Source organism: Falco rusticolus, chromosome 13 (assembly GCF_015220075.1).
Source record: "Falco rusticolus isolate bFalRus1 chromosome 13, bFalRus1.pri, whole genome shotgun sequence".
NCBI lineage: Eukaryota > Metazoa > Chordata > Aves > Falconiformes > Falconidae > Falco > Falco rusticolus.
Window position 1 is genome coordinate 24390798 of NC_051199.1, and position 111284 is coordinate 24502081.

Here is a 111284-nt window from a genome sequence, read left to right on the forward strand (position 1 = left end):
AGCAGAAAATGAGTCAAAGTCGAGAGTGACCCACGATCAGGAACGGTGTTTGGAGCAGTGCTGTGAGTGGCAGGACTCGGGGGCACAAGTCCACAATCTCATGCCCAGAAGGTCAGTGCTTGAATCTGTAGAAGCATCGAATGTGGGTCGGTGAGCTGGGACTCGGCTTGAGTGTAAGTGCCAGTGCCAGCCAGACACACAAAGATAAAGGTTTTCTTAAAGTGATGCAACCACTCAAGTATCTCTCTACTTTGCTTTTGTAAATTAAGGTGTTTTCTGGGGTATAAATATGAGCCAGTGTCTGAACAGGCAATGGAAAGACTATAGCTTCATCCCTTCAAGTGATGTACTGGCATTCACAAACTAAAAAAACCGTTTTACAGCACAGTTGTATTTCAGATCCTATCCAACCTGTAACGAATCCTGATTATCGTAATGCCACTTACAGCACTTGCATCAAGCGGAGTTCAACAGCATCTTCTAGCATGCCTGCTGCTGGGTATGTGCTAAAGTATTTTGTTGAGTCGGGGCCTTGGTATCTTTCTATATTGTTAGGTCAAGCATCTCATTTTAGCTAAGTGCCTTATTACCTTCCACTTTTACCTTTGTATATATGCACGATACAAGTTTGACACCCAGTGAAACGGATGCCACCTATAGTCAAATTTAATTGCAATGAAACGAAGGCACTGCTTAGGTTTAATAGCAAAATAAACTTTTCTGGTTCTTGAGGGCCACTGAGATCCTTTGCCGTAGGGTAAGACAAGACCCTGTGTGCAGCCTCTTATGTCTGAGTGGTGGGAGAGAGTTAATCAATCCATTTTGCATCAGATTCAATGGGAAGGACGTGTAGGATCTGGAAAGGCTTTGCTGCTGGAGGACATGGTGGAGGCAGATACTGAAGCCCGTATCTAGAGTCTGTACCAGCTACCACCACTTTGATTTGAAAATTTTCTCCTAGTCAAGGGCAGATTCTTTAAATGGATGCTCTGTACAGAGGTCCCTGCAGTCAGTGTGGTCCTGTGCAGGTGTTAAAGCTGAGATTAGGCTTGGTGATTGCCTTCGTTGCTCAGCAATACATATTCTGCCTGTCTTTGACGTAACCATTAAATTAACCGCTTCCTTTAAGTGTGCTGGAGGTTAACAGGATGTCAATATATAAAACAAATTTTCTTAATGTCAGCACAGAGCCTTTGTTATCCCTACTAGTCACAGTGCCAAAAGCAGAAAGGTGTTTCTGCTCACAGGGGATCCCATCCCCAACTGGTGTAACTGGTCAACACCCTTCCACTGATTCCTGTGGCTTTGGGGTCAGCCCTGGAGCATGGAACAGTCTGACCCTTCTGGGTAATGGAGATATTTGGAAAAGCTGTCTGTAGAGCTAATGCAATAGGTGTCTTTTCTGGTGTTTATAGTTATTGAGCAGATTAATACTGGTAAGTATTAAATAGGGTCATCTGGAAAGGGATAAGCACTCTAGCTTTTGCCAACAACCCACTTAAGCACACGCTTAGAGATAAGCACTCATATTAAGGTAAATGGAGTTGTGCACAGGCTTGGTGTTGAGCAAACCCAGGGTTTCTGGGTTTGGAGAAGCTCATTGTTTGAAATCAATTTTTTATCCTTAATGAATGGAAATTAAGCTCTATTATGAGAATTAATTTTCATTAAACAAAAAAAAGTGGAACTATTAAAAGGTAAAAAAGTCAGGATGAAAAAGGAAGTGATCCAATCTGAATGCCATAAAATGAAAAGAAACATGATTTCAAGAAACATTAAAAAAAATTTCCCATCTTCCAATCTGCTTTAAAACTTACTCAGACCCCCAGGTTGCCTGGCAGGGTCAGCTCCGTGCCTTGGGGAGTGGATTCCTGTGCTTGATGTCTCCAGTACTCCTGGTGAGTGCCATGGTCAGGTCCAGCCAGCCCAGGGAATGACCATGTTGGGGTAGGAGGTAGGAAGGGTTCTCCCCTTGCTGAGCTGGCTGGAATAAGGTAAAAATAAGGTTAAAACTTCTCCATGAAAATCCTTAGAGCAACACCGTTCATTAGGAAGCAACTATCTACATGGAGTGAGCAGTCGTTGCACGTGCACTTCAAAAATCTTAGTTGGAGCTTGAAATATTCAAATTCAGAATTACAGACCTGCTTTGGATGCTACAAAGCGATGTTTGGAGAGGCAACAACTAAGACTGAAGCAAATCTGACCTCCTGCCAGGAATACTGCAGGAGTGTGCAAAAGCTGATATGAAGAGAGCTCCTGGGTTGGCGTCTATGCCTTTGTCCCGAAGAGGAAGATAAAATGGTAAGAAACACTCTGAATCCTGCTTTTTCCCTTGAAGCACCATGGAAAATCCGCTGCTGTGCCGAAGTGTATCAACATCAAAAGGGAGGGAAGATTTTTCCAGAGAAGTCCAGCACAAACTGAGAATTCCCACTATGCTCAGTGGGAGAGTGTATATATATATATATATATATATTTATTTATTTCTGTATATATGTAACTTTTTATATATATAAAACTATATAATCTTGGCCCTTCTTTTGGCAAGTTTATGACATTTTTGTAGGGCAGAGTGTCCCCAGCTGGGGGGGATGGGCGGTGCATGCTGGCATTTCCCTGTCAAGCAAAATTGGCATAAAGACAGGGAAAAGAATTACTATCAGATCTTGGATGTGAACTCTTTTTAACATTAAAAATGGATAAGCTATGCTCTTGAGAGGAAGGCAGAGGAGGGAAGGGAAGCTGGGGCAGGGCTGACCCTGTGGTGGGTCAAGAAGCACTCCCATTAATAGCAATCTGCAGCATTGGGCTTTTAACCAGCTCATTAAAAGCTTGATTTGCGCTGTGCCTGGCGAAGGAGTGCCTCCTGCTTACCTGCCCACGGTGATGGAGGACAGGGCCTGCCCTGCTCCCACATGCAAACGAGGATTTATATGGCTAGAGCTGAAAATTTGGCAAGTGAGTACACGAAATTTAAGGTTACCTGTAGGCAGCTGTTGCTCACCCTGTGGGTGTTTTATATGGCTATTTAATTGCATGTTGCTCAGTACTAAATGAGTATGACTTAAGTGAATAACCACAGCAACACAAATGCTGCTGCCTCTGAAATAAAGGAGTTTGAGAAACAAATGCTTAACTAATAATACCTTGCACTTTTTGAAGTAAGTCTGTACCTTACCTCTGATAAGAAGGAAAGAAATAGTCTAGTTCTCAATAATAAACCCAAAAGTATTTTAAGGACTTTTTTCCATGCGCCCCCCCCCCCCCCCCCTTTTTTTCTATTCTTTTCCCAAGTTGCAAAAATATTGTCCGATAATGAAATGAAAACAAGCTGAATAGTTACATTCAGTGGAGGAGGGAAGAGGTAGTCACGGACAGCTGGAGCATGTCTGGGCCAGTGTCTCAGCTCTTTTCTTTCTGCTAGTTTAGTGCCACTCCAAGAATGCAGACAATGCTGGCTACGACTGTTTCATATTTGATTTCCACACTTAAATCTGTGCCTGTTAAATGAAACCCCGTTGTCAGGCTGGCACGCATCCATGCTGCCTCCTCAGGTCCTGCTTCAGAGCTCTCCGTCTCTGTTCGGGTGTCCTGCTCGCATCCCTTCGGCGAGGATCAGGTATGCGAAGAGTATGTGGCTGGTTTTGTGCTGCTGGTGGCATTGCAGCAAAGGCTCTTGGACTTTTCTTGCGACTGCATCCATGGGTAGCCCTCGTAAATCTTGGTCTGAGGGCAGACAGAAGTGCTGCAGGGGAGGGATGGGGGTTTGGAACAGCCTCGAGAGCGGTGGATCAATCGGGCACTTGGCTGGAGCCGGGCTGTGGGCAAGGTACAGGCTGTGCTGCCTGCAGGAGAAAATGCTTGGGCAAGCAGGGCCTGATGCTGCAAAGGGCTGGGATCCTGCCCTGCTCCAGGAGAGGAGGCAGCTGGGGATGCTTTTGGTCTTGGAGGGGCCCGTTGCCTGCTTTGCTGGGCTGGGACCCGGGGGATCAGCGCTTGCAGGGCTTTGCTGAAGGGCAGCAGGAGCAGTGCTATGTATTGGGAGCAGAAGTGCTATCTATTGGAAGCAAAGCGGCAGCTGTGAATAACAAAGGATCATTTCATATCCTCTGTAAAATACCAAGGAGGGCATGAAAACTAGAAATCTTACTAATAAAGTTTAGGGGGCTACAAAACCCAACAGCTGTCCAGTCCTTTAGACTGCAGACCCTCCTGGCCTTTCTTCCCCCACCATAAGTTGGTACCATGGTCTGATACCTGCTCGTGCATCACTTGTGTGTGTGACTTATCGTTCAGTAAATGCCAGTAATGCCAAAGCAGACGGAGCACTGCCCACAGTAGTTTGCAGTCTACTTCAGCGTGAGAGGAAGGAGAGCGGAGGGGATGGGGCCGTGGTACCTTGGGGTGTGATGCTGATCGGAGGAAGAAGCACTTGCCGTGTTTTGATGCTTCAGATGCCCTGGAGGAGTCCACTGCTGGGCTGTTGTCATGGGAACACTGTTATTTTTGGGGATTCAAGATTGGCTCCAAACAAAGGTTAAAAGGAAGAAAAAAAACCTGAAAAAACAGAGGGATCAGCTGCACAGTAGGTGAGCTTTTCCTCAGCACAGCAAAATCGGTGGATATCTGAGCCAGCCGCAGGTCCTCCAAGGTGTGTGGGCAGAGGTGTGTCAGGCTGGACACTGATGCTGTGCCTCACATGGGAGCTGGTCCGGAGCATGGTGCTTGTGCTCTGGCTCCGCTCCGGGTCACCTGAAAGCCTGTTCCTCCTCCTGCCCTCACTGCTCATCCTCCCACACTGGCAAGGGGCTGCTGCCTGGGGCTCTACTTGGAGCAGAGAAGGTATGTGCTGGATGCTGGTTATTTTTCACACCTTTTTTGCTGTTTGGGTAACAGATCTATGTCTGTGCAGGTTTCAGCAGCTCTGTGCATTAATGGCAGCGCAGTCTTCACAGTTGTAAAGAAGAGCAGAAAGGCAAATCTTCAGGTTATGCTTTTTGTAATGTCAAAAGCAAATCATATAATTTCTCTAAAATTTCACCTAGGCTTTAAATTTGGATGCCCAGGCTATGTATGTTAAAAGTGTGTCCCTTTGGTTGAAACGGTACTGCGATGTAATGGGTATGAAGGGCCAAATTGCTCATTCATGAAGTGATTTAATGAAATGTTGCACATGGTTTCATGGGCACTGCTAATCTTGATGTGAGTGCATTCGGGATCTGCCTGTCCTGGCACAGCTGTGCTGCCCTCCTGGCTAATTACCTTTATTATTATTGCCACCTGTAATGTTAACAGCATTACAGGTGGCAATCCACCTTCCCTGCCACAACCAATGCCCGCTTTTAAATGTCCGAACTGGAGCAGTCTCACAAAGGTCATCACAAAACCTGAAGATGCATGGAATATGGCTGAACTCAAGCACAGGTCCTGTATTTGCAGGCTGAGGTGGTACCATTCGTGATGCGATGGGTCTCTGCAGAGGTTTGGGAAGTCAGTGTAGGGAAAGGGGAGCAGGATGTCTTACGCAGGTACTTGGTCCCAGCATTGCAGCATATGAGTAGTGGTGATATGGGCCAAGTAGAAGAGTTGCAACGGCAGCAGCAGATTGCACCGAGGCGCTTTGATGTTCAGTATGCCAAAAGCGAAACTAGCCTCCCACTGAACTGGAGACAAAAGCATTTTGTCACTTTTCTGACCTGCTGAGAGATTCTTTTTTTAAAAAAAGAAAACACTCTAAAACTAAAGACTCAGTATTTTTTAATTTCTTAATTTCCAATTTGTAAAAAAAAAAAACCCCACCCTGTTTTTTATATTCAGTCTCCTTTATTCTGTGTCCAACAAAGGGTGTGATGGTAAGGAAAATTAGTAGTTTGAATATCATGAACTTATTAGAGAAAAATATGGATATTTTTTTTTTACAGGGAAGACAAAGTCATTGAAACCATATTTTCTAAAAATACTAGAAGAATAAATTGGAACAGGTATATTTATGCAGTTTGTCATATAGCCTATAAGTACAGTGGGTGGCCTTTAAAATTTAAACTGCATACTTGAATACTAACAAAGTTCCTCATTATGAAAGAAAATGTGACAGGAACTGGCAGAACTACTGTGCTGGTGGGATACTTAATGTGCACCCTCTGTAAGCCCTGCACAGCACGCTTGATCCACAATATTAGCAAGAAAACAGCTTTCCCCGCTGAATGCATCGTCCAGATTGACTCTGCTGCTCCCTTGCTTCCTCCTGCGTGCAACACATATAGATACCATATAGATTCCTGGACTTGTCACCCAGACTGATGGCACTTGCACCTACCTCTGCCCTCAGTGGCTCCCCGCAGCAGGATTTTGGCGAGGTTCAGCTCGGCTCTGGGGTAGGTGGGTGAACAGCTTGGCTGCTTGAGCGGGTGCGGGCTGTCTGGGTGCTGGGTGCTCAGCCCTTGGTGCCCGCTCGCAGCTCTTGCGCCTCCCTCTTGTCCCGGCGCATCCTTGCCCTGGAGGGGTTTGCTATGGAGCCAGCTCTGTCCTTTGTGCCAGCTGAGAGGCTTTTCCATGCTGGGGGAAGCTTTAAAAGAGCTTTTAGGAATAATTTACGCTTCCTTTGATCCAACAACTCTGCAGGTAAAGGACTAATGCTATTAGAGCAAGCCGTAACTAGCTGCTGCTCTCCAGCCAGAGCAGAACGGGCTCTTCTCCTTGATCAGGCTGGAATAACTGCTCAGTGTTTCTTCCCGGTCCAGTGCACAGAGTGGCTTTAAAAGGGGCTGCATCATGCACAGCAGAGGCAGGACCAGGGACCTGCTGGCATGCACTCAAGGCCAGCTGAGAGCTTCCTGAAGGAAAAAATACATCTTTTGTCGACTCAGGCATAACATTGCATCCTCGTTGTGCACAGTGCAGCCACAGATGATATTTACTGTTGGTTGCCAAAAGGCCAACAAAAACTGTTATGTGCATCTCCTGTGATTGCTGTTCTCATGCTCCTGAGGCACATTGGAGCACTTGGAAGGAGATGGCCATCCCCAACAGGGGACACCATCCAAGCCACCAGGCTGGCGCTGACCACCACCGCACAGCTACTTTATTCAGGATTCTCACACTGACAAACGGGGAGCAGGGAGGAAAGCGAGGGTGCCACAAAGGGGAGTGCCCAAGGAAAACCCCAGGTGGTGCAGAACGGTTATTTTAGTGTCTGCTTCGTGCTGCTTTTGTCACTCAACAAGGAATAAGTTTGGGTTTGATTATTCTTCCCAAGTGCTGCCACAGGCACAGCAGATCCTTGCGTTATTCAGCAGGTCCCCGTCAGGGCAGGGTGTGTTTCATCACTGCCCTTATTTCAGAACCAGATTTGACTGGGGACAGTATCTGTGTTGATGATGGGGAGGTGACATACACAGACAGATTTTCATTCATTTAACTACACCAGCAGTGACTCTGGCTTGCAGCAAGTAATCTTTCTTTTTTTTTTTTCTCCAGCATAAGCATCTTGGACCCACGTGCATCTTTGCTGTTCGTTTTGGGCTGGTGAATGGAAAGAAGAGCTGAAGATGTGCTAAAGATGAGAGTCTGTGTCAGAGAACACAAAATAGCACGATCTGGGCTGTCACTTCTGGTGCAATGTAAGAGAGTGTATTGCACAGATCCAGAACCTTAAGCAATATTGTCCTGTGGTTTGATTTCCATTCTGGCATGCTCAATGCAGTAAGGCCCAGGTTTTACATGGCACTTTCCAGTTTTGATATAGGGAATTTGAAAAATACTTGTCTTGAGGCTGAGCCTGAAGTTATAATCTTGGCATATCCATACCATTAAATTCCCGTGGATAAAAGCAGAAACATCTGGATTCATGAGTGGATGTTGGCTATATCCACCAGAAAAAAAAGCCCTCAAGGGATCCTAAGGGGTTCTAGCCAGAATAAATAATACAACAAAATAAGAGTGCTATTAAGAGTAATTATAATACTGAAGCCGAATTATGAGATGAGGGCCAAGCCCTTCTCACAGTCTGCTTTTCCAGCTAAGAGCCCTTCAATTTACACTTAACGCACATGTGGCTGATGGAACAAAGAAAAAATTGAAGAAGGATGAAAGCAGTGCAGAGATTATTCAGCCTTGCTGGTTTAGCTCCAGGCACATCGTTTAAATGAGTAGATGATCAGTTTCCAGTTTGTTTTAAATTCTCTGGCAAGAAATTTTACGCTCCATCCCAAAGTTGGATGTGCTTAAAACTTTATTTTTTAAGGCTTTGCTATTTTGTTTCATTTCTGAAGGCAAGACCCTGAAATTGCTTTGCAGGAGACACCTGCGTGCTGGGGCTGGAAGGGGCAGGCTGGCTGTGTCACCGAGGGGCCACATTGCTGCTCCCAGGCCATGGTGACCCCAGGACTGGGGAACAGTTGCTCCTTTTCTTTCTCACCTCTGGGAGGCTGAGCCCTGCCTTGCTGAGCCAGATGCCATATGCAAGTTCAGCAGTACCCAAAGTCAAGGGAAGAGGCCCAAACTGCTGTGTCCTGTAGACTTGCAGCCTCTCTCGGGCTGCATGCTGTTGTACCAGCACTGCTTGCCTGGTTTAAAGCTGCTGAAAGGGAAAAGGTTTGTACTTCTTGCCCCTTACGTCTTCTCTTGGTGTTTTCAGGGTTAAAAGCTGCTGAACGGCACATCCTCTGGCCACCCAGCCCTTCCTGTGTGGGTCCTCTCCATGCGCACAAGCACCAGGTCAAGCGGCAGGTCTTCCCCTGCTGTGACAGGGTGAACTACACCCACGGGCAGGTGATTAAAAAGTAAGTTGTACATTGCTGAAAATGCCCTTAATGCACCATCCCTCCCCAGCCAAATGTAGTCAGTGTTCCTCGTTATCTGCACTTTGTCCACGCAGATCTGCCTTGCTGACCCTTGCTGGCCTTGCACGTCACCCTTCCCGATTCCCGGAAAGCCTCGGGCCTTTGCCCGCTCTGTAATCTTCAGCCCACGCAGCTTGAGGTGAGTTGTTGCTTCCTTGTGGAATAAAAATGCTGGGGGTACGTCCTTGCCCTGCCCTCCTCCTTGGTTGCCCTCTTCTCCCCCATTGCACATACCGCAGCCGACCGGTCGGGCAGCTCCGGGGGGCTGATCCCTGGGTACCACTCCAGCAGGTCCTCCTCCACAGAGGTTGTCCTCCATGGAGACGCTTCTTGGGATGTACTGTCGATGCTTAGCGCACTCTGAATGGTGGGATGCACATCTGGGGCAAGGCGATACTTGAAGCATGAGTGGAAATACCAGTGACATCACAGTGACGTTTACGTTGCTTTGTGTTCCATAGAAGGAATAAGCCTGTTTACACTGTGAGGAGTGGGAGTTCAATTAGCCTTAAAATAGCCTCAACACATCTAGGAAATCCATAAAAGGATGCCCCAGTATTTCTTAGGGCATTATTTTCAGTAGTTCTGGTTATTTAATTCGCTGCCGACATTTGCTATTTCCTCCACTGTGCATTGCCCAGCACCCACATCCTGGGTCTGAGCCGAAAGCTGACAGGACCTAATGCAAAAAAATTCAGAGTGGTACTTTCCATTAGTCTAGCATCTCGACCATCAAAGTCAGACGAGGAAACTCATCTGCTCATAGATGTAACAAAATACTTGCTTTAGATTACATCTCACTGCCACTGTCCCCGTTTGCAGTTGTATTCTTCCGCCTAGGCTGAAGGCAATAGGAAGGTCAGCTGAAACTGCATGGCTCTTGGTTGGGAACGAGTAGTTTGAGAAGCTGAAGAATGAAAGATGAAGCCGAGCTAAATTTAGAATCTCAGCTAAGGAAATATGTGTATCTTCTGTGGTTTTATTTTGCTCTACACAAAGCACACCTTGGTTTTGCATGGCTGTTTGCAGATTGTACTGACTGAAAGAAGGCTTGGGGGGGGGAAAGGCTTTGATGTCTTCAGTAAACAAACAGCAGTGTTAAAAGATCTTCAGTACTTGTTAGCATGCTGCAAACAGCTATGTTTGAAGAAAAATAAACATCCCAAGGTTGATGGAAGGGTAGGAAAGCCATAAAGTACTGTAGTCAAATCCCTGGTATGAGGACATCAGAAATAACAATGCCATGAAAAAACTTATTCTCTCTGCCTTTGGATTAAAAAAGAAAAGAACAAACTGGTTCATGGTTTACCAGCCCTGGGGTGGGAATATGTGGGTATAAAACCCCATGGCCAGATCATTACCATCCATATCACCAGAATACTGTCTGGTCCACTGGAAAACCATGGAAGGATGGAGGCTCCGAGTCCCCTGGAGGTCTTCCTCTCTAGCCACTGGGGCGACGGGGAGAAGACGACTCACCCTTCCTCTAACCCCTGTTTTGATTCAGCTTCCTCAGCGCTTCACCGCCAGCCACAGGGCCACCGGCACCTCTTAACCCTCACAGCTACAGGACCTGGTCCCGAAAAACCTCATCGGCTTTTACGTTGCGCAACCAGAGAGGTTCCATGAGGAGGCACGAGACACGCATCGCGCTCTCAGAGGATGAGGATTTCACGGCTGCGTGCCTACCGGAGCTTTCACTCTGTAAAGCTTGTTGTACTTGTCTCATTGCATCGCTTACAACATCCCTTTGGAAATTCAAAAGCTTAGGGAATGAACCAAAGGAAAAAGCTAAACAATTATCTCAATTACACCAGCGTAACCCTGAGGATGTTAATTTACATTTATATCCTTTTAACAATCCAAATTAGGTTCAGAATGAGAAAATTTGAGTTTTCTCTGTAAAGGGAAATTAAAAATCGGCAGGTCATGACAATAATCAATATGCCAATATTTACTGCAAATTTAAATCTTATCAAGAGCCTCTAGGGAGCCTCTTGCTTTAGTTTCATACAGTTCCAAGCATTTCTCTGTCAGAAGATAGTTTGCAGGAGCTAGCAAATAGAAAATTCAGACACAATTGACTTTTTAAAGTGTCTGTAGCATCTCTAATGTCTTTTTTTTGACAACGCATTTGTTCTGCCTACCAAAGCTCCATTGCAAATGGCACTGGCAAGGCAAACGCTCCATCCAAAGAACCAGAGCTTATAAGAAAAAGCAGGGGAAAAAGGCAAAATGCCAGAAAAAATGCTTATAACCCCAAAGGTAATAAGTACACTTCTATTAACTTCGTACAAGCCCTTCACTTTCATTGTAAACTTCTCCCTGCTGTATTCACAGTGAGGGTTTGTAGCTAAAGCTGAGGCAGAGACATTTCATAATAAACAGAAGCTCCTTAGAGACTGTAGCCATGGCATGTATGAGCTGTTTACCTGGCACAAAGAAGCACTATTCTGTTTATCTTCAGATGTTCCTACAGAAACAGAGGGTATTGCAGCGTGGTAAATAAGGCTCCTTCACCCCCAGGAATATGGTTTTTTTCCAGACTCGTTGCCCTTCACTTTCAGCTGCGGAAAGCTCATCCTGTGATTTCGGAATTACTTCTTCATCCACCTTCCCAAGAGGATGGACTGCTTCCCAGTGCAGAGAGCGCTAGCAATGGGCTAACAGCAACTGGGGCTGCTGTTTCCAAGGCTGTCCTGCCCACCGCAGCCCCTGTGACACCAGCCCCCTGGTGCCGGCAGCCTCTGCAGGACACAGGTGCGTCCTCCCCGGCCGGACCACCTCCTCCCCAGGGAGAGTTACTGTTGGTGCAACATGTCTGTAGTAAGGAAATTTAGAGCGAATGGGCTCTACCTTGTAACTTGAAATCAAGCGAATCACACAGCTAATGCTGTTGGTGTCTTTGATTGCCCCCAACATGAGAGGTAAGGGCACTGGGAGCTTTGAGAGGCGCTTTGGAGACAGGAGGTCATTCCTAGGATCTGCTCCTGGGCACGGTGGTGGAAAGGTCTTTGATTTGAAAGGGATTAGGGCTGGTGCCTCCCACTGCTCATCAGACTGCAGCCCTGTTTCTCCCTGCCTGCCACAGCAAATATTTTGTTTGCAAGAGCCAAAGCAATTGTGTTGTGTACTTTATCATATGCAATCCCCCAGGCATGCTGCTGATAACCATCAGACTCATTGCAGACCTGTGGCCCCCCATCCCGCCCCCGCTGCTGGAATGCTGCCATCAGCCGGGGTGGCACTGGGTACCACCACGTGCCCCAGGAGACTGGAATGGTCCATGCTTCAGGGTAAGCCAGCTTGCATGGTGGAGGCTCCTTGGGCTGCTGTGATGACAACATCCCCTCTGCACTGCAAGGAAAACCAGAGTGACAAATTTAATTTACAATTAAACTTACACCTCTGGAGATCCTATAGTACCCAATTCAGCCCATTGGGTGAGATGTAGCATTGAACGGATTTATGGCATAGCGCAGCAGGCTGTGTGGGGCATGTTTATTGGAATAACAGCAGCCCTCTCTGGCAAACACTATTCCACTTCTAGTTTAATTAAAACACAACTAGCAGGGCTGGCAATTTTCTTAAATATGCCCAATCTTCAATAAAATTAGTATTAATCTCTGTTCAATGTGCAAGTCAGTAAAGCGCATGGAAAATTACACGTTCTTGACTCAGGAATGCAGCTTGGAGGATGACTTCATGTTCCTGAATGAGATCGGCATGCCAGATGCGCTTAGTGCCTGACCCCTTTAAAGGCTCTGAAAGATCACACGTAATTTTAAAATGTATTTTCAAGCATGCAGAAGGAAGAAAAAGGTTCTGATAGCTTTATGCTACTTAGCTTCCCGTTTAACTTGGTTAGGGCGGTGTGAATGCCTCAGTAACATAGAGCAGAGCTCTGATCTGTGTTCTGGCTGCACATTTCCAGTAGACACCCTAATGCCTTTCTCGTGGCCGGGGTGGTTAACAATCCATGTTTCTTGCTATTAATTAGAAGCTGTATTTCGTTTTCTGCTGAAGAGCTAGCCTTGCAGTATGGCTGACACGCTTGCAGTCCTCGCTTTCAGTCGTGCATTTGAATTGTTTTGTTCACTGAATTGTTTTATCTGGAGACAAAAGCCACAAACGTGAGTATGGAATTAATAGCTTTTAAAAGTTGTAATTGTATTTTTAGGTCACAAAAATCTGGTGGTATTCAGTATTTCCTGCTTTTGACCCTTTACTCTGCTATAGACTTGAATATCCTTTCTTTTTCCTTGCCCAGCTGCTTGCTCCTTAAATCCTGCTCAAAAGTATCTGGAGAGGGATCCAGGTCTCTGTCATTAATAAGTGTTTTCCTGTAGGAAATTATATAACAGTGTTTTGCACACTTGTATTTTTCCTCTCCCCCTGTGCATTCCATGCACCTACACAGTCATGCTAATTAGATCATGTAATAAACTTGGATGTGGCAAAAAATCTGTTCACAGTGTGTTGCAAGACAGAGCCGGATTTGGAAAGCAGCCATTCATGAGTCTTGTTTTGTTTGAGAAAACCCAAAGGATGTTATTTTACTGAAGATGAAGCAAACCCCATGTAAGAGGGGCTGTAACCTAAGAGGACAAATTATTTTATTCTAGTCCTCTGTGAGCCCTGATGTAAGGGCTTGCTTATACGAAGAAAATTGTGAGAGTTCAACAAAGCCATTAAAAATAATTACATCTAAACTAAAAAGTGTTGTTATGTTAAGTTAAACTTGATTAGTTTAGTTAACTAATTTAAAGTAGTGTTAATCCATAACCTACGGAGGAGCTAAGTTGCAAGGGACTTAACTTTGAGGATCAGAGGTCTTTTAAAGGAAAAGAAGTGTCTACATGGGATATGGTGATGGATTTAAAATGCATCAATACATTTTTCTATAGATGGTCTTAAACTGCACATAATACAGTAATCCCTGCGTTTGCAGGGCAGTACAGGGGAGTGAGAACACAGCCTTCTCTGACAGTCCACTTAGCGCTGCAACCTTACGCTTGCACGCTCATTTCCAGGGAAAGGAGTAATTTTGAATGTTCCACCAATTTGACAGCAGTGTTTAATTGGTCCTGGGTTTGATTATACAGCTGGTAACGTGATCAGCTGCCGGGTAGGAATTGCTTTCTTAATTTCAGTTCAGATGCTAAGAGTTTTGGCCACCGTTGCACTGAATCGCATTTAAACCTGTAGATCTATTGAGTCGTCTCTTAACTACAACCACAGTAATGTTCGAAACGATCTAGGCAGATGGAGAGCGTTACCAGATAACTGCACTTCTGTGAAGCTAACGAAAGCAGTGGCACGGAGCATGAAAAAGTGACGTGTTACGAAAGACACGGGAGAAGGAGCCGGGGTGGTGGTCTGGGAAAAGCCTGCCTGCAGAGTTCATCAAATGGCCGTTATTAATGAAGTATGGCGATAACCTTCAGCTATATCCCTGATCAACACTAGATGTTGCTATGCTGCTACTCATATAAGCTATACATTAGCGAGGCTTTTAAACGGTATTTACTGCAATTTCCTCTTTCCTGTTTCTGCTCTAAGCTATACCCCGAGTACTGGGTGAGCTGCTACTTTCATTTACTTTTTTTTGAAGTTTCAATTTTATTGTATAATAACAAGTTTATAACCCCCTCGAATGTACACGTAAAATTTTACAGGCAACAGAGGCTCTTATAAGTGATAATGTGAAGCAACTCCTATATGAATGTCAAATATTTACTTAAACTCTGCTTCTGGATTTTTTGCAATCGAAGGGGAATGACATTGTTAACCGGACGATTCCGGGAACAGACTGACAGCTGCAAGGCCACGGAGGGAAGTTTGTTTATAAGGGGGGGGTGGGGGGAATATATAAAATTTTAAAAAACTGTTTAGCCCTGCTGGGTTTCAGGCTTTCTACTCCCACGTGTTTGAGTGGGAGAAAGGACAAATCTTAGGACGTTGATTTCCCCATGGCAACAGAAAACGGAAATTACTTTAACCCCATCTAGTGACAGATGACTCATTGCTCAGCCTGCTGCTATTTTCCAAGCACTAAAACAATACAGCTGCAAAGAAAAGGCCAGCCTATATTATCTCATAGGCTGAGCGCCGGGGCTCGTGGGAGAGGGCAATTCTCTGGCTGCCTTTTTATCAAAGACAGACAGAGCTGAAGCCTTTTGGTGATTCTTCTAATGTACAAAGAAATGTGTCCGTGTGCTCTCCATCCCTAAAGAAATGTGTCCGTGTGCTCTCCATCCCTGCTGGAGGGCAAACCTGGGGTGTCCCTGTGACCGAGGTGATGTGGCACCCCTGGGGTGAGCGTGAGTGTCCTACTGCTTGGTCCAACAGGGGACTTCCACACTTTCAGTTTAAACATCCCCCCTTGACTTAGGTGCAGTGAACTGTGCATGCACCAGAGGAATGATTCGGTCACAGATGCAGCCCGGTGAGGGGACAGCAGGTGTGAGCAGGGGTTCCAGACCCCTACATACAAAAAAAGCTATCTGATGGCAGAAGTGCATTGCTATATTGCTGGAGAAGTTGCAACAAGATCTCCTAGAAGAGACTGAAATAGAAATATTCAGCTTTGAAAGCTTAATTATCCTAGGTGAAAGGGTAATTAGGCAGTGGTTTCTGAGCAAGGATGGTGGAACCTTTATCACTTGGCATCCTCAAAGCCAGACGAGGTGTTGTGGTGGAAGATAAGCTTCAGTCCGGCGTGCAGGGTGAAGAGGTAAGCTATGCGCTCAGGATGTCAGCCTCAACAGCCATCTCTCTTCTTGCACCTTAGAGCCCTTGCAGCGGAGCTGCACAGAGCTACAGCTCGGCTGAGGAGCACCTCTGTTGAGCACCTCCAGCATCTGGATGACTTTGGCTCAGCACTTTCTGGACATGGCAGAGAAGGGCTGTTTTGGAGGGGAGCTGGTCTGAGCTTACAGGTTTGAGCGTTGTTCTTCATCTGCCTCTTTCCACCAGCAGCCCAGTGCAAGAAGTGCCCTCTCTACCAATGCTGATTTTTGCACATCCTGGTAAGGATTTAGTAAGGCTCAGAAGTAAGGCTGGTAAGGCTTACCGAGCCTCAGATGCACTTTGCACACAAAATATTACATCACTGAATGGGGAAGGTATTAATGCTACCACTGAGAAGATATGCTGAATAAGTCAGTCACTGTCAACTCGTTCACCACAAACTGTGCGCAGACATCACGGTGTTGGGAAATTCAGGAGCCCAGGGAAATGACATGGTGGGATGGTGTCATGGGATATGTGAAACATTTTCTGTCCAGGAAAGGCGGGCTGAACTGCTGGTACAATAGCTGAGTCTCTACCCAGTCTTGCCATTTGTATGCTGGTATGATTAATTTTCTGCAGAAAATCGGGTCCATAAGCTTCTATTTGGATAGTACAATTAACAAAAATAATAGCTTCACCACCGAGCTGTTCTGGAAACCAGATGCTGGGCTGCATTAACGGTACAGAGATTACCTTTGTGCAGAAATCAACATGTCCCAACACCAGCTGATGGCTTTCCAGGCTCAGACCCAGACCTTGAACAGGCTGCACAGCGCGCTGCTCTCTGGGCCTCCCTGTGGCTTCTTATCTGGGAACACCCCAGCGCTGGCTACAACCAATGTGTCCCAAAGCCGTAATTTCAGCAACAGCTTCACCAGGGTGCTCGGGGCTGCTGCCCCTACCTCGCCTTGTCCCTGGCGGCTGCTGCTTCAGCCCAGACCCTTTGTGGCCAGCTCTGATTTCTGGAGCAAGAAAAGGGATGGTTCAGTCAGGAGCTGCTTCTGGGCTTTGTGTTGTGATCACATCGCTCTTCCCTCTTCTGAGCCTTCCCTTACAGTTTAGTTCAGTGCTCTTCTACAATGCAAAATGTTCCCCTTCCAAAATGCTAAAGCCCTGTGAACCTGCCTGCTGTGGGGAAGGAGGACCAGAGAGCACAACAGCTTATTCTTGAAAAAGAAAATATGACTGTTGCCGTCTAAACTTATGGTAGAATAAACTTACACCTGGTAGAATCAGAGAAAGACATGGGGATTCAGATGGGATTCCACATGGGGATGGAAAGTTTCAACTCCATCTTTTGAGAATTCATCCATCAGCATTCTGGTTTAGAAGCCCATGAATCACGGCACTGAACAAAACAGCTGTTCCTGTCAGAGAAGAAGCAATTGCCAAAATGTCCAGGTAGAAAATGAGAATAACAGTTTTAATTTAGGCCTGGTTTTTGCTTTAACGTTCTCTCTGCTGCTTTAACTAGAATATGGCTACATTACCTGGAAAAATATTTTTGTATCGTGCTGCTTGAGGGGAAGGGAGTTAATTGAATTTGTAAAAGTGGAAAATGATGTCTAAGAGGTCTTTGAAAGGCTGTGATTCTGACTGCCGGTGTCAGCTTTATCGCCAGTTTGTGCAGATGGTAACGAATGAGCTACCATCAGCCATCCTTTATTGTCCTAGGGCCCCACTCAGCTCGTAAATGTCTTCACTGATGATTATTTCCAGTTATTTAGTGTTCAGTTTGTAAGTGCAGTGCTCCCATTGATGCCCTACCCCAAACCAGGAGAGCAGGGTAAGTGGCAGCCGTTTCTCAAGCAGCTCCGTGCACCCGGAGCCCTCGGAGCGCAGGGAGGCTGCCGAGGATGCGCTGCAGCAGCCAGCATCAGTGATGAGACCAAGACCTCTACAGCTGAGCTGCTTGCTCATAACTCCAGCCTTCCAGCAAGAGCCTGGGCTGCTGGGACCTCTGCAGCACAGGGCCAAGGCCAGGCATGGACCAAAGGCTCTGGGTTTGCAGGGCTGGTGGCTGTGCAGGTGAGTTTGAGCCTGGTAATGAAAGGTGGTTATCCCCTGTGTGCTTCAGAAGGTCTAGGTAATGCTTTCAGACTTTCCACAGGACATATTGTACTGAATTTTGCATAAGCAGAGGACATCATTTCTCCTTACAAACAAGGGCATATAGTAGTCTTTTCCAGAATAAGAATAGAAACCACTTTCCCCAAAATAGTATTTGAAGCTTTGGGCAAACGTAGTGCCTGCTCTTTGATTTATCAGCCTGGCTCCGGTGCCGTGTTCAGTTCTCCTCAGCCATCCTTAGAAACACTTCCTCCGCCTCTTTCAGCATACAAACGCTGCGGTAACTTATGTAAACCACAAACAACTGCTGTACACTTTTTGTCAGTAATTCTTAGTTCATACCAACAGGTTCTTCTTTTAGCAGTATCTGCAGTTTCTGGTTTATAGCTCTGCGGCACGTGGTGCCCCGAAGCCTCTTCCCTAGGCAAAAGCAGCAGGCAGGGGGGCTCTTCTCCTCTGCCAGGCAGGTGGGGGTTGAGGTACAGATTCTCCAGCTCCTTTTTGTGAAGCTACTTTCTTCAGCTCTGCCAGAACAGTTTCATCCCCCTTAAGCCATAAGGGCTTAGCTGTGCCTGCCGCTCTGGCCAGCCAACGCTCTGTCCTCAGGCAGCCTTTATAGCTCCTAGTGAACCCCAGGGCGACTTCCCCTGCCACTGCAGAGTCCAGAAAATACCAGCCGGTTCCCATTCTCCGTCAAGGCAGGAAGAGTTTCTTCGTTGGTGTCTAATCCTCCTAAGTGTGTCTGAGTTTTCCTACTGCAGTCCGCTGATTTCCAAGCAGAGTTGCCTATAAAAATTTCCCTCTCTTAATTTCAACACATTTTCCCTTGCACTGGAGCAATGGAAATAGTCACAGGCTTTCCTGGCTTGCCTTTTGAGGAAAGCTGCAAATTCATGTTTCCCAGGAACTACAGTTCCCAGAAGACAACTCATCTGCCCCCAAACAAGGAACCGAGGCTCGCTGGCTCTGTTGCATCTTTCAAAAGGCTTCCTCCTCCCTGCACAGCAATGATGGAGGAAGGGACGCGGGCTCCTGGAGCAAGCTGCCCAGCGTGGGCAGAGGGGCAGGCAGCGTGCAGGGGCCAGGTGGGTCCTACTGCTGCCATTCTGCATCCATCTCGGCACAGCCTTGGCTCGCTCAGGGCTCCATGCAAAGTCAGGGGGAGAGCATCCTAACACCCCTGTCTGGAGGCACTGCTTCCACTTACATAGAACTACAAAATCCCAAGAAAAAGCATGGTGTTTAATGGGCTGGCAAGTGTTAAATAATTTCAGGGACTGCGTGAGAATGGAAGGAATGCCCTCCCCAGCCATGTGTCTCCACTGAAGTAGTATTTCAGTATGTCTGTTCTTAGGAGTCCGTGAAATGCTCCTCTTTAGCCTCTGACCAGACACGGTTGTGGTACCCGCTTGAACAACGTGCTGTGCGGCCAAGCGCCGCGCTGGCTTCCTCCTCCCAGGGGAACAGTCTTAGCAAAGATTTTAAAAGGCAGGACTTAACTCCATGGCCCTAAGCAATCTCCGTACCGTTTCATGTGATGTGACTCAGTACCACACTTGGTCACTTAGCAAGCCTTAGTGCTCCTAATTAAAACCAGTTCTTGCCCGGACTATCGCTGTGTGAGTGCTATCTCAGCCAGTCAAGTCGTTAAGAGTGGTACACCCCTAAACAGAACTATTTGTGCGGGGGCGGTAATCTCCTGAAGCGATCTCTGCTTTTTGCAATCAGAAGTTAAAGGTGTTCGTTTTACGACATCCTTCTAAAGTCTGCTTTTCAAAACATTGAAGCCTCAAAGACTGCATGTGGAGTCATGAGGAGCCTCCCAAAAATCAGATAGCAGGGTACACCACTGTCCAGGGCTGCTGTCTGCTGTGTAGAAAGGTTAGGCTCCGTTTCCAGCGAGGCAAAGGAGCTGGGTAACAAGCAGCATCATGTCTTCAGTGCTGTGGCCACACAGTGGGACTTGGGGTGCAACCGTGAAAAGTCAGGCTGGCGTTTCAAGGACAGCATGCTTTTCCCTATCTAAGCAAAGCAGGAGGACTTAGCTGCTCACTGATAGCAAGTTTACTGAAATACTAACCTTCAAACAAGTACTAGCACTAATGTAAATAACCTAAATACAATAACCTGACTGTTTTGGGGTTTTTTTTCCCCACTGGAACCTACTCTGTTTCCAGAGGGTTTTTGCTCAGATCTCTCCCGGGGAACCTCAGCATCCCTTTTCATCACTAAATGAAGCTTCAGGAGAGCTTTGCTCTGTGAGTTCAGCCTGAACCACCAGCCTGACAAAAGCTGCTGTCTCACGGACTAGAGATGGAGAAGTCATTCAGGATAAAGATGAGAGAACCTTTCAAAAGCCTTGAATCAAGCACTTCTGAAGAGTTTATAAGAAATATCCCCACTTGCCAAGAGTAAATCTGACAGGTATCGTACACACACACCTCCCCCCCCCCCCCCCCCCCCCCCCGCCCCCGATGATGTTTCCCTGCCCCTCACAGGAGGAAAATAACGAAGCGCTACTGCTGCAGAAAGCAATCAGATAATGCTCGTTTCTAATTGCTGCTGGCAGGAAAGCCTCATTGTGCTCCGATTTTGGTGAAGCAAGTTTTAATTGCTGAAGTTCAGCCACAAATGTTTGCTACCTCTTCCCCAAAAGGCTGTAGTTTCACCGAATGCCGTAGGAGCTGCTGAGGATTTGTGAGGAATAATTCTGCAGCTGGCTGCAAGCAGCTGTGCGCCGTGGCATGTGATGGCTGGGCAAGATGCACCCAAGGAGATGCAGGTGGGTGGTGGGAACCCCAGCTGGAGGGGCTGTGCAACTGCCAACTGTTTCCAAGAAACACAATATTTGGACACCTAAGTATGCCACAGACATCTTGCTCAGCCATCATGGGGAAGGAATGTGCCCCCTCCCCAGTTTGTTCTTAGGAAGCCTGCTGGGGCCGGCCGTGCCCACCCTCCGGGGACCAGATGGGCACCAGAAGCAGCAGAAGAAAAGCAGAGCTACCCTGTCAAGATATTTCAGTAGATTTGAAGCAGCTGAGTGGTTTCATACCAAACGAGCACACTGTGCTGGGGGGCCAGCCGCTTTGAGCCAGAACCTGCAGGCCTGAAGCATCTTCTCCTCTGCTGTCTCTGTGCAGCCTCGCACTTTCCTACCTCTATTCACCCGCTTTTAAAGTGGGGTGAATACCCTTGCAGCACAGATCTGTTAAAAGCAATGAAGAGAGTGGCTGGCCAGACTCCTAGTTTTGCCTGGTTTTCTGAAAACTGCAGGGGATTTTTCCTTTCCATTTAGTATGGTTAGGTGCAGGAATATTATACAATTTTTTCCCCACTACTCTGAGATAAAAAGTCACTTCTTCCTACCTTTAAAACAATAAAAATTAAACTAGTTATTTAAAAAAAAAAAAAAGGAAAAGAAAAAGGCCATAAACTGCTTTCTTTTTGTTCCTTTGGTATAACACTAAAGTGACAATGGAAAGAGGAAGCGCCTCACAGCTGGAGCCACAACAGGCGATCCTGTGCTGCTGCTGGCATATCGTCACCCACTTATCTCTTAACTTCACCCATCTTGTGGGTCAACTGCCTCCCAGAGCAGAGGCACTACAGGCCCCTCCGCAGGCTCCAGAAGGGCTCCAGAAAAGGCTGTGTCCCTGCACCATTTCATGCTGCTGTGCCCCACAGCTTAATAGGACCACAGAACCATTTAGGTTGGAAAAGCCCTTTAAGATCATCGAGTTCAAACGTTAACCCAGCACTGCCAAGTCCACCCCTAAACTGTGGTGCTCAGTGCCACACCTACACGTCTTTTAAATACCTCCAGGGATGGTGACTCCACCACTTCCCTGACTGTCACATCATTTCTGGGGACTTCGCAGTGGATTTAGTTCAAACCCAGACAAGTGCCGACTGGCTGGAGCAGGAGTTTGCCAGGGCCAGCTCAGTGGGGTACTCGTTGGCACGAGGTTTAATTTTGGGAATTCCACAAACAGCACAAGAAAGTGGTGTGAAATGGTTCTCTCCCTCATTGGCTTAACTTCATTCCTGATTCCAGAGCAGGGGTTTGCTTTAAAGGCAGAAGGAGCAGCGCTGCCAGCAGATAAGAGTGTTTGGATCCGGGATGGGCAATTTGCTCACCGCAGCCCTTTGGTTGCTTAAGTCAACACTAAACACAGACACACAGCTTTGAATCATGCCCAGGTGCAACCTTCACTCCTGTAAACCAGCCTGGAGATGTTTAGCGACCGGGAGAACCCAAACACTTGGAAACAGGTATCTTCCAAAGCAGCTTTTCTGTTCGACGTTAATGCAAATTCCAAGTAAATGCTGGTTGTTTCAGAAGGACCTGCCTGGTGAGATGGTAGAAATGATGCTGTGACCCGAAACAAATGCCAGGCCTTGTTGTATGAGCACAGAAACCTCCGGTGTCCTCAGCTGGATCCCGGGGCTGTGGCAGTGGGGCAGATGCCAGCCAAACACCTCCCATCCGTGTGATCCATCGGCGTGCGGGAGAGCCAGAGACCCCCCGCCACGGCCTTCCTCTGGCGTGTCGGTGAGAACCGGGCAGCTGGGTACCCACTAGGGACCGGCAGAAAGTTAAAAGCCAAAGAAAGGTAAAAAATAAAGAAAGTAAAAGCTGAGCAGCCCATCTCTGGGTGTGCGTTACAGGCTGCTGTACATGATACGTAGAATTAAATTGCTGAAGAACCGGTTCTGGTTTAGGTTTACGTTCCCTCAGTAAGTAAAACAGGGTAATTTGGCACTTCACGGCCACTTTCATTTGAAGGTTTAATGATGACCGACACCTCTAAGGCTGCATGCCACTGCTTGCTCTATTTGTTAGTGTCCTTTATGTATTTGTTAATAATTTTGAGCCATCTTTAGTGGCACACCGGTTGCCAGCTGAGGGAGTGCAAAAACTGGCTGAAATGCAAAAATTTTCAGTGCTTTTCCTTTAACATCTTCCACTGTTGAAAGAAGACCTGATGGATTAGCCAGGCAAATGGGCGTTGCACGCAGGTAGGTAAATACCATGCTGCTGATCCTGAAACTCAGATAAACACTTGTGCCCAGTTATTTCCTTCAAAAAGACCTCCATGTGAAGGCGACTCATCCCATGTTGTACACTTGAACATCTTTGCCCGCCAAGCACGCCGTGGTTTGTAATACTCTGGTCTTCCCAGATCTATGGATGGAATTAAAGGAAGGTGAGAACATCCCCCCAGCAGTGCTCCTCAGAGGTGTGTGCAGCTGGTGCTGGTGACTACAAATAGAACCGATCGCACGGACTCTGCTGGGGTTCTGTATGTGAGGTTTTGTGTTTCTTTAATTGTTTGGGGCTTTTTTCCCACTTGTTCTTCCTTTTTCGGTTTTCATCCTATGGCAAAGCATGGGTTTAGGTTTTTTACTTGGACTGTGCAAACTGACTGGGAGTCTGGCAAACAAAAAAGAGGAATAAAGAATTGTGCTACTGGTTTTAGTGGAGGGTGTGAGCAAACTGGGGGCAGAATACTGGGGAAATGGGACTGAGGGCAGCTTTGAGTTTGGTCTACTCTCTAGAAAGGCAGTGCACAGCACTTCTTATTGCCTTTTTGCTTGTGTGCTTGTGGAAGGGTAAAAATATTTTTTTCTGAGACTATCTTTGTGCTTCCTGGTGGATTTTCTGAAGGAAAAATAAAACCATTTTGTGGGCCTTATGTTAGGGAGTGGCATCAGCTCCAGCCTGCTTTTTCCTTCCATGTGTTTGCACACCTTTGCTGTGCGGTGCCGCGGGTGCCTGGTCCTTCTGTGGGGGGCTGGCTGGCCACCTCAGACTATTGCACTCAGCTGTGCCGGCTGCTGCTCCTCCTGCCTCCCCTGTGGAGCCAGTGGGGTTTTCCAGCTCATGGTGTCTTGAAACTTTCATAATTCGTTCAACCCCATGTTTTTCCCTGTTGCGATCCATCCCATGGGCCACAACGTAAAAATCCTCTTTCCTCTGGCCACCCTGCCCGAGGGCTGGTGTGTGCAGCAGCGCACGGGAGATGGGGTGGTGGCAGGAGGGGACAGAGCTGCTAGGTGCATGGCCCCAGCACGGGGACTTCCGAGGGAGCACTCACTACTGAGCACTAACTACCGAGTTAAAGAGCAAAGCATAGAGCTGCCTATGGCTGGGCACTGTCTCCCCTGCTCCAGAACGCTGAAGGAACTCCTCAGAGTGAGTCACCTTCTGATTTACGTGAGTCAGAAGCTGGGGAGACACTAGTGCACCAAAACCCACGGTAAAACGCTGGCTTTCTGTCGCCAGGAAGACAGAGATGAAGTGGTGTAAGATGTATGAGGCCACTTTTCTAACAAAGTTTTGAACAGGAAAGTTTTGAAAGTTGTAACAGAGCTCAGATAAAAAGGAGAACAAGCGAAAGCAGCTGCATTACTGGTTGCTGTGGGAGAACTGGGTGTCTCAGGGGGACTGTAGGCGAATTCAGATCATTTAAGATCAGAAGCAGCAACGCCCTTATCTTGCCTGACCATCTCTCTGTGGTGCAGTTGCAGTTTGCCCGGATATTTGTAAGTGTTTAGGTATGAATGCTAGAATAAACTATTCTGATCATCTGGTCTGACCTGCAGTGTCAGGCAAGCCACAGGATTTATAGTTTCCCTGAACAACTGTAGCCTTTAGAAGGAAAAAAATCTCCAACCTTTGATATTTTTAAAATACCAATGCCAAACGACGATTCTGCCTCACCTGATGATGGACTGTTTCACTGGCTGCATTTGTGTCAAATCCAGCTTTGCCTGGTTCAGATTCTGACGGTCAGGTGACATCCAAGAAAATATTTTCATTTCACAAGAGAAACTTTCCAATAGTATGAACAAGGATCTGAGGAACTAGGAAAGTAGCACATTGCAAAAGCATGCAAAAATGGTGATTCCTGTGATAATAAAAAATTAAAGCAATGAGCTAATTGTGAGCATTTTGATAGTAGGAGTGAACAAAGCCAGAGTTTAAATTAAAATATTGAGAACTAATACTGCCAGCAGCTATAGGCACATGTAAGCCTGACAGAGTTGTTTTAGGGGCAGAGCATAACTGGAATACACAGAGCTAGCACCAAGCAAAAATGAGAATATAGAGAAAAATACACTAGTTAAGAAAATACAGCTATAGAAAGGTAAGATACATGTGCTATAGGGAGAGATTTTTTAGTGCTCTCTCCATATGGGATCACATGCAGTCAGAACAGCAATAAGAAGAAAATGGTGCTTACTAAAGCTAACAAGGAAAAGAAACTCAGGAGAAACAGCGTGGAACATTGTGAAAGAAGCAAACAGTGGCTCAGAGGATGAGATTTTTGCATCTACCTCATTAAAACGGAGGGGAAAAAGAAAATAAAGCGGGACGATTGGAGCAGTATTAGGTCCAGAGACATGGGAGCAATGCAGAACTGGTGGTACACTGGGTAGCACAAGACATCTCAGCACTATACAAGAAAAGCAAGTGACATTTAGAATCAGAATCATTCAGGTTGGAAAAGGCCTTAGAGATCAAGTCCAGCTGTTAACCCAGCACTGCCGAGCCCGCCGCTAAACCATGTCCCTAAATGCCACATCTACAGGTCTTTTAAATCCCTCCAGGGATGGTGATTCCACTCCTCCCTGGCTGTGCCAGTGCTTGATCACCCTTTAGGTGAAGCCTTTTTTCCTAATATCCAACCTAAACCTCCCCTGGCGTAACTGAGGCCTTTCCCTTTTGTCCTGTCACTTGATTTACACCAAATAAAACCAACTTAAAGTTATGCAATGACTACCACACTTCCTATCCCCCCTCCTTGGAGCCAACTTTAAAAATAAAACATGAGGAGGAACTTCAACTCAGGAAGTGTTGCTTTTAATTTAAACAAGTGAACATGTGCACCTAGGGGTATAAAACCAGGGGGGAATGATTCAGAGAACAGGCACATCAGTAGAGCAATATTATGTCCAGAAGAGATAACGAACTTCTACTAAAGTTGGAAAAAATGCAGTGGCTTTAGTTAGAGCACGCTCGCCTAGCCCTGCAATGAGTAAGGCACTTGTTGCAGAGCATGGAGCAGCCTCACCTCCGGCTGATCCATCCTCAACCGGGCTGAGTCACGGGTGCAAACGCCGGCACAGGGCTGCTCTGGGGAGAAAGGTGGTGGTGCTCTTCTGCTTGAGGGGGTGGAGGGGGTTTCAGGAAGCCTGGAGGCTTTTGGGGAAGGAAGTCTGGGGGACGAGCGACCAGGGGATCTGTGCGAAAGCGAAAAGAAGTAGGGGAGGAAGGGCTGGCCGAGACCTGGAAGTTGTTTCTGGTGAAGAAGCGGGCTGTCGGTGGCCAGAGGGGAAGGCAGTGCCGGCGCATGGCGGTGGCTCCGTGGGCTGGGGTGTCCCCGTGAGTATGTGCCAGGGGAGCGAGGCCGACGGGGCACGCCTGGGCTGCCTCCGGGGTGGGAGCTGTGGCTGCAATGGAGCCCCAGGAAGGGCTGCATCGACACTGAGCTGGGAAATCGCTTTTGGTTTGGGAAGTGCTAAACCATCCTTGGGGCTTCAGTGGTGACGGTGCAAGCTGGTGGCAGCTCCAGGGACGCGGGCACTGGCTGCAGCCTGGGCTTGGCCGGCGTGATGCAGCGTGAGGGGTGATGGGGTGACGGGGTGATGGCTGCCGGTGCTGCAACGGGTAGGGAAAGAATACAGGGCTGAAGAGGCATCAGACAAAGTTTCAGCGGTCCGTAAGGCTGTGCAGGGACATTTGCTGCTCTTTTGAGGACAGAAACATGGCCGGCGGTCAGAGGGTGGTCTCTTTGGCTGAGGAGACGGTGACAAGATCCTATGTGAAATTCTGAGATGCCACAGCCCTGTCCCCCAGAGCCACACATCAGGGTGCTACTGTGTGCCTGGGGTGGTGGGGGGCATAGCCCCTCCAACCCCAGCAGGGCAGGGAGCCTGTGCAAGGGGGGAGATGCCCAAAGCTCTCCGTTACCAGGAAGCTAAAGATCTTTCAGGCTTACGCTAAGATCATTTATTTCCTCAAGGAAAATACTGCAGCCCAAAGTAATCTGCAAGGAGGTGTCTTAAGATTTTCCCAAGAGAGGAGTTGTTCCCCCACAATAACACCAGGAATAGCCCCGAACGAGCACCCCACAGCTCAGCAAGCAGGGTACAGCTGGCGTGGCTTGAGTCACAGAAACAGAGAGTTTTGACATTGCGAGGGGAAAAAGAAAATAACGGTGCATTCTGATGGCAGTCACAGGAGAGACTCGCTCCTTTCAGTGGCCTGGTGCTGCAAAATACCCCCTGTACGAGACAGACGTCTCTTCTCAGGAGTTTGAATGGCTGTTCTTAGCTATTGGCAAACTTGGAGTTAGCAAAACAGACTCCTCTTTATTTTCTGTAAGTGTAATAAATATAAATGCACTATGATAAAGAATCAATGGAATATAGTGAGTTGTTACATAAGTAAATTCATTACATTTTGTTCCCAGACAACGGAGACAAAGGGATGCTGCAGCAAATGCCTCGCAGTGATAGAGTTTGAGTAGGGAGAGGAAATTAGATCCTGTTTCTGAGAGGGGAGAGAGAGTGAGGGTTTGTGAATGAAGAATGAATCTGAAAGGTGCTGCTTCCCTCTGTGCTCAAATACCAGTAAGGTGAATAACAGTGGAAGCTGCAGCTGGAGAGGGCACTAGGGGTCACCACTGTCTTATCTATGTCATCCGGGTTTAATTGTGAAGAAAGATAAATAGATAGATAACATGATAGAAACCAAAGCCAGGCTTTTTTCTTTTTATTTATTTTTTTTATTATTTTTTATTTGTCGGCCAGACAGTTTGAATTCATATCTCCGTTTTCTCCTCCTGCCTGCTTTCTGTCTGTCTCTCCCTTCAAACAAACCCGGGGAAGCCTGTGGGCTGCAGCCAGGGGGGATGCTCTAGAATCAGGGGAGTTGCATCAAAATTCCCTCTGTGCAGCTCCCATTTATTTAGAGCAAAGGTTAGGCAAGTCACAAACGCTGTCAGTCAGGCAGAATCATGTAGCAGCCTTGGCATGTTTCTGCAAGTACTGCAGAGCAAACTGATGACTGTAATGAATAGCACCCTTGTAGTCCAGAGAGTAACTCCCGATACGTTTTGCTCTGCCTGACCAACAGTCCCGTGTCTCAAGATCTTTCCTGATCCTGATTTTCCCCTATCCAAATAAGTATCCCCGATTGCTCATGGAAGTGCAGCTGATACCTGCGCTGGAAGGAGGATTGGGTGTTGGGGTTGTGAAGAGAAGTGCAGATCCTCTTCTCTGACACTCTTTTTTGACCCCGTGTCTAGGAAGTAACCATTGGTGTGGGCTGAATCTATCAGCTTTGTTGGGATAGTGCATTTTAAGGTGGGATGCAAGGTGTCTAGGGAGAAAGAGTATTGCTTTACTGAAGCAGATGATTTGTCTTGAGACAGACAGGTTTCAAGCATAGAAGACCCGATGAAGGTATTGCACCCCTGCCAGTCTGCTATTTTCTAGCTGTAGTAACTGATCTTGCAAGATGTAGATTCCCTTTTCTCCGCAGTTAAGTTATGGCAAATTGTGGTGGATTTTGTTGCATGATATTGCGGAAGCTGAAAGTTCATGTGAACTTGAAACCTGACTGGACAATTTATTGAAAGAAATAGCTGCCAGGCACTTCTGGCTTGGAAAGTCCCTTGCTCACAAATCCCTGGAGACAGGGAGACTCCCAGAGAAGTTTCCCCACAATCATGCTCTGTTCGCGTACTCCTTCCTAAGCACCACTTATAATTCCCTTGGGACGGCACCCTGGGATGAGATGGTGTTCAGCCTGACGTGGCACGCATGAGAAGACAAGCACGGATGTACATTCTTCGATCATCACAGCGATGATCAAGCTGCTCAGAGCACGTTCCTGTACAGGCTCTTTCCGGGGAAGCGTGGGGGCACACGCGGTGCTGGGTGCAAGCACAGGCAGGGCACCCCTGTGCCACCAGCTTCTGCTGGCTCCAGCCCGGCCATTGCTGCGCCTTGGCTCAGGGATGGCTCCGTGTCAGCTCAGGTACACGTGGGCTGCAGTCACGCTAGCATCCGAAGGTGGGGGAGTTCTCCGGCTCTCTATTTTAGGATTTTATGTAACATCCAGCTTATATAAGCCTTTGTCTGTTAACGAAATGGGTGGAGCGTGCCTTGCTTGGATTCCTCGCTAAAGAAGCGCTCGTTACTTAACTCTTACTCAAGGGCTCATTACATACTTTAAGAATATTTTAGTTCCTTTCCTGTCCTGACTTGACAACAGTGGACAAATGATAAAATGTGTAATTCACCCTTTAATGAGCTGCATCTTGGAATACATTAGAAACAGTGCTGTTGAGGTAGGTGAGGGAAAAACAAGGCGTACCCCAAACCCTGGCCCTGCGTTGCGTCTTGCTTTCTTCTTGCTCCCTCCTGGCTGGAGCGAGTTTGGCAGTGCTGGTAGGGAAGGAAGGGTGGTTTGCCCTTGCCGGCGTGGCTTGGTCCGCAGGACATGCCTGGGTAGCCGGTGCTGGTACAACCCCCTCCTCTTCAGCACAGCCAGGGCTGCACCCAGCACCAGTTCCCAGGCAGAGGGAACGGGGAGGGGGCAGCAGCACTGAGCACCCTGCGGGCAGGTGTCCCCATCCCAAAGCTGCAGTGGATCCCAGGAAGGTCACACTGCTCTCTGTCCTTAATAAACACCTTTCCAGATCTGGGCTTCAGTTCTCCAGCAGGTAAAGGTGGGTCATATACTGCTGTGTCAGAATGGTAAGGCATTAAAAGCTGTCAGGTGCCCAGATCCTGCGGTGGAGAGGACTGTGTAAACTGTTTTTACATAAACTTGTTGAGCTCACTCAGACCTGACATGCAAGTTACTGTAGGGCTTTAAATAGAAAAACAGTGTGTGTCTTAGCTTAACACCATAAGGAGACGGTTTGCGCTCTCTCCTTCCTCCAGATACTGTGCCTCATACTGACGTGCTTGGCATTTCTTTAAGTTTTATGAATTACTGCAAAAAACCACCCTCCTTTTGATTTTTTCCTCCCTCTTTTTTTTTCTTCCTAAAGCTGGCATAGCCCTCCCTGCAGCCCTGCCCGCTGGGGCTGCACGGGGCAGCTACCACACGGTGGCATCCAGGTATCTGCGGAATGATGTGCCAGCGAGGAGACTTGCAAGGGTTTGGGTTTTCATTGTGCAAAACCAACTCTGAGATACAAGAAATAATCTATTACTTTAGCTCTGAGGCCCGTTTCTGTCCCCTGAGACTCTTAAGGGGTGACACAGATTGGAGATGCACTGCTGCAGGGAATATCAAGCTAGAAGTGGTATCTCATGTTTTATTTCATATATATATATATTAATTTTTACTCTTTTTTTTAGCTTTTCATTTACCAATTTCATTCACACCCGGCCTCGAGAGGAGGAAAAAAAAACCCAACCAAACCCAAACAGAGAGAGCTTTGTTTTTGTTTCCATGGGAATTCTGTGAGAGGGAGGGTGTGAAAGAAAACTGAAATATTCCGGCCGAAGCTGATAAGGTTCGGATCCTGAGCAGCCCTGGGGCTGTCCTGTAGGAACGAAAGTCCGGGGGGTCCTGCTGTCCCCTGGCCATGCAGGTGGGGAGGTCTGGGACAGGGCGGCAGCTGCTGCTGCATCACGGGGAGCATTACCGTGCTGCCGAGCTGCGCCAGAAAAAGCGATTTGTGTGGGAGAAGATATGACTACAACTCCCAGGAGGCACCGTGGCCAACTCAGCCCGTCATGTCTAAGTGCCTTTCATGAAAACTTCCTCCTCTGCCTCTTCCTCCAAAGTTAGGAGGGCAATTGCGGTCCTTGGAGGGCAGGGAAAGTATTTGACAATGTGATTTCCATAAACACCCCTTCCCCCCCTTTTCCTTTCTGGTCTTGTGGGACAAAACAATAAAAATCACTTTTTTTGTGCATGCCTGTGGCTTGACGCCAGTTGGCCCACATTAGGGCGTCTCTGGGCTGCGCCATCCTTGGCAGCATCGCCAGCGGCTGCCCCACTGCAGACCCCACAGGTCTCCTGGGGTGCCTGGTGCGCACGTCCACGGGGATTAGTGGTACATCCACAGGGCTCCACCGCCCCCTGCGCGTGTTGTGGTGGTCTGGGCAGCTGGAGCTGAGCACCGTTCTGTCCCATCCCTCTGTGTGCCTCTTGGGAGCAGGTTCCAGCCCTTTCCCTTTGCACTGCTCTGCAATGGCTACAGCAATCCCCATCTCCAGTTCCTGGTGAGGTGATGCTCAGGCGTACAGGGTACACCAGCCCTCTCCATCCTCAAAGAGCTGCAGAGTCACTGTGTCACGGGGCAAGCCAATGACGTCTGCAAACCTGGCAGAGGAGTGGTAAATCCACCACCACTGGTGGACCCTTTGCTCTACAGAGGCTGGGACGGGCCGCGGGAGCGGCCGGCAGGGTGGTGTCCCCCTCACACCATGCCAAAGCCAGCCCTTATCCCACTGCCAGGTGGTGCAGCCAGTTCCTCCCTGCCTCGGGGCTCTGTGGGCTCCTGCCCAAATGGGACCCAGCTCGGGGGAAAAGCTACTGCCCAGTTTTTGCTGTAGTTCCCCTCTGGTCCCCATGGCTCTGCAGAGGCATCAGCATCACCCGTGCTTGGGGCCGGGGAGCTTCTCTGAGGCTAAACATGCGGGACAATGTCCTGCAAGTTGTCTGCAGATGTGAAAGACAGGCAGAAAAGCACTCAACTCAAGCAACCGATGGTTGTTTTGTTTGGTTTTGCCATCTTTGATACTTCATGTATCCAGGAACACGTGGGCTGTGGTGACCGGTGTCAGCTGAGGCAGAGCGGCTTGGCAGTGCTGGGCTGGGGGGGTAGCGTGTTATTTGTAACACTGCAAAAAAACAGTGCTGGAGTTTGTGCTAGCGGAGCTGTGCTCATTTAACAAGGGAAAAGCAGCCCAGTACAAAAAAACCTCTACAGGTAAACCCTTGTATTTAGATGACATCTGTGCTCAATACACCAGATGGATCCCTGCCACGACTCCACTGAAACTACCGAGGGCCCTTCTGCACCCTAACCTTTGGGAAAAACTGCTTTTCACCACAGAGTGAGAGTGCTTTTCTGGGTGCAGGAAAATGGTTTGAGACGTCTGGAGAAGTTGATGGCTTTTTTGTGCCACCACATGCTAGCTCCAACCTGCTCTGAGGCCAGAGTTTGGCATTTTTCTAGTGTCTAGCAGCCACTGTCCCTGCTTCCTCCCTTTCCCCCTCTTTGTGTTTGCTATGCCAAGTAGTGACCACGACTGAGGATGAGGTTCTTCTTTTTTTAAAAAAAAAAAAAATATCTTTTTCTTTTCCTGAGTTATCTTTCAGTTCCCGGGCTGGGTTTGGTGTGCAGCAGCATAGGCTCCTCAAAAAGCCCTTCTGCAGGTGTCTCTGTATGCCTCATATATCCCCACTTTTGGCCAGGTCATTAGCCATGGCAACAAAAAGTTTTAGAGAGAAGAAAAAACATGAATGAAGTGCAACTAAATAACAAGAATAAAAAATTCCTAATATTAGCACCTTGGTTTCGCAGATTGCAGTGACATCGATCCCTGTGTGACTGGCACACAGCGCGCTCTTTGCACCGGCATCAAACATTAAATAAGAAAACTTCACACCCTCTGTGACAGCAGTAAGTGCCCTCTGAGGGATGTGTGGAAGTTCCTGAAGATTGAAAAGCAGCTGGGAACAGAGAACCAAAGAAGCCCTTGACAGACAGAGATATTTTTCATGGTTTGTGGCAAGTATCCACTCTATAAATTGCCTCTGGGACAGGGCAGGTTACGGGGAAGTGTAGGAAATCGCTAATGGACACAGGCACAACAGCGTTTCTCCTGATAACTGTGATAACAGAGAGAACTGTGGGTGGAGAACCTTCTGTGTTGTGCTCGGAGACAGGAATTGTGCTACACAGAGGCCAAAATGCTCATCAAGAGTGTTTGCTCTCTTCTGCTACTGGTCTAACCCTGCTCACAGTGACTGCCAAAATAAACCTAGCATCAGAGAAATTAAATATGCATCAACTGAGCTAAGGTTTATGGATCTGTAAAGTTTTGCCCGAATTCAGCCAGCCAGTTGCATAGGAGATGAGCACTGAAATGAGCGCTGGGCGGGTGGGCAGGGGTTTGCTGTGGAGAGAGTTGTTCCTCCCTGTGTCTGAGAGGCCCCCTCCCCACAGCAGCGTGCGTGGACAGATGTGCAGAAATGGGAGACAGTGGAGGTCCCCTGCAGCCCGCTGGCCTCCTGCCCCAGGAAGCCCTGGGGTTAGCAGCGGTGAGGCTGGAGGCTGGCAGAAACGGGGCAGCCCAGGCAGGCAGGTGCCCTGAAGGATGCTCCCCGCCATCTGTCCACCGATTCCTATCCGTTGGCGTTGGCATGAAGCCCCTCTGCAGTGGGGGGGAATGTGTCCTTCTCGAGCACAGCTTTGCCCGCTCTTTGGGACAGAAAGGCGATGCCAGTGATACAGGGTGACTTACCATATTTCCCACTGCCCCTGTTCTTTGCTGCAGAGTTCCACCCTGATTTTCTCTGTTGCTTTGTTCTCTCATGACACTGAGCGTTACAAATGTCTGTGCTGTCTTTTTCTTGCTCAATACAGACGGCACTGGTGAGCCACCCTGACTCACAGCTCTCCATAGATGCTGAGTGTAGCGTTGCTTGAGCTCAGCACCGTGAGTTGAAGGAAGCTGTGTTGCAATGCTGTTGGGGACCCACCTTAGATTTCTGAGTTTGATATGAAGCCTGAAGCACGTCACTCACGCTGATTTTGGTAAGCGAAGTCATAGTAAACCCAGTGTAAATGAGCAGAGCCGATGTGTTGCAGTTGTGCCCATGAACAAAGCCAGTACTGTTCCAGTGGAGAACGTGGGGATGCTTCAATATGGCACGGCCAGAACAGGGGTAGAAGCTGCCTCTGCATTAGCCATGACCAAAGTTGGGTTATTTATCTCACAGAGATTTGAGGACCACGGTTCAGTTCCTCACTATTTTAAAAAAAAAAAAAAAAAAAATCCTTCAAGGAAGAAAAATATCATTAACAACCATATTGAAACCTTGCTGAAGAGACAGAATTCCCTGGAAAAAGTCAGCAAGACGTCCCCTGTGCAGCTGCAGCGGTGGAAGCCGTAGTGCTGCAGACAGGTTTCAGGCATTTTACCAGCATGCCAGTCTGCAAGACTGTGTTATAGCTGTTTAACGTATGGAGGATTTTTGCTTCTCTGCTTGCCAGTTCAATGGCTCCATAAGCACATTTTTTTTTCTCTCTCTCTCTGAAAAATCTGCTTCTTTGCATGTTAAAAAGGGTGTATGGGAAGTAACATGAGAAATGCAGCATGTGCAGGCAAGTACCGCTCAGATACAAACAATATGTGACCATAATTATCCGCTTGTCTTATGCTAAAAATAACATCGCATATGTACTTAATTCATTGTTAATTTGCACTGACTTTTTCATTTGTTCCCCTCGCCAAATGTAATTTCTTGGCGGCGGCAGGGGAAAACTGACTTCTCCCTGTTGGAGTAATTGGGCTTCTGCGAGGAGAGTGCAACAGGGGGGAAATCCGCGCTCCCTGTGAAAGCTGCGTTTGCACGAGTGTGGAGCAAATCACTTTGAGCCCCTGTACTTGCAGCTGTGAAGTCGAAACAGAAAAGCAGTTCATGGGTCATTTCTTGATTATTACTTTTTTTTTTTTCCTCCCCCTCTGCTCAGAAGTGCCCAGCATAAAAAAAGGGGCAGAACTCATTAAACCGCCCTGCCCTTTTCCTCCACCCTTCCTGCCAGCATCCCACTATTCTCCTTAACTGGCGGGGAGTGGTTTCCCTTAATTAGCAAGTGCTCATAGGCTGCAGTGCCTTGTGGGCTGGGTCGCTCTTCTCCTCGCCTGCGGAGCCGGGCTGGATGCTGGAAGCGCGGGGCCGGGCGGTGCCGGGGAGCGCGGCGGCTGCTCGGGGGGGCTCCGCCGGCTGCCGGGCCGCCGCGTCCTTGGGAGAGCGCCCGTCTCTGCCAGCGCCATGGGGCACCCGCTTCCACCGGGGCAGGAGGTGGGTAGAGAAAGAATTGGCGCTCCCGGTGCGCTCCCGGTGCGCTCCCGGTGCGCTCCCGGTGCGCTCCCGGTGCGCTCCCGGTGCGCTCCCGGTGCGCTCCCGGTGCGCTCCCGGTGCGCTCCCGGTGCGCTCGGCTGGCTGCGGGGCCGTTCGGGGGAGGAGAAGGCGGTTCCTTCCCCACAGGACGCTTATTTTTCAAGTTCATTCCCTGCTTGGGCTCTTGGCTGAGGCAGGCGTTGCCGCTGGGAGGTGTTTCTCAGCCCTGCAGGGCATACTCGGGATGATTTACTGGTTTTCCATGGGTTTAAACGGGTGGGTTTGGGTCCAGCGAGGCTGCCGAGCCTGGGCCAGGCTGGTGTCATCTGTGGGGGGTCTGGGAGTCTGGAGATTGTAGCTTTGCGTTTGCTGTGAACTCAGCGTTTCAGAGATGTACTTGGCTGGTACGTCTCCAAAGCCGGTGAAATTGTGTCTGTGCCCTGTCCCTTTGAGCAGTTGCTGTTTTGGGACATGGGAGAAGCCTGAGGGTTTCCTGGTGTGCTGGCAGCGGGCTGACATAACCCCTTCTGCTGAGCTGCCAGCTTGATTTTTTGCAGTGGAAGCCTTTTCTGCCTGTTGCTTTTTTTCTTGATTTGGCATGATGCCCTTCCTTGGTGTAGGAGGCTGCTCTTCAGAGCTCTTCAGCCCCAAACACCTCTACCTGGCCTGGGCAGTGATTCGAGCCGGTGCAGCTCCGTTGACTTTGGGAGTGTTTTGCCTGCGCGGTCAGGGCTGACACGGGCTCCCTGTGCGCAGCAGGACAATACGTACTACGTGTCCAGGTCTATGTGGTCTCCAGATCCCTCCTTTGACTAAATCTGTGCGACGCCTCTGAAGTCAATAGAGTTACGTGGCTGTTGGAGGGGCAGGCACTGGCAGTGTAGTGGGGTGGATGCAGCTCTGCTGGTTTGACATTTGGTTGGAGATTGTTAGTAATGAGGTGTCGTGGCTAGGCTGGTGTGTCCATGGCTGCTGGGACAAATACTCCCCGTTTGCCTGTGGTGCTGTGTTTCATAGCTGCCTGTGTTTGCAGCGTCAGGGGGGACTCATCTTTGAGTGTCTTCAGTCGCTCAAGAACTTGTGTTTTCGTTCCCGTGCTGCCTCTGGCATTTGATAGTGTGAGCTCATGCCAGAGGCTTGCAGGTAACCAGGGAACTTAATTTCTGACTGCCTCTTCGCATGATGCTCCCAGGAGTGTTAGCTCTGTGGCTTGGGTCTCACAGCCAAATCCTGCCCAGCTTTGCCAGAAATTGGGAAGCTCCAAGTTCAAGCCTGTGGGCCCCGGGCCACCCTTCCTTTTCAGCTTGCCATCTGTCTTTACTGTGAATATGCAGAAAGCCCCCTCCTTCAGGGTAAGTGTTTCTGTGCGATGCTGAGAGCTGCCCAAGGGTGCTGGGATCCCTGATCCCCGCTCAGGGGGGTGAGCGCTGAGCACTGTCGTGGGATGGTGGCTGCCACCCCCTTGGTGTAACTGCCTGTGCCTGCGGCTCTAAGGGGCCCTTCCTCCTGTCCTTTTGCTGCAAGATACCACCAGAACTGTAAAAAAGGGGTTTTGCAGTGGAAAAATGTGCCTGGGCTCCACCTGCTGAGGGGTGCAGCACATGGGAGACCTGCGGGGTGTCCCCATCGCCCATCTTCATGCAGGGTTTAGCTGTCTGAAGGGCTGAGCCCCCCCGGGGCTGCCCTCCCCTCCAGAGAGGGGGCCAGCCCCCGGCTGGGTCAGAGCTTGCTGGAGGAGAGGCTTGAGGCTTATCAGAACAGGTTGGGGAAAACCCCGATCCCTCTGAAAAGACCTATTAGAATCTATAGAGATTCCCTGTGCGCTGTGGTTCAAATGATTAAATGGAAGTTGGAGAGGTACAGCTGTTTAATTTTTTTTCTTTTGCCAAGGCTTAGCTTTCCTACTTAGAGAAGATCAAAGGGTCTTGCTTAAATACCCATTTGCACATTTAATTTTGTCCAGATACATAGCATCCTTGTTTTCAGGATTATTGAAAATTAGTGGTGAGGCTCTGGTCTTACTGGAAAAGACTTAATAAAGTGATTTCTGCTGGGGGCTGTGATGCTCTTTTTACTGTGAGAGGCTTGAACTCCTGCCACAAATAATGCTGTTACTGGCAGGTGTCTCTTGAGCTTTTGCAGCTGAGGAAGAGTTTGCTGGGATCAAAATTGCAGCTTCTTTAAACTGCTGAAGATACTGTTTAATATAAGTAAAATTATGAGCGCTGGGTAGGTACTCTTTGCTGGTAAAATCATTCTTTCATGAAGCAAGCTGAAATCCCATGCCTCACCTAGAAGTTTTTACTGTTTTTCTTACTAGTAGCAAAGTGTAAAGGCTTGTGTCAACTTGACATTGTTATCCCCTGTAATTTATGAGGTGCTCTTTACGCTGCAGGTGTGTCTGCAATAAAGATCCTGTGTTTCACAGTGGGCCAGCTTTCCAGCAGGGATTTAAGAAATCTCTTCCATGATAAACCATGCAAAGAAGAGCAGCTGTGTCTCCTCCGCCTGCTAGTTAGGCACTGAGCTTGGGTTTTTACAGTTATCCCTTCTCCAGCAATTGATTTAAAGCAAGTTAGCAAAGCTTCAGGGAAAGAAACATCAGGGGAACGCACTTAACTGCCAGTATTGCCACAAACTTCATTCCCTTGAAATGAAATTGTAAAGAAGGTATCGGTTGTTAATGCTCACACAAGCTTCTAGATTTATCTTCTCTATCACTACCTAATGAACACCCTGAAGGATGAGGCCCCAGCCTGCTGTAGTGAGGCATCGCGCGCTGTTAGGGGACGGACCCTTCTGTTGCCTGTCTTGCAAACAGGTGGTTCCTTAATTTTGCATTGGAACAGCTATTTTGAAGCAAGTAGTTTAAAAAAAAAAGTTACAAAAAAGTGTGAGTGGGAACAAGCATTGTACAGTGGCCTTAAATCTGTGTGTAGCAGCTGAGGAAGCAATTTGATTTTCTTCTGGGTGTGGAGTTGCTGGAGTATCTAATGCCAGTAAGCACCTGGGCTTAGCTGAGGCTGAGGAGGGTGAGAGCGAACACTTTGTGCCTTTTCCTCCCATTGTCTGGCTGAGAACTGATGTGTTTTTAACTTGCTCCCACATGCCCTGTACCCTGAAAACTCTCCTGCAGGGGCTGGGAGAGATTCGGTCACGGCTGTGTGACTGAAGTTGCAACTGTGTTCTTTTTAATTTCCCTTCACAAAACCTTTGCCAGCTGCCTGTTTTTTTTTTCCCCAAAAACTTCTGGTTTTGGTTTTAGGTGGTGGTGGTGGGGAGTTAGGGTGCGTTTTTTGTTTTGTTTTGAGCCTTATTCAGGTGGTGCTTGCCATGCTTTTTCTGCACTCTGAGATGTGGGATGTGTGAGTAGCTGGCATGCAGCCTGGCTTCTTTGCACCTGACTATATGGGGGCAGCCCTCAGCCCTGCTGAGCTGCACAACGGATATATACATACATTATAATCAGTTTGAATAAAAAAAAAAAAAATAGTTGCTGAACAGGTATTTAGCTATGTGCCCCTGCCCTGCCACTCTCATGGAATCATGAGCATCTGCCTGGTGTACATACCAGCTGTGTGTGTAGACGCCCTGAAAGCAGAGGATGGGGGGGCTGGGGGCGTGGGGATGGAGGGTGAAGCTCTCTTTGCCAGCTTTTCTTGACAAAAATATTTTCCATGCTGCTCCCTGCCCTGCTTGGCACAGGTTGTCCAGGCTGGCAGGAGGCAGCTGTGGCCCTTGGGGCAGGGGACATGTACCCTTATCCTGGCTCCTGTGCCTGGGGGGACCAAACAGGAGGGAAACATGGATCCGCAGATTGGGGATTTGATATGTGCGTACATATACTTGTGTGTTCAAGATCCAGTTTTCTCTGTTTCCATGCAATAATAGTGGGAGCTATCTCATAGCTGGGGTCGGCATCGCGTGCCGTTGCCACTGCCCTGAGCGCTTGGCGCATCCCTCGCTCCTCGGCCCACACCACACGCCGCGGTGGCATTTAGTGCTTTCAAGATCCTTGAAGCAGATAAACACCAAAACCCAGGGGTTTACGTAACGAAGGAGTGGGCTCGTGTCTGTCAGACAGCTCGCCTGCGCTGGGGTGCCACGGCCCCCAGGCACCCATCTGCTGGTGCAGGGAAGCGGGGAGAAGTGTCTGGTGGCTGCTGCTGCCACGCTGGAGAGCCAGGACCCCAAGAGGAGCTGGGACAGTGCCAGGCATCCCCCTGGCACATGCTGCCCCCTCGCCAGGGGAGGGGAGGAAGCCATGCGCCCTGGCAGGGAGGCAAGCTTTGCCTCTGGGAATAAAACCTTGTAATTTAAAAACATGTCTGTCTTGCATGAGCCAAAGTAGATGTCAGTGTGGGAAAACTTGCTAAAAAGGGGTCAGGGAGGGGAAGGGAGCAGCTATCAGAAGGACCCGCTACAGCAGCGAGCACAGCGTGCACCCATGGCAGGCAGGGTGACAGTGCCGCATGTGGTTAGGGGTCATTGCCAAAATGGGATGCCGGTTTTTAATATTGAGATAATCACCTTGAGATAGCAATCTTAATGGGCTAATATGCTTGCTTTGTTGCTGAGAAAATGTGGCCAGGAGTGGGGCTGGCCGGGAGTGAACCCGGCAGCGTCTCCTTGGCACTCATCTTCTCGTCGGCACTAAAGCCATCGTTGGCTGCATGCGGCATTCGCACCTCTGTGCTCTTTGGTTGATTGTGTTTCTGCAAGCATTTTCCCTTAAAACTTTCCCCTTGTGTTCTGGGGGTGCAGTGTTGACCTGATTGAGCTCCAGCAAATAAAATCATGCTACACCTGTAGTAGGAACTGGCAGCAGAGTAGCCAGTTTGTATTGGTTATCTTGGTTAATGCTGTCCCTTCCTCCTCGCCTCCTTTCTGGCAGAGAAAGCATAGATAAAATAAGAAATGATCTTCTGCCCTAAGGGGCGAAGTCTCTAGGGAAAAAGCCTGTAATAAAAAGGCAATGTGAATAGTGATGGGGCAGATCTTTTGCAGAAGAGAAAGAGCATCACTCCGCTGCTCACCCTGGGCAAGCTGGGCTGGGGTAGGGAAAGCCCCTGAGAGAGGAGGTGCAGAGCTAAGGATGAAAACCCTAATCGCTATTTGTAGGTTTACTCAACAGGAAGACTTGGGTTTTTTTCTTGGGTATGGAGTTCTGTTTGCACTATACTGGCAGCGGCGAATATTCATGGTGTTGAGTTATTTTTCTGGTTTACACCTGTTGATGGAAAAATAATTAAATTGTGATTTCTTTGATTGTGTTTTCAGGTCTGTGAGTGGGCCTGATTCCTGCCTTAGACTATTTCTGCCAGTGCAATGAGCCCTTGTGCAGCCCTGATGTGAGGATTTTTTTTTCACACCACACACACACACACCCCGGTGAAATAAGAAAAACCTGCTGACAAACACCTGGTGCTTTCCTGGGCTCCTCCAGGCAGATGCGGGGGGGGATCCTGGCACTGCTCCCCAGCTCCAGGGGCTGTTTACAGCTCCCTCCCCACGGCTGGGGAAGGTGGTCCGGGCACAGAGGGACCACTCTTCTCCGGGACGAGCGTTCCAGTGCACAGAGACAAAGGGCAGTGTCAGGCAGACAATGTCCCTCAGAGCAGCGCCCTGCCGGCCTCTGTCCAAGCCTGTGCAAGCGGGTGATTCACAGCCAGTTGGTGTTCCTGGCTGTCTCGCGTGTGGGAACTTGCTCCTCGGCTCTCCCATCCATCAGGGTCCCACCGGCAGCGTGTCCTGGGGCTCTTCCATGCTGCCAGCACTGACGCATCGCCCAGCCACTTCCCAGAAACTTCTCCCACTTTACTAGCCAGGCTTCTGGGAGGATTTTAAAATCTGAAATCCTCATTTCTTCTTCTTTCCCCTGGTCTTTATTTCCCCTGCCCAGAACACAGCCCTTGTGCGCACACACTGCGCTGCTCTCGGTCAGGTGCAGCTGGCAGCACAGGCGGCTTCCACCATCGCTGGGTGACTTTGCTTGCAGCCTCCAGCGATCCCCGCAGGAAAAATAACCCAGCACGAGTACTCTGTTGCAGATTTCCAACGCTCTCAGTAACCTCGGGTGTTGTGGCTGTGGCAGTACCTTGTAACAGTGTCCCACTACCTGGCTAAAGGCAACCTCACGGCTTTTTTTTAATTAAAAAAGAGTAAGTTTTCTCTCTTTCAACAAACTTTGAATGTGCCACACAAGAGGTAAATAAGTGGATATTCTGGGCCTGCATTTTCTTTTTTTCTTCAAGTAAGATGCGGTTTCATGATGCAGTTGACTTTTCTTCATGGAGAATGCAAATCTGCCTTGCTTGGTGTTTTCTTGGGTGCAGCAAGAAGCACCCGTGGGTGCTGGGGTCTCCAAGGAAGCTCAGCTGTCCTCTCTCTGCCACGCAGGGCTGCTGAAACCACTTGGAGAGCAGGCAGTGCATCATAGTCTTTTTGAAAATAAATGCTTTAGTTTCTCATTGCTTTTATTTTCTAAATGTCTATTTATGTAGTCCCCATGAGATGTTCTGAAGTGTATTTTTCCATGACACAGGTTTCCTGCAAATTGATTTTTTTTTTGCAAGTGTCCCACCCAGTGTTAAGTCTTAACAAGAAAGAATAGTAGATGACTCACTGTGGCTTTGAAAAGTCTGTGGTGAGACCCGATTCCACTGAGTTTTGGCAGCAATTATGGCAAATGAGCCATTTTGTTCACTGGGAGAAAGAACCAGTGAGATAAGAACTGCTGTCTGAGCCGATTCAGGGGTTTTTTTTCCTCTCCCAAAGCTATTGCTTTTCTTCTGCCAAACAGCTTTTTTTTTGTACATGTAGAAAACAGTCTGCAGCTACCTTTCTGAGCACGGCTGGTCCAGAAGGTCGTGGCAGTTGAGGGGGGAAAAAATATTTAATTTTTGGCTCATGGTGTGCAGCAGCCCATCTTGTGCTGAGGTCTGGAGGGTTAAGCTTGTGAAGTTGTAACCTCAATGCTCTGATTTCTTCCAGGAATGTGTGGCGAGTACCATACAGGAGTTTTCACAATGTGAGGGAGAGCTGCAGGGTGTCTCTGGCTTGTCCAGACGCCTGCATTGCTTGTGAGGTGGTGGAGGTCTGGTACATGGGTAGGGGAGAGGGATGAGGGGGCAGCTGAAGCCTGAGTTGAGTTCAGACATGAGCATCATCTTTCCCTGCCTGCCGTCAGTGTGCTGCTGTGCCGGTTTGATGGGAAAGGAGGAAAGAAAATTATATTAGAAGCATCTATTTTCTTCTAAAAAAGCTGTCAGTATTGTCAATGTGTGTAAATGAGCTATTTTGCATAAATTTGCAGGTGTTTAGTTGTGTTTAAGCAAGAAACATAGGGGAGCTATTCTGTTTCTGCAAGTTACTTCTTTGTAACGAGCAATTTTCTATTGAATTTGCCTGGGTTTGATTTTAGTTCGGCAGGTACCAACCTGAAACCTCAGCCATTGTTCCAGAGTTATTTGTGAAACCAGAACTGAGCTTCTGTAATTATTGATCCATTATCAGAACTGAGCAGAACGCCTCGAGGTGTAGAAAAATTAACTTTTCAGTACCTTGGGTACCCTGTGTTCCGAGTGCTGTTATGATCCCATGGAGGGTCATATGGAGATGCCATGGAGTCTCCTTGGGAGAGGCTGGTTTGCAAAGGCACCTGAAGCCCTCCAACAGGGCTTGTGGACTTCATGCCCTCACCTTTGCCCTCGGAGCTTGGCTCGCAGCTTCTCTTACAATTACCTTGGCATTTCCCCAAGCCAACTCTTTTCGTCTTGATAACTACATGTTCTCAGATGTTTGTTTTAGCTGGCCAGAGAGAAGGAAAACGCAGTTTCGGGGAGGCCTTACTATTACCCTAGATCCCCAGGTGAAGCTGTTGGTCAAGTGGTTGGAGGTTCTGACGGCTGCCTGTGTCGGTGCTTGCTGGTGGCCACGGCAACCGCTTTTGGAAACGCAGCGCAGGAGCAGGCACGCACCCAGCTGTCCCCTCCAGCATGTGTTGTTGCTGGCCCTCTGGGCACAATGCCTTGTTGTACAGTGGGCTTGTGGCGCTGCGTGCCCCAGCTCGATGCTGGGAGCTGAGGCCATTGAGCACTGCAGCTCTAGGGGTAGGCTAAAGAATGGAAGTTGGACAAGGATGGAGACATCAAATTTCTTTGCAGTTTTAGCCAGAATACATGAAACATTAAATGCATTGTTCAAAAACGGCAACAACAAAATTATTAGGGAACTTTAGTTTGGAAAGGTGCAAAATCCAGGTTTGTGGGCAGGGGTACAGAGCGTTTTGGGGTGATGCAAGTGGCTGCCCTGTGTCACAGGGCTTTCACCAGTGGCTCCAGCCCAGCTGCAACATAGCCTTGCTGAGGCAGCTGGAGGTGTGTGGTGTCCCCAAGGTGCCACAGCTCCTCTCGCTCCCAGGAACCAGACATTCATCCTGTGCTTTGAGTTTACCAAAGTCCACCCCTGACGCACTGTGGGTGCAGTAAGCAAACAGCTTAGCAGAGGCTTATGTTTGGTGTGCGTGGTGGCAGGATTGATTTATGCCACCAGGAAACATCAGCACGGGATGGCACCGTGCAAACATCTGTGTGGACCTGGGGGCTGCTCAGGTGTGCAGATGGGCAGCACCCGTCAGTACTGCATGTGGGTCCCAGCCATGCACCCTGCACTACTTGGCTTTTTTTAAGAGGGACAAAAGCAGCAATAAAACCTAGGTGGTGGTCACCCCTGCAGTGGTTGTCCTTTAAGCTGGTGGTACCCCAGGGAAGCTGTCCTGGGAGATAAGCCTGTGCCTTGGACACCCCCCCAGGCAGGGGAGGGAGCTGGAATGGGCTGCTGCTTGTATGGGAATGCTGCGAGTCCTGCACTGTGGTGCTACCTTCCTGCTCCATCATGGCCTTCTGCTCATGCCAAATATTTTGGGGTTTTTTTTTCTAATGAAAATTATGTTAGGAATTCCATTAAAACACCAAAAAAAGCCCCACCAAAAAACACCAACCAAAAAATCAAGGCAAGGGAAGTGGCATTTTAGTAGAGCAGTGAAACATTAGTAAATTATCTCAATCTGCTACTCCTTGTTGCTGTGATACATTCAGCAATTTCTTATTTCTTTGAGCAAGTCACATAAAGAGTCAACAAGAAGTTAACACCTTGGCACCTTCATGTGCTTTTGCATGTGGTTTTTACTAGCAGAAAGAGAAAAGAGAACTCGCGTTCCCATTTAATGGAAACTTGGCGATAAGCAGCAGGGCTGCAGCTGGAGCGGGGATGGTGACCTCCTGACATATACCTGTGCTCTCTGCCTTGATGCAGAGCAGCTACCCTGGGAGCAGGTCTGGGGAGCGATGGCTGAGAGATCCTGTTGCAGTCCCTCAAATCCCACCCGGAGCGCCGGCTGTAGCGCTTTCCCTGGGTTTAGCTTGGCTGGCGGCAGTTCTGTGCCGATCTGTCCGCATTTATCAGCTGCCATCGAACCCTGCTGTGGGATGGAGGTGCTGGGCTGCCTTCCAGCATGCCGCTCTGCTCCGAGCTGCCGAAATTCCCTGCGGAAATATGGCTTGGCAGGTGGTGGTTGCTGGAGCAGACGTGGCACTGGGAGATACCAGAATAACATTGGATGATGTATAGGGCATCAGCCGCATGGACATCTATAGGTTTAGATCATGAAAATATGTCCTGTGTTTATATGACATGTTCCACTATGTAGAAGAGCAGCAGCAATGCTTACCATCCCGTGAGCCCCGTGGTGGTCCTTGTCACCGCTGGTCATTGTGGACATGGTTACATTTGCATTATGCTGTCGCCCTGGCAAGCTCCTCGCTTTTAGGGTTTTATATAAAGCTTTCATGGTCTCTGCCTCACGCCAGGCTCTGCATATCTGTCAGCACTCTGAAGTGCTGCATCCTTTGAGCTTCTTACTTTTTGTGCTCTTTGAAGCGAGTGCTTTTTCCAGCCTCTCTTTTCCCTCAGCCCAGGACTCCCTTGGCTTCTTTCTGTTGTGGGGTTTGGGGATGCAAAGATGGTGCTGGTACCCATGGTGCTGCCACCAGGTTCCCTTTGTCCATCTGTGGCTGCAGTGCTGGCTGGTCTGTGGGGGTAAATAACCAGGTGCTGCAGGCTCTGGGCATCCCCTGCCGTGGTTTCAAGGGTGTCATGTGCAGTGCTCCTGGCTTTAGGGGTGTGGACTGTGTCCCATGACCGCACCAGAGAGCAGGGGGGTCCCGGTGACCCAGGGGCTGAACACAGGGTGCGAGTGCTGGACTTAAATGCTCTCGTCCTTGCCTGAGAAATCCAAAACATGGTGATGAGTAAGTGTGTGAGGGGCTGGCGTTAATCACCGATCAATACCTAATGATGGGCTTCCCCTGGCAGCCCGGGGTGAGGGCTGTGTCGCCGGGCAGGGGGAGCAGAGCCCCATCTGGGGGAGCAACCAGCACTGCAGTGGGAGATCAGCAGCCCCTGCTCATCTCTGCCTGTTGGCGCTTTACTGTTCTGCAAAGCAAATAAAACGAGTCCTTGGGAAGCGCCTGACGCGTAGGCTGGTCCTGGGTGTGGGGGAAATGCAGCACAGAGGGGTTTTCTGACTCCTGCAGTGGGTTAGTCACCACGTAACGACAGTGCTGCCGGCGGTGGTGACCAGGGCCTTACCTCACCGTTTCCCTTGACCTGCCCCATTTTTCTGTTGCCTGTTCTCTGGCACGAACGCTGCGGGACATACTGCAGAACCCAGTATGGGGACAAGAGTGGCTCTGCCCCAGCACGGAGAGGGCAGCAGAGGGATTCCTGTAGATTTACCTGTTATTTCCAGGCAATCCCATCTTGAAGCCTCTCATCCCCTCTTGCAAACAGGCCGTGTGGATTCCCATGACTTAGCTTTTCCATCGGGCAGGCTGGTGGCTTGGCAGCACGCCTCGCAGGGAAAGAACTGTGGAAATCAATAAAGCAGAACCAGGGAACTGTGCTGCAGTCATTAAAGTGGGAAGAACTAATTGGTTCCTGCATTTAGAGGTATTACTATTAAATGCAGGAACTTTGTGAGAATAATTGTTTTGGAAACAGTGTGCTAAAATACTCTGGTTTTATCAGCATTGGGCCAAAGATAAGAAAATTAGGTCAGGGTGATGTCAGAACATGACGTTCATTGCTGATTTGGATTCATATTTCAGTTCTATTCCAGCTCCAGATCTTTCCAGGGTGGGAGCAATACCTTGGTTCCGATTCGGGGATTGTTCTGCTGCTTTTAAAAAAGAAACCCTAATCCTTCTGTGCTGTCCTTGTAGTATGAGCATCCAGAAGGGCACATTTTCAGGAGGTGTCTCCATGTGCCATGCTGGCCGCTTGTTCGTGTGGTTGAATGGCTTCCATGTACTGAACTGAAGAGCGGGGTTAAGTCATTGCTGAGCATTTTTGAACCCCTCAGTCTTTTTATTAAAAGGAAATTTAATGTGCTACCTACAAGTAGCAGGGGAGGGTATAGTGAAAAATAAAATCAGCGTGTGTCTCTGGCTCTGTGTGGGTATGTGGCTTTCCTGAGCTGGAAAATGGAGCGCTCTGCAGGTGCTGGTAGGGACCTCAAACCTGGGGGACATTTGTCAGCTGCTCGGTGGAGGTCTGAGATCTGCCAAGGACTGTGGAAGGAAGGTGTGCCAGGCTGTACATCTTCAGGTGGTGACAAGCCCAGCTTCTTCTGGGGGGATGCAAATAACCCCTCCAAAAGGGCTCCTGTCAGATAAGGGTATTTCTCCATGAAGGAGTGGTCCAAACCTAATGTTAGGTCTAAACCATGATGAAATGGCAAGTATTTACGTGGAGAAGCTTCATCACCACCAGGCAGCGCAAATAGCTGTTGAGGACACTGTGCCTAGGATTGCTTTGGCGTCTGTCTCCTCTGGGCTCTCGGTGCCTGTGTGGCTCCCAGCCTCCTGGCAGCAGCAGCAGCAGCAGGAGGTGACAGGAAATTCATGGCTTAAGATGTTTGGGGGTTGTTTTGTTTTTTCTTTTTAACAACGCCATCTCATTGCCCTCTTGTAGCCTGAGCCGGTTTTGCTCCACGCAGGCAGGGAGTCTTGCGTGGGTCCCACCGCCCGCGCTGCCTGAGGGACAAAACCAAGTGTGGGAACAGAGGTGACTTGTCACAGCCCTTGCCAAAAGGTTGCTGTACTGGGAGAGATGTCATGAGAACTGGAATGAGGGTAACTTGCAGGGATTACAGTGTTACTCGCCGTGGGGATGGGAGTTGATGTAGAGCATCAAACCCTGGGAGGCACTAGCAGGAAATGCCTGTTTTTACTGGATTTATTTTCTCTTCCCTCCTCCTCTCCTTCCCAAATGAAAGTTTTCTCAGTTTCATAGCTCTGCATGGTGCTAGTCAGCATTGTAACCTCATTAAGGAGCAGGGATTATCTGAGCGTGTTGCAAATCTGCCACGAGACTTGCAAGAGAATAGACTTAGGCTGACTGAATTTTAGGTAGTCTGTGCTATTACCGTCTGCATACATTTTCACATCAGGACTCGAATGTCTTCAAAACACAGAACTGTTCATGAATATTTACTGAAATATGCATTTTCTGTCTTCCAGTTTCGATGTTTCTAAAGCTGGGGTTTTGTTGTGCTATGCAACAAGTAGAAAAACACTGTTCCTTTAGCAAAGGCTGAGATTGTCATATGATCCCCCAAGGGATAATTTGGGATTTAAGCAGAACCAAAACAGCAGATAAGAAAAATAGATACTGGGCTTGCAAAACTGCAGGATGGAGGTTTGCAATACATTCACAAGCACTCAGGGATTAATATAGCTAATTTTTGAATTTTATAGTAATTTTTCCTGTACTTGCAATCTTAATTCTTGGTGCAGTCACTGTTTCCAATGTATATATGTCAGTGGTTCGAGAGGTTTGGGGCCCACATGCTGTGGGGACAGTCGGGCAAAGGGAGGCAGGGAGTTTAAGTTGTGCTTGGAAGAGGAAATAATTAGTCTGCAGTCTGGGCTGGGCGGAGTTGGGGTCAGCGGTGTTTTACAGGTTTTTTAGTATGTTGTTTTCCTTCTGTTTTTTACTATTTCTCTTTTCCCATGTTTGTGCATGCTTTCCAAAGTTTTCCTTTCCTGCTGAATTTTTTTCATTGTTTTTTCCTCCTTGCTGCTTTTGCACAGGCAGGCTCTGAGGAGCCGGATAATGGTGGAGCAGGTCACCGTGCCAGCTCCGGGGAGGCAGGTTCGGGTATGTGGGTGCTGGGGGTCTCCAGAGCGAGCTGGGGGGCTGTTCCCCCTTCCTTGCCCCAGGGAGGTCCATGAGACCTCCAGCCTTGGGGACTCACAACCCCCTCCTCGGACAGTCCCGTGTCTTTGCCATGAGACAAGGCTTTTCTCCCTGGTCTCTCCTGGAAACCTGCAATTGGGAGCAATTTTCCCACCGGTCCTGCTCGCAGCAGCCTCCTCCAGGCTTGCAAGCAGCTGTCATGTTTTGTACAAGTGTCTTCCTTCTCTTAGTCCTGAACACTGTTGTTATGGGTCAAGTGCTTCAGATCTGAATCTTCCTGTTTTTTGTTCCCTATCTTCCTTTTTGGCTTGCAGGCAGTAGCCCCGTTTGTACACCTTGGCACAGTTTTTTGCCGTTGTTTGGATTCCTGAATCTTGACCTGCTGGAACCCTGGGCTCTTTTTTTTTTTTATAACTTTTTTGTTAACAAACTGCTGCTTATTTTCCATCCTGGATGGCAACAGCCAAATACTGAAATGTAACATTTGTTTCCAACAAATCTCATCCTATTATTTACACCCTCCTACAATTTGCCAGTATCACTTGAAGTCTCTGTCCTTCACATAATTGCAGCCTCCAAAGCTGACAATATCAGCGAGTGTTCTAAGTCCATCATTAGCGTGAGCAGCGAGTGGCACTGGATGGCCAGGGCCTCCCCAGTGCAGCCCATCTATTTCGCAGCTGAATCACGGCCAGCCGCGCTTGGCGCGTGCTTGCACCCAGCCTGTTGCAGATTAACCCGGGCGCATTCCTCAGCCTGCCTATGGGAATGCCAAGAGCATCCGCATGGAAACTCTGGCCAAGAGGTTAAATAGTTTTTACCGAGCAGAGCCGTATAAAGCAATTTGCAGAAGCTTTTAGCAGGACGTGGTATGTCCTGTCTTTCCAGCTGACCCCTGTGCTGCCCTCCCTGCCCGGGGTGGGTTCGCCTGGTGTGCTTCGGCTCGGCAGCAGCCAGCTGTGACGGGGAGCTCAGCCGCTGCCCGGGTTCCTGGGGCTTCTGGCAGGGCTGTAGACAAGTCACGTTCTCCCTCTTGAGCCCATAATCTGGCTATAATCTTGACAGGGAGAGTCTTGCTGCTGGGACTGACTCGGGTCCAACTGTGTCTGGACTCTGCTTTATTCCAGGACGTATCTGTGCCAGCTGTGAAAACTGCTTTAGCTTTAAAAAAAAAAAATAAAAATAATCCTGAGTTATGCAGCTCTGCTGTGGTCCTTAGCAAATAATCGTGGCACACACTGGTTAATTGTTTATCCATTAACTGACTGTGTCAAATAGTTTGACAAGAGGAGCCCGGCCGTACCTGGCACGGCGGGGCAGGGAGGAGGCGGGAGGATGCACGTCCTGTCTGTGTTGGCTCCTGTCCGCGTGCCCTTCCTCCAGCCCTGGCCGTGTGGTATTTGTCTGCTGGTTTCCTTCAAGTGTGATTGCTGGCATGGCACGTACAAAGTGTGTTTGGTCTTGTGTTCTCTTTGGCCATGAAAACCTTTACTTTTGGAAAGTGCATTAACATTCCATGAAGCAAGAGCATCTCTTCAGACTTTGAAAAACAAACAAAACAAAACCAAGCGCCCCCCCCCCCCAAAAAAAAAAAACCACCAAAAAATAAACCCCATCCCCAAACTGTGTTTTGCTTCTAAATGTGAATACAGACAGAAGAGATACAAAGCAAGATGCTGCTTTATTTCCAGCTAGAGATGGCAAAAAAAAAAATTCCTTGCATGGAGTACTGAGCGGGAGATAAAATAGGACTTTATTGTATGCGTCAGTGCAGAGTGGGGAAGAGATGCTGTCCGGTGTAGGGCAGCTCTGGGCTCCCCCTGCCACCCCCCGGGTTATTTGGGAAAACCCGATAGCACGGCCTCCCTCCTGGGAATGCTATTTCTGTATGTCTGCTTTCTAGGGAGGAAAACAAACATCCAAAGCCAGTCTATATCTGGTGGAATGACTTCACTGCTAGAAGAAAATAAAAACTGTACCTTAAGCTCTCTGAATCATTAAAGCCCCCTGCAGTGTAGTGTTGGGAGCAGGTAAGGTGTAAAGCTTCTGTGGATGAGAACTGGCTTTCTGTCAAGCCATGGGGAGGGAGGTGTGGGCAGTGCTGGTGCCCAGTTCCTGCTGCGGGGAGGCTGTGTGATGGGGCAGGGTGGTGGGTGACAGCACTGGGTTGGTGGTCCAGTGTGCCTGTCTGTCAGGGTTGCTGCAAACTCCTGGTGAGGTGGACACCTGTGTGGCTTTGCAGTTGGATTACTCGGGCGGGTCTCTTGCAGTGCTGGTCCCAGCGAGCCCCCAGTCTGGTCCTAAAGCCGCCTGGGCTGTGGTGGCATTCCCAGCCACCAGCGGAGAGTGGCAGAGCTCCAAGACCCTTGAGCACTCGCTCTCAAGATGAGGCTCTTGATTCAGCATTTACTTTGGTATAAAAGAAGAGATTGACCCAGTTTTTCCTAATTCAGGTCTGTGTGCAAGTGGATTTTTTATTTTCTGAAGGCAACTGATTTTAACATGTTTTTCAGCTTACATGATATGAGTCTTACATACTAATAAAATTACATACTTGTTTCAAGAGCAAAGAATAATAAAGAATGTTCTTTCAAAAGCAGCTAAACACATGAATTATAAAATGTTAAATGATTTCCAAATTACAGCATATCCAGTTCTTTCTGTGGAGCTCACTCAAGAATAATTGCGCAGTGTTCTTTGCAGAATTTAACATCAGAAACGTCACACTTCTCTTTCTTTTTTTTTTTAATCTTTCTGTCTCACAGTGCAAGAGCTTCCACAAGTATAAATGAGCATCCTTGTACTGGCTTCTGTAAAATGTTGCCAGTTTGTCCCATCCATATTTTTTCAGTGTAGCTGTTGAGCTGTGACATTTATTGCAGAGCAGAGCAAAGACTGAAGGGACTTTTTGTCACAGAGATGCCCAGGAGCTGGAGCTTGGCTGCATGCAGGGACCAGCGTGGGTCCACAGCCCCATGGCTGTTGCAGAGCCTGGAGGAGGAAGAAGCTTTGCAAATACTCATGCAAGCACTGAAAGTTTGCACTGGTGTTAGTGGATGTGCTTTGTATCTTGATTTTTTTTATTATTTTTTTCCCCTATTTTTTTTTTTTCTTCCTTCCCTGTTTTTGCCCTGATTCAGGCTCCTGGCCCAGATGGGAGGGGTGAAGATGGGAAGTGCTGTATTTGTCGGTGCCTAACATCGCCAAGAGGCACCGCCTGACTGCCCTGGCCAGGCAACAGCCTCCCCACTGCCCCTGCCACCAGGGCTGGTGGGCTGGTCCCCTGCAGCCCCCTGGGCTGTGCAAGAGGTGCGAGCTCGGTGTGGGGCTGTTAGGGGTGGTGAGCATAAAGACACGCTGTGGTGCCCACCGGTGTTGCTCCCAGGCTTTCTGCGGGCACTGGGGTGCCCCTGCCCCTGCTGTGCTCCCTGGACCGGAGCCCTCGTGGCATTAACTGTTGAGCCTGCTGAAAGGATGGAGCTGTGGGAGAGCACGAGACGTGCAGATGCCACGGGCAGTTGTATAAGGTGCACAGAAATGGAGGAAATCAATGCCAGGAGTTGATGTCACTAGTTCAATGAAAGGAAGAACACTTAATAAAAACCTCTCCTGATTTTCTGAGTGAGTTTTTCCTCAGTGCAGCCTAACCTGGGAAGCGCGGTGTCATGTGATTTAAGCCTAGGATTTGGCTGGGCATTAATAATTTATACTTTTACTGATGCATCGCCGTTATTACAGAGCTAGCTGAGATGATCAAGCAAGTTGATGCAGAAAGTTCCTTGCTTTCCCTTTGAAATGAAGGCATTCCTAAGCCACAACCAACCCTCTGCAGGTTTTTGTAGCTGGAAAGTGAAATACTGTGTGTTTTCCCTTCTAACGTACAACCCGAGTGTACGAGTCCTGTGGTCACTGGCACTGGGGAAGTTTTCCCTTTTGGCCTGAAGCTACCTGTGCGCTGTCACTGCTCCAGCTGCCCTGGGCAGTGGTTTTATGTAGCTGCAGGGCTGGGCATTTTGCATTGGGCGTGCGAGGTGGGGGTGGTTGGGTGCCACAAAGATGCTCAGAGGGCTGGAGCACCTCTCCTGTGAAGACAAGCTGAGAGAGTTGGGGTGGTTCAGCCTGGGGAAGAGAAGGCTCTTATAGCAGCCTTCCAGTACCTAAAGGGGCCAGCAAGAGAGCTGAAGGGCTCTCTACAAGGGCATGTAGTGACAGGACAAGGGGTAATGGCTTTAAGCCAGAAGAAGGTAGGTTTAGATTGGATATTAGGGAGAAATGAGGGTGGGAGGCGCTGGCCCAGGCTGCCCGGAGCAGCTGTGGGTGCCCCGTCCCTGGCAGGGCTCAAGGCCAGGCTGGACGGGGCTGGGGGCAACCTGGGCTGGGGGGAGGTGGCCCTGCCCGGGGCAGGGGGTTGGAACTCTGTGATCTTTAAGGTCCTTTCCAACCCAGACCAGTGTCAGGTGTCGCAGAGGGAGTGATGACAGCTCTGCTCCTCCTTCCTCCCCAGTGCCCCGTGGCTCTGGCGCACAGGTCCCTGAGATGTCACTGAGAGATGAAAGCCATGCAGCTACGTTGACGCTGAAGAAGATCGCTGCAGACATGAGCAACATCATCGAGAGCCTGGACACCAGGGAGCTCCACCTTGAGGGGGAGGAGGTCGATGCGGAGGTGCTAAATGACCCAAAAGGCACTGGTGAGTTGGCAGCTGTACGTTCTCACCTCTGTCTTGCCTGGATTTAATAACCTATAACCTGCTGACAGGTAGGGTACGACCTCAGTGGTTTCACCGAACTCTGCTGTTGAACCTGGTTTATTTAGGACCAGGAGGCATTACTCTCAGCGCTTGAATTCTTCAAGTCACCTCCCTTCTGTGAAAGTTTATCTCCAAGCTCTCTTAAATAAAACCTGGTATATTTTAGTGGAATTAATGCTGCCATGTAAATGCTCCCATGTTAAAGTATTGCAGCTGTCTGCTGGCTTTCATGCCCTCGTTGGTTGTTACGAGGCTGTTGAACTAATGGGGTTTGTGGTCCTTCCAGCGTGCATTCCTTTCTCTGCCATCTATCACACCCATCCGTTCAAAGAGCCGGCCACGCAGACGTACCTCACGGGATGTCCTGTTCGAGTGCGTGTGTTGGAAGTGGAACGCTTTACTTCCACAAAGAAGGTCAGAACTTCCAGAAATCTTGTTTAATTTCTGTACAACTGTATTAAAATGCTTTTTGTGGGTTAATTCTGCGGGTGTTTGTTCGTGGGCTGCAGAAGCAGGAATGCCTGTGTCTCAGAAAACACTCGAGAGAGAAGGTTATCTGTCTATGAAACCTGATAAAGCAGAACGAGAAATTGTGAGACAGAATGATCCTCAAGTAAAACTGAATGAGGGCCCTTTAGGTGAGCAGCTGCAAGAAAATGACTGTTGCAAAGCCGCATGCCTTGTGGTGTTCTCCTCTGCAGGTACCAAGCCCCAACGTTTACACCATCGAGCTGACCCATGGAGAGTTCACCTGGCAGGTGAAAAGGAAGTTCAAGCACTTCCAGGAGTTGCACAGGGAGCTGCTGAGGTACAAAGCCTTCGTGCGCATCCCTATCCCCACCAGGAGGTGAGTGCTCAGCCCTGCAGACGCCGTGGGCTTTGGGAAGATGAGGTCTTCTTTTAATAGCACATCAGTTTGGCTTCACTCATCCCATTTACTTTGCTGTAAGGAGGAGAGGGCGGGAGAATTTAGCCTCTACAAATATTTAGCAGCTATAATAAAAATATTTAATCTCTACGTAGTTAGCAGCTGTAGCCTAAGTGGCACAAGCATCCCTCTGCTGACGCAGAGAGCATGTGGGTCCCAGGTCATCAGCTCTTGAGTTGAATTTGCCTTGAATTTGGGGAAGAGTTAATGTCGTAAAAATTGTTGGTGCACTGTGGCTTTCTGCAGACATGGGCTGGGTGTGGGCGGTACGGGGGTCCCTGGCATGGGGTGGGTGCTCGAGGTGGCTGGAAGCACAAGGGGAAAGAGAAGTGGTATGGGTCAGTGAGAGCCTCCTGATGCGAAGAAATGCGGGGAGATGATCATAGGAAAGGTGAAATTATGAGGACTTAAGGGCTGGGGGAACATGATGCCGTAAAACTAGGGGTTTAGGCTCCCTTCCTTTGTAAGGGTTAAAAGAGGACCCTCAAAAATCAAACTCTTATATTTATCTGTTATATTTTAATTTGTGAGCCAGTTGGAGCATACTGGCTTCTTAAATGAATCCACGCTTGCTTTTTTTTTTTTTTTCTTTCTTTCCTGCCCACCCATCTCAGTTTTTAAGAGCTTGGATAGGAAAACTAAAAGCATTGCAGAAGGGTTACGTATGGAGGCATGCACACGCTCGCAGCGCTTAGCCTTGACATCGGGGTTTGGTTTTCCTTCCAGCCACACGGTGAGAAGACAATCCATCAAACGGGGAGAACCGAGGCAGATGCCGAGCCTGCCGCACACCGCGGAGAGCACGGTGCGGGAGGAGCACTTCTCCAGCAGAAGGGTAAGCGCCTGGCTCGGTGTGCGGGGCCGGAGGGATGTGCTGGGGGAGGTCCGGCGGGCGTAGCGATGCCAGGCAGTTGGCTTCCAAAGCCACACGCCCTCAAAGCCCTTGCTTTGTTACCGTTACGGTCTTTTGCTTGACAAACGTGGGCTTTGACGAGTCCAGCTTTAACGCTAAGTTCTCCTCTGAGCCAAGAGGAGGAGGATGCTCCTGGGGTTCGTGCCGGTGAAGTTTTCCTCTGCCATGGAGGAAAACCATGATGCCCAGAGTGGTGGTTCCTCTCCTTCCACCTGCTCCAATGTAAAGGTAGCAGAGGCAGCTCACAGGGCCAAGTTGTGTGATGGAGGCAGCCCCACAGTCATCAAAACCTGAGAGATTCAGTCCTGTCCCCCTCTGAAAGAGGAGATGACAGTCAGGCTCTTGATGCAGAAGTGGGTAATTTTAGCCGAGGCACACGTGTTCTGTGTAACTTCATCAGATGTTAACAGATGGGCCCTTCTGCGGAGAGGGTGGATGTCTTCCTACCTCTTCACTGCAGTTTTGCTATTTGTGAGAAAAAAAACAAACCCAAAAACACACAAAAAAAATCCAACCAAAACCACCACCACCCAAAAAAACCCCCAAAAACCTCTGTAACCCCCCACGTTTGTTCACCCTTTTAGCATCCTTTTTCTGCCGAAGGCCCAAAGAGCTGTGTCTCATGACTGCGGTGCAGATGACCCTCCCTGCTGTGCACAGCTTTACTGCTGTGTGGGAAGTTTCAGGAGAGAGATGTTCATTTAAAAGAGGAAGAAAACTGTTTTCTAGATCCTTTTCCCCGTCCCCGCCTTGATTTCTCTGGGGGAATCCCACAGCTTTCACCATGGGGATGCATACCCCTGCTGCCCAGCTGGGGAGCTCGGTGCTGGGACACTGGCGCTGAGAAGGATGAAGGTCCCCATGGCATTTTTCTGTTTTCTTTGCGTCCTGCAGGACTCTGCCCAGTTTCCCATGCCCAAACTGCCTAATCTCTTCTTTGTCCGGTTACCGTGAGGATGGGAAGGGATTATCTCTCCTCTCCTGGTTTCTTCTCTTCTCCCCTCCTGGCTGGGGGACGCACAGGCTCTCCAGTGAGTGGTGGTCTGGCCACCGCCCTCTCCGTGGCTTTGGGACAGGGCAGCGTGGTCACTGTGCTCCTCGCCCCATGGACCTGGTGTTTTAGTTAAATAGGCTCTCCCGGTTTTATCTGAGGCTATGTTTTCTCACGAAGCTAATTCATGTGGGTCAGAAACAGGGGGGACGTATTTTGTATTTAAAATTGTTCTGAAATCTGGGCTCGGCCAAGAAAGTTGACCTCTAAAGTAGCAGTGCCAAGGAACAGCTCTACTGGTAGAAGGTACAAACACGGGTCTGTGAACAGTAAAGAACCTGTGATCAAACTGTTGATGCTGCTGAGCTATATAATCTTCCATGAGCACATAATAATGTTTTATTTTTCCATTCAGGCTGAAAAGCCTGTCTGATTTCTTGATTGCTTCCTAATGCCAGACAGTTGGATTGTGGGTTTTTTCCCTTGAAAATTGCCACATCTTACCTTAAAGTTTCAATGTTTTAATTGTAGAAACAGCTGGAAGACTACTTGACAAAGATTCTAAAAATGCCGATGTACAGGAACTACCATGGAACAGTAAGTAGAAATCGGTTTGCTTAAACTCTTAAAGAATTTAACAAATGTTGAATTCATTGGAAGAAGATGTGCAACTTATGTAAGAAAACTTCACAGCCGTTTTGCAAGCGTTTTGTCTTAGCTGATTTCTCCAGCATGGATGTAATGCAAGTAAAACCAAAGGAAGAGAGTGAATGGCTCAGTCTTACAGGTCACGTAAATATCACTAACATAACAGTGATATATCACTGTGGTATATAACACACATGTATCACTGTTACAACACAGTGCTAACCTCCTCAGGACAGTCCAGCCCAGAAAGCTGATTGTACATGTATGATGTAGTGAGTTTCTCTGTAAATCTGGGGAGTGTTAAGATGATAAGTGGAAGTTTTAAATTCTTAAACAATTGGAGTCCAAGCCATACGTGTAATCGCTCCTTCAGTCTGGGCTTTTTGTATGGTCCAGGGTGCAAATACATCTCGGGTTCCTGTGCAGTTTCACTGGGTATCACTGATACTGACTTTGTATGAGCGATACCCATCCACCTCTGCAGGTATTTCGTCGCTTCCAAAGGGAGACAGTAGTTGGCTTATTTCCCCGAGTCAGTAATCTTCTTGAAATGAGGGGAGATGTCAAATCCAACCTCAGGCCTATTTTAAGCAAAAATAGTTCCTCTGAAAGCCATCCTCAGATGTTTCACCAGTAGTCCTCACCTGTCAGCCACAGCTGTAACATCTCCCTAACGTGGTAATTTATTTCCCCTATTCTTGGCTGCACAGTGGCTGTGTAACTCCATCTTTTGTATCACCAGCAAAACCTGAGGCACGCACCGAGTAGCTGCAGAGCTCAGTGACGTTTCTGAGCAAGGGGTGCAAACTGGGAACACTTGGGTTTCAAACAAGCCAGAAATGTAGCCTGAACATAGGGTGTCTGTAGCAGCCAGTTCTTCTTTTTGACTTTTGTTGTCTTGCTTGGGTAGGTATCCTGCTCTTTTGAGGGATGTCAGTTGTGTAGAGATGTTGGGCAGCTCCTAACTGGATGTGGTGCCCCCAAACCGTGCGCGCGCGCTGCAGAGCGCAGTGTGTTGAGCGTTATAAGGGACAAAGTGCTCAGCCAGGGCTGGCCATCGCTGTGGGTTCCAAGAAGTCTTCAAACTGGGGCTGAAGGAGCTGTGTTCCTTGCGGAGTGCTGCTTGTAGGGACAGGCTGTGGAGCCAAGTCCAACGCAGCCGAGCCGCGTCAGCCTGCGTGCGGCAAACAGCCATCTTTTGTTCCGAAGGCAAGACTGGGATAACTTGGCAATTCTGATCAGTAGCATATGCGGAGCGGGGGAGAGTGATTTTACAGTGCAGATCTGTCTTGTCACTCTTAGGCAGGCGTGGCTTTTTTTTCCAAATATTTTGGAGGATTTCTGCTCCTGTAAGACCGTGGGTGATCTTTTGCCCAGGTTGCTGCAGTGGGGGCCGGTGAGGTGGTGAGCTGTCCTGCCTTGCCCGGGCAGCTGTGGGGTGCTCCCCTCCTCCTGTGCTGAATCGCCCTTCTGTCCCCAGCCCCCGGAGCCAGATGTCACTTTGCACATAAATTCTCAGTTCATTGTTGGCTTTCACTGGATTTGGCCGCAGCGAAGCGTTCAGTGAGGCTTCAGTGCCGCCAGTGGTGGTGGCACTGAGAAGTGCAGTGGGTCCTGCAGGTGATGCTGGAAGAAAGCACTGGGAGAAAAATGTTCCCTTAAAAAAAAAAAAAAAAACCCACACTAAAACAACCCCCACCGTTCTCTCAGTAAAATCTGAACGAAGATTTCTGGCATTTTCCTTGGAACTGTTTGTCCTCCTTGGAACAAAAGGAAGGCTTTGCTCTTCCCGTGGTTGGGAAATCTTTTGCCTGGACACTGAAAAATGCTTAATCTCGGGCACGTTGTGACTCCTGTGTGTTCCTCTCATCAAGTCTGCACACCGAGGTGCGTTTTAAAATCCTAAATTCTTTGTGAAGTCAGACCTGGAGTTGCAGTGGCAAGCTGCAACCTGCCTGATGTGTAATCCTTGGTCCTCGTGCAGAGCCTGCTCGGGTCAATCACATCTCCTTGGAGGTGGTTTTACATCTGACCTGCACAATTCAATTCGCTTTTTTTACTTCTTTTATTTTGCATTTGTGGCTAATTTATTATTCGTCAGTGAGAGGATCCCCGCTTTGTAAGCTGTCTCGAGCAGGTGCTGTGCATGGGGAGAGTCGAGCCTGCAAGTCGAGCTTGTAGTGGTTTTGTAGACCTGAAGCTCCCAGCGGGGGGAGGATCAGGTCCACGGTGACCACATGGCACTGTGGAGGTTGTACACCCTCCAGCCTTTCTAGGTGACACTTCTGCAGGCTGTGGAAATAGAACCTACCGAAGCATCATCATTTAGAGGTGTACTGAGTGGCCCTTTGACTGGGTATCTCTGTCTTACAAAATTTACAGCCTTCTCGTGCTTCCCTGAATTTCCCAGCCCTCACTGTAGCAGAGTATTTTGTGTGGCGTTCACAAATGGGTGGGTAGCTGCATCGTGTTTTGTGACCAGACATCAGGCTTCATAGCCTTTCATTATTTTTTTTTTTTTCTTTTCCTTTTGGCTATGTGACTTATGATTAAATCTCATGTCTTCTAGTCCCTTCCAAAACCTTTTTATAGTATTTCTGGGCTGAAGTGCTTCAAGACAATTAATGTTTAAATGAACGTTGTGGGAATCTCAGTGTGTTAATTGTCCAAGCTTTTGTTCTGGGAAATGGAAATTGGGGAATATAGCCCAAAACCATCAGAAACAGGGCCTGTGGTTTTTATCTTATTCCACATAAAAAAATTTATTAATTGGACCTTTGCATCATTTTTTTTTATGAGCTGCAATAGTTGAAAGATGCCTAAGCAAAATAAGAAATTAGATGTGGCTGAAGCAGGGTGTCTGTGTCTGTAACATTTTGAATGAACTTTAGTGAGCGAGTCTAAAAACCTCATCGTAGGTGAAAGCAGAACAGTGTAAGAACAGCTGGGGTATGTGAGAGTAGCTGCTGTTCTGCCTCTGATATGGCACTTGGATCTGCAGACCATGGCAAAGGTCCCTGTCCAACCCTATGGTATTTTTAGTTCTTGCACTTGAACTTCAGCATGTTTAATTTTTAAAATTTGGGTTTAGTTTAAGCCGGGGGTTTTTGTGTGAGAAGTAACTGGCATCTTTAGCTGAACAATATTATTCTGAAGGGTGGTGTAATTTCATTTTTATTGCCAGGCATAGCTGCTAATCAACTCTGTATGGGTTTTTAACCCACTAAATTAAAAACAAAAGTTGAAATGAAAACGTAGTGAGGAGCTGCTGAATTCTTTCTGAAATGCAGATGCTCTGTGACATTTTTGCTTACATAAATCACATGTGCTCGACATTGCTGGCAGAACGGGGCAGTTTAAAACCGTGGCTTGTGCACCTTGCAGCTGGCTCTCCACCTCATAGCTTGTCTTTCTGCAGCTGATCGCTCCCGTCTGGGTGCTGTTTTGTTGTGGTTTTTTTTTTTTAATTGCTACAACAATGTCATTGAAACGGCATTCTCTAAGCCTGTATCTCATACTTAAAATATTCGGCTGTGGATCACTCTGAAACCAGAGCGGGGTGCCAGCTCCCCGGGGAGGCAGCTGGGCCATGCAGGGATTCCGATGTGAGGGAGATGAAAGCGTCTTGCTGCTCTGCCTTCTCCTCCTGGTTTGTCTGTGAGTGACGAGCACCTCGGATGAAAGGCAGCGTAATGGTAAAAATAGCCAATGCAGCAATAATAATAATAACCAATCATTCGATCAGATGTTTTCCATTGCACTAAGGAATTTTCCTTCTAACTGATGGAATTTATTTATGCGTTGGTTTTTGTTTTTTTTTTTTTACAAACCGGTGCTTTTAATTGGCACTGCTTGATCAACGTGTTGGATGGGCTCCTGTCACCATCTTTGCCATTTCAAAGACTCCTTGGCTGAAGAGCAGGTGGCGATGCTGCCAGACAGTCTTCCATTTATGTATTAGTAATTCTGTTTCTGCAAGTAATTTTTCCTCCTTTTTGCTTCTTCGAGGACAATTATTTCTCTGCATGCAGTGCATCTCAAATTGCTTCCAGCTTTCTGGTCACAGCCAACATTTTCAAAGGGTTTTGATACTCATATATGCGTTTTTTGTGTGTGCCTGCTGTGAGAGAGATGTCTGGGTTTCTGATTCGGCTGGTGGGGGATGCCAGCCGTTTTCTGAAGACATGAAAATGGGAGCCAGGGCAAAGAACTGGCCTGAGACTTCACTTGAGATTGCTGATAAGAGCTTGCAGGATACGCTGGGTTTTCAGATGTCCCCCATCCCACTCCAGGTGTCACTGCAGAAACAGCTGAAATGTTCTGGAAAAGCACCAGGCATGACCTATGAACGAGTGGTGAGCACAGTGATAGCAAGATTGATAGTAAAAGCATGGAATAACGTGTTCTAGCTGATTTCTGAAAACGGGCTGAAATCATCCAAAAATGAGGGCATTAAATTTCCCTCTGCTGATTAGAGGTTACTTTATGTCCTTGGGCTACTCAAAAGAGAACAAAAGGCCTTTTGTTCTTCTCTGTGACCTTACTGATGTGAGAAGTTTGGGAAGGTCCCAGGAGCAGCAGAGTGTGAGGATGGGGAAGGATCTTCTGCCCTGCTGCAGCTTCTGTGGGGCAGAAGGGATGGTGCTGGGAGGGCAGCCTGAGCCGTCCTCACCGTAACTGCAAGGCACGCCTTTGCCCCAGATTTACTGATACTTTTTATTACGCTTAGTATTTGAAAATATCTTTGAGACTTACAGGTTTACCCATGTAATTCCTGTGCAAAATGGGATTTTGTGGATGAGGCCCCTGAGGTCAGCTTGCCAAAGAGCAGGTGACGGTGACCACCATGGAGGAGAGCCCTTCCTTGGGTGCTAGCACCTGAGCTGCTCTGGGGAACGGGTGGGCATAGCCTGAAACTGGCCCGGGGCTGTCTGATGTCCTCACTGCGGTCAGGAGCACGGGATAAATCCTGGACTTTGGCCCCAGCAGCTTCGTTGCCAAAACATGTGGTTAGAGGGTTCTCCCCGGCTTGCTGCCCGGCCAAAGAGGGGAGCAGCTCCTGCCCTCGGCACTCATCCTGCACTCAGACAGTCTTATGTGATGATAAACTCAAAGTCCCGGGTGCAGAGAAGCCTCTGCCATGCAAGGCAGCTCCTCCACAGGGCTGCTGCTGCCCAAGCCCTGTCCTGCACGGGACGCCCGGGGCAGGTGTCTCTCCCTGCCAGCGGGGCCCAGGGCTAAGAACCAGCAGACTGTCAGGAATGTCCTGCTGTACAGCCAGGAAAAGCCTGCTCGGCTGAAATTGCCTGGAGTCCTATTTTTAGAGGAGAATGTAATCGCGCTGTAGCTTTGCTTGTCATTACGTTCCTTTGCGCTCTGCCGAAGCAGGAGGAGGCACGAAGCGGCAGGTTGCTTGAATCTGAGATGTGCTGGGAGACCTGCTAGTGTGGCACATGCGCTCCCCAGGCCGTGCCTGCTGTGGAGCTCTTTGCAGACCTGCAGAAGTCATGGAGAGTGTGCTTGAACTTGCTCTCCTCCTACTCCACTGTGACTTTCCTGTGGGTTTTTGGCTCCCGATGCCAGACGGGGCAGTGGCATGTGCACAGCGCTGAGTCAGAGCGACCTGCTGCTGCAGTGGTCCTGGAGGATGCTCGTGGGTTGAGGGGCTGAACCCCCATGTGGTGTGTGCCCATGGGGTGAGGGACTCAAAGGGAATAGGTTGCTCCCAGCTCTGGGGATGTGTGCTTATTCCTTTTCCAGCCTTTTTGTTGGGTCACTGGAGGAAGGAGAGGGTTCAGGCAGCCAGCCAGCCAAGTTCCACAGACACCCAAGCACCAAACTTGAGTCCTTTTTTCAGCCAGTGATCCAGGAGGAGGACATGGTTTAGTGGTGGACTTGGCGGTCCTGGGTTAATACTTGGACCTGGTCTCTAAAGATCTTTTCCAACCTAAATGATTCTGTGATTCTGTGCTAGTGGGTCCCTAAAACACATTTGATTTTGATTGTCCTGGTTGCCTGAAGTGTGTTCTCCAAAGCACATCTAAAATAAACAAACAAAAAACCCCAACCAAACTACTTTTCTTGGTTGTCTTGAAGCTGCTGAGGTGATGGTGGGTAACTTTTGCTCAGGTTCTTCTGTAGGTTCTGGCTTTATGACAAGTCACTTTGATGAAGCAAAGTATTTTGCGGATTTCAGAGTATGAAAGATGGGGGAATCTCTTTCTTTTTTCCCCAGATGGAGTTCGTTGGAGTAAGCCAGCTGTCGTTCATCCACGACCTGGGACCAAAGGGCATGTAAGTTGTGAGCTGTGTCTTTGTGAGTTACAATTCACCAAGAGCACGGTTTTATGGATAAATTTTGTTGAAATTAATAGCTTTCTTTTCTCGCCAATAGCTAACTGACTGGGCAATGTTGTACCATCCAGATAGAAGAGAAGATTAATATTCAGACAGAAATGCTACAGCTTTGGGAAACAGTTTTGAGGGCGAGGTGCTGGCTGCAGCTCACGGGCTGGCTCGCAGGGTTTCTCCCCTTCCCTCCCTGCAGCCTATTTGGTCAGGTTCAAGACCTGCTTGTTCTTCTGCTTGTGCTATAAAACAGGGCCCTGCATTTCTTAAATCTGCGTGATTTCCTGCCGGAGGGGTAGTTCTGCCCTTCTTCCAGATTTCAGGGCATGGCACAGAGGCTGCTCAGGCATGGCTGGTGGCACCAGGAGCCGTCCCTGGGCACAGGGTCTGGGGGGTTCAGCAAACACCCTCCACCTGAGAGCCCCCCACCTCCAGGTGAGCCATGCCACCCGTCCTGACGGTGTTTCTGTCCTTGCAGAGAAGGGCTCATCATGAAGCGCTCCGGGGGGCACCGCATACCTGGCCTGAACTGCTGCGGCCAAGGAAGGATGTGCTACCGATGGTCCAAAAGGTACTGCTGGGACGGGATGGGGTGGGATGCTGCGTGCCCCCTGGGCATACGTACAAACCCCCTCATTTGTCTCCGTCTCCCAAAAAGTCTAGGAGGTAGATTCTTGCTTTTTTGCAAAAGCCGTGGATTTTCAAGTCCATCCCCTCCCTGTGGGGAGGATGCTGGGGTTTTTTTCATCTGCTTTGGAGTTCATAGAAGGGACCTGTTGCTCCAGAGGAAAATTGGGATTTCTGACTGCCTCAGGCTTGCAGAAATGGCAATGATCCCCCAGTCTGTGCCCAGCTTTCCCAGCTGCAGGAGTGTCCACGGGGCTCCGTGCCTTCGGGAGGGGACATGGCCCTGACCAGATTTCAGCCCAGTTTTCTGAGTATTGCTCCCTCAAAAGAAAAGAAAATGCTTTTCAAAAGAAAATCAACTAATTGAAACACTTTCTGGACTGCTTTGGAGATGGGTTAAATCAGATGTCACCTGCAGCAGTTAGGAGCTCTGCTTGGTGCAATTAACCTTGGGATTAAATACATCACCTCTTCGTTACTACTGCACGTACTTAAATGCTGGTGTTTTCATGGGAGTTTTCACAAGCCACCCTGTTCCCCTGTCCCTTCCCACTGCAGACAGACATAACCTACTGTCCCCATTCCTTTACCTTCTGTGTTAGATCTCAGCGTTTCCTGAGGCTTCAGCGTAGGAGGCACGTGCTACGGGGTGCGGGGGGGGGATGTTACCAGCTGGCATCCAAAAACCACAAGGGGTACTGCCTGGACCTTGGCCTTCCCAAGCAAATCTTTCGTTTTGAAAATCCAAATAGTACATATCTGCCTTAGAGCAACATTTTTTGGTCTGTAGGAGCTTCCTGAACGTTATTCATCTTTTGGATTTTACCATTGCCAATGGGCTGTCATTAGTTTTTTCTTAAAAATTTCTGTTTGCCAACAAAATCTTTCTGCATTCTTGTGAAGAAAAGGTTCTATTTCTTCGTAGTCTTTCCAACATTCCTTAATGTAATTTTACTGACCTCTATAATGAGTGTACAAGGAGATGAAGATGTGACCTTCTTTCAGGTCAAATCATTGAATTGTCTCCAACTCTTTTTTTTTTTTTCTCTTTTATATTTAAAAAAAATGTCTTTATCTCTTGATACCCCTTAGTTAACTCTTCCCTGCGTTATGCAGAGCTCAAGCTTTACTGGGGAGAGTAGTACATCCAGCTTCGATGGCCCCACCGTAGCCTGCTGGTACTGACAGCCTATGCATCAATAAATAAGCAAATAACAGGAATATTTCCCAGGAAGGGTAATTTAAGTGAAGTTTTTTAGGACACGTCACACTGCAGACAGAGCTCCCCCCAAGCGTGGCACAGGCTGTGGGCAGCCTTTTCCCACAACAGCTTTGCTGCGGACATTGGGCTTTCTACACGCCACGTTCATTTCACTTATTATAGTAGGTTGGGTGCGTTATGGCCTTGGGGGCTGTGGAAAGGGATGCAGAGGAGAACAGCGGGGTGATGCTGAGCATGGGCATGGGCAGGACTTGTTGGGCATGCAGAGCTGCCTGGGGAAAAACAGAAAGGGAAATGCTTGGAAATGCACCCTGTGAGATGTTTGGGAGTGAAATTATGGGCCAGATAGGGAGGGGAGGTATTTTGGCACCAAATGAGGGGTGATGCTGGGATAACTCTTTCAGGGCCCTGAAAGAAAAGAAAAAATTATGGGATCTGGCAATAGGTGAGGAGCTGAGGCTGTTACTAAAGACACAAGAATGAACAGATTTTTGCAGTATTTTCTGTTGCTTTGTGTGTTTCTGAGCGTGCAGAAGAATGAGGCGAAGGTCTGGTGGCTGAGACCTGTGTGGGACAGAGGGGGCCGGTTACCCCAGCTACGCTGCAGGGGGAGAAAAAATTAGAAATGCCATTCACAGTAAAAAATGTGGGTTTTTTCCTAGAGTTGCCTTCAGGCTACGGTATTTTTGTAAAACCTGCCGGTCATCTCTCATCGTGTGTTTCTAACAGGGTGCTGGTTGCTTGGCAATAAAATCTTTCCGAAATGCCTTGTTCATCTATTTTGATAGGAGTGAAAGGGATCCTAGCATCATAATTTATGTTAGAAATGTCAAGTGACTCCCGTATAGCAAACAAGCTGAATAAAAACCTGGGGTGGAGGAATGCTTCTTGCACCTTGCCTGGTGCTGGGGCACCCAGCTGGGAGGTTTGTGAGCAGGGAGGTTCTCATTGATTTTGTTACACAAGGAAACCTATGTTTTCAAAGGCTTCTGTGAAAAGGTCATGCAAGTAACTCTAAAAGTCTTGTATTGAATTCAAACTCATTATCCAAGTTCATAAAATAGGTACTTTTCCTGCTCAAGAAAACCATACCCTGGACTAGCCACTGAAAATAAATTTTACCATTTGGTTGAACGCTTTCCTTTCCCTGGTGAGGATTTGCACTTGTTTTGAAGGAAACCCTTTTCCATTTTATTGACTTTTGTGGTGGCTGGTGTTTTGAAGATGGGCATGGGTGAGGTGCCAGTGCCGTGGTCGCTGTGCCCGACAGGTGGCTGGTGGTGAAGGACTCCTGCCTGCTGTACATGAAGCCTGACTCGGGGGCCATTGCCTTTGTCCTGCTGGTCGATAAGGAGTTCAACATTAAGATAGGCCAGAAGGAAACAGAAACTAAATACGGGTTGCAGATTGACAATCTCTCGAGGTAAGCAATACAGACTTGATTTAGACCCTTCTCAGTTTGCTTTTGCTTTTTTTAAGGACGACACGATGCCCCTCGCTGGGCTGAGGTGGTGCGGCTCAGCCTCCCGCAGGGCTCAGCTGCTGGTGTGTCGATACCTGCTGGGGATTTGGCCTCTAATGCTGATCGTTTCCGATGTCTTAATGAGGCATTTGGAGCCTCAGCTGCTCTCTGTCCACCCTTGCGGTTATTGCTGGGGCCTGGGGGCGCGGGGTGCATGCTGAGTTGCACGGTCTGGTTTTGCAGCAGTTGTCTATGGTAATTTTCTAGGTGTTCTGTGCCTTTTGTGCTGCAAGCAGGGACTTGTTCTTCTCCACCCCAACTGGAGTATTACCCAAAAGGCATGCTAGATGGGATAAAGAGATATTTAATATTTTTATAGTGGCACACAGTATAAATTTGTCACTTTTTAAAAAAATACAGCATTAGCTACGCCCCCTGAGTTAAGCCAATGCTGTTAATTTAAGTGTGGGGTATTTTATTTTATGCTTGGCAGCGCAACACTGTGGTAGTTGTTTGGAGCAGCTCAGTGCTGATGCATTCTTTTGCAAGCAAAACAACAAAGCAAAGTCCTTACTTTTTGCTTAGGCAAAATATGACTTATATAGGTGCATTTATCAACATATACAGAGAGCGTGGAACAGCCCATTTAAACGTAAGTGGCTCCAGCATCCTGCCCCACGCATCATCTGTTTTACAGGTCGCTGATTCTGAAGTGTAACAGCTACCGACATGCCCAGTGGTGGAGGCAAGGCATAGACCAGTTCATTCGGAAACATGGCAAGGACTTCCTCACGGAACACCGCTTTGGGTCTTATGCAGCCGTGCAGGAGAACACGCTGGCCAAGTGGTGAGGACCATGGCGAGGCTGCGACTGACCCTGTACCTTGGGTGCAGTTACCTGCAGCAGCAGTGGCACACGCCTGGCTGTGCTACGCCGGCTCTGACGGGTAGACCTGGTAGCGTTTGGCAGCTGCAGAGGCTGTCTATAATAAAAGAAGTTGCAAAGAACGAGGCTTTCTTCACCAGGAATGGAATAGCAGTACTGGTGACAGGAGTGCTTTGATCCTGTTACGGCTTTGCATCACAGCTAAAATAGCATTTTGCAACATTGAGTTTCATTTTAATTTGAGCAGGTTGGGTATTTATTATTGGAAGGATAAAAATGGTATCTTGATGCACATATAATTGGCAGGCTTCTTATGAGTTAAAACCAGAACTGCTCTTCCATTAAGATGTTCTTGGCTTCAATTTTATCCCAGTTTCTGATTCTGAAAATGCTATTTCCTATGGGTTCAGGTCTTTGTGCTCTGGGTTATAAACTCAGGGTAACATATGTGCTATTGAAAATGTCCACCTCTTCGGCTACTCCCGTCTTCATAGCTCCCTCCCAAAGCAGCTCTGCTGCAGCCTGCCCTGCCGGCGCCTCCCTGCAACTGATGGTCTGATCATGCCCTTCATGCTCTGAAATGCAAGATATGTCCTGCTCACTACATTTGCAAGGCTGTTTCTCATTCTGTAGCGCAGCATCGCTCTTCCAGGCATCACGGATGTGTTCGGGTGCAAAGGGCACTCATTGGGTTGAAAAGTAGCATCAGATTCAGGCCTGGCAGGTTGGCTTTACAATGAAAGAGAATCAGCCAGTGCGAATTTGGGTAGTCTAAGAATGACTGGGCTTTACGTACACAGCAGTCCCATGAGAAATCCTTCTGTCTGTAGTGTAACCTGGTTGCACTAAGCCATTCCCAGAAGCATCTCAAAAAATCAATTGTAGCGGGAAGCAAACCCTCTCGGTGCTCTCACTGCAGCTTCTGCCTTGAAGCAACTGCTGCCCAAATAGTTTCCATAAATCAAAGCAAGCCCCACTCCACCATCCTTTCCTGAGAGCCAAACCTAGCTCGCTCGCCAAGCAAAACCCGAGAATACTGTGTGCGCTTGGCAGAAGTACAGAGTAGCACTTAATAATCTCTTATTGTGCTGTTTCATTAAGCTACTAATAGCAGCATGGAATTCTCCCTGCATGTTGTCCTAATTCTTGAAACTGGGTTTGTGTTTGCTTTTGAGAAGAGAACCTAGATGGCATTAGCACAGAGCCCCACCGGACTTTGTTGATGAAGGGGGAGGAAGCCTGAGCCCATGCGCTGTGTTTGCTTTTACAGGTATGTGAATGCTAAGTGGTACTTTGAAGATGTCGCAAATGCCATGGAAGCTGCGAAGGAAGAAATTTTCATCACAGATTGGTGGTTCGTACTTACATGTTTGGATGTTGACCAGCCGTGTCTCTTGGAAGCTTCCCGACAATGCGGCAGTGTTGGGAGGCCCTACAGTATGGCAGCTAGCCGTGTGGCCAGATGGTTTGGCAGCACACCCAAACATCTCCTTGTGCTGTACTCAAAGGCCTTTTCAGGAGGGCTGGCAGCAAAAGCGCATGCTTGGAATCAGCAGTTTGGTTGTCTCCTTCCATGGAAAGGCCTGAAATTGCTTGAAGGCACCACCTGAATTGCAAATGTTACGGCCTGAGGCGCTCATCAGGAGCGTAAATCCTTGCAGACCGGAGGGGCATGGGTGGCTTTCAGTGTATAAGGGATTGTGGGTGCTCAGATGCCTCTGACAGTGCTTTTCCCATGGGATCCTGCACGGGATCCTGCTTTCAGCTGCTCCTCACTGTCTTGGGAAGCCTCATGCCAGCAATAAGAGCATCTTGCTGGGGGGGGGTGATTTTGCTCTGCTCTTACATAGGCCATACAGTGGGGGGGGAGTTTTCGTTGCCCCTTCTGAGCTATGTGGCTGCTGAAGGACCTGGCTCTGTCACTTCATAACCAGTAATTCAATACATTTATGCAGTGCGCTGGTTCCTGCTTGAGGCAGAAAAAGGGTGCTCTCACAGACTGGGGGCAGGGTTTCTTGGCAGGATGCCAGTTGCAGCTGCCTATGCCCTGCCTTTGTGGAGTTCAGTCTGGCTGAGCCTGGACCTTGGGGTGGGATGGTCGGGCAGGCTCCCAAGGCATGGCTCAGATGTCCCCTTTAACCTTGGGCACATCTCTGTGCTCCCGTTTCTCCATCACTAAAATGAACCTTTTGCTGCTAATCCCCTGCCTGTAGGAACTGGGAGGATTAGTTCTTAAGTGCCAATTATTATGAGAAAATGAAATACGATGTTAGCATTTACTGGGGTAAAACGGGTTTCCTAACATGAGCACAGATAACCCCAGGGCTCCTGGATCCCCACGTGCAAAAGCAGGTAGCAATGCAAGAGCATCACGTTTCAGACCTGTTATGTCTTTCTTAATGATTTATTCAGACAATTGTTAATGTATCTTGGAATTCCAAAACTTATCTGAAACTTGGCATTTCAGATAAAAATGCTGTTGTCAGAAGCATGTTTTTAGGATGTAGCAATATGCTTTATCCAAGCACGTGTTTCCATGCTTGGTACAAAAGTAAAGGAATGAAATTCTGTCACCTTGCTTTGGGAGAGGTAGATGAGATTGTTTAATTATTCCTTCTAATCCTTAAAGCTATGAATCAATAAAATGTCCTGTTGAGAGATCATATTGCTTTGTCTTTAGGCAGCAAGGAAAATCCAGTACAAATCTATGCTATTCAGACAGCCTAAGTACCAGGAGAACTGAAGTCCTACTCTTATTTATATTTTATGTATACATATCTCTTTCAAACCTACCTTGGGGTTTTCTGTTGTTGCATCTTTCTTTCATAGTTAGAGTCCAAGTTTCCTCATTTATACATCACTATTAAACTTAGTCTCATGGGCTGTTGAATACTAAGATGAATGTACTGGACACATCCCCTGCCCTCTGTAATGCTCTGTTATTAAAAACCAAAGGGCATGACATCAGAGGATGCATCACTGGGACGTGAACCTTCACATCCATTTTATATAAACTGATTTCTTTGCTTCCCAAGTTGATTATTCAGGCCAACGCTTTGTTTGCAGACTACATATGCTGTGTTTTTTCCGCCTCTTTATTTTCTTAGGCTGAGCCCAGAAATCTTCATGAAACGACCCGTTGTGGAAGGAAATCGCTGGCGGCTGGACTGCATCCTCAAGCGGAAAGCAGTAAGTGAGCTCCAGCTGCAGCCTTCACCCCGCGGGAAACCCCATGCGCCCACCCACTTACAGGGTCATGTTAGGACCGGAGCATTTGCACCACTTGTTTTGGTAGGGATGAGAGTTAACGGTGGCCGAGCCTCGTTCCAGAGGGCCTTCAGAAAACCACGTGTTTTGATTTGCTCCCCCGTTGGGTTTGGAAGAGCTCAGAGGCAGAAGGGTAGCTCCTCTGATTGTCCCCTCATGTCCTCAGGTTTGGGTCACTTCAGCCTTGCATTACAGCTACCCCAACTCCTGGTGAGGTCCAAGACCTGTTGCTGTCCAGTGCTTTCCTGGTGGCATATGTAATTTAGAGGTAAGGGAAAGAGTAAGCGCTTTGTGGTGGCTCTTCGTAGGTGGTTTGTACGTTACCGTGTTGTGCAGATCCTGTCTGTTACCGCCGCGTATTGTCTGTCTGTGCTGCAGCTTTTGGCGCTGAAGCAGTGAAAGATACCATCAGTCTGCCAGGAAAATCAGGATGTTATTAACAAACAGTCACTTGGTATCACCCAGAGGTTCGTGCAATCTCACAATAGCCTTCTCATTGAGTTTTCCTTACTTAATGTGTTGCATAGGTCCTTGCTACAACTAATCACAAAGGAACTGATGATCTTGCTGTTCACCCGTCATTCCTTGCTGTAGTAAAGAAGTGCCTGCTGGCATCAAACATCATCCTAGTGTCTTCCAGCTCCCTGGTGGAGCCTCTTTTGCCTTCGTCCTGCCAGGCCATGCTGCCTTCGTGCCAAAGCTCTTCATGCCACAGCTCTTGCACAGCTGCTGCTGTGAAATAATAAACTTTAGTGGGGCATATAAGAAAGGCCAAAGCCTTGAAAGGTTTTTGTGTTTTCTTCTTATTATTTTTATTTCCAAGGATAACTTATGATTAGAAAAGGCTTTATTTTTTGGTAGCTGGCTCTTACTACCTGTATGTCTCCTGGTTTTCTCTGTTCATGCCCACCCCTTTCTGTATTCTCATGGCTCTTGTGGCCACTAAGACATGGCAGATCAGCTGCGTCCTCCCAGCCTGTTCCTCCTCAGGTTGAGACCCTGGTCATGGGGGTCCTGGTGTGTTGATGTGGAGAAGGGATGTGGGGAAAGAGCTTCAGCAGAACATGGGGGGGAAAAAAACCACCTGTGTACAAACAGAAGCAGCATACATTCCCCAGAGCTGGACTGTGGTGTTCAGCTTGTTTACAGGGAGGTGATAAACATGACTCAGAGACTTGGACTTCTCTCTGCATTGCCACATTATCTGAGCTAATAAATGCTCGTGTTCAGTAAGCAGAGGCTGGTATGAACTTGATAAGGCTGCTTTTTCCCTGTTTTCATTTCTCCTTCCCTGCTGTCCCTGTGGAACAGAAAAGCTCAGACCCGCCGTTGACCTGGTGCCTTTCCTGGCGTTCCCGGTCTGGGCTCCCATGCAAAGCTCTGCGCTGTTGCATGCTGTCCTTTCTTGTGCAGCCCTTTGTGGTACGGGCAAGAAACTGCTATTATTAGCCCTGTTTCTCTTTTCTTTAAGCGTAGCGTTTTCATCTCAGAAAACAGTTTATTTTGTTGCTGGTTGTACTCTGCTTTCCAGTAAGACGTCTGGCTCCAGCCTATAGAGAACACGTTTCGTGGAGCCAGGCAAGGCAGAGGAGAAGCCGTGTGTGAGGAGTTTAAGAACGTGGGCTGTGTTTCTGATCACTCAACCCGTGATAACACCGGTGCTGGAAATGGTAACTTGCCCCGTGTGAGTGGTGAGTCACAAACTGGAGCATGGCTGAGGAAGTCGCTTCAGCTGCCGATGTGGTGGAAGGGCAGGAGTCCAGGCAGAGATGCTGAAATAGTCTTTGACTCCCTCCCTTTCAAACCTGTTGTCATCACAGTCCTCACTCCTCTGTGTGCCTAGAAAAAAAGTAAGGTTTTTTGTGTCTGTTGCTGATTTGGAAGTAGTCTTGTTTTCTGGCAAATGAAATATGGCCACGGGGCAGGCCCACCAGCTGGAAGAATTTGGCTTTGTCACGTTGACATGGATTTTCCTGTGGCTATAAATACCTTGTAAGAGCAGGGAGTGTTTTAAGCTTAGTTCCTGGAAATACTTGCGGGCTCTTCCACTTGCAGCATTCCTTTGGCTCGACAGGGCGGTCAGCAAGCTGGTGCCCTGGTTTAGGGGTGAGGCTGTCCTTTATGTATGTGCAGTGCTGCCTTGGGCTTGTCTGGGTGCAGGGGAGAGCAGAATATCGCCCCCAGTTTGGAGACTGCCTAAGCTCCCAGTACCACCTTTGTGGCAATAGGAACGTAAAAGGCTGTGGGAAGTTGAAGTCCCAATTTTAAGCTGGCAGATTCCACTGCAGCATTTTGAACTGTGCTGATTTACGGCAACTGAAGATGCCCCAGTGTGTGACCAGCGGCTGCCGAGGTTTGGGAAGTACTTAGCAGTTTTGAAAGTGCTTTAACAAGTGTCCTCAGAAACCTTCCTGTGGATACCATTCTGGTCACAAAGCACCATCCTTTGAGTGCTGCTTATTGGATTCCAGGAGCTTGTTTAGCTCTACCAGCAGAAAGGAGGTGTTTGCTGGTGTTAGGTTGGTTGTGTCCACTTTAGGAGAGGGATGTCCATATGACCACACTGGCATCATTGTCCTGCAGAGGCTTTTCACTGCAGGCAAACATCAGGGCAACTGAAGGAGCAGAAAACTGAACTTCAGAGGATGTGTGCAACAGGATTGTATGCGGACTGAATAAGGTTTGCAAAAATCTTCCCCCACGGGATGTTTAGAAGGGGCTGACCTGTTGGTGGGCTCTGGTGTAGCTCAGCTCTTCGCACACACCCAGGTACCGAGCCCTCCTCTGGAAGCTGGAGAGCTTTCCTGGGCAGTGCGGGTCCTTGCACGCTGTGGGGTTACCAAGGGGGATCTGGAATGAAGAGCAAGTAACCTCAGCCTGTGTTTCTGCCTGCAGGTTCAACATGCTTACCACCTCTTAGCTTTTCCTTGCTTTGGAAATGGGCTGTATCCATTGGCATACCTGCATAGCATGTGTTTCTTTTTATTTCTGACAGCAACAAGGAGTGAGAATTTTTGTTATGCTATACAAAGAGGTGGAGCTTGCCCTAGGGATCAACAGTGAATACAGCAAGCGGACACTCATGCGCCTCCACCCCAACATAAAGGTAATTGCTCATCGCGCAGTTGTATGAGGGACGCTTACATTCATTTGTTCTTGATAGCTGGTGCGGACCCTCAGTGTATTTGGCTATGAACTGGAAGAAAAGTGTTTCCCACCACTGTGGTGGGAATAGTGTGTGAGGGCGTACCCATACAGTGATTACTACATCTGGCAACTTCATTAGGTTATAACTGAACTTAAAATTGCTTAGTTCAGACTTGCCAAAGCAACTATTCATCTAATTCACAAGAAACGTGTTTGGTATGACAAGTTAATGGGGTTACATCAAATGGAAAATTACCATTTGAGAATGCTGTCTCATTTCAGCATTTCTGTTCAAACACAGAGGGCCAGAGTCAGCGCTGAATGTTTATGTTCCCATCATAAATAAAGAGCATTGCACTGTCCTGTGCTGTTAAGCTGCTGCTGTGCCACTGAACAGAAAATGAGTTGTGGCAGACGAACCAGTAGATAAAGCTAGATCCAGTCTCTTGAAATTAGAGATATACACATTTTAACGAGCAATAAGATATATGTTATGCATGAGGGTGACTAACAAACTGCTAGAACAATAGATTTATCGTCAGTTGGTCAGTTGCCACAGTGAAGGGAAGCATCATCTTCATGGCAAGACTGGAAGATGTATCTGGAAGATACCTGCTAGCTGTGTAGCAGGTTTTGGGAGCAGCCCAAAACAGGTGAAATCCTGTAGCTTTTTCCCCAGGAAGCTGGTCTAATGGCTCTACTCTAACATAAAAAATAAAAAAACTATGTACTGTATGCTTAGATATAGAAATTACTTTGCCATAAACACGTTAAAAAGAATCTCATAAACAAATGCTAAACATCTTGCCGATTTTAAATAGGGAAAAGCCAGCCAACTTCTCATTTCACTTCTGTAGTGGCAACGAAAGAAGTGAGTCAGATCACCAATATGTTGTTTTGTTACAGAGCAAGCTCTGTGTTTGAAAGCTCAGCTATTATAGCTCTACTGAAAGCGTGATTTTATTTGTTGAAACAGCTTCCTTGTGTATGGTCCTCTACCAAAGTGTAAGTAAGTGTGACCTATCCCAACACCAGTAACCACTGCTGCCGGGGAATGCCCGCGTTGCGGGGAAGCACCTGCCTCCAGTAAGGCTGAGCCCAACTAGCACGGAGTCATGGAGCTTCAGCATTTACTGCAGTCTGTGTGGATGCATCTTTCAAAAACTCCAGTGTTTCCCCATCATCCTGAGCAGCCAAAAAAGCTGGGCAGCCCTCTGGCTGGAGGGATGTAATTTGGGTGATGACACTGAGCTTGAGCGCTGGTTTTCTCCCTAGGTGATGAGACACCCAGACCACGTGTCCTCCTCCGTGTACCTCTGGGCCCACCACGAGAAGCTCGTCATCGTTGACCAGTCCGTGGCATTTGTGGGCGGCATTGACTTGGCGTACGGCAGGTGGGATGACGACGAGCACCGCCTGACCGATGTGGGCAGTGTGAAACGTGTGGCGGCGGCGAAGTCGGTGTCAATGACCAACCTGGCAGTAAGTGGGCTTGCTCCAGCTGGTGGCCACGGTCACGTCTGCATGGAAGCTTTGTGGTGGGGCTGAACAAGCTGTGCCTGCTTCGAAGCATACGTAGCGTTGGGTTTAGGAGGTTTAGAGAGTAATGGGAAGTATCCGAGTACTGAACGACTCTTCAGGGCTAGATGCTGACCAGCCCTTGCCAGGGCACGGAGACAGCTGGGTTTTCCCTGGAGCTTGGAGCAGCAGTCACAATGTGGAGGCTGCGTTCTCAGTAAAACTTAGCTAGAAATGCCCAGTAAGCAGTCGCAGAGTGCTCCAAACTTTTGGGTACTCGGGCCCTCAGCAGGTGCCTTGCTTGCCAAGCTTTCTGCTAACGTGGGTCTGTATGCAACCACATCCCTCGTAAAAATGTAGAGAGGTCTAGGTTTTTCAAGGGGAGTAAGAGCCCAGAGTAAAATTATGGAATCAAATTCTGCTGGTATTACCAGGTTTTCTTGTCGAGTGCCATCTCAGTGCAGACTCTCTCCCCCAAAGGCATTCCTAGTTCCCTTTGTCACAGAGCAAAATTCGACTCGTGCTTGTTTCTGAGCTTTGATATGCATGACAATCTGTAATTGAAGGGGAACCTGTCCTTACATCACCTGCAACAGTGTCTTGTGTCTTTTCAGCCTGCAGCAGAGTCATATGAGCATGTCCCTCTGCAGTCTCAAGCTCTGTCCCCAGAAAGCCACTTGTTCCAGAGAAATGCAGATGATGTCCCAGACATATCAAAAATGAAAGGAGTAGGAAAACCTAAGAAGTTTTCAAGGTTCAGTATTTACAAGCATCTCCATAAACATGGCATGCACCATGCTGACAGCGTCAGCAGCATCGACAGTGAATCAAGTAAGTAACACTGTTCAACTAAACAACATGTACAAAGTGTATGTGGAGGTGGGTGGGTGGGTGGGTGTACCTGCAGATTCACATAATTTCTGGAGTAACGTGTTCTTTGTGAGGAAGGAAAGTCGACGAATTTCTTAACTACCAGAATAACAGCTACGTGTAGTCAATGTGTAAATTTGTGTTGCTGCAAAATATACAAGACAATTTCTAAGTGGATTTGCATTTAGTTTAATTAGAGATTGCTGTGAGCCATCAGGTGACATGGTAGAGTGTACATGATATCTAATGTTTATATTGTTGGGAAATTTTTGCTCCTGCAAGGGAGAACTGAAACATTTGTTCTCACCTTGTAGTGATTATAACAAGCCAAACAGTTTCTGAAGGTGATTATCCCCTCTCATAGGCCAGTGTTACCTAGGTTTACATCGGTTCACTTAAACGGAAGTATTCCTCATTTACCCACTTACTAGAGAGGAGAGACTATTCAAGAGTTGAATATTTGAATGTAGCTTTTCATTCCCCACATTAAAAATAGCTTCAAAGCTAAAATTACAAGGGTCAGCTTAACACTTGTTCTAGCACGGAGTCCTTCCTGAGATCTGTCTCTGAAGTCCTCGGCTCCTGAAGCTGCATGTTGCTCACGGTGGGCACTTATCTGAGTTTCCATTGCGCCCTGCGGATCTTGCTCCTGCCTCTCGCCGGAGGAAGCCTTGCTGGAGCATCGTTTGCAGTCAGCTCAGGACATAGCCATGGCTTTGCGACTTCATCTGTTTGGTTTAAAATCAGTTGGGCCTTGAGTTTGGTCCTTTGCCTGTTGGCCACTTGTAGTTTCAGCAAACTGAGATCTCATTTGAGCCTCTGTTGTGCAAGGTGTCTTCAGACAGCATCAGGCACTAGCACAGAAGTAGTGGACACGTGTTTTTGCCATGAATAGAGCATCTTGACTTTCTGCAGGTTACTGTAACCCCACTAGGAGCCAACCGAATATAATCCAGAGTTTAAAGCCCCATCTGAAAATGTTTCATCACCACAGTGAATCCAAGCAGGGGCTCGCTGAGCCTCGGGAGGGTAAGTGAGGAAAGGCAGAGGTGCGGACCCCTTCAGGCTTTAGCTGCTGATGTTTTTGCATTATAACTATGGTGAGAGTTAGGTTGGGTGCTGGGATCAGCCTTTGCTGGTGCTTGTTCTCCCAACATCCTTAGCACCCCTCTGAGAACATCCTGGCAGAAAAAAGCCTTCTCCAGAAGCTACAAAAACTGCAGCATAAATAAAATAAAAAACCCCACACCAAAACCCCAACAAAATTAAAAAAACCCACAGCAACAAAATTCAAAGGGAAAAAAAGAATTGCAATAATGACGGCAGGGAACAATTGAGGAAATAGCTCTGATTCTGGGATATGATGATTTCAGCAGCTCTCATCCTGCCAAGGAACGGCTTGTTAGTGGGGCTGGGAACTTCTGCCTTGGATATTTTAAAGTAAGCCTGGTACAGGAAGAGATGCAAACAGAGAGAGGAAACAGCAAAGTGGCTGCTGCCAGACCTGTGTTTGAGTGGAGACCTGGGCCCCCCACCTTTGCCCTGTATTAAAATCAATGAAAGCATACTCAATTGAGAAAGGAGCTCGGTGGTTGTGAGCACTAAGCTGTTCTGATCTCTGGACTGATGTTGAAGGGGCCTGTTTCAGTGTGGTACCTCATTGAGATGCCTTTGAGTTCTGGTATGGGGTGAGGTGTTCTTCAACATCTTCCTCTTGCTAACATCTTCCTCTAAGGCATTGATTGACAATTATAAAACAAAATAGTGGAGGTAACAAGGAAGAGATGCATTTGCTTCATGGAAATGAAGTGCAATCCCCCCTGTGGTCACCTCGTGCTCATTCAGCAGTTGGTGTACACTCATCGAAGCTCGGTACATGAAGTGTGTTTCGGCCAGACGTCGTGTCCCACCCATTCCCATTTGAGCATGCCGAGCCAGCGATTCCTCAGCTCCACCCGGACTCTCACTAGCCACCCAGGCACCCCCAGGCAGCAATGCTGCACGCCTGCTGCATGGCGCTTTGGCATGGCTTGGCTCGGTGGGGTTACAGCGGTGCTGGTAGGGCTTGCTTTGGGTGAGCTGGCCGTGTTGCGCTGCTGCTGTGTGCTGCTTTGACTGTTGAAAGGGGCTTTTTTCTTTTTTTGTACTAAGGGTTTTTCATGGTTACCTGGTGATGTGGTCGGGTTAAGAGAAGACTGCTGTTGGCATGCTGCTGCACAGTTACTGCACTAGCAGATGGTGCGGCAGATGAAGGCGGTTCTCAGTGTCAAGAAATAACGCTAGCTAAGTGTTCATGGTCTAGGCCGGTGGCTTTGGCTCTTTTAAGAGCGAGGAAAAAAGGGTTCACTCTGTGCCAAAATCTGTGCTCTAGAAAAGGGATCCTGTCAGGAGGGAGTATCTCTGTCTACAATACTTCTGCCCATTTTTAATCATCATCGATTTGGAATTTAGGATCCATTTGTTCAACAGGTAAATTTGTATCAAAAGATGACATTGTAATTTGGAAAAACAGTAAAACAAACCAACCCCCACACTACTGAATAAGGGAACATGAGCTTTTTAATCATCTCGTTCTCGTTAATAAAGACTAGCTTCTGTTAGAGGAGATACACCCTGCTGTAGAGGCAAAATAATAAACCCTCTAGCAGAGAAGTTGAATTAGTTCAACAGTATTGAAAAATATATTAAGTAGATGATATATGTGTTGTTCCTGTACATATATCTACTAAGGGCAGTCACAGCTGGGCTATTTAGATGTCATAGGACTGTGGAAAGAGAAATTACTATAGGGTGCTTTTTTTTTTTTAAGTCCAATGTAGAGAGCATTCAGCATCTGCTTTTTGTTCAGTAACAGATTGTCATATACAACCTGTTCTGATTGTGTAGCAAATACTACAATAAGGAAGAAAAAATACTAATAGATCTCCTTTGAAAGCAACAGGAAGACTAGGGAGAAATCTGCTTTGGCTGACCGGGACTGGCAGGTCCCACCAACGCTGTTCCGCGGCAGCGAGTCTCTCGCCAGCGGTGCGCGATGGGCAGCCGTGACTCACAAACCAGTGTGTGGTTTTGTTTTCTTGTTTGCCTGCGACAGATAAAGGATCCATCCGCAGCTTGAAGACGGGTGTTGGCGAGCTGCTAGGGGAAACCAGGTTCTGGCATGGCAAAGACTATTGCAACTTTGTCTTTAAAGACTGGGTTCAACTTGACAAACCTTTTGCTGGTAAGTGCCTTTGCACCCTGGAAGTCATTACATTCCCCACAAACCCTCTTCCCTATCTTTTCAGTCTCAAACTATATTTTTTTCCTGCTTCTGAGCCAGAGGTAAGGAGGTTATTTTGGTTTGACTGCTAGGAAGAAGCAGCAAAAGCCCCTTTAAGAGGTTCTAGAGCCAATTACGCTGTCATGGTTCATGGACAGGCCTCGGTGCCATGTTCTGGAAACTTCAGCTTGGGGGGAGTGGGTGCCATGCTTTTTCATATTCATGTTCTTTGTCTGAGGAGGTCCAACCGTGCTTTCCTGTCCCGTAGATTTCATTGATAGATACACCACCCCAAGGATGCCCTGGCATGACATCTCGTCTGTGGTGCATGGCAAAGCAGCACGTGATGTCGCCCGACACTTCATCCAGCGCTGGAACTTCACTAAGGTGGGCTGTGGGCATTGCTGCTGGGGCATGGAAATAAATACAGCTTCTGCCTAATTCACGTGTCCTCCGGAGGCATGCATTTTATTATTATTTTTTTTATGTTATTCTGCTATGTTGCAATCTTTTCAAGGATTTTTTTTTTTTTCTTTTTTCCCCTGGGCAGATTATGAAGCCCAAATACCGATCCCTGTCCTACCCCTTCCTGTTGCCAAAATCTCAGCAAACTGCAAATGAGCTGAAGTATCAGGTGCCCGAGGCTATTCAAGCTACAGTCCAGGTGGGTGTTGATGGTCTCCTGCTCATATACTCCTGAGAGAGCTTGTTTTGCATCTTCCCAGCAGGAAGTATTGATACTTGACAGACCCTCTACAGAACTTGAAATTAAAAGATAAAAACCTCTTATTTAACTCACAGTATAGATGGTCAGATCCTCAATTACAATAAAATAATGCAACTCTTTCAGTAGAGATGCATTAATTTGTACCTTTGCCTTTGAAGTAAGAGGACCAAGCTGTATGCAGCACTCAGGCTGTGGGAACACCATGACCTTGTATAGCTGTTTTGTTTTCTGCTGCTCCTCTAATGTCTAACATTTGTTTTTTACATTTTGGGAAGGCCTGATGGGTTGAGGTTGACCACTGAATATTTATCTCAGATCTTAGAGCAGGCTACCAGGCCTCTGATGCCTCACTCGGATGAGTAGTGGTCAGGTACAACCCAGCATTAAGTGGAGGCTCGAGGCTGTTGCTTTCTGCATTGAACTTCATCTGCATTTTATTATGCAGTCGCTCATCCCTGTGGGTCCTCTGAAGTTCTGCACAGTCAGCCCACAGTCTCATTTGTGACAATCATCCTCTCAGTCATAACTGCCAAAATACCTATATTTAGAAACCCAGTTATCTATATGAAGTGCATACACTGAATACTCAGGTTATCCAGCAGAAACCTGGACTTGTTGAAGAACACAGTCAGAACAGTTATGCTGAAGCAGCAAAATAGTTGTGTGTCTGTGGATGAAAGATGTATGAAATGAGAGCAATTAGACCAAAACCAGGAAAAAACACATGCCTTTGCTCTTCGTAAGGAATGGTCCGCCCAGATGACAGCAGCGCTTGGGGAAGCTTAGTGTAACAAAATGCATTTTTCTGGGTTTGTGGGTTGCCAGGGCATTGTCTGCTCCTCCCCATGTGGTGTGAGGGATGGCCAGCAAGGGGATCTGGTGTCACGATCTTGGGTGTTTTGCATCAGCCTCCAAAACAATGCTCGCAGCTTGTTGAGAAATAACCTGGCTTTGGGCATCAGCATACTTCCCTGTGGCTGTAAATGCCACTCCAGCTGTGTCTGTGACACCAGCTTCCTGGGAAATTTCATTCTCGTGGAAGTGAGGGGCTTGTGTCTCTTGAGTTCTAACTGCAAGATAAGTCTCAACTTCTAAATCATGAGGTTTGCTGTAGCAAAAAGCTACGTTGTACTGATTACAGAACTGAAAGCAGTTCCCGAAGGAGGAACTGCAGTGAGTGCAGCCTAGGTCCAGCTTTCCTTTGGGCAGTTCTGCGGAGCTGCTGGCTCAGAGCATCAGCCTGTGGGAGAGGAGGATGGAGCTTGGGCGATGACTGATCAATGCTGCGTACACCAGTGCTGAGTGATGGGTGAGCTGTTTGAAAACTAGCCTCGTCGTGACATTGCTGGGGCATTGCAAATAACCAATACATTCCAGGAAATGAGGGGCTGTTCTCTGCGACGCCATAAACAGCAAAAAGAGAACAGGTTTGGCTTGTAAATTATTCATTTGAAACTATCTTGCTCATTTCTAATTTATCTCAAATTGTGGCTTTGAGAGACCTGTCATGGTAGCTCAGCCCTGCGTATAGCCAGATAAATAACATTCTATGATACTAGGCTGAAAACATGTTGCCCTGCAATGTACCAGCCTTCCCGGTATGAGGGAAGACACTGGGAGAAGGGCATTTTGCAGCACCAAGCACGGTGGAAGCAGCGAGGGTGGCTCCTCTGCCCGGGCTGGTGCACCCTCCTGCCTGGGTGCAGGTCCCTTGGCCCTGGGCTGCATGCAGCTGGGTGATGATCTCCTCGAGCTCCCAGGCATGGATCTGCATGCAGATACTGTAATTTTGGCTGTCTCTTTGGCCTGGTTTTCCTCAATCCCTAGATGGCACAAGTGCCCTGAGCATCCCTGCAGTCCCCGCTGTGGGTCAGTGAGTGGCTCAGGCTCTCCTACTGGTGTGGGCTTTAGTTTTGGCTGCTGCAGGAGGGGGAGAGAGGGGAGGATAGCTGCAGCTTGGATCTGACCTCCCCCCGCTCCTCCCAGCTGCCTTTTTCTGGAGCTGCTGGGGTCTGCATCAGGGCATCCCTGTGTGGCTCCTCCTGGCCGCAGGAATATCAGCCTCTTGCCTGTCCAATGTACTAGTTTTGGACCAGAGGGCTGCAGGTGCTCACATCTCTTTCAGCAGCACAGTCCAGTGCAGAAATAACCAGATACCCTAAAATCTTTCACCGTTTCTTCATCCAAAAAAATTAGAGCAACATTGTTGTTCCTTATGCTGAATCCTTTGGCTGGCCAACAGCCAAACCCACATTATCCCCATTTTGGTGCTGTGTAGGGACTTTGTAGGCAGCAGTTACTGCCCTGACATGAAATCCAGCATCCAGTGACTGTCCTTGGCTGTGGGGTGATTGAAAAAAGTCTGGCTGCCAGTTTTCTTGTTGCTGAGCTTGTTTGCAAATCTGTCTTCAATTATGGGCAGATCAGAGGAAGGGGAAACACAAAGGATCTGTGGGGATTGCAACGTTGCTGCAAGCCCGAGCCACTGACCTGTCAGCAACAGATTTTGACCTCGTCGTACCATCTGGTTTTGCTCTCCATTGTCAGAGGAGAGGAGCAGGAAAGTGCTTTCAGGAAGGTGGAGATAGCAGGAGCAGCACTGACAGGGGCTTTCCCCTGGGCAGGGAGGATGAATGCATCATGCATGGGAAACGATGTGGAGGTACGGCTGGGGACAGGAGAGGAGGAGCCTGTCAGACATGGGGTCTCATCCTCTTTCATTTGAACTTCTGAGCTTTGCTCACAATAGCAATGTGATTGCACATTGATTTTTTGCAAAAGTCAAATAGCTGTTGGCCAAAGGCGGTGCCAGGTTTTTTTCCATCTCTCTGTTTCTATTCCAGAGTTTCCAGTTATCAGCCAAAGCCAGCACTGCAAAAGATGTGACGTGGTGAGGCAATATCCATTTCCTGATGTAAACGCAATGAAAATTTAATGCTTTGGCAACAGCTAATGCCCTTACCTCTTTGAAGTCTGCATGAAAGCCTGCATTGTTCAGGTTTTATGCGCTAGCCCACAGCAAACACCAAATGTATTACTATTGTATCGGTTAAAGACATTAAAGGGATGACAAGCCTGGCACAGCACTCCAGCAGCTGTTGTGAGGCTTAAGAGGAAGGAGCACGGAGACACCAGCTCCACTTGGTGGGCACTGCGCTGGGCAGCATGCGGCCTTTTTTACCTGGGAAAATAGATTGGGTCTGAACCAGCTCACTTCAGATACCTTGACAGGAAAGGAGAGATGTCCAGAAGTGATGAAACATTAGTGATAAAGAAAGGCTATGTAGGAAACTTCTAGGTGTGTATTTGTCCTTGCGTGTCACAGCTTTGTTTCCTCAGGGTGCGTGACACATTCATGTGATGCCAGTGTTGGTGGCTGCAGAGATGCTGAGGTTGGTGGCCTTGTCCTGTCATCTCCTCGCCTGTCACTGTGGCTGCAGAGCTGTGCCGTGATCGGTGCTGGCCACTGAAGTGGTCCAGATTAAAAATAACTATTTCCAGGAAGTCCAAGCTGGAACACCTTACACCCATTCTGCTGTCCAAGCCAGCATCTTCTGAAAGCGCCTCTTCCCTCCACATGTGGATTTGAGGTTGTACCTGATGCGTTAGCTTTTCAGGTGGTGCTGAGTCAGCTTTTCAGGATGAGCCATGACACGTTATTCTGGGGCGAGGGCAGAGGGGTGATGGTCCTGTAACAGCGGGCAGCCTGGCGTGTGGAGAGAGCTGGGGTGCCGACGAGTGGAGGGGTGAAGAGGAAGGCAGGGGAGGCTGGGGCATGATGCTGTGGGAAGCTATGGCGCTGGGAAGGGGTAGTTTTGTGTGATGGTTCTGTCGCATCAGGTGGCATCCCCTGGTTTGGAATAAACTTGTCTTCTGGCAGTAAAGATGAATTCAAAGCAAGGGGCTTTGGCGCTATCAAGTTCCCAATTCAGAAAAGTACATTTATTTCTTGTCTGTAATGGTTTCAGTTATTGCTGCTGTAAAAAAGGGTGTGGAAGTGACTTCGTTCAGTGCAGGGCTCAGCAGCTTATCTTGAAAAGAGAAGCGGCTCTTTGGAGCGTGGACAAAGTTAACTAGCAACAGAAAAAACAGAAAAGTATTGAGTGTCAGTGTTTCGTCACCTAGGAAGACACAATCTGCAGCTTTCTGAAGTGCAATTCCAGATTGCATTTGCTGGATGTTCCCAGCACCCAGGGATGGGCTTCGGGGCCCGAGGTTTTCACCGCAGCAGGACAAAAGGCAGGGGAGGGGCAGCACAGCTGCTCATCGCCAGCTGTGCTGGTCGAGGTGGAGGGGCTACAAGCTCCTGCCAGGCTGCAGCCTGAGCTGTGTGCATGGAAGAATTAGCCTGCTTTCTACTCGGAAAAGCTGCTTTTCTGTCCTTATTACTGCTAGATGGTGGAATTTTGTTCAGGAGCTCTGCCTGCTGTGGTGTTTTGCAGGGCTTTAGCACTGGCCAGCCTGGGGTGAGTAGGAGCATGCAGCGTTGGCTTTGCAAACCAAATGGATGATTAAAACCACACCAGCATGAGCAGCATCGCCTTCGGGGGGTTGTGCAAGCAAAGGGCAGCTGTTTGGGATGGGTAGAGGCTGTGACGGCCCTTGTGTTCAGGCTGGCTCCCACAATCAAGCATCTGTGACCCCAGTGTTCAGTTTGGGAGGCTGCAGTGTGCTCCCTCCTGTTGGCCAAGTGAGCAGCCAAATGGGGAATTGCAGGATCTGCTTTTCAGTGAGCTGTGGGAGAAAGCTCCTTCTGTCCGGGTGAAGGAATTGGCTCAGGAGTCATGTGCTACTCGGCAGCAATGGCCCTCAGTGCCACCTCCTGAGATGCTCTGGAGGTGGGAGGGTTGGTTTCGTTCAGGCATGCAGCACCTGGACCAAAAGGCCAAATCCTTATCTAACTGGTATACTACTGGAAATTAATTAGCTTTTGAAATTCTTCAGCCATGCCACAGCCAGCAGCCTGCTTTGAATGATGGATGATGATGACAATGTGACAGCAGAGCCCAGGGCCAGGGTATCAGGAATGTTCAGGGGATGGGGAGAGTAACGTGGAGCAAGGCAGAAGCTGGACACAGAGAATTAAAAGAAACACATGGGAGGGATTTCCAAGGAAAAATGTTGTTGAGCCCCAGAAGACATCAGGATTTTGCATGTACTGACACACGCATTTCACAGGTCCTCAACATTTGGATCTTGTCCTGCTTGTGACTGGCCCAGAGTGCTGGTAAAATGGCTGTGTTGAGATATTTTAAGGCTGTTGTTTCAATGGCAATGTTTAAAGACAGAGGGTAACCACAAATAATTATTTCCCTTGAGCACATACCCTGCCAACACTTAATTAAAAAACACATTTCCATCTAGGAAAATGTCACTCGGGGCATAGTGTGGTTGCTTCTTGACTCAAAGCGCGGGAGCGGGTGATGCCACAGCATCTCTGGCTGCCGGGGCCGGGAAGCTCTTTGCTGTGGGGCTTGCTCAGCCTGGCCGAGAGCACGGACCGAGGTTCTTTCACATGTTGGTTTGGCTCCCTTGCACAAAAACTGCGGGAGGCAGGGGGAGAACGTGCCCGGGGGATCTTGCAGTATCTACTTTAAAAGTGGATTTCCAGTAAAAATTAAGTGTGGGCAAGTGAACTGCTATGAATTTTAAAAGTCGTATCACAACAAATCAGATAGCTTGTGGAAGAATTTGGCAGAACAAATGACTGACCTCGAGTGCTCAGGACAAAGGCATGGGCTGTGTTACCAGGCTGACCGTGGAATTACGTACCGCCTGTCTGGGGGGAAAATGCGTTGCCCAGGCTGGAGACCAGCCTGATGGGAGATCAGCGATTAGGTGGGCACACCTAAAGCTTGGAAATTTCAGTTGGTTTAAAAGCAGTTAATCATAAGACTTAAGCAAGAACAAGGCTTCTGTGCTGCTTCTATTGCATCTCGACCTGCTCAGGTGGGAGAGGGCAGTAATACAGCAATGGGACAGGGCATTGATATTTTTGATCAAAACATTATTAAGCCTTAATACTATTTTTGAGCTTCCATTCTTCTTACTACAAATGCACTATAAATGATAAGTGTTGTGTCTGTTACCTGATTTAGTGAAATCCTGACAGGCAAAAGTATCAGGGAAGAGCGCTGCCTCTTAAATAATGCACTTGCAATGCTGTTGTGTCCTGAGTGGGACAGGGCTGAAGGTGTTAATCCTTTGCTTTGCAGGTGATCCGTTCTGCTGCTGACTGGTCAGCCGGCATTAAGTACCATGAGGAATCCATCCACAATGCCTACGTCAACGTGATAGAAAACAGCAAGCACTACATATATATAGAAGTGAGTGGCAGTGAGGGAAAGCAGGAGAGTCCTGATGCTCTGGGCATGGCTCACAGCCATCAGGAGGCTAATTCTACTTCTTGAGGTTTGGTCTTAATTTTTTATCAATTTAGACACACATGGATATTAATACAGCATCTGAATTTCTGGGGCTGTTTCCACTGCTTTCAGTGGTCTTTGGACCAGTCTGATGGCTATGTACCCCGACAGCCTTCTGACCGCAAGGTGGAAAAAGAAGATATCTCCTTCACAAGCCTCTTTGCAAAATTGCCAGCAAACTTTCATGGCCTCTGCAATAGTCGTCTTGTCCTTTCCATGGATTTGCAGTGTCCCCTGTGTGTGCTCAAACCTCCCACTCACAGGGCTGGTCTTGCACCTGCACAGCCTTGAGGTGCAGGAATCTCCCATGTCCAAATGAATCTCTGTGCTGGCTGAATGGAGATGCCTATTATCCTTCTTTTAGCCTTTTGTTAGGTTGCTCTTTACATGAACTTCCTAAGGAGTGTGACTAATAAGGACTAATTCATTCCCTAAGCAAGCACAGACACACACATCATTTAATAATAATTAAAAAAGCATCCACTCAAACAGCACACAAACCCAGTTGTTTGCTCTTTAGTTGCTCTTGGTCTGAAGTAAAGCATGCAAATACTTTTTTTTGTTGTTGCTGGCAATGTCTGACAGTAGCTTTGCTTGCTTTTCCTGCAGAACCAGTTTTTTATTAGCTGTGCTGATGACAAAGTTGTCTGGAACAAGATCGGCGATGCGATTGCTCAGAGGATTCTTAAAGCTCACAGGTAACCTGTTCTTAACGAGGCAATGAAAGTCTTCCAGGTGCATGCATATGGTGTGGTGTAAAATCATATCTTGATGGACGCAACTGTATAATAGCTTTTGTAGCGCAGAACCGATGCGGTCAAACATTTGCTTGTGTTTGCAGCAGTAGGACTCTGGTGGTTTCTTTGCAGCCAGAAGGGGATTTTCTGGACTTGCCCTGATGCAAATGTATTTTTAACTGTGGATCTTGTCCTTGATATACCAGTTCAACAACCCCTTTGCTCCATAGCCAGCCAGTCTTGAACTGTGTGGTAAGGCAAGTTAATGAGTGAGAAGTTGAACTGGGACTTGTGGTTTATTTAAATTATCTATACAGAGGATTGGCTTCGTGTAGGGGAAGCAAACGCATTTCGAGGCTTTGGCTGCAGGGTTCAGTTATTGTCTGAACAACTTTTTCTGGTAAGTGCTGGAGGGTATTTACAACCTCCAGCCACCATTGCAAGGGAACCAGCACTTGTTCCTGTGTGGATCAAATCCAACCATGTTGTAGACATGCCTTTACTTCAGCATGCCTGACCTCATGTTAACGTTAATACCACAGGTAGTGGCTTGTCTTCGCTTTGATCCCGGACAGCCTTACTTAAGGTTGCTCCCCTGGAGTCTCCCTTCGAGATATGTATACATCACCATCTAAAACTGTATGCTGGTCTTACTGGGCTGATATACAGAAAACTTTCTAAACATCTTCCTTTCATCTCTCGTGCTTTTTTGCCATGCATGGAGACTTTTCTTGCAATGATTGTTTTCCATATTGTAGTTGTCCAGAACTATGCAGGGGCTGCTTGCCTGGAGGTGCTCTCTCCAGAGTCTCAGAAATTTCTCTCTTTGGCTCTTGAGGTTGGTAATTCCCACCTGGATAAAGGCAAACACCCCAAAAGAGGCAGCCACCCGGGTCTGGGCAGTACCTGCAAGGCCACAGGAGCTGCCATGAGGCAGGCTTTGTTCAGAGGCACTGTGGAAAGAGGAGCACTGTTCAAACCGGGAGAGCATGGGTGTTCTCTGCTATGCCTTTAGTAACAGGGCAGAGTAACAGGGTGGAGTTGCTGGTTATCTGTGAGCTGCAATGCATAGGCTAAATAATTGCAGTAAGCTGAGGGTGAAAGATGGGGAGGATTTTCTCACCCAGGGTCAATGAGGAGTGGTGCCAGTGCTGCTGGAAATGGCGTTGCTGGTGTTTGCGTTGCAACCTCGAGGCTCGCAGGCAGCCGGACACACAGCTCTGTGCTGGTCGGTGTCCCCATGGAAAGACGCTCTGGGTTATCTTTCCTGCCTTTGGGAACTGATCACCATGGGCCCTTTGCATCAGTTGCCTGCTTTTTAGCAATGCTACTGAGGCAGCAGAAAACTCTCCAGGTACTCTGTTAAGATCTTCCCATTATATCAAATTTATTTAACAAGTGTCGTTCTGTCCAGATACCAGAAAGCCTAGCACAAAGGGGAGTCACGCAGATTCATCAGTGGCCCATTTTCATGTGTGATGCTCACATCTGTGTGACTCCAGTTTTATTCCTAACCGAATATGAGATTCAGATTCTGCCCACTCCAGCATGCTTGGCATTGCCTAGGTTTAAAAGTAATTTCAGACCTAAATGGCTTGTATCATAGCATTCATGTTCCAAACTGCCCCAGAAAACATGTAGGTGACGCACAGATGTTGAATTGTAAATTAACATCTTTAGTTAAACTTGTACACTTCTCTCTCTTCTAGACTAAATATTTTCTATTTATGTAATTAATGATGTTCTTTTCTTGATTTCCTTTTTTTTCATGGGTGGCTCTCATAGCCGTGTGTTTATTAAACTAGTTTATAGACAAACAAACTGCTTTTTTGGGAATGCTTTTGTTGGTAGATCTCTTTCTTCATGATACAAACAGGCTTCGTTTCAAAGACCTCATTAACTGTTTCTGAGGTCTGCTGACAAACTAAAGCGCGTAGCACAGCTATAAGGAAGCGCTGGCTGAAAGGAAAGAAACACGGTCCTCCATGCCTCTCTGCCAGCACAGATGAGACCCCAGTGCTTTAACGATTTTTGTTTAAACGAATTTTAATTTTAACGAATTAACGATTCCCGTTACCCCGAAGCTCACAGGCATGGCTTGCCCGGGGAAGGAATACTTTTAACAAAAACTGCAGGCCGCCTTACGTTCAGACTGCTCCTGCACGGGTTTTGTCCCGATCAAACCGTGTTTGCCATCTAGCGGCAGCAGCCTTCGACGGAGCATCCTCCTCCCTGGCCGGGGCGCAGGGCAGGGCTCTGCCAACCCGGGGTGCCTGGCAAAGGCAGGCGGAGCAGATGCACCTGCCCTTTGTCAGCAGAGAAAACCCAGAGGTGGGTTTTAAGAAAAGCCCCAAGCAGTGCCACAATTGGAGCTTTTGTTCCGAATCAGATCGCGGTTAGGGTATGGTTTACTTTGGGGGAACTCGAACTGAGTTTTTGTGGGTTGTGGTGTATCGGTGGAATACTCACCCTCCCTGAATGATCAATGTGTCGCTTGTGCCCTGAGCTTTTTCCACCTTTTGTGATGATTCTGGCTTCTAAAAACGAGAATGTCTTGGGAATGTCAGGTCAGAGTTGGGTTTTCTGCCTGTGATAGCTGTGTACTCTCGGCTGTGCTCTGCCAGGCAGTCGTCCACCCCAGTCCGCACCAGTATCACTGTGACTGGGCTATTGGGGAGCTCTAACCAACTTCTATAGTGGCAGGCACAATCTGCAAAATAACTAGCAGATTGGCCTCGAACTTCAGTGAAAATGCATTTCTTTTCCTTTAGCTGCTTCTGTTGTCTGCTGAGAGTGAACTAACTGTTCCTTCTGCTCCTGAAGGTCTGAGCACTTGCTGTGGTGCTGATGACGGGTGTTGAACACCTGAAACTGGGAATACACTTCACACAGTGCTCCCTTAAAATCTGTGTCATGGCCTTGGATGGAAACCAAGTTGGTCAGCACAGGGAGAGTGAAACCGAGGGGATTTCACCTTGTACAAAGCTGTAACATTTGCAGGCTGATGTTTCCCCAAACTATCATTCCAGGGAAAACAAGCGTTTCCGAGTATACGTGGTGATCCCACTGCTGCCTGGCTTTGAAGGAGACATTTCGACCGGCGGGGGGAACGCGCTGCAGGCCATAATGCACTTCAACTACAGGTACTGTGGGCAGGGCTGGGCGAGACCTCCTGTCACCTCGTCACCAGCTGCGAGCCGTGCCCGAGGGCCAGCTGCCAGTAGCGGGGCGTCACACTAGATGGTGTCCACGCAGGCACCCGGTGTTTGCAAAAGGACAAAAAAAGCATTTGTGTAGCTTCTTTCACTTAGCTTATTTATTTGCTAGCCACAGGATTTGCATCGGGAGGCGAGGCGATGCTGGCTGAGCGGGGAAGTGCAGTGGGTAAAGCCTGGTGCAGGCAAACACCCCCCTGGATGTGGGGAACCCCTGCCTCTGCCCTGGCGCAGCAAGCTGTAGAATCATAGAATAGTTTAGGTTGGAAAAGACCTTTAAGATCGTCCAGTCCAACCATTAACTCGGCACTGCCGAGCCCACTGCTACACCGTGTCCCCGAGTGCCATGTGTCCCCCGATCCCTTACACAAACGCCCCAATTCCTGACTCTCAGCCGCTCCCACATGCGGGGAGTGCTGCCACGTGCACTCCCTTCCCTTTCAGCTCCTCAAACCGGGACTGACTGATCTCTCGGCTCTCTGCCCTCCCACTCGACAGCTGTGCTCTCCTGTAGGCACTTACTGCGGATTTTACTGGGGGTCCCTGTGGCAGCATCCCCAGCGCCACTGCAGCCGGGAGGCAGCATGCCACCCTGCGGGTTCATTAGCTGCGCTTCGTCTCCAAATCTGCCTTTTTGGCCGATACTTCTCCTGGCTCTGCCCGTCAGCCCCGCAAAGGCAATGGCGTTCTCCCCAGTGAGATTCCCCGGCTCTGGATGGATGGGTTTTGGGGGCACGGGCACCCAGCAGCTCTCATGGGAAGGACTGAGGTGCGGCCGTGTTGGGTGGACCCGCACTGGGAGCGGGCCGTGGAGGAAGGCAAAATGGGCCAAGGCAAGGTGGCTTTACTGATAAGCTGCTGTGTTATGGTATGGCCTGGGCACAGTTATCTGCGGAGACTACTGCCACCTCCAGTGTGAAATCCGTGTCTGCTGGTCTGCAGGGCTCCTGCTCCAGAAGGATGAGCAGGGCAGGAGGCACAAGCAGAAGCAAAGCAGTGTGCCTGCCTAGCGAGGCCCTTCTGCCTGAGCTTCCTTCTGCAAGGACAGCCATACGTCTTGAGAAATCGCTCATGGGTTGGGTTTTTTTGAATGAGATGCTGGCTGTGGCTTTTCCAGCCCAGCTGTAATCACACAAACTCCCAGACCTGGCACTCTTGCACATGTTGCCTTTTTTTCTTAATGTGATTTCGTATCCAGACCTGTGGCACAGATGGTAGCAGCCCTGTTTGTAACACGTTTATCGGCATCATGGCATTCTCTAAAAGGCGAAAATGCTCCCCAGCTCCTATGCGGATTGATACAAGCTCCTTTAGGAAATGAGCAGTCCTTGATATATCAACAGTCATTTGGGGAAAATGCGTGCTCTGGAAGCACTGTCTTTCGTCTATTAGGATGGGGTATTTAAGAGGCTTCTGTGTTTGTGATTTACCTTGCCCGGGTCTGATTCAGCATATGCTGTTGCCTCACGGCACAGTGGTGCTGACGGCTGCCTACCTTCTTTCCAGGACCATGTGCCGAGGAGAAAACTCAATCCTGGGCCAGCTGAAGGGAGAGGGTAAGAGCTTTATTCCTTTCCTCTATGTTGTTTGGTCTTGGGATGCTGCTGTTCGATGGATACATGTACAACACACAAACTGGACTCTCCAGCTTCTTGTTAACGTGGGCTTGCTGTTGCTGAGGGCTGCAGGCATGGACTGGGGCATCTCGCAACAACGTGTGATACAGGCTCGTGGGGCTGGTGAGTGACCTCCTCCTCCTCCTCCTCCTCCTCTGCCATCACCCCATGGTGAGGTCTGCTGGGTCACACGAGCCATGGCCAGTTGTCAGACCTCGCACTTGGATGCAGCCCTGATCCGGAGGAGAGGAGGACCCCCCAGGGAGGAGCACGGCATGGTTGCAGCTGCTCAGGATCGTGTTATTTGGAAAATGTCCTGAGTGGGGCCACAATTCTGGGAAAGACAAGCCCCCGGCCTCCCCTGTGAATCCCACCCTGGGATTGTGTCTGGTAGTTGAACACGGAGAGAAAAAACCTGCCTAAGCAGGACGCTGTTTCTGAGTGGCTTCCTCGCCATGAGGATGCCTGCTTGAATTCGCTCCGCTGGGAATCGGAGCACCATGAACACCCACATATCACAAATGCTAGGGGCGTACATAATGCCTCATTCGTTCCAGGTCTTTGTGTAAATCTGAGCTGCAGACACGTACATTAGGACATATTTTCCGTACTGTGCACGGACCAAACACCTGCTCACAGCCTCCTTTCTGCAGGATCTGCAGAACAGTCGCATAGTCCAGTTATTTTAAGATGCTTGGATCAGTTGTGAGCACTTGCGTGCTGTGCAAGGGAGATTGGGGTCATTTCTCACCAAAGTGGAAGTATCTGAGCAGGCAGCAGATCAGAGCAGCACAGAGAGCCCACAGGCAGCTTTTAAAGTCTATTTTTAGAGAAACTTATTTCCGATATCTGTTTTTTTAGTATTTTTCTAAAAAGTCAAAAGTGAACTGTTATTCATATGGGTCTCCATATAAAAAGAGGGTCTTTTCTCCTTCTTCTTCCACCTCCCTCATCCCATTGGTTTTGTTCTTTTCTAATTTTCAGTTGGAGATAAGTGGATAAACTACATTTCATTCTGTGGACTTCGAACATATGCAGAGTTGGAAGGAAAACTAGTCACAGAGCTCATCTATGTCCACAGCAAACTGCTTATTGCTGATGACAACACAGTTATAATCGGTGAGGAGGGGGCTTGCGGAAGGGGTTTGGACCACTCAGTTAATCTGGATTAGTCCCTTCGCTTCTCTGCCCTGTGCTCAGTGCAGGCTGTGGTGCCATGTGCTTTTCTGTGTTATGATTTCTTTCTCATGAAATATTTTGCTGTTTAGAAAAACCCAGAAAAACAAACTCATCAGGAGGATAGGTAGGAGGGAGGAAAGCATTTGGAGAGCTGTCGTTTAATTTGTTTTTCTGAAGTGATTTTAAATCTTTGTGTAACAGTGAAGAGAATCCCAGTGCAGGGAATATTGTCCATCTGTCTTGTATCAAACTCTGCTCTAGCAGGAAGACTTGTGAGACTTGTCATCTGTTCCTTAAAGAACAGAATGTGCCGTAAAATTTGGAAAGTTCGGACAACATGTGTCATTTATCAGCTCTGTTTCCTAAGAATGGGGAAATATGTTATAACAAGTAATAGATATCATTTCATCCATTCCTTTACCATATTTATTATGAGATCACGAAGGAAATACAAAAGACTTCAGGCTCAGAGTTCTACATCGCAGCAGAAAAGCAGAATTTTAGCCTATTCCTTTAAAGAAGCCCTTTTCGATGTGTTATCTCAGCAACAGAAACTTTGCCAAAGAATAACTTAATACCAGATTTTGCAAGACTCAAAATACTTCCCTCCTTCAAAGCAGCAGTCCAGCCTGTAGTCTTGGATGACCTGTGGTGAGATTGGCTCTTCTGTTACCCTCTCAGGGGTCAGATCCCATCTCTAGTATGCGGAGCAGCTCAGAGGTGGTTTTATTACAGCAGGAGCAGCGCTGTTGCAAGTGTGATGGTCTGGGGGCCTGAGACAGCTCTTAATTTCTATTTTCTGTACCTATAAGCCTGAGGATAGGTTTTTATACAGCATGTGCATCCGTGCCAGCTGGTGAGGTGATGGGGAGCCAGTGTTTTTCCACCCAAGAAAGGGAAGGTGCATGGAAATAAAATGCTAATGTGCAGGAGAGGGAGAGGAAAGGGTAGAGAGGGGCTTAGTTTGTTTTTTCTCTGGAGGTGTTAGCTCCCCTTGAGTTAGTTCAGTCACTGGGAAGGCTAAATGACTCTCTAGCACCTGGGGGTCTCTTACGGAGCTGGGAGCTGTGTCTGAAGGTTTTTTATTGTTTGGTCAGTTCTGTGGGTTGGTGACCTGATGACTCCTATTGCTGGCTGCATCCTGCTGTCCCTTTGGAGCCAACAAGTGCTGTGGTGTCCCCCATCCCTTGCCTTCTGACGGCTGTACGGGGCAGAGAATATGTGGGGCTGTTTGGAGGATAAAGCCTCAGCTGGTCTCGAGCAGGGCTGTGGGTGTCAGACCTTGCATGGCATGTGCGGGCTGGGGAGCTCCCACCGCGGTGCAGTCAGGGCACCCAAAGCGCACCCAAACCCTTACGTGAGCAGGGTGGTGCATTTTGGAGAGGGACCCCCACCCCCCAAAAGGCACAGCCAGAGCCATACGATAGAAATGCAATGAGGGAAACATCTCCAGCAGCTTTGTTGGGGACTGAAGAGGTTATTTCCCAGACGCAAGCAGGGAGCTGTGCACAGGGCACCCACGGGTCCCCCTGCCAGGGCAGGCACCTCCCCTGCACCCCTCTGGAAAGCACCTCTCTTCTTCCTGGGGTCTGGGTGTTACACAGCGTGTGACAGCGCTGCAGGAAGCACAGGGCAAGGAGTAGAGAAAAAACATCTCCTGTGGTCGGGAAGTCCCCCAGAGCCCTGGGTCTGCTGCTGCCTTGCTGCCTTAGCTTTTGTGCCTGAAGTGTGGTCCTGGCAGGACAGGAGGGTCCAGGTGTTGGTTACCCACAGTGAGATGATGTCCTTCTTCCTAAAGCCCTCTCCCAAAAAAATCCCTACGTTCTAAATACAAATGAAAAACTTCCCCTCTTCACACTACTAAAGATGGGTGGATTTACCCATGGAGTCCATCCTGCGTCATTTAACTTGGGATCCAAATAGAATGCAGTTAAGACCTTTGAAATCCTTCAGCAAAAGCATCTGGGAAGTTACAGAGAGTAAACTTTTGAAAATGATGGTTTGAGTTTGGCTATGATTTAACTTCTTCCAAGCCTGGAGCTTTTGAAGCCTGAAAAAATTATTTTTTTTTCCTTTTCCCTCCCCCAGATTCTGACTCTCAGGGTCTGTGTTTCCATAAGGAAGCCCTCTGGTTGGGGTTTTACCTAGCAAAGCATAGATGGGGGGGGGGCGGGGTGTGTGCAGGAGCATCTCGTGCAGCAGTGGTGCACTGCCAGTGCTTCTTTTTCCCCCTTGCCAGGCTCTGCCAACATCAACGACCGCAGCATGCTGGGGAAGCGTGACAGTGAAATGGCCATCATTGTGCAGGACACCGAGACCATCCCCTCCGTGATGGACGGGGAGGACTACAGCGCTGGGAAGTTTGCCCAGTCCCTCCGGCTGCAGTGCTTCAGGTGGGATGCACAGGGCTGGCCAAGCGCGGGCAGCGAGCAGGGATGTAGGCAGGGCTTGCTCAGCCTTACGCCTGCCCGCAGCCTTTCAAACCAACGGGGCTGCTGCTGCCTGCTCAGGTTTAGCATTGCTTGGCCTGGATTTAGTCCAGGGTTTTGCTGCTGTTTCATTGGCGTTAGTTAGCCTTTCTCACGCCGCTCCTGCCCTCAGCTTGGCAGCTTTACTTACAAATTGTTTTACTCTGGGATTTCGCTAGGAGAGCTCATAAACAACACCGTGATATTTTGCCTCCAGATCCTGTTTTCACACTCTCTAAATTTTGGGGGGTGGTGGCTCTGATGCAAGTTTCTTGACTCGGAGCAGCCATCTGGCCCACAACATGGCCATTTTTTCTTTTAGACTTTTTTTTTTTTTGCCCCCCTACCCTATTTCCCATCTGGACAGTTATCACGCAGAAAAAAGGAGAAAATCAGAAAATCAAGCAGCGTTATGGCTGACAGACTATTGCAGGGACAGGAGTGGGAGGGTGCAGGAAGCGTGCACGGTCTGGCAAGTCCCAACAAAACTTTTCCTCTCCCGGCATTTCAAGAGGGGGAGTGCCCCGTGCCTCAGCCTCCATGAGCATCGATCCCTTTGCCTTCTCAGGGTTGTCCTTGGTGGCTCTAATCTCAGTCCAGAACACCAAGATCCCGTCTGTGACAAATTCTTCAAGGAGGTGTGGATTTCTACAGCAGCTCGCAATGCCACCATCTTTGACAAGGTGAGGAATGCGTTGACTTTCCCCTCCCTCCTTCCTGCACGGCAGCAGCAGATGCCAACGGGAGAAGCAGCACAGGGAGGACAAGGGCAGCAGGTCCAGCTCCTGGGGCTGGACCCTCGGAGATGCTTTGAAGGAACGAGTAGTGTTGGATGCAAGAGCTGTGGACAAGAAACCGGAGTTTGTGCATCCTCAAAGTGACGGCAGCCCAAGAAGGCAGCAGTTCTGACTTGACCTTTTATTTGTAATGGCTGTAGCTCCAGTGAATGGCCGTGGTGTACTCACTACTTCTAGCTGGCCATAGCATAACTGGAGTAGAAGTAAATTTTACTTCTGGTTTTTAATGAGCTTTTGCAGTGATTAGGAAAAGCCCTGGAGCCTTCCCCTCTGCCTGCTCCAGCCGTATCACAGATAGGCACATACCTCTTCCCTCCCCATTCTCCAGGCTGCTAATGAAGTCCCATCCCGGGAAATTTGTATTAGATATTTTGGTCTTTCTCGGGAACCCTGCATTGCAGTATTTCCCCCGCACTGACATGCCACTTCTTCTTTCTGTTTTGATCAGGTTTTCCGATGCCTTCCCAGTGACCAGGTGAATAATTTAACCCAACTGCGTGATTTCATCAACAAGCCCAAATTAGCAACTGATGATCCTGCAAAAGCAGCAGAAGAATTAAAGAAGATTCGTGGGTTTTTAGTACAATTCCCTTTTCGTTTTCTGGAGGAAGAGTACTTGCTTCCCTCCGTTGGAACAAAGGAGTCCATGGTACCCATGGAGGTTTGGACTTAAGAAGATGCAGACGTTTTAAAGCCTGGTTCTCTAGAGACAAGTTGATGAATGACATGGGATTTTGGAAAGCTTTTTATTGCTAAGTGAGGCAAAAAAACATCTCCACCAAGCTTAATGTGCCTTTCCTAAGGGTTTTGGTGGAGGAACTTGAAGCAAATCAACACTAGCAAAGGAGAGGAGCAGAAAGACTTGGAAATTATGGCAAATGAGAAGTTTTGCCTCCGAGGGAGTTATTTTTTTAAGGCATGTTCTGAGCACCTAAAGGACACAGGCTCCTTCCTAGGACAGGAAACTATTCCCAGTCGATGTTGTCACTGCTGCCAGCTGTGTACTGTGGATGCATACGTACTGTGGTCGTGCTGTGGCTGCGCAGGAGTCATGGGCTGCGTGTGCTTCTAAGGCTTTTGGGTATCTGTACCTTGGCTTGCTGGAGTCCCCCTGTGTTACCCCTTCCATGCACCATCAGAGCACGTCATGCTGCTCTGGCACTGTTGGGAAGTGCTGTTTGGTGCTGCCTTGGGCTGTCCTACAGCTTGCAAAGTGCAGGTCTTTCACTTGATAAATGGAAACAGACTAACAATCTTGTATCAGAATCAACATTTCTGTCTCTTCTCCTCTCTGGGGGTGGAAAAAAAGACATTTCTACCGTGGCTACAGCAATCAGCAGTCCTCACGCACAGCGTGACACTGCCTTGGCCTTGGCGAAGGGTGACCTCGATGGAGCCGGAGGTGCTGAAAATCATCAGGGTTTGCTGGCCTTTGCAGACACGCAACAACATCTCAGTTTGTTCCAACTGCGCATGAAGGCTTTCTCCAGGAGAAGATCAAGGTTTAAACTCAAGCCTTAGACCTCCAGAGCTGTAGGAAAGCGAGGCACTGTGTGTAATGGGACATAAACTCAAAAGCCAGCATTGGCCGCGTTAAGCTCTGCACTCTGGGTCTTCCATTCATGCATTTGTATTGCAGTACATAGGTAGACTTTTCTTTCCATCCCTTTCCTCCCTATTTAAAAGAAGGGAAAGGTCACTAAGCTAGAGCTGATGCCATGCTCAAACTGAGCTGGCGTGTCGCTTTGTCGATGGGCTGAATGCGAGGGGGAAGGGGAGCAGTCAGCAAAGCCTTGTCTCTGGTCTACTCCGTTAGACCAGCCACAGTCTTGAGCTCAGTCATGCAGGACGTGTCTTCCCAAGTGCAGGTAAAACTCAGCATTTCTGTAAGACAGGTTCTAAAGCTATTTGGCATCTCACTGTGCAGCAAAGCAGCAATTCAATTCAGCATCCCTGGGCAAAACACTACCACTCCTGGGTCGGGATGTCGTCATTCTGGTGCTATCCTGGGTCTCACTCCATCCTGCAATGACCTCACAGTTTCATGTCCAGCTCCTACTGCAGTCCCAGGAGAGTTGTTCCCCAGCGGTTGGCGGTGCCATGTTGAACACTAAGAGATCGGACCATTAGAAACACCTAACAAGGGCTGGGTCTGGAGAGGTGGGAGGCTGAGCTCCTCTGCTGCCACTGCGTCCAGGGGCATCCCTTTGCTAGCTGGGTTTAACTCTGTGTCCGACTATCCTTAGTCAAAAGACCAGGTGAACGGGTATTTACTTTAGCTCACAAGCAAGTTTCTTTTTTCCTTTTCTGGCTCTTCCAACAGTCTCACCTGTTTCTAACTGGAAAAGAATCATACCAGTCAAACTCACACCCAAAACATATCTGGCGCCACGTTTTAGCTGATTGCCTTCTGTGTCTTCAGACCTGTAACTAGGCATCAGGTCATTCTGTACCTGCTGCATCACCTGAGTAAGTAACAACCCCAGATGTTCTTCCAGGGCAGCCCAAGCCTCGGCCCCTTCCCACAGTTTCCATTGTTTTACGCTTGTGTTTTGTAGATGCAGTTGCTTATTACACTGCTCTCTGGCTGATGTGGCTGTGGTCTGGTTAGCCTGTTGGAAGTACACATGCAGCATTTTATGTGATGATCTTTGGTCCAGGGGGTTGATGCTTTTAGCTGGCACACTGTTAGCAGATAAGTATGTTCCTTTGATTATTTTTTTTTTTTCCCCCTTAAAAAAATTGACCTGGGGTCACCCTGTGTGGAGCCAGAGCCGCATGTGCCCTGACCACCTGCAATCAAGAAAGATCAAAGGTGTCTTGTTATTTCACATCAGTGCTAGTTCAGAGCTTTTCTCTTCTGATACGCTTTTAGCTGTTTTAGTTTGAACAAAGCTGCTAACTTTAAACAATTACAGCCTGTCAGGGAATCACTGTAGGTCCCACAGATCTGTATTCATAGTTGAAAAGGAAGCATTCAACCCTGCCACCCGTACACGTGAACCTTGAAGAAGTGCAAGACTCCTGTCATCTTCTAAGTGCTCTTATTGTCCTCATCCTCATATTAGCAAAGAGTCTTGTAATTGTTAAATTATCCTTATATTGTCTTTTAAGGTGGTAGGTAGCTGACAATTGGGCTTCATAACTCCAGTGGCGTTAAGTCCCCTTCTGCCAGGCTGCTCTGGGGAAAAACCACCTAGGTTCTGCACCACTCAGCCCACCGTGTGATGGCTGCAGGTCCCAAGTGACACAGCAGAGCCACATAGGAAGGATTTAATTGACTGATTCTGTATGAAAAGGTGCTAATTAAGAAGGTCTTTTGCTGTTAAAGTAGCAGATGGACCTCACATTGGCTCCCTGTCCAGGAGGAGGTTTCCCTCTGTAGGAACAGAGGAGCCGCACTGAATGTCCCTTCCCTGTGTTGGTGCTAAATTCCTGATACCAGGAGTTTAGTGACATTCAAATGCAAGCAAGGTGTGCAAGGCAGCTTCAGCGCAGCGTAGAGAACCCTGCATCGCCAGGGGCTCATGGGGTCATCAACCCCCTCTCCGTGGATGTGGCCCTGCTCACCCCAAACAGATGATGGGGCTGGAGTTTGCAGTGAAGACATGGCTCTTGTTCGCACCTGCGGGCTGTGCTGTTTGGAGCTGGCTCCTTCGGTCCCGTCAGCTAGAGGCGTATTTCTTATATTAAGAAGCCTGTGAGGTTGAACACCTTGAGAGAGTTAATTTCTGCACCTGAACAATCACTGTTTCTTAGTCAGTAATACCAGTGTGGGTTTATTTTTAATACCTTCAAACTGGAGAGGACTGCTCGCAGATATACAGTACTGTACCAAGTGGTGTGGATTCAGGCACTAGCAAACCCAGAAATATGAACTGTTTCTTGTGGCATTTATTTCTTCGAATTATAAGAAATGAGAACTTTTCCCAGGCTCAAACTATTTTGTAGTTCAACTTGAGTCTAAAATGTTTTTTCTTTTAATTTATTCCTTAACACATGCCACTTTGAGAACTCACACTTCTTACCGTATCTTTTTAATAGTCTGATATTTTAAAATACATGTTTTGTTGTATAGATGTTGGACTGGATAAATGTTTCACTGTAATGCTAATGCATGGTTTAAAAAATGAGGGATAAGATGTCATCATATGTAAGAGCTTTTACTAAAATACAATTTGTAGGAGAATTATTCCAGTGCTCCATGGCAGACACAAAGTGCTTGGGTCAGTTTCTGGGCCCTTGTCTTGGTGCGTGCCTGACGTGATGTGAGCTTTGCTGGATTAAACCCCAAACACTCCATTTTGATCAGGTTTCACAACATGATTTTGCAGTCCTGGTGCTGTCCCCAGGGGAGACCTCAGTGCAGGTTCTGCCTAGCTGGGACCCTGACATGAATAATTTACAGTATCTTTATTCCTTCCAAGGAAACTTCCATGTACAATCAAGCTCAGATGTGGTTTGCTATTGTTATTTCAGTGTAACAAGTCTTTTGTGCACTTGTTAGGACAGTCGGGGGGTTGTAATATGTGCACAGAAGCTGCATTTGTGGGGACATTGAAAGAAAATTCTGCATGGTCCTTTAGGTTAATGCCATTTCCTTCTCCTGCCGAATGCAAAGACCCAAATCCATGCTGGTCTAAACTGACACACCTCCATCAGCCGCAGAGCTGCTGCACTGGTTTTTCTGACAGAGAGGACTTGGTTTGTAGGATGCAGTGGTGGCCAAGGTGGAGAAAGCAAGTGGGCTCCAGACCAGGTAGACAGAGAGAGGTTGGCATCTCTTGGGTGACCTACAAGATGTGAATACATTCTCACATTTTGTGGCCCTTGTTCTGCAAATTGTTTCAAACGAGCAATCCCTCTGCACAGCTGAGCTCCTGCTGAAACCAGGAGCTTTGCAGAATCGAGGTTTAAACCAGGAGTGTAACGCCATGGTGGTGAATCAGGTTAAGCATGCAAAACGAAGGTGTATCAAAGTGGAGCAGACCCACAAACTGCACATTGACCGCTGAATGCAGTGATCCTCTTGGGGTTTCTCTCTCTCTCTTTTTTTTTCTTTTTTTTTTTTTTAATTTCCCTGCCTGCTTTCTTGTTGTATTTTCCAGTATTTGTGATTATTCCATTTTCAATATCCCAGCGTGTTTTCATAAAATCTCCTCCATGTAAATAACTCCACCTTACCTCTTTCCTGACAATTGGGAAATGAGAAAAAGTGTTGAAAGTCACAGTTCTGGGAATGTTGGTTGTTTTTTTTTTTTTCTAAATTGTGTCTCTAGCTAGACTAATCAACAACAGGAGAGCTTCCACTTCGGGTGAGTGCAGGTCTCCGTGCGTCTCTACCTTCCGATGGTGTGGTTGTGAACACTGAATATCCCTTCTGTGAAGGCTGCTGGAATTGAGTTTTGTATCCTTGTTCCTGCTAACGATCGCTTTCCTTTCCACTCGGTTTGTATCTGGTAAATGAATGTGTATTAATGGACTGAAAATACAACTGATTATCATGTCAAAATGTTTGGCTTTGGTCTTGTTTTTACTTGTTCTGCAGACTGTGGCCACATCCTCCTTGTGGGCTGAGTTCTGCCCTTGCCTTGCGTTGACAGTGCTGTCCCAGCAGCCGAGACATGATGGAAAAAGGCTCAGAAATGTAATAAAAATGGCTAGACTTGAGTCACTAGTGTTTTCCAGGGAGAGAGAAATTGCTGTGTGGAGTGAAACAGTATAGAAAGAGAAAATTGGACGACTTACATTTTAAAATCCTATTTTAAAAGTTTTAATAATCTGAAAGCGTTATGAGAGGCACAGACAAAAATGCTCTCCAAAACAGAACTAACTTGCCACTGTTCCTTTTAACTTTCGGTAAAGGAAATCCAGTATATATAGAGAAAAAAGCAGATTACCATTGTCCTCAAGGGGGAGAAGAGATTAATAAAGCATCAGTGGCGTTTCCAAGCTCTCTTGCAAACTGAAGACATATTAACTTCTCTGTTTCTTAGGTTTCATCTCCTTCCTCAAATGCCAAAGGGCTCTCCGCATCTTCAAAACTCCCAGATCCAGTCTGTGCCCTTGATAAACACAATAAGCCAAGATAACAGAGCTGGAGCTTCAGGGCAGGGGTGTGTTGGTAAAAGGCAGGCAGCTGCTGACTGACACCCCAGCTTCTGCTGCCACTCTGGCATCTCACAGCTAATTACATGCTTGCTGCATCACGCTTCCCAGGTCTTGCAGGCAGAGATAACAGCAGGCAGGAGTGATGGGAAGACCTGCCAGTCAGCACTGGGCACAGGGTGCTGGCTGGCAGTGGCGCAGGCATGAGGGCAGCGTGGGTGGCCACGGCCGAAGCTGGCAGCCCTTGCTGGCTCTGTCTTGCCAGCATCGGTTGGTTTCTGGGCCAGCAGTGCAGGAGAGCGGGGGTATCACAACGCAAGCTTATCTCTGTATGAAATTATGGCGAAATTAGAAGTGGTCTTGAATCTAGAGAGCGTAGGTATCGATTTGTAAGAAGGATCCTTTCCCTTCTCTACATGATGTAGGAGCCCAACTTGAGGGCACTGTTGCTGCTTTTTCTGTTTTCCCTCTCCTACACATAGGCATGCAATGCTTTTACTGTGCACCACTTCATCCACATCCACAGCCCATTCAAAATACAAGTGAAGGCCAGCTTACGGGCTATAGTGGGCACAAACTGTGCAGGGGAGGCAGGAACGCGCTGCCGTCAGCGAGGACAATGGCAAAACTCCCTTTGACTTCCCTACAGAAAGCATTTGCCTGATGCATGACTTGCAAAGCCTCTAATTTGATGGCTCCTCGCTGAGCAGAATTGTAGCCTATGCGTACCCTGAACACAAAGCCCAATTGCTAGTATGTTTAAGACCTGTTATTTCCAGGATGGATTTCTCCAGCCACTTTTGTACCGAGGCAGTTCCTGCCTCCTCTCGCAGGTCAGCTCTCCATTGCTGATGTGTCCGCAGGCATCCAGTGCCGGAGGCTGGAGAATTTCTCTCCTCCACCCCAGCACCGAGCACATCTGCTCTTTGGGCCTTCATTAGCCATGCATTTATGCACAGAGCTCTCAATAATGTGTCAACTTTTTAATTAGTGCCAGCCTTTTGAGTGTATGAAATTACTAATACTCTGTAGTTATTTTTGTAGAGAAGGGAAGAAAGAAAGGAAAGGTTTTGTGAGATGGGTCTAAAGGCATGTGAAGAAACAGGTTTCTTCTCACTGCTAAAAATCAATCTGGTTTAGTTTCTCTGCAATTGTGCCAGCTCTTCAGATTTTCAAGTATGTCTCTGAAGCACTGATGCGGTGGAGCAAAGGTTTTAAAAGCTGGAATCACAACAGCACTGTGAGTGAAATGCTCTATTTTTTTTTATTGGAAAAATTAAAAGTGACAGTTTCAAAATTGGTTCCACTGCTTTGATTGATTACTCAGAATATTTCGCTCAAAATGATTATGGCAAGATTTTCTACTGAGGCTTGTGGCTGGGATGGAAATTAATTTGAAGAAGGGGGGGGGGGGGGATGTTCTTAAAAAAGAAATTATTCTGCAAAGGAAACTGTTTATACCCAGAATCAGTGATGAGTAATCTCTCCATAGTCAGCCTGATCTTGATAATTAGACATCCTGTGACTCCCATTTGAGGACAAAGGAGAGGAGGCCAGGGAGATAGTGTTATCATGTCTCCACAGGTTTCTATTATCTGGAGATTACTAGTGCCCAGCAGAAGTGGGGGAACCATCTGCATGCTGCTCAGGAGCTTTGTGGTGCTCTGCTGATGGCCTGTCCATACCATACCTCCCTATGGGGAAACCTACCTCGGGCCAAGGGTTGTGCTTTTAAGGAGGCAGAGGAGTGCTGGAGTCCTGCTGGGGCAGACTTGCTGGAAATCACCCCTCGGGAAAGGAAGCTGAGGGACACTGAAGGTGGTGTGGGCACAAGAGAAGTTCAGGTAAGAGCCGGACCCACCTCTTCAGCTGGGGAAAGCACCAGGGCCAAGCTGTGTAGTGGCTGCACAGGGGCTTCAGCACCGCTAGGCACACCACGCTGTCCATGCAGATGCCATCCCACCACCTTGGTCTTCAGCCTCTCTTATCCTTGCCGGGTCCTTGTAAGTTCCCTTATGTTCCTGCGGAAGCCACAGCTTGAAAGCAGGTGTGTCACACAGATGCTCCAGTGTCTCCAGGCAGGAGGCTGCTTTCTCGCTCCAGGTTCCTCCCATGTTGGGAGAGCCAGGAACAGCTGGGAGAGGGGACAGGCAGGGCTGTCAACCAGAGATACCGATCTCCGCATCTCCCTCCTGTCCACAGCTTTGGAGCTCTGTCCTGCTCCTAGTGTGCTGCCTTTGGCATTTATCTGACTCCTCCCATTCATCTCGCCAAATACTCAGAAAATGATTTTGTATTTTCTTCTCTGGGTTGCCTTATTTCATCCTTTACCAACCAATTGTGCATTAAAGGACCCCAACCAAGCCTCAGCAGACTCGCAGGCTGAAACATAGACATTGTACCTCCAAGACAGAAACAGAAATTGTATCTTTTAGGAGGGGACTCGGCCTGTTTGCCTGGCATTTTTTAATGTCAACTTGAAAGGTGGGTTTGAAACTTCAGATTTTTTTGGTTTTTTACATTTCAGGAATTTATGTTTCAGACATGCTTCCTCTTGAAATAGATATGTGGTTTATGAAATGAAATATAAAGCACTGTAAACTTCAGAAATATGAACTAGATACTGAGTACCGAATTAATTTTAGGCAGAGTTAATGGCTTGCTTTATACAGAAAAGTCCTGGTTTTTCCAGTATCAGGCATGGAACTGGGAAACTCCAGAAATGAAGGCAGCTGTAGCCACACATAGCAGACTAGCACAGTACAGCAGTCGGAAGATGTTTGTCCTCAGGTGTCTCATGTTTTCTACATACCAAATCCCAGGTGAACCCCGTAGACCTGTTAGGACTGTATGTTGACCAGCACATACTGACTGGAAAGGTTAAGGCAGATACTGGGACTAGAATGACATTGTATGGATGTAACCTGTGTGTTTAATTGCATGAAGGAATTTAAGCTGTATTTCCGTGGGGCCACGCTAGTGTGATTTCACCAATGGGTAGCTTTTAGGTAACATCCCACCTAACTCCTCTTGTGCCTGCCGCAGCCCGAGGGACCAGAGGAAGAGCAGCCACCTGACTGAGGCGAGTGTCGGGATGCTGTGCAGCAGCTGAGGGATGCTAGGCTAAATGGAGCTGCAGCCTACGGCCCTCTGGGGACCACATGATGGGACCAAAGTGTCCATCTCCACACCTCCTAGGACTCCACTTCCAATTTGGGATAATCCTGCCATCAAGATAATGTTGGCTGCAGCTGGGGACACACCGGGGACCTGAAGCCCTGCAATGCAGGAACTTGAAGGACTTTTCCCTGGGTGCTGCTCCCCGGCTCGGTGGGGAGCCCTTGCTCCACCTCACCCTCTCCATCCCAGCCCTTGCCTGCAGCACTGCCCATCTGCATCCCCTCCAGCACCAGGAGGGAGATGCTGGAGGCCTGATGCTGCCCAGCAGTGGTGCGTCGCCCAGGCGAGCTGGTGCAGAGCAATGGATTAAACCTGCCTGAGGGATCATTGCTGGAGAGAGATGTTTTTCCGTGCATCTAAATCCTCCCTGAAAACAAGGGCTGGGTGACTGGGCTCCTCTAGAGGGTGCTGCGGGCTCAGCCTGCTCACCTGCCGGAGATGGGTGTCCGCGTTACCGGGGGGGCTGCAAGCCCCGACCCCAGGGTGCTGGGTGCTGCTGTGCCTGCAGCACCCCACAGCCGCAGCTATGCGGGAGGGGCAGGCTGCAGCTGCAGCACGTAACCCCATCGGGCTCCCTCCTCCACCGTGCACGGACTCCCCTGGGAGCCTGGCCCTTTCTCTGGCGAAGGGATGCAAACCCCCCACGGGAGTGCACCCCAAATCCAGCATTGCTGGCTGCACCAAAGGTGGGCTGCTCTGGGGGCTCGCAGGTCAGCGCCTTCCCCTCTCCTCTGAGCATGGTCATGCTGAGCCACTTAAAAATGAAATACTATGTATACCTTGCTTAAATACATTCCCTGCCTAAAATGTTGCTCCCGGAAGGCTGTATTAGCTCTCAAATGACTTGCTGCAATATATATTTCCACTTTTGTTTCCTTGCAGACCATATCTGTATGACATCAATTGTACTGGCTAAGAATGCTTACAAACCTATTTCCTGCTGCAGGATGATCACATTATACACAATTACACACTCTAGGAATTTCTCCTGAGATCCAGCTGGGTACAGGCTGGAGTGGTGGAGGAGCCGGAGCGTGTGTGGAATAATGAATCATTCATTCAAAACTCCACGCTGACTTCAAGCTCTTGGGTTGTGCGAGTCTGTGGTGAGCTGCACTAGCTGCTTGTACCCTAAAAAAAAAAAAAAACAAAAACCAACAACAAAAACAAACAACCAAAACCCCCCAACCCCCTGAATCATCTAAATCATTCCAAATTTGGTTTCTACTGTGTCTGTATGCTTTCTGTGTCTTTCCATTTCATTATTTTTTTTTTTTTACCATATCAGAAAGGTTTATGCAGAATTTATGCAAAATGTCTCAGCAGAAGAAGCCTCCCTGAGCTGACACATGCTGTTTCAAACAGAACCTTTCTCAGCAGGAGCAAAATCCAGTTGTCCAGGTCCACAAGGTTCCTGTCCTCAGAAGACTCGGACCAGTATGGCTTGTCCTGTGTTACTGGTGGTGATGGCAGCAGCAGCAACACTATTACGGATTTGCATTGCTGCACCATGGTGCACTGTTCCAGGATCCTGTGCTGCTAAGGGACCTAAAACCACAGCATTTCCCTGCCCTGCAAATCTGACACACTTGTATAGGACAGAGCCGACTGGAAACATGGAGATGCTGTTTGTCCTCATGGTGGGTAGTGATCTCATGCGCAGGGTTTCCTTTTTTTCTGTCAGTAAGTAAACCGATGCTTTTCTTCAAACCACTAGTGGCTCCCTCCAGCAACCCCATGTGTTGTAATGTCGTGGGAGGGACACGGAGATGATGCACGGACATGATGAAACGCCCCAGTGAGGAGTATGAAGCCCATCAGGCCATGCTGACCATCCCTGGATGCAGGGCTCTGGCACAGCCACGGTGCTGGGGCTGCTGCAGCAGTTGCAACACCCCAGGAAACCGAGCTGCCACTTTTCTTTTCTGCTTCCTGGCTAAGTGATGCCAGAAGCAGCTCTCCTGCTCTGCACCACTCACTCTGGCCTGCTGAAGCATCCCCCTGCATGGCACGATTTCAACTGTTTCCCTGAAATCCAGCTACATTTTATTCACATCATTATCTGCCAGCTCAAAAGGCTGGAGCATATTTGTTAGCTAAAGATTTCCTTTTAGGGAGCTGGCGGCAGATTATCCTGGCTGTTTCTAACGATGTGTAATCTAAGCTGTCACCCACATTTCCAATATTTTACTTCTGGTAAGACTACAGCAAGGCTGGAATGGAGCCGAGGCACTGGAGAGCCCTCCTCATGCAGGATGAGATGGTCTCTTCAGCCTGGGACCTCACAGATCACATCACCTCCACCCTCAGGACATCTGAATTCACCTTTAGTTTCTTTAACTTTCCCAAGGATCATATTCTATTGCTTTCCTAAGGCTATGGCTTTCAGGTTTTTATTGCTTTTTAAATAAGAACTGAAAGTCACATATAGACATGTGGTTCCAGGATCCACAAAAGTGCTGAATATAGCAAGAGCTGGGACAAAACCCAAGCGAGCTGTCTCTATCCTCTCTCCATGGTAACACCCAGATGTGCCGTTCGGAAGACCCATCCTTTCTGAACAGCCTTGTGCACTCTCCTTTTGTTCATTATAACTTATGTTCGTATTTACTTCTGCAAAAAGAAGCTAATAGGTAATATAGTGATAAACAGGCTTTTTGCTAGTTTTCTGATTTTGCACATTTCACCATCCAGGTGAGTTTAGCCAGTGCCTAGCATCTTCTTGATAAAATTAGAGTGGACATTCTTTAATGCTACATGAGATAATGTAATTTTGACCCTTCGTGCTTCTCTCTTTCTGATTAAACAGCTACTGCTGTTGGTGGTTTTACTGTGTTTAACCTGAACTCGGTATTAGGCTGACGTGCTCGTTATGTTCCCAAACTGCTTGCTTAATCCGCAGTGTCAGGATGTGAAACAAAACACAGGCAATACTGGTAAGGGCAAACACAGCTGTTTTGCATGCCTGGAAGAAACTGTTGTCTTATAGTTGTCTTACAGGTTTTTTCATTATTTTTAATGGGTAATTTCAGGTCAGCTGCATCTTAGATCTTCCAGTAGACAAGGGCACAAAAGTATCTCCTGCCTTTGCTGCTGCCCCGAGACTTTCAGTTGGCTCCTTGGCAGAGGCTGGTTTGGAAAAGCACCAGTAAGAGTATAGTGTATGGGTAAACATTGTGTTAGTACAACAGCACCAAAGATGTGGTCCTACCTCCAAAATAAACTATAAACCAGACATTTCAATGATGCATATTAAACTTGATGTGACTTCCCAAAATATCTCCTGTAAAGAGAGCAATGAGAGAAGCTCCCAGTAGAGCTGATGTTTTGGCTGTCCAGAGCCTTGTACTGGACATAGCTGGAGCACCGCTTTGACAGAGCCAGGCAGTAGCAATGGACAAAGAAGACACTCTCCAGTTGCTGTCATCTGTGGTTTGTCTCTTCCCACTCATCACCGCATGCTTTCAGGGACCTGATCTTGTAACTGTTGGGAGGCCAAAGCTCTTGGTAACCTCAGTGCAGGCTACAGCACTGTCAGTGCCAGCAGCCACAGAGAATCACAGACTTCTGAAACCGCGAGATCAGTTAAACATGTAAAGTCACTTTTCAAAACCTCTTTAATATGCTGGCTGCTTTGAGCCTGTAGGGGCCAGAATTTAAAAAAAAAATTTCCAGTTCATCCTTCCCACTCAGGACTGGTGCACTGGGGAAATGGGGCTCAGTCATGCCTTTGTTGTTTGGGGTCTACCTACCCTTCTTGCCAAGGTTTTTCGGAGTGTTCTGTTTAGTTCCCAGCTGATGACTTCCTCCCTGCAAGCTACTCGTGACAGCCCGGACTACGGGCTCCGGTGTGGGCAGGGTTCCCCCGGCTGTGAGGAGCAGCCCACTCTTTTCTGCTTTCTTAACTGAAGATGGAGTCATTCCACCGAACACGCAGCACGCCTTTCAGAGACATTTTCAAAACCACCTAGTTTCCTGCTGGTGTTTTGGTAGTTTCTGAGAAATCACGTGTTAACACTAATATAATCAGTTTATTAAATATATCCGTTTTCTTTTGTTCTATACATCCCCGAACTGAACCGAGTGTTGGCTATGCTGTTCCCACCCTGGATGTCACTTCATTTCCAGGCCTTTGCTGACCAGTTGGGTGCTGCACAGTGAGGTGAGCCCCTGTCCCTTCTTCAGGGGTTGGCCTCCTGGCACTACCTAACACTTGTGTTTTCAGGACTTTTTCCCTGCTATAATTACCCAAAGTCCTTGTTGTCTGTATTTGTGGCTTTCTGGAGGTATTTCTTGGTGGTGTGGTGGGTTAGCCTTGGCCCTTGAGGGGTCAGCCATCCTTTCATGCTACATTTGTAGTTGAATTAACAGCATTAGGCAGTAAGCCAAATGGCAGTGGTGAGGACGTGGCCATATTGGCCAGGGCTCTTGTTTGGCTTTTCACCCTTTTGGAGACTTTTCCATCTGTACGTGATGTTAATGACTTTAGCTGGGATTTGTAGGAGTGAAGGCTGTTCTATGTTGCAGGCTGAAAAGGGCTTTTTGAGGATCACAAAACTGATGTCAAAGTCTGCTGTTTGGCAGAGTTTTCTGACATGATCTGTAAATCAGAGTATGCAAGCTCTACAGGACCTCCTGGGCTTGAAGCCAGCCTCCATCCACATCCCTGCCATGCAGTAGCATGCTGCAGAAGACCTCCCATGCGTAATGTCCAGACTCAACCGGTTCCTTTCTGAGATGGTGAAGTGATATTTTTGGGTGCTCTGATGATGACTTTCTCTTTCAGCCAGTCATAAAGTCCCACGCCTTTGAAATTTTCCATCCGTTTCATGAGTGCAGCATGTCTTGCCTTCAATGAACGTTAGGGTTAGCTTTTTTTGAGTTTTTCCCTATTATGACAGGACCTAGAAACCACCCCACCACCACCACCCCCTTTTTTTTGTTGTTAGCAAAAAAACATTTTCATCTAATTCCAGGAGGAGTGCTTTCATAGACTGCCACATCTCCAGGAAAGCATGAGGAAGTAAACACCTCCGAGCAAAGCCTCCACAGAAAGGCAACAGCAGCTGGCTCAAACCCTGCCTTCCTACTCAGACACTAACACTTTAAGCACTACTCAGCCGATTACTTTAGGTTGCATTAAGTACCTTCAGTTGTTTTCTGATTTGCTTCTGCTTTGGTCATTGACAAGAAGTGGGAAGCCTGCAATACCAGACTTGAAAAGTCTGTTCTGTGGATTAACCTTTTGGTTTGGTTTTGGTATGGGGTTTGGTTTTTTTTTTTTTCAAACAAAAGGCTTTTGCTGGGTGAAATGATAAGTATACAACATGCTTCCAAAAAGGCAGAAGCGTAGTGCCTTTGTGGCTCTACCTTCTTTGCAGAACAACAGAACTCACAAGCCATGGTGAAGACACCAATCATCAAAAATAAATGAAAATCTGGAAAAAACATATATGCCAAGGAGGTTTTGGATGCGGATTGTCCCTGATCTCACAGGTCCCTGAACACCCTGTGTGCCTGGACACTGCTGAAGCCCTACGGGGCCTTCATTGTCAGCACCTCTGCTAACTGCAATGCACCCTTCCAGTTTTGTAACCCCTTTCCTGAGGAGAGATGTTGAACCCTACCCACACCTCAGGAACAAATTATCATTTTAAAAAAAAACAACCTCACTGTTCCTGAAATATGTCTTAATTAACTCTCAGCAAATTTGCATTTGACAAAAGATAGAGCCAGTTTCTCTTGTTCTACTGACCTATGCTGAGTGCCAGATGGGGGTGGCTTTGGGTCAGGTGTTTCCCAGGCCTGGGGCTGCCTTTGGTCTGCAAGGCAAGCCAAGAAAGAAGAGAGGAAGAGAGAATATAAATACTGGTTGTCTTAGGGTAGCTCAGCTCCAGACTGATCAGCATAAA

At 48.1% G+C, this 111284-nt stretch overlaps 2 protein-coding genes and 1 long non-coding RNA gene across 8 annotated transcripts; 2 read left to right on the forward strand and 1 right to left on the reverse strand.

Annotated features, from left to right (window-relative positions):
- Positions 1-3618: 3618 nt before the first annotated feature.
- TMEM212 (transmembrane protein 212) lies at positions 3619-11201 on the reverse strand. The gene is made up of 3 exons (XM_037407296.1): positions 10954-11201; positions 5374-5522; positions 3619-3729 (listed from the first exon to the last, which is right to left on the reverse strand). Exons 1-3 carry the CDS (start codon positions 11153-11155, stop codon positions 3619-3621), a joined length of 462 nt encoding a protein of 153 aa, XP_037263193.1. The 5' UTR covers positions 11156-11201.
- Positions 11202-12400: 1199 nt separating this feature from the next.
- On the forward strand, positions 12401-21411 carry LOC119157071. The gene is made up of 3 exons (XR_005107363.1): positions 12401-12976; positions 15637-15874; positions 19886-21411. It is a non-coding gene; the product is annotated as an uncharacterized LOC119157071 (long non-coding RNA).
- A 4358-nt stretch (positions 21412-25769) lies between these two features.
- On the forward strand, positions 25770-101596 carry PLD1 (phospholipase D1). 6 transcript variants are annotated; one of them, XM_037406592.1, is made up of 29 exons: positions 25770-25863; positions 32276-32475; positions 33341-33511; positions 52586-52771; positions 53118-53245; positions 53533-53678; positions 54486-54594; positions 56195-56260; positions 62547-62605; positions 63138-63230; positions 65779-65931; positions 66668-66817; positions 68127-68210; positions 69964-70045; positions 73119-73229; positions 74546-74752; positions 75403-75619; positions 76574-76687; positions 78753-78881; positions 79189-79307; positions 79471-79584; positions 85863-85973; positions 86682-86770; positions 89839-89952; positions 91531-91580; positions 92625-92759; positions 95059-95212; positions 95856-95970; positions 96533-101596. In XM_037406592.1, the coding sequence occupies exons 4-29, from the start codon at positions 52618-52620 to the stop codon at positions 96755-96757; spliced, it is 3228 nt and encodes a 1075-aa protein (XP_037262489.1). In that variant the 5' UTR covers positions 25770-25863; positions 32276-32475; positions 33341-33511; positions 52586-52617; the 3' UTR covers positions 96758-101596. The 6 variants fall into 6 exon arrangements, with proteins under 6 accessions (XP_037262489.1, XP_037262491.1, XP_037262490.1 ...); XM_037406593.1 differs by lacking the exon at positions 25770-25863 and adding an exon at positions 25945-26100; XM_037406594.1 differs by lacking the exon at positions 33341-33511.
- Positions 101597-111284: the final 9688 nt, after the last annotated feature.

Coding starts and splice junctions, on each gene's coding strand:
- TMEM212 (XM_037407296.1), bottom strand. CDS start 11,155: ATGAAAGTGAAGGGCTTGTACGAAGTTAATAGAAGTGTACTTATTACC. Junction 5,523..10,953: donor GTTGTCAAAAAAAAGACATT/AGAGATGCTACA, acceptor TACCTGCGTAAG/ACATCCTGCTCCCCTTTCCC. Junction 3,730..5,373: donor CAGGTTTTGTGATGACCTTT/GTGAGACTGCTC, acceptor GTCTGCCCTCAG/ACCAAGATTTACGAGGGCTA.
- PLD1 (XM_037406592.1), top strand. CDS start 52,618: ATGTCACTGAGAGATGAAAGCCATGCAGCTACGTTGACGCTGAAGAAG. Junction 56,261..62,546: donor ACAGGAACTACCATGGAACA/GTAAGTAGAAAT, acceptor TTTTTTCCCCAG/ATGGAGTTCGTTGGAGTAAG. Junction 63,231..65,778: donor TGCTACCGATGGTCCAAAAG/GTACTGCTGGGA, acceptor TGTGCCCGACAG/GTGGCTGGTGGTGAAGGACT.